This window comes from Miscanthus floridulus, chromosome 14 (assembly GCF_019320115.1).
Source record: "Miscanthus floridulus cultivar M001 chromosome 14, ASM1932011v1, whole genome shotgun sequence".
NCBI classification, from domain to species: Eukaryota; Viridiplantae; Streptophyta; class Magnoliopsida; order Poales; family Poaceae; genus Miscanthus; species Miscanthus floridulus.
Genome location: NC_089593.1, coordinates 64,042,498 through 64,166,415, shown reverse-complemented (window position 1 = coordinate 64,166,415; position 123,918 = coordinate 64,042,498). Strand labels below are relative to the sequence as shown.

General features: G+C 44.5%; 8 protein-coding genes, 1 non-coding gene and 1 pseudogene across 16 annotated transcripts; 5 read left to right on the top strand and 5 right to left on the bottom strand.

Moving 5' to 3' along the window:
* Positions 1-19,740: 19,740 nt before the first annotated feature.
* LOC136505151 (uncharacterized) lies at positions 19,741-28,831 on the top strand. Of its 3 annotated transcripts, XM_066500258.1 has the most exons (14): positions 19,747-19,834; positions 19,867-19,896; positions 20,024-20,119; positions 20,198-20,281; positions 20,591-20,665; positions 20,787-20,867; positions 21,422-21,549; positions 21,629-21,862; positions 21,998-22,172; positions 22,725-22,808; positions 23,529-23,876; positions 24,699-24,906; positions 26,524-28,003; positions 28,112-28,831. In XM_066500258.1, exons 1-11 carry the CDS (start codon positions 19,778-19,780, stop codon positions 23,823-23,825), a joined length of 1,341 nt encoding a protein of 446 aa, XP_066356355.1. In that variant the 5' UTR covers positions 19,747-19,777; the 3' UTR covers positions 23,826-23,876; positions 24,699-24,906; positions 26,524-28,003; positions 28,112-28,831. The 3 variants fall into 3 exon arrangements, with proteins under 3 accessions (XP_066356356.1, XP_066356355.1, XP_066356357.1); XM_066500259.1 differs by having other exon boundaries at positions 19,741-19,896; XM_066500260.1 differs by lacking the exons at positions 24,699-24,906; positions 26,524-28,003; positions 28,112-28,831 and having other exon boundaries at positions 22,732-22,808; positions 23,529-23,706.
* A 2,231-nt stretch (positions 28,832-31,062) lies between these two features.
* Positions 31,063-36,127, top strand: LOC136504364 (NAC domain-containing protein 21/22-like). Of its 2 annotated transcripts, none has more exons than XM_066499275.1 (3): positions 31,063-31,549; positions 34,129-34,412; positions 35,378-36,127. In XM_066499275.1, the coding sequence occupies exons 1-3, from the start codon at positions 31,357-31,359 to the stop codon at positions 35,879-35,881; spliced, it is 981 nt and encodes a 326-aa protein (XP_066355372.1). In that variant the 5' UTR covers positions 31,063-31,356; the 3' UTR covers positions 35,882-36,127. The 2 variants fall into 2 exon arrangements, with proteins under 2 accessions (XP_066355372.1, XP_066355373.1); XM_066499276.1 differs by lacking the exon at positions 31,063-31,549 and adding an exon at positions 31,606-32,324.
* Positions 36,128-37,145: 1,018 nt separating this feature from the next.
* On the bottom strand, positions 37,146-39,734 carry LOC136504365 (CASP-like protein 1B1). Its single transcript, XM_066499278.1, has 3 exons — positions 39,038-39,734; positions 38,786-38,900; positions 37,146-38,166 (listed from the first exon to the last, which is right to left on the bottom strand). The coding sequence occupies exons 1-3, from the start codon at positions 39,352-39,354 to the stop codon at positions 37,939-37,941; spliced, it is 660 nt and encodes a 219-aa protein (XP_066355375.1). The 5' UTR covers positions 39,355-39,734; the 3' UTR covers positions 37,146-37,938.
* Positions 39,735-39,835: 101 nt separating this feature from the next.
* TRNAM-CAU (transfer RNA methionine (anticodon CAU)) lies at positions 39,836-39,922 on the top strand. The gene is given in 2 exon segments: positions 39,836-39,873; positions 39,887-39,922. It is a non-coding gene; the product is annotated as a tRNA-Met (tRNA).
* Positions 39,923-54,568: 14,646 nt separating this feature from the next.
* Positions 54,569-58,632, bottom strand: LOC136506152 (protein LOL2-like). Of its 4 annotated transcripts, none has more exons than XM_066501270.1 (7): positions 58,519-58,621; positions 58,013-58,126; positions 56,094-56,207; positions 55,404-55,516; positions 55,228-55,305; positions 55,072-55,143; positions 54,569-54,980 (listed from the first exon to the last, which is right to left on the bottom strand). In XM_066501270.1, the coding sequence occupies exons 2-7, from the start codon at positions 58,122-58,124 to the stop codon at positions 54,936-54,938; spliced, it is 534 nt and encodes a 177-aa protein (XP_066357367.1). In that variant the 5' UTR covers positions 58,125-58,126; positions 58,519-58,621; the 3' UTR covers positions 54,569-54,935. The 4 variants fall into 4 exon arrangements, with proteins under 4 accessions (XP_066357367.1, XP_066357366.1, XP_066357364.1 ...); XM_066501269.1 differs by having other exon boundaries at positions 58,410-58,571; XM_066501267.1 differs by having other exon boundaries at positions 55,072-55,305; positions 58,519-58,632.
* Positions 58,633-58,892: 260 nt separating this feature from the next.
* Positions 58,893-61,758, top strand: LOC136506151 (septin and tuftelin-interacting protein 1 homolog 1-like). Its single transcript, XM_066501265.1, has one exon. The coding sequence runs from the start codon at positions 59,007-59,009 to the stop codon at positions 61,533-61,535; it is 2,529 nt and encodes an 842-aa protein (XP_066357362.1). The 5' UTR covers positions 58,893-59,006; the 3' UTR covers positions 61,536-61,758.
* A 9,149-nt stretch (positions 61,759-70,907) lies between these two features.
* On the bottom strand, positions 70,908-75,106 carry LOC136504764 (cold-responsive protein kinase 1-like). 2 transcript variants are annotated; one of them, XM_066499754.1, is made up of 7 exons: positions 74,161-75,104; positions 73,610-73,752; positions 73,413-73,528; positions 73,035-73,245; positions 72,709-72,946; positions 72,456-72,606; positions 70,908-71,819 (listed from the first exon to the last, which is right to left on the bottom strand). In XM_066499754.1, the coding sequence occupies exons 2-7, from the start codon at positions 73,674-73,676 to the stop codon at positions 71,469-71,471; spliced, it is 1,134 nt and encodes a 377-aa protein (XP_066355851.1). In that variant the 5' UTR covers positions 73,677-73,752; positions 74,161-75,104; the 3' UTR covers positions 70,908-71,468. The 2 variants fall into 2 exon arrangements, with proteins under 2 accessions (XP_066355851.1, XP_066355850.1); XM_066499753.1 differs by having other exon boundaries at positions 73,413-73,752; positions 74,161-75,106.
* Positions 75,107-92,453: 17,347 nt separating this feature from the next.
* LOC136502884 (DEAD-box ATP-dependent RNA helicase 9-like) lies at positions 92,454-96,643 on the bottom strand. The gene is made up of 7 exons (XM_066498137.1): positions 96,164-96,643; positions 95,563-95,690; positions 95,051-95,459; positions 93,936-94,034; positions 93,603-93,827; positions 93,352-93,513; positions 92,454-93,247 (listed from the first exon to the last, which is right to left on the bottom strand). Exons 1-7 carry the CDS (start codon positions 96,539-96,541, stop codon positions 92,810-92,812), a joined length of 1,839 nt encoding a protein of 612 aa, XP_066354234.1. The 5' UTR covers positions 96,542-96,643; the 3' UTR covers positions 92,454-92,809.
* An 8,136-nt stretch (positions 96,644-104,779) lies between these two features.
* On the bottom strand, positions 104,780-107,726 carry LOC136503583 (uncharacterized). Its single transcript, XM_066498609.1, has 3 exons — positions 107,707-107,726; positions 106,408-107,222; positions 104,780-106,185 (listed from the first exon to the last, which is right to left on the bottom strand). Exons 1-3 carry the CDS (start codon positions 107,724-107,726, stop codon positions 104,780-104,782), a joined length of 2,241 nt encoding a protein of 746 aa, XP_066354706.1.
* Positions 107,727-107,751: 25 nt separating this feature from the next.
* On the top strand, positions 107,752-108,295 carry LOC136503582 (uncharacterized; annotated as a pseudogene).
* The last annotated feature ends 15,623 nt before the right edge of the window (positions 108,296-123,918 follow it).

Below are 123,918 nucleotides of genomic sequence, written 5' to 3'. Positions count from 1 at the left end.
GTGGCAAGAGGTATGCAAACCTCACTAAACACTAGGCATAAACCTAGAGCAAGCGCATAAGCGGTGGTCTAATCAACCTAAGCACTTTGCAAAGCACTTATGCTAATCACCTAATAAAACACTAAGCACTATGCATGTGGAGATCACTAAAATGGTGTATCAACACCCTTGGTATGTTTCCTCAGCTCCACACCGCTTAAATGGCCGGTTGGGGGTTGTATTTATAAGCCCTACTGAGAAAGTAGCCGTTGGGGTCGAATTACCACGAAACTGCTACTGACCGGACGTGTCCGGTCGTCCCAACCGTTGAGCCAGTAATATACTGATCGGACGCTGGCCAGCGTCCGGTCGCCTGCCACCGGATACGTCCGGTCACAGATTTGCTGCTCTAGAACCTTACTGTACTCGATCGGACGCTGTTGTCCTATGTCCGGTCGATTGCCACCAGCGTCCGGTCCAGTGTCCGGTCGCCTGTCTACCGAGCCATCGGTCCAGCGTCCGATCGCGCTTCCAGCGTCTGGTCCAGCGTCCGGTCGCCTCTGCGAGCTCGTTTCTTCGCGATCTTGCGTACGGCTTGGTTCCTATCTTCATGCTTGGACTTTGCTTGATATCTTAGGTCTTTTCTTATGCTCCTAAGGTCTTGTTTAAGGTGTTGATCATCGGATCATCACGTCGTCTTCGTCCAAGTCACGTCTTACACCCTATTGGACTACAAAACAAACACTTGCAAATTTATTAGTCCAATATGGTTGTGTTGGTCATCAAACACCAAAATCCAAAGTAAATGGGCCTAGGGTCCATTTTCCTTACAAGTATGTTTGCCATGTATTTTTTTGTTGCTATAATTGTTGTTTATAATATTTTAGTTCCATTGCAAATGATTATATTTTTCATTAATTTGTATTGTTTTGATTGATGTTTAATTTGAACCGTTTCATTTGATGGAAGACATGTTTCGGGAGCAATTATGGTGAACACGGGGTCGTCCTAGAGAAATGTACCCGGACGAGTCTAGCAAAGATGCCCCCGTCCCTCCTGAACTCCCTGTCCCTAATTGTGACTGTGGTCGTCCAGCCGACGTGTTTCAATTGAGACATCCGGACACAGCGGCTCGTTGCTTCTACACGTGCAGTCATTTTAATGTAAGTAATTATTTCCGTATATTTTTCTTTTCATTTGTATTACTAGGTTACTAATATTTTGTTGAATTTTTGTTGTGTAGGACCATGAGATGTGCTTTTTCTTTTAGTGGATCGACGGTGCAGACAAGTTGGACCCCAGGTACCTCCTTTTCGACGATTGGTGGAGAGGGCGACATCCATGAGAGCACTTCGAGCGGTGGGTTCCACCTCCCCCTAACCCCCCTCCAATAACGGCTAAGGAGAAGCACTTAGCCGTAGTTAGACGACTCGAGGAACCTCCTCTGTGTCATTGCGGAGACTGAGCCATGATAAACCCTGACAATACGTTGGAGTTTGTGTGTCCAAACAAGCATAAAGTAAGTGCAAAGTGTATTTGTTCAAAAGTTGAGCTATATGTGTCACGTACTAATGTCATGTTATTTAGGTGTATTCAATGGCGAAGTGTCATTTCAAGGAGTTGCTGATGATTTTCCTTCCCCCTATTGTCTAGGCAAGTGTGGGGTTCAACAACTTTAGTTATCCTCTACTTGCCATCACTCTGTCTCCTTCGTGCATTTAACCTCCATAGACAACCGTTTTTGCATATCAAGTGGTACCTCAACTCCTGGTCCGAATGAGTGACGGTGTACGATCTATGGTGGTACACAGCATAGTCCTGAAGGAAGAGTTTCATCTCTGACATTGTGTTGAATATCATCCCCTTCCTAAGGGGTTCTTTCTCATGGTTATACAATGAATTCCTACACAGCTGGAGACCGGTATCACAAACTGCCATATCCGTCATGCTGACATCCCTATAGTTCAGAACGCCCCTGAAAGGTATGTTCTTGGACCTTAGTTGCTCAAGCTCAGTCGTTGTGTAAGGTGGTGGTGGAACATACTGCTGCGCTTCGCTAATTCTGGCCCATGAATCATAGGGGTTATCATCTGCATCCAAATCTGTGACTAGTCTACCCTGAACATGGACACCATGTAAAACCTCGGTTCGTACTGGTAATGGCATAGTATGAACCGGTACTAGCATGGCATCAGCCGGTATTGCCACAGTATCTGTACCTCCTTGGTTATCATCAGAATCGTCTGAATCACTGCTAATTACATCACCGATCCTGTCCTCTTCCTCCTGCTCCTCCTCTTCCTGTTCGAACTCATTCACATCGAAGTCATTGCTTATACAGCCTACTGTAGTTGAATGAAACTGCTCCTGCGTCAACTGACCGTCCAAATCCATGTTATCCTGAGTTGCTTCCCCTTCGACACCTGATTCTTGTTCATTGCCTCCAAAACCATCAATGGACGGGCCGTCCTACACACCATGCATCCTGTACCCATTCTCCACCACCACCTCAGCCATGTGTACATTGGGACCTTGGAGAACCCTAGTGTAGCGGGACCAGTGAGCAGGGTCGCACAAGGGCATGAGGACATAGTGTGCCCTAGTTTTCCTAGTATCAAACCTCCCCTTGAGTGTGAAATCACCCCCAAACTTTGTATTCAAATGGACACAAAGGTCGTTGAAGTTAGGAGGTTCATCAAACCATTCCAATTCTTCTTCCATATCCTCAAACATACCATCTTCTCTCCTAACACTTCCTCTGAACAAAACTCTAACACAACAATCCATCTGCAAAAGCATTTCAAGAAACTTCATTAAGTCGTCGAAATCATCATACGTAATGTCCATACTAACATTATTACATTTTCTAACTATAACTATACTAACTAATCAAATATTAACATCTATACAAAGCTAACTACAATAACTTATTAGACTAAATCCAATGTACAACTAGAGTAAATAACTATACTAACTAAACTACCTTACTTTACTACCTATACTAACTTATTATATTACGTATACTAACTAAACTAACTAACTTTACTAACTATATTAGCTATACTTTGATAATTTTACTAACTTTATTAACTGTGCTAACTATATTAGTGGAGTACCTCGCTGCAGCACCTAGGCGGGCAGTCGCCCTGCGTGACCGGAGGTTCTGGCCGGAGGGGGAGGCGCGCCTGCGTGCGTGCGCGGTGGCTGCACCGAGCGGCCGGCGGCCTGGCAAGCGCGGCTCGCTTACTGCCTCGGCTGGCTTGCTGGCGTGGGCGGGCTAGCTGGCATGGACGGACGTGGCCGCGGCGGACGGCGTCCTCGGCCGCGGGCAGGCGCGGGCGAAGGCGGGCGCGGCGGCACTGCCTTGCTGCGTTTCTCGCGGAACGCCGACTGCTCGGGCAAGAGGCAGCGGCGGTGGTTATACCGGGCTCTGCCGCGCCACGGATCAGGACACGGCACTGCCGCGCCAAGATCGGTGGCGCGGCAGAGCTTTGCCACGTCAGCGGTCAGCGGTGATGGTCGCCACCACGTAAGCCCTCTGCCGCGCCGCCATGCATGGCGCGGCATAGGCATTTGGTCTCGCCATGGCAATAGGCGCGGCCAAAAGTGTTAGTTTTAAAAAAACTGACAGTGTTAGATTTAAAATTATATTCAAAAAAGGGTTAAAATTAAAAAAAATTTAGGCTTGTTCGGCTGGTCTTATCAGTCAGCTTATTCGCTGGCTTATAAGCTATGGTATAGTATTTTTCTCTCTCAAAAAATCAACCATACAAATCAATACCAGCGGCTTTACAGCCAGCCGAACAAGTATTCTTATTCTGCCAAATAGTTTTTCACTAGTAATATTCGGTTTTAGCACTTCCAACATTCTTTAGCGTACTGTCTTTGGGTGATTGTGTGTATCTGCACACTTTCACATTCAAACCAGACAAGATTGAATGGCAATATCATTGATTCATAGTATGATTTGCGTACCTATAGAGGGTTTAATTGTGTATGAGGTCACATTCCTTTGCTGTATATCTGTATCTGTTCTTTTCTTTAATCTGGTGGGTGCACAAGCTTACAGCTTCAGATCAACCTGACATTTGTTGCATACTTCTGAAATTGGAGATATGCTATGGGAGCTTTTATTATTTTATGAAGTATCCTTTGTAACTACAACTCCTTTTTTTTAAGACAACTACAACTCCTTTTTTGTGACACTTTTTTGGTGTACCCTGTAGGATGTAGGTTGGCTGTGATCGTTTGTGCTACTTGTGCAGCGCTGTGGCTGTTGCTGCACAAGCCAACGCTCAGTGCTACAGTTGCCCAAGGTAGTCTGGTGTGCAGCCACAGCGCTGCAAATAGCTCTTCCGACCAGGCTGTTGAGTCGTATAGTCTAGAGCAGATAAATATGTCTTTTCTTTGTTGGAATGAATGGAATTAAGTTTTCCGTAACTGAAAACCCTACCTAATTTCTGTTCAAAAGTTCCATACATTTTTGTCCTGAATAGAATGAATACCTTTTGTTTTGTGGGCTTGACAGCATATGGCCACTTGAAACTACATGTGAATCCACTTGGAAACAATTAATGTAGTTTACTTTAGCATGATGATTCTGACAATGGCTCTGCTCGCTTCTCTTATAATCCGTCTTTTTCGGCTTGTTTTTTCAGCCGGAATAGTGTGTTTTCTCTCACAACAAATTAGCCGGAACATTATTTCGGCTTGTTTTTTCAGCGAAGCGAACAGGGCCAATGTTATCTTTGGCATGTCTCCTCTCTTCTCTCGACACAGTGACCAGGACGTTCAATGGGACGGCTGCCTACATCTTTATCTTGTTTGGCTTCAGTATACCACACTACGTAAAAAACGATTTTTAGCAACGGTTCGATTTTTTTGTAGGGGCGGCTGGTGATGGAGCCGCCCCTACAGTGGCGTGCTCGGGTGCCTAGACACCAGCCGCCCCTACAAATGGGGTCTAATTTGTAGGGGCGGCTCAATCACCAGCCGCCCCTGAAAATACTATTTGTAGGGGCGGCTGGTGATTGAGCCGCCCCTACAAATGGCTCCGTATTTATAGCACCGATTTGTAGGGGCGGCTCAATCATCAGCCGCCCCTACAAATGCCCCCCATATAAAATAGATGCAGCACCTTCTTCCTCCTCGGGTCACTTACTCCAACCCGTGAAAAAAAAGATGGGGAGGCCTTGGGCACCTCCCAAAAATTGCTCAACTAAGGGAGGAAGGTTTTGGTCTCAAATTCTTTGGTGGAAAGATTGTAGAAGGTAAGAAAATGCTATTCCATATTTTTTTTAAGTTTTAATGGTTGGTTAGTGAGTAATTAGAGTTTTATTTTTCTCTCTCTTCTACGGTGCTTGAGCTATTTATGAAGCAAATTAGAACCAACTTTTGAATGTACTAGGGTAAATTAGGGAGGTGAACAAGATCATACCCTTATTTGGTCCATGTTTCTTGATTTTATTGAACAATTAGTTAGTTTTATGGATGTTTCATGTGCATGTGGATCTAGATCTAGGGTTTGGTTTTTTTATTAATTTTGTTTTTGTAAATTTATGTTTGATGAAATTGGACTAGGGTTTGTATGAACGATATTGGGTAAAGTATAATTCTTGCTAATTGTTGTCTTTGAAATTATTTATTATAATCAATAAATATGTATTTTAATTATTTATGGATAAATGGACCATTAATTAATTTTCTTTTATCATGGTGTGTTTGTATGCTTCATGTAATTATATTAGATTTATATTCATATATATCTGAAGTATATACAATTATTCTCAAGTAATTATTAATTTGTTTTATTTTTATATATATCTGAATAAGTACTCCTTTAATGTTTGTTTTGTTGTTGTTGTAAAAGATGGAGTACAGGAACTCTTGGATGTATGGTTCGTTAAGGTTCAAGGCAGGTTTCCGTGAAGAGGTGGATAAATTTATTGAAGCCGCAAAGAAGCATGCAACGACATTGAAAGAGAATAAGGATACAATTATTTGCCTATGTAAAGATTGTAAGAACCGTATGGCATGGATAGATGTGACTATCATCAGATCACATTTGATTATGTTAGGATTTGTTGAGGACTACACAGTGTGGATTCATCATGGTGAAACGGTTATTATTAACGAACGAGGATGAGGAGGAATACGACGACGAAACCATAGAATTCCTGTCCCAATATTCAGCAGAGCTTGATGCACGAATGGATTTCGAGTTTGGCAATGAACAAGGTGGTGATGCTGGTGGTTGGGATGGTAACGACGAAGGTGGTGCCAATAATGATGGTGGAGCACGTGTCGGGGATGAAGATGATTTGGAGGACATGATTCGAGCCCTTGGACCAGAGATTTTACTAAATAGCCCGAAAGGTCTAGAAAATTTGGAAAGGGTGACAAAAGCATCGAAGGAGACTGTGTATGGTGTTGAAAAGGGTTGTCCGATACATTGGACATTGCTACGTTTTGTGCTTGAGCTGCTCATCCTGAAGGCTAAGTATGGCTGGTCAGACTATAGTTTCAATGATCTATTGCATCTCCTATCATGAGTGCTGCTACAACCAAACTTAGTTCCCACCAACACATACCAAGCGAAGAAGGTCATAAGTCCATTGACAATGGGGGTTGAAAAAATCCATGCATGCCCCAACCACTGTATACTTTTTTGTGGCAAAACATTCAAGTCACTAGATAAATGTCCCTAGTGTGGGGCCAGCCGGTACAAGAACAATGACCTTTACGGTGGAGACAAAGTCTCCATGGGGAAAAAGAGGAATAAGAAGGGTACCAAAAAGGTGGTACAAGAATCTCAGCCCCCAGAGGACACTTCATTAGGCAATGATGCAAAGCAGAGAAGAATTCCTGCCCTGGTAATGTGGTACCTGCCAGTGACCGACCGCTTGAGACGTATCTTTGTAAACCCTAAAGAAGCCGCACTCATGACATGGTGGGATGATGAGCGCAAGGTGGATGATGATAAGATTGCACACCCGGCTGATTGTAGTCAGTGGTAAAGGTTTGATGAGAAGCACAAAGAATTCAGCGATGACCCAAGAAATGTACGGTTTGGCTTGAGTACTGATGGAATGAATCCCTTTAATGAGAGGATGAGCGACCATAGCACATGGCCAGTGATCTTGACCATGTACAACATCCCAACATGGTTGTGTCAAAAGAGAAAGTACCTTCTCCTCACTATTCTTATTTCTGGCCCTAAACAACTAGGCATTGATATAGACGTGTTCCTCGAGCCCTTGATGCAAGAAATGGAGAGGCTATGGAGGCATGGGGAGCAGATGTACGATGCATTCTGAAAGGAGGACTTCATATGTAGAGCAATAATATTTGTTACTATCAATGATTACCCCGCGCTGTTTGCTTTGTCTGGACAGATCAAAGGGAAGATGGGACGCTTGGTTTGCTTGGATGGTACTACATGGGTGTACCTAGATGCATCCAAGAAGATAGTTTACCTAAGGAACCAACACTTCTTAAAGATAAGTCACAAGTACCGCAACAAATTGTTCTTTAGATTTTATTACAACGCCCCAGAGATTGAACCCCCTCCGGAGAGACGTCATAACGGAGAACACGTGTACAGAATGGTGAAAAACATACGCGTCGTCTATGGAAAGAAGAATCCGGATAGGACGAACAGAGATAGAAGCACACATCCTGTCGAAGGCATACCTTTCAAGAAACAATCGATCTTTTTTCAGTATCTGCCTTATTGGCCAGACTTAGAGGTCCCCCATGCCATTGATGCTATGCACGTGTAGAAGAATGTCTTTGAGAGTCTTATTGCGACCTTGATGGACACAGACAAGTCAAAGGATGGTCTAAAAGCACGAAAAGACATAGTGCAGCTAAACGTGATGCCACAGCTTCACCTGGTACCTGAGGCTAATGGAAAATACACTCTGCCCACGGCGTGCTTCAACCTAACACCAGACGAGAAGAGAGCTATATGCACTTTCCTGAGAGGGATCAAAGTCCCGACTGGGTTTTCAGCAAATGTGAAGAAGCTAGTGTCGATGAAGGACTTGTCAATAACACACTGCAAGGCTCACGATTGCCATGTGATGTTGACAATATTTCTACCTATTGCAATCAGGGCTATAAAGCCAGAGTTCTTGAAAATGGCCATCACCCGCATGTGCTACTTCTTTTCGAAGATCTCACAGAAGACGATTGGCAAGGAAGAGCTGAGTGACCTACATGAATTTGTGGTGGAGACACAAAACCAACTGGAGATGTGTTTAACTCCTGCTTTTTTTAATATAATGCCACATCTCATGATTCATATGGTTCATCAAATACAGGCGCTTGTCCCTTGCTACTTGCATGAAATGTGGTCCTATGAGCGGTTCATGTCAGTTCTAAGTCGATACGTGCATAATCGAGTATACCCAGAGGGCTCCATGATAGAGGGTTACAGTACTGAAGAAGTCGTTGAGTGCTATCAAGAGTACCTAAAAGTACAGAAAGGGATTGGTAAACCCGATTCTCATCACAAGGATAGGCTGGCTGGGAAGGGCACCAGTAGTAGAAAAGTGTTCATCAACCATGATTACAAAGAGGTGAGTCGGCCGCATTACAGTGTCTTGCAGAGTACACAACTGATGCAACCGTATATTGATGAACACTTGGCTATCATTATGGCGGAGAGAAATGGCCGTTCGGATGATTGGGTCATGAAACAACACAAGCAACGACTAATTACATGGTTGAAGGACCAAAACATACCGCCTGGAGAAACCATAGACTCTATTACCATCAGTAGGTTGGCGGAGGGGCCATCGAGACAAGTGACATCTTGGAATGCTTATGACATCAATGGGTATACGTACTATACCCACGCAAAGGATAGTAAATATGTGAACCAAAACAGCGGCGTTCGAATAGAGGCTCTTGATGGATTAGGGCGAAAGATCCAATACTTTGGCATCATTGAAGAGATATGGGAACTTGACTATGGAAGGGATATAACGGTGGCCCTGTTTCGATGCCGCTGGATCAAACAACACCAACTGAACGAGATCGGATTGAGAGTCCTGGACCTCGAGAATCTAGGCTACCAAGATGACCCTTGGGTGCTCGCTTCACGTGTCGCACAAGTTTTCTATATGTCTGACCCACAAAGTAACCTCCCCCCGAAGAAGACAAAGCACGTGGTTGCCTCTGGGAAACAGCACATTATTGGAGTTGATGGCGTAGACGATGTTGAAGCTTACAATAACTACGATGAGATGCCGCTATTCACAGACTTTCCTAAGAAGATCAGTGTTGTGGAAAAGAACCTCTCCAAAGACATATTGCCATGGGAACGAAAATGTGTCAAGGGGAAAGTCGTTACACCGGGCTAGCTAGTTGTTGAACGTTGAGTGTTTGTGTAAGTGTGTGTTTGTAAGACTTCATTTATGCATGCGTGTGAGACTATATATTTATGTACGTGTGTAAGACTACATATTTTTGTATGTGTGTGAGACTACATTTATGCATATGTGTGAGACTACCCTTTACAACATCCAGATGACTCTATTTGAACATCCACTCTATTACTACTAAAACTTTATGAAATCACTTAACACTTTATGAAATAAAGAAATGACCAAAATAAAAGTAGCAGATCTTGATGAGTTATACAACTCTTATATTCATCACCTTTACAGCTAAAATCATTGTGTTTGGAAATCAGGTTTGAAGCTGTCATTTTCTGAAATTTAAAATTTGAATTGTTCAAAATTAGTGACAAAGATAGATGACTAGATTAAAATGATAGAGCATGATTTTAGAAAATTTTAGGAAAAAAACCATCACATTTGGAGTTAGTATGAAGGAGAAAAACTAGTTACAAGTTTCAGCCATAGATTAAAAAGAGAAATCACACTTGTTCATCATTGATCATCATGAACAGCTGTGATTTTTCTTTTTAATCTCTGGGTAAAATTTGTAACTAATTTTTCTCCCTCATACTAACTCCAAATGTGATGATTTTTTTTCCTAAAATTTTCTAAAATCTTGCCCTATCAAGTTAGTGTGTCGATTTGGTTATTCTTTTCATTTGACAAAGTTTGAGCACTTCAAATTTTCAAATTTAAAAAAATGACAAGTTCGAACGAGATTTTCAACCATTAAATGATTTCAGCTGAAAAAGTGATGAATACCAAAGTTGTATAACTCATCAGGATCTACAACTTTTATTTTGATCATTTCTTCATCTGACAAAGTGATAGTAAATATTATTCACAAATCAACATGTTTCTCATATAGTTCATGAAACTATGAGTCATATGTGAATTTATGAACAATGTTTACTAATACTTTGTCACATGAAGAAGTGACCAAAATAAAAGTTGTAGATAGTGAGGAGTTCAACAACTTTTATGTTTACGACTTTTATTGTTGAAATCATTTAAGGTTTCAAAATCTTGTTTGAAGCTGTCATTTAGTGAAATTCAAAATTTCAACTATTAAAATTTGGTCAAATGAAAATATGATCAAAATAAAAGTTGTATATATTGATGAGTTCTACAACTTTGATATTCATAAGTTTTTCATCTGAAATCATTTACTCTTTCAAAATATTATTTCAAGATCAAATTGTTTGAATTTCAAAATTTGAATCATTCAAACAAAGTCACATGACAAGATGACCAAAATAAAAGTTGTACATGTTGATGAGTTATACAACTTTTATGTTTACAATATTTTCATTTTATTTCATTTAATGTCATAAAATTGTAGTCGAAGTTTTAAAATTTAAATTTTTAATTTTTGTTTTTTTTGTTTTCTATATTGTTTTGACTACAATTGTTTATATATATATATATATCTTCATATATATAATAATACAAAATATTATATTTGTGCATATACACAATTATTTTTATATTACTTTGTGTTTTTATGATATAAAAAATACAGAATTAATAATTTTAAAAAAATAGAAATGCATTTGTAGGGGCGGCTGGATCAGGAACCGCCCCTAGAAATGCATTTGTAGGGGCGGCTGGATCAGGAACCGCCCCTAGAAATGTATTTATAGGGGCGGCTAGATCAGGAACCGCCCTTAGAAATCGTCTCGAGTATAAATTGAAGGGCGCACGGATGTTAGCCTGTTGGGCGCTCTCTTCTTCCTCCGACGCCGTCAGGCTGCCCCATCTCCGCACCCACGCGCCCTCCCCGCACCCGCGCGCCTGCTCCCCGCCCTAGGGTTTCCGACCGGCCGGCGGTGTCCCGACGCCGCCCGCGCCCCCTCCCCACACCTGCGCGCCCCCTCTCTGCACCCGCGCGCCCCTTCCTGCACCCGCGCGCCTGCTCCCCGCCCTAGGGTTTCCGCCCGGCCAGCGGCGCGAAGACGAGGGCCACGTCCCCACGCTCGGCCACAGCCGCGGCGCGACTCCGCCGCCTGGGTACAGCCGCGGTACTAGAGGAGAGCGGCCGTGGTACTGGAGGAGAGCGGCTCGGCCAATAGCTAAATAATATTGCCGAGGTACGTCTCCTGCTACCCACCTCTGTAGTTTCGCCATGGTCTACTGAATCCATGCCGCTGTCTGGTCCAATTTGGTTGTATATATTTTGTGTTGTAGCTTTGCCTCTATCAAAACTGATGGTTTGATATGTGTATATACTTGATTTACTGGTTGACAAACTAAACTAACAGTTTCTACTTGTAGTCAATCATGTGTATATTTTTATTATGTGTATATACTTGCTTTATTGGTTAACAAAGATAGATAATGCACACTAGCTTAATTATCTATGAATTACTGTGGGAGACCTACACTTGCCAAAGAACTGAAGAAACTGTCACTTGACATGAGCCACAAAACAGGAACCCGCTTTGATTTCCACAAGGAGTACTTCTGATGGAAAAAAGAATTAGTCCTGATTTCTTTAGTACTAGAATATACAGAAAAAAATCACAAATTTTGCATAGAAGCAAACTGATCCTCCTCACAATATGTCCTGTGCTTTCAGACAGCCATTGGTTACTACAGATATACACGTATAGATCATAGCTATTCATTGTATGCTAAGCATACAAGAGACTGAGGCCAACAATCTGAATGCATATCATTCAATTAACTGGTCGTGTTTACTTGATTACTAATAGTGGCGTTGTGCAGAAATCATATATGATCATTCTTCATTTATGCCTCAACTGTTGAAGCAACTAGCATGCTGGGACTGATATGAATTAGGTTAGACAGTTTGGAGGCAGATATGAAACACTATGTCATATGAAAATATACCAAGAATCAGTACTTGTTATTATTAACTAATAATCACATATAGTTTACCATGAGTTAATGTACAATACATCTACTATATATATTATATTTAAAGCTAGAACAAACAAAACTTAGTCACAGAGAACAGCGAATCTATGGACTTGATTAATCAAGAGAAAAATGACTTGTTCAAGAAAAAGCAAATGGTGGAAACTGTCTGGTTTCCTGGAATCGAGTCAAAATGCCACTACAATATAGAGGGCTTGGTATTCATGATCTGGAGTATTTAGGAGATGTCCATATATAAGCTAGTGTGCATTATCTATCCGGTGAGTGTGCTGATGCTTTCTTCCAGCTCTTTGCACTGTTTTTTTCCTTCAATGGCTCAATCAGCAGCAGTGACCTCTCATCATCATGGCCAGTGAGCTCTTTGCACTCTTTGTATATGAGTGCTGCGGCAAGTTGCATTGGCTAGTGTTTTGGATCAGTTGCATTTGTGAAATCAAATTGTTGTAGTGTGCTTAAAACCCAATTCTACCAATGTTTAATTGAAAACCCATTGCACAGCATCTGATTTCATGATTTGTAGTAGCTAGCTGAGTTTAGTGTGGTTTTCATTTTCTGTGCAATGTCATTTTCATGATACAACAATCTACCTTTACAATTTGTTCCATGCTTAGCTGTTGTGTTTTTTTGTAGCTGTTTGTTTCTTATATTAGTCTCTTTTTAGCTTGAACTGCATGGATGCTTGGCCCGTTGGTGGATGGTTAGCTGTAGGTTAGTTTCATATCAATGTTTGAGTGGTTAGTAATTGAGCCTTTCAGTTTTAAATATTTGAGAAGTGAATAAAATAAGTTTCTAAATAGGCCATTTGACACTGCTAACAACATTGCAAGTGAATCATACATATTCAAATCAGATTGTTATATGGCAATAAAATAAGCTCATATTTATCAAGTGCAAGCAGTCGATTCTTACTACATATTCAAATCAGTAGTAGCTAGCCATTTCAGGTTCCAGATCTTGACTGTAGCATTTCACTTATATGATTGGTTGTAGCATTTCACTACATACCTGCTACTGCTATACTACTATCCTACTGTACTACTCTCTACTGTACTGAACTACTACTACTCTACTTGCTACTGCTAGCTACTCCTACTCCTACTAGCTGGCTGCTACTCTACTCTCTTCCCTTGCTGCTGGCTGCTACTCTACTACTATACTGTCCTCCTGCTCTTCTCCTACTACTCTACCACTCCTCTTCTACTACTACTCTCCTCTACTCCACTCTACTCCTCTCCTCTCCTAAGCAGTTATTGTTTTTTTTGCTACTTCTACTACTTCCTTACTACTACTGTTTACTATTTCTATTTCTGTCTTCTATCAACTACTTGTACTTCTATCAACTACTTATACTACTTTCCTACTACTACTGTCTACTACTTCTGATTGTCCGATCTGTCTATCAGGTTCGGAAGATATTAAGCATATGATGTTAAGTCAGTATGACAGCTGTTGCTTTTTTTGGGAAGCAGCACCTGCTTTTTTGTCAAATTTCCCCTCTCCTCTATTTTTGCCACCTTTCCTATCCTCTATGTTTAGGAAGCAGCAGCTGCTTTTTTTACACCTTTTGCTCTCTATGTTTGTTAAGCAGCTGTTGCTTTTTTGCCAAATCTCTCCTCTCCTTTGTTTTGCCGATGATGAAATTGTCCAAGTCCATACATTATATGGAATATGAGCTGATGATCAAGAACTTGTGAGGAATTTGGCATTATTAGTAGCCGCCCCTACATTACCTTCTCCTCTCTTCTCTGTTATGATACCTTGATGCTCCAAGTTCAAGATCAGATGATGTTTGACATGTTTCTGAGGCCTCTACCACTGCTACTTCTCGTTTTTTATATATTGTTGTTTTATTGGACTACTTTGGTTTATAGACCTTTTTTATTTCTTATACCTTCTCACGTACCTAAAGTATACTTTCTTGCATCTATTAGAACAAAGCGCAAAATAATGTTGTGGACACCAAACAGTGCAGCCCGATGCCCCGAGCATGATGAGCAGCCAAACCTTGAGGAGCAAGCACTAGAGGACCAGCTTACTCAGGAACAGTTCAATAAGGAGGTACAAAATGATCTAGAAGTGATGCTTACTCAGGAGCAGTGTGACGAGGAGGAAGGCCCCGAAGGAGAGGCTACTGAAGGCGAAGAAGAAGAGGATGATGCTGATGATGACTCAGAAGAGGGATATGTAAGTCCCAAGAATCCTTTCCCATGTGAAGCCAGAAGGAGGCCAACAGAGGAAGATTTGGACAAGGACTTTGACCCGAACGAGGAGGTAGGTAGAAAGCCTTATCTTGTAAATTTTGCTAAAGCTTTGGCTGTGTTACCTCTGCTAACACTTTGACCTGTCGTATATACAGGTCCCTCCTAAAACTCGGAAAAGACAACGTCGACGTCCGTGACATCTTGCTGGACAAGATGGAGTAGAGGAAAGGAGAGCAGAGGCAACAACCACAGAGACGGATCACGATGCCTCTGCTCCACAACCTGAAGACACAACCATGACTACCAAGCCTAAGAGAAAATGAGGGGATAGAAAAGGAAATCTATATCCAGATAAGGCATGCTATGTGATAATGGAGGTCAGGCCAGCAGGGGAGGTCCTTGAGCCAAAGGAATTAAGAGAACGATTCCGTAATGCGATCGGAGCCCTAGTAAGAGATAAATTGAACCCAGCAATCCCTAACTGGAAAAAGGTACCAGAGAACAAAAAGAATGAACTATAGGATAGGCACCTGAGGGTCAATTTTAGATTTCCAGAGGGTAAGCACGAACTGGTAAAAAAATGCTTTCAGGATGATGGGAGAGGTATTCCGATGTTGGAGGTCGGAGCTCAACACGAAGTATATCCAAAAGGGATTAACTCCCTTCAAAGAGTTCGGCAAAATAACTACTAGTCAATGGGAGGAGCTCGTGGCTCAGAAGACTTCACCGGAGGCATTAGAGCTCAGTGCCCGTAACACCGAGCTGGCGAAGAGGAACAAACACCACCATCATCTAGGCCCCAGTGGCTACTATACCAAGGAAGAGCAGTTTAGGAAGATGGACAAAGAGGCCGCAGCTGCTGGGAATATCGATGTGACGAATCTGAAGGTACGCTCAAAGAACTGGATATATGCGAGGAGTACAGAAACATCCGGCAGTAATCTTAAGTTTGATAAGCCGGAGACCTAAGAGGCGGTATCAAAGATACTGAAATATGCTGAAGACAAGGAGAAGGGCTCCTTCAATCCTTCTAGAGAGAGGGACGAGCTTAGCCTTGGCTTGGGAAACAAGGAGCACACAGGCCGCACCAGGGGGCTAGGGAAAAGGACGACCTAGAAGCAAGGATTCAAAGAGGACAGGCACATGTACAAGAAATATGGCCGAGACCGGGAGACTAGTCTTGAGCTCCAAGTGAAGGCTCTAGTTGCGAAGGCACTGGAGGAGCAAGGACTGTCTATGGAGCCATGGATGTTAGTGACGCCACCGGGAGAACTGGCATTAGTTGGTAGCCCTTCGAAAGTTCCTAGCAGCCAAGGTTCCAATGTAGTCTCAACCCCCATCAATCGCATACGGGAACCAACTAGTTGCACCTTGGTGTTTCTAAGCGGCCGATAGAACACTGTGATGGAGGTGGCAACGGGTGTGGCACATCCTCCCGGTGGCTTACACTACAATAATAAGATATCGCCGGACTACACTAGGGTCAAGGTGCATACCATGAAGCCCGAGTTCATGCAGTGGAGGATAGACTACGCAACTCCTGAGGGGCTGGTGTTACTCGGAGATGTTATTGGGCAGTTCATCCTCTGGCACAAATGGGACATTATATTGACTGCTTCTTTGCCGCCTCCCCCTCTCCCAAATTTGGAGCGAGTTGTTGAGGTTGGGGAGATATTTTCACCGTCTCGTGACCACCATGTACCTGAGATGCCACATTCTTCCCTGCCTCCTAGCGAGCATGTGCCTGATGAGATGCCACAACCTTCTCTAGCTCGTACCAAGTAAGTGCATGATGAGATGCCACAGTCTTCTCAACAAGCACATTCGATACATGAACAACGAGTGCCTCTTGAAGAAGGTGATGCACAAGAAGACGAGAACGTGCCTGAATGGGAACTTTGAAAGAAGATTCCAATCAACATAAGGCCAGTTTATGTTCCGGTGAAAGACGTCTCGTCGGTGTCCAAGTGGTATTCACATGACCAGTTCAAGCCTGAGAACCAAGTTAAACAAGTCCCAAAATGGGGTTCTTAGGAGGCCGTAACTAGCAAACTCCATCAAATTGCAAAGCAGTATCCAAATGTTGATGACATCAAATGGTCAAAGGATTACTCGAAAACATATGAAAGAGGCAAGCCCTTTATACCAAACCGGGACATCCGGCGCCTACCACTTGGAATGAGAAGGTTCCATGATTGGTACTTGCGTGTTCTCCCAACGAGCATAGATCTCGTACAAGCATGCTTCCCCACCAGCACATTTGGAAGCCCAGCCGGAAAAATTGTCTTTGACTTCAATGACATGCACACATGCTTTCACCTGGGAGAAATAGAGATGAATCTAATTCGCACGTGGTGCTTGTAAGTCCTTGTCCTCCCGATATGATATGAATGTAATCTTTTAATTTTGTTGTAACTAACCTACGCCGTGATTTGTAGAATGCAAGTGCACATTGTCAAACAAATGCCAAGTCTGAAAGCCAGGTATGTAGACCCTCAAGCTATAGCCCAACCAAATTTTAATTACCCTAAACAGTGGACACTGGATGCCAAAGAGCTAACTGTTGCAAAGACTCTTCGGGAGAAAGAGCGCATCCGTACGGCGAAACTAAAGGAAGAGTCCCTTAAGGTTGCGGCATACATTGCTCTGGCTTTAAAAAATCTACAACAACACTCTACTATATGGCTACCATACAACTTCGAGTAAGTTCAACTATATACTTAAAGCTTTGTTTGATATATTTTATTCGATGCAAAAGAGCTTATCTAGTTCTATGATTAAATCCATGCATCAATCACTGGATTTGTATAGCCGTCGATGTCGGGAGGAGCATGGCATGGGTCTTTGATTCAATAGATAAGGACCCGACGACATACAAAGACTTCATATTGATTTTCAAGACGTATACATATCGACAATCCTCATTAGCTTATATGTTTGTATACATACTTGTAACGTTCACTTATGGATACTAACAAGTTGTATTTGCTAAAATAATTCGAACATGGCATTTAGGTTCTATGTCACTCATCATCACGGAAGGCATGATCCAGCGAGGAAGGAAAAGCTGGCTATAAAAATACTATGTGCAGTAAGTGTAACTTACTTCTTCAGTACTCCGTTACATGTCTGTCAAAAGCATTACCTAACATTTTCATATGCAAAACACACAGTGCCCCAAGCAGAGGCCTGTGAGTGTACATTGTGGATACTATATATGTTCTATGATGAGTAACACCAGTGCCTACAGGAGACACCCCTTAAGGGTAAGTTTGAACCTCTTCATCAGTAGTATAAAAACTTCGTACATGGTATGAAATATTAAACCGAAACTTGTTTTCTTGTAGTGGAGAGAAGAGAAAGGAATGAAAAAAGACCCATACAAGGATGACCAACTCTTAGAGCTCGTCAGCGACCTTTGCAACTTCATATTGGACCAGATTGTACATGTCAAAGGCGCCTACCATGACCGAGAGTCTGACTTAGGTAGAAATCCTCAGTACCAACACCTTCGTGAGACTGAAAGGCTAGCTCTAGGACGTTGATAACAATGTTTATGGAATTTGTATATTAAATGATGGATTGTATATATCCTTACGAATTGGACTTGTAATTGTAGTTTATATAATACTATTGTGCTGGTAGTCGCGTTCGGAACGTTGGTCACGGGGCGTTTGGCAACGCGAACGCTGTTCGGAATGTTGGTCACGGAGCGTTCGGCAACGCGAACGCTGGATGGAATACGCGGAAACAAACAGTTCTGGTCGAATTTGAATTGTAAATTTGAATTTTTTTTGCGGGAAAACGTACTGTAGGGGCGGTTCTAGATTGAACCGTCCCTATAAACAGGTATTATAGAGGCGGCTGGCACTACAGCCGCCCCTACAAATAGATTTGTAGGGACGGTTGGTGATTGAGCCGCCCCTACAAATAGATTTGTAGGGGCGGTTCGTCATGCCAGCCGCCCCCTACAAATCGATTTGTAGGGGCGGCTCAATCACCAACCGCCCCTACAAATAGATTTGTAGAGGCGGCTTGAGAACCGCCCCTACAAATACATGATTTGTAGAGACGGTTTGGTATGGGCGGCTGGCCAAACCGCCCCTACAAAGGGTTACCAGCCGCCCCTAAAAATGCTTTGTGTAGTAGCGCCACGGACCACGCAAGATATTATTGCTACTGGCAATGACGCCACCTATCTGTGGCTCAATTAGCTGTTCCCTACCCGTTTGTTTCAGCCATTTTGCTGTATGCTGGAGCTATTTGGTCCGTATTCTGGATTTGGGGCGCTTAGGCCCTCGTGAATGTATGCTCTTTAAGTTTGTAGTTTGTACTCATTAAGGTTTGCCCAATGGAATCCTGGTACACTAGTAGGCTCCGTTCGCGTGCTCTTAAACCTGGTTTGATCCGTTTCTTTTTTCATCCGAAACCGTGTTTTTCTCTCACAAATTCCTCCAGATTTATCCAGATTCCTCCAGGATGTGGGGTTTGCCTCCCGTACGTGTGTTCAAGTCTTGTTCTTTGTCCTCTTTTAACCTGCTGTCATCCCACACTAAACTTGCCGTTTTCTCTACTTTTGTGGATGATTTGAAGTCACTTGGTGAGCATTGGACAAAAATGCCTAGCAGCCAGTCCCGTGTTGGACACATATATAGTTGTACAATGCCCAGTTTGCAAAGTGCCCCAGAACTTATAAACTCAACTCTGTTGGTAGTACGTGGTTGTGTTTTAAGCGAAGAATGGTGTGATTTGGTTTGCACCGGGCAAAGTGTTCATTGTTTCAATTTGCGATCACGACTGACACGTACTTTCACTATGTGTCTATGTACCTAGCTGTAAGTTGCAAAAAAGAAAAAAAAATCAAGATATGTCGTGAAAACCATGCCAAACTTTTTTTGTGAGATATGTGTAATCCGCCGTCGAACAGATCCATTTATAGTCGGTTCATTTATACCAAGCACCCTCGTTTTACTTCTAATCAGCTATTCGAAATCAGCTCGTTCTGAATTCCAAATACGACGAGTGTAATCGATGAACAGTCTAAAAAATGAATTCCACAGCAAGCCTGTGAATTCGGCACAACCTCTTTCGTTAATGGGTTTAAAAAAAGAAAAAAAACAAACAAACAACGAGCCCAGTAAACGAACAGGGCTTTCTTCCCAGGTCATCCTTTGGCCAACACGGCCCAACAGGAGAGCACTGGAAAGTAGCCCGACTCGCTGGCCGGATCGGACCTCACTTGGGAAGTTTGGCTCTGCTTCCTCTCACCGCTTGTCTCCCCCGCGCGCGATGGCGGCGCGTACTCGTGCGAGACGGCGGAGCGGACCCGCGAGTGGATGGAGGCCCTGGCCGACTTCCTCCGCCACCACCGCCCGCTCCTCGAGGCCCACGTCGTCAATTTCTTCAAGGTCCTCATTGCCGCCCCCCCCCCCCCCCCCCCCCCCCCCCCCCCCGTTGAATTCTTCGGAGTTTTATCGGCCGATTGGAGGGTTTGTTTGCTGAGAGTTTGTGTCCTGTGTGGTTCGGCTCGAGCAGGGCAGGTTGTGGGAGCTAGTGGACGCCGAGTGGATGGAGTGCCTCCGGCGGGAGCCTGTCGAGAGCTTGCTCAAGCTGCCATCCGGATGCGTCCAGGTAGTTCAAGTCCATCGTTGCTATTTTATGCCCTTGCCAGTTTGACTTTGATGTATCTTACTTTCTATTGGTGTGAAGGAACACTGGCCTGCTACACTGCGAAAGTTTGTGCTTACTGCTAGGTCGCTTGTTATTCCACGGGAGCAGAAGGCTCCACAATCGGTAGGTTTCCTGAATAAATTATATTATCATTTATCAACTAAACTCGGTACAGGTAGAACACTGAGAATATTGTGTTTCAGCAGCATTTGAGTTTGTGCACTTTATATCCAAGTTTTTTGTAGGCGCTCCGTTTGCAGTCATGTTGCTTGGTTTCAGTGCACAGAATAATTCAGTACATCAGATTAGTTTTTCTTAATATCTGTTTGCATTCCATACTTGGATCACCTTGCTGTCATTTTGGTTAAGAGATTGTCAATTTTGTCGATCAGCTTTAGTCTTGATATGCTTTTTTTCCTTGAAAATTTGCAGCTTGTATCTGATATTCATGTAGCCCCAATTGGCACTGTTCTCGCTCAAGGCATGAACTCAAAGAAGAAGCATGAAGTAGGTAATCCGGCTTCATACTGATTGTTGAACTTGCTATGTTCTCTTATTTATTTGCAAATATGTTGTTATTTTCATTTGTTATTTGCACTCTCATGTTTGAAGAAATTGCTTTATTCAGATTGAAAATCTAGCTGCAGTGGTTCATGCAATTGCAAAGAAGTGTGGAGCGAAGACAGTGGTTGATGTAGGTTCTGGCCAGGTATGTCATATGCATGCAAGCATCTGTGCAATTGTAACCAGATTTCAAGTGAACACAATTGTCTTTCTAATACTTGGACAGTTTGCATTCCTCTTCATTCCTTTTGGTTGTGAACTTGCGATTGTGCCATCTTAAATATTAGGCTTATGTATTCATCACCAATCCTGAGCTGGAATGTCCCAATCGATACAGGAAAAGGCATATGCTGTGCTTTATATATGTCCATATTTCATAAGCTATGCCTTTATTGCATGATACTTTGGAAGTCATGAGCTAGGAAGCCAAATTAGGGACTGTTTCACTCGTTTTCAAATAGTCATAACCTACGAAGAACATGGCCTACATGGACTTGTCTGTTATTTTGTTGACTTATTTGCAAATTGGAATCAAATGCACAAGTCAAGCCATTTGGTTTTTGTTGTAGACATGTATGGCAATGCCTTGTGTTTTCTGTTGCTGTTAAATGAAAGAAATGATCGGCTTTAACCTAGTTTCGGCAGTAATGTGTTATGTCATGTATTTATCTTTTTTCTCATCTTATTTAATATTATCAGGGTTATCTCGCACAGTCTTTGTCTTTTGAGTACCAACTCCCTGTTGTAGCGATAGATGCTTCATCACACCATGCATCAGTTACAACTGCTCGTGCAGAGAGAATAAAGAAGCACTATGCTGCTAAATGGTGCAACCTTCATCAAGTTTTATTTCAGTTCTACTACCTTTGGATTCATATCTAATTTGTGCCTATTATTTTTTTGTAGTGTGGAGAAGCAACTGCTCACGGTACCTAGGACTGTCACCTGTCATGGTCTTTCTAGTGACACATTGGCAGCAGTCACGTTAGATGCATGTAAGGATGACCATGGTGAACACGTGAGAGAAACTAAGGCTTCTACTAAGAAAATCACTCAAATCCAGGAACCAACTCAAGGCAGCCCTCCATTAATCCTAGCTGGTCTTCATGCATGTGGTGATCTTTCAGTTAACATGCTAAGGTTGGTGTTTGTGAAGTATGAGAACATGGCCATGGAGTGTGGTCCTTTCTCCAAGCTTTCTAAACGTTGCATCTTGAATAAAAGCAGTTTGTACCTTGATGAAAGTCTTTAGAATGTTACTATCTTTTTTAACAGAGTTTTTCTGTCCTGCGAACAAGTAAAAGCATTGGTAAGTGTTGGCTGCTGTTACAACTTGCTTTCTGAGGATTCTAATGAGGACACAGACACCTGCCCTGGTTTTCCTATGAGCAAGGCTGCCAAACTGTCTGAACTGGTGCTAGGGAAAAGCATCCATGACCTTGCTTGTCAGGTATGATAGCAGTTCATGATCTAGTGTTGCCTTCTGTTTTTTGAAACATCTCATATTGTTAAAATTCATGTTTGAAGGCACTCAGCATAAACAAGATACCAAAAGAGGTATCTGTTTGGTGGACTTAGAAATAAAAAAAATTCTCATAAGCTTATCGAAGCTTTGTGTTTCCTCTGTGGATACTTGTATGTCTGCAATTTTGTGGCTTAAAACATTATTGACCTAAATTACAGGATACTTATCTTTGCCTCTGCAAGTTTTTTTATTAATCTGTTTTATGTTAAGTATATGTATTTAATGTTGTATTATAGAGCTAATAGTTACTTGTCCTAATAAAAGTAAAAGTTAATTGCAGTATTTTGTGACATCACTTGTGTGTTAGGTAATTAGTGTACTTTGATTGTATCTCTAGTTTGAATTGATTAATTGCAAGCATTTTTCTTTTACATTTTTGGTCTACAATACTACTAAGGATTCATCCTTTGAAATTATCGAAATGTAGTGATATTTTTTCTATAAAGCTCTTTATTTAATATTTTTTAATCATGTTAGAGCGCAGAGAGATGGAGAAATCTCACCATGGACATTGCACTGCAAAATTTTGATGTACATGCCTTCCGAGCTGCATTTCAAATGGTAAATGTTGTTATTTCTAAACAAATGTTTTGACCTTTTCACTTATATAATACTTTGGCTATTTAACTCGATGCTTTATGTTTGTCCATTCATTTATCCTCATGTTCAATTTTGTTCTGAAGAAAGGTTCTGGACATAGTGGACTTGTTGATGAGTATGTGTTCTTGTTTACCTAGTTGCATTGTATCAGCAGTTCATTCATATAAATTTAGACTTCATGCTATGCATTCTTATCTGTGGTTAAGCAACAGTTTGAATGTAATATTCAGCTAGCTTGACGAACATGACACTGTAAGCTGGCTTATAGACTGGTCACCAGCAGCAACTTTTGTGACATTCCCAATTTACCTCATGATCTTATCTAGAAAACTGACATATTAGCTCTCTCGGAAAGACCACATAGTTTATACATTCACCACACATGCCGATAAGCTAGCCACACTGCATACCAATCGTCGGTCCTTCGTCAGTGCCAAATGTTTAGGTGTATTATTTTTGGTTTCCTGTTTAGAGTACACATAGTTGTGCCTTGGGCCTTGTGCATATGGAAGTGGGTTGATGGTTCATAAATGTGTTGAGTATAATTTCAGGTGAGAAGTTTTTTGGTGTCGATAGTACATGAAGGAAGATACCTTTTGGGTTTTGGATTTGTAAACTAGCAATTTGTTTTTTGTATCATTCAAATTTATGGCTTCGCTTGATTATATGTTTTTGCTCTAGGTACTTGAGAAATATTTTCCAGAACTGTCAAGGTTGAGTCCATCAGTTGGAAGGCAAGGAAAAGCTCTTCGACGTCAGAGGCTTCGGAAAGTTGTGGAATCACAAATGACTACAAAGAAAATTGATGATTTCTCCTGTTCAACTTTAAAGGAACAAAACAAGAACACAAATGATGTTGATTCAGTCATATATGGAGTTGACACAGGGCCAGATGACATCCATCATACTGCATGTCAAAAGTTCACCCTGTTCAAAGATTTCACATTATTTGGATTAGGTCGCCTTGGCTGTGGCTAAGTGGAAGACGCGAGTCTTCTTGAAATATGGAAGGACGTGCAACCATTCTCTGTAGGTTTTATCAGGACACCCTTTTTATTATCTATCTTGTGATAGTATTATTCCAAGTACTGATTATTTTCACTTATTTGTTTGTTGTCAATAGAAGCAAAATTATTTGTTATTTATTCTGTCTTTGTCTTACACGATGCGTTAGGTAAGCAAATCCTTGGTATACATTGATAAGTATGCTTGCTGAGGTCATTTCAGTTTTAACACACTAGTGTGGAAATCCTTGTAAAGGCCCCATTTTGGCTATCAATTTCTTCAATAGTACTTTAAATTGGAATTACATCACTGTGTTTCTGGTAGGTGTGTTGATGGAATGTATCAAGAGTTATGCAAATCATAGTAAATTGTTATGTTTTAATACTGGAAGAAGACATAAGGCAGATTAACAACATGTGTTTGCTTATGTGACAGTAGTCTAGAATGAGATAAGTACGATATGTTATGCCTTGCAGTAGTTGGAGATATTGTTAAGGTATAATAGTCAAGGGTATTAGTGTAATCTTCTAGTCCAGGGTTTCCCTCTTATGTCTCTCCATGTACTCTATATGTAGTCCCCATTGGGTCTCAATATAATCATCCAATTCAATCTCCATTATTCGTAACAGATATCATATATTATATTATGCTCATATGAACCATATAAATGTGCACAAGAGCTAACAAGAAAACATGTCCGTCCAAATGCCTTTCCAACTGCTTTATATTCATAAAATAAAAGAATAGTGGTTGAAATATGACTGCTTTCCCCCCTGATATTATAACACAAAAAGATACACGTATCATATCAAATTTCTAATCTGACTGTTTTTCTTATTCTTGCAGGAATATATAGGTCCCTTTTGGTGCCTTCGAGCTGCTTTAGGTCCACTGGTGGAAACATATATTTTACTTGATCGGTTATTGTATCTTCAAGAGCGAAGCAACCTAGTTGAAGCATTGCTGTTTCCGCTGTTTGATCCTACCATTTCTCCAAGGAACATGGCCATAATTGCTTGGAAGTTATCTGCAAATTCTTCAGAAGCATGACATGGTAAATCTTCTGATGCCGGGATATGCAGCTGATGGGATGGTGTGTTGGCACCAAACTATCATCCAGACTATTGTCTTATGGCAGAACTTGTTCGTTCATTAGATTTAGATACAGTTATTGTACTTGCTGTCCTCCCGTATTAAGAAAAAACACTGAAGATAGTCTTATCTTTGAAATTGTGAGGGCAATGCATTTCCCTTTCAAATCACCTGCTATGTCTTCTCCCCCCCCCCCCCCCCCCCCCCCCACCCCCACCCCCCCCCCACCCCCCCCCCCCCCCCACCCCCACCCCCCCGAGCCTGTCTATATATACTTGATCCGCTTCTTTGTTGCAACCTAGCTTCTCCCAGAATGTATTTTGCTGCTTGTGTGATGTTCAGATCTTGCAAGAATGTGGCAGGCTATCTAGCCTACTTGAGACTTTCAGTATTTCTGCACAGGTAAGAAAGAAAAACTCAAGTAGACAAGATCTTGCAAATCTAGTTGCAGGAATGTGCAAGATATTGCCCTCGAAGAGTGTGCCTTTATCCACTAAATGCTAGGTCAACAATCTATATCGATTCCATGGCCTTTAGTGCTTGCTTGTTTTTCTGAAGTGATCATGAAACAAGTTGCCATGGAACATTACCTCCTGCAATGTGTGTATACATGCAAGAACTTATGTACATATTATCACTCATTATTGTTACTGCTTGCTAGTTACTCCCTCCAGTTCCATAATTCTTGTCATTTTGGACAGCGACATTGTCTCCAAAACTTAGCTTTGACTATAATTTTCTATTACTAGATACAAAAGATCAACAAATATATATAATTTCATTGAGGTACTTTTTAAGACTAATCTATGCATGTGTCTTAGTGCCTTCAAACTAAGTATTTGAGAAGTCATTGATAGTCAAAGTTTTAAAAGTTTAACCTGAACCTTCTCCAAACAACAATAATTTTGGAATTGGAGAGAGTAATAGGTATATTATAGAGTGGAATGATCTTTACTTCAAAGAAAAACGACATTCAGACAATGGAAACAAGAGAGGATTTTTATTCAGGTACTCCTAGGATTTTGCCTGCCTTGCGTATCCTGGTGCAATTGGTAAAGTTATGTCTGATCACAAGAACAATGATTTGGAGTCAGTTGAGCAGGGTTGGCAGAGAGGGACAAGTGATTGTTGAACAATGTAAGTTGCCTAACAAATTGACTATTTACCTACAAATCTACTGTGACGTGTCATAAAAATCAAATCTAACCACATTGACTATTTACCTGCAAATCTACAAAAAATCAAATCCTGTAGGATCTCTGATGTGATGCCACCAATATGGGTAGGCTGAAAGACAGACTGGCAGAAGAGGTTGACTTGCATTTTATTGAACATATGCTGCCCACGTGGTTCCATCAGTATGTTTGTGGTTTCAGGTTTGTCATTGCTTTGCTTATCCATGCATGTCATGTGTGCGCGTGTCTGGCGTGTATACATTTTTTAGTGCTTTGGTGATTTGACTTACTGTTCTTGTCATATGAGCATTTATTTATTTGTTAATGGGTTTTTTTAATTAACTGCTCGAATTGTTTGTAGTCCACCCAGCAATTTGTGAGATTTTTCTACTCTTCTGCTGCAGGCTTGACAACTTAAAAAAAAGAGTTTGGTGAATTGCTACCCCCGCAAAACCTTGCAGATACAATTCTCCATGTTGACCAGTCATGTAATCGGGCTTATTCAACACTCGTGGTTTGATAGTTCAGAGGAAGGTGATGCAATCAGCAGAGGTACTAGGTGTAAAGAGGTGTATTCAAAATAATTCCTGGGCCACTGGTAGATGGATAAGATCTGTGCTGAGCGTGCTCTCATCATGGTAGCCCATGAGCAACAAGCTGTCATTTGTTGGATGAGATTTTACAATGGAGTTTTACTGACGGAAGCTATATCCTTGCATTGGCTTTCTATGAATCCTGTTACGTTCATCCTTTTTGGCTGTATCACCATGCAATAATTGGCTGCTTTTACTTCCATGTGTCAAATAAACTTTCCTTACCTGGATTGTACGTGATCATGAAGGCGAGAGAGCTATGGAATCTACCCTCTTCTTTTGTCCTTGTTTTGCAGAATTTGTCCAGCCGTTGTCATGAGAACGTTGGCGCCTGTACTTCCGATGACGGATCAGCATCAACGTGGACACTCAGAGCCGTCGCAGCCCTTCCGTCCTCAAACCCTTATCCAGATTTGCACACCCGGAAGTGCACGGTGAAGCCACCGGTCAATTCCAGCTGCTTTTCACCGATGCAGCCAGCAGCGGCGGAGAGAGGTAATGAATGGCAAACAGCTCTTGACCTGGAAGCTCCCACCCTCGTGCTGGGCCACGGTGGCGCGATGGACTGATGGTAGCCAGCCAATATATGATGGTGAGATCTTGAGCATCGTTTTAACCGGGAATATGCTAGGAAAGACTGTTCTCCCGGCGCGCGCTTGGCGCGAGCTGATTGGCTGGTTTAGGTTAAAAGTTACTGGAAATGGGGTGTTAGGCCGTGCAGAGAGGGGAAGGGGGGCGGTATGTGGATGAGGTTTCTGCTGTTGCTATCAGGCCCATTTCCAGGTCACTCTCAGATTGGTTAGAGAGGTAGAGGTAGAGCAGGCGGGCATAAATTCCCCCATTATTGTCTGTTTTTATCGCGAGGGTCTTGCAAGAACAGTTGGTGTCTACTTCTTGGATTGGATAGATCTGCGGAATGGCATCTCTCCATTTGTGTGCCGCCATCCATCTTATCGCCGCCAGCCATCCTTTTTTTTTTTGACAGGAAATATGTGCCGAAAAGGATTTTCACTGCCTTTTGTTTTGTGGGGCTTGCTTGACTTGTCCAAGAAGACCGACCGTGGAGGAGCTTTCGGAGGAGCCACGGCCGCACTCACTTGCGAAGTGTTGCGGGTAGTGAGTGGCTTTGACCGTGATCGTGTATTGGTGACTTGACTGGCAGAGGAATCTCCGAATCTGGCACTGGACTGGACACCGGAGAGAGTAGAGATGTACTACTCCCATTCCATGGGTTCGTCAATTTCAGTCTTTAGACGACCGGCCGGTCCTGTGTGGCTGCAAAAATTCCAAGGTGCTATATATTACCTATGTTTTTATTTTTACTTTATAACAGTGTTTTCTATATAATTGTTATCAAAAAAATTCCTTTTCTAAATATGTAGTTTTTTTTTGTCGACAGGGTTGATTGTGACTGCTTTGTCGCGACGTGGGCCTGGGCGTTGCGTTGGAGAGAGGAGAGAGGGGGAGGAAGGATGGGATGGCAAGCCGCTTGCTGGATCGGTCACGTGATGCGTCTGCGCAGCGCAACGGCCGGGCCGGTGCCGCCGCGGCGACGGGATCGCGCGCCGCGGCCGCGCGTGGTTGGTGTGACGGCGGGCCGCACCGAGCGCATGCCTCCCCCTTGAGGCCCTGGGATATGCATCACATGCCACTACGTGCACCGGCCGGCCAGCTACGTGCGCTTGCTTCTCACCGAGATGAGAAGGCGAGAAGAAAATGGCGGCCAGCTCCGGGTGCGTCACGGCTTCGACGCGCGCGGGCGCGGCCACTTGCGTGTCGCCCTATCGCGAGGGCTGGGGGCGCGTGTCGCCTTCTCTGCCATGCCACGTGTCTGCGTGAGAGTGCGAGGTCGTCGTAGTCCTAGCACCCAGTCATTTCGCTTGAATTTTATCGGGATCTCAAGGGGTTCTACGGAAATTCTCCTGTGTGTCTGGGTGATTGTTTTAAAATTCAACAAGTTTGGGTGATGTTTTAAAATCGGATTGAATCATGATTTTTATATTTTTATTTTTGTTACCATCGTGTCGGACGTGAAGTGTCGGGATTTGTGCCAAATGGCTCCACTCATTTACTCGGGAATGTTAAGAGGCCCAAGCCTAGTTAGCTAGATATGTCTATTATGTCTAGACACATTGTAAAAGTGGTGTATCTAGAAAAATCAAAACAATTTGCATTTCGGAACAGACGAAATATTGTTTCTAGATGGCCAAGATCATGTCGCCAATCTCGAGGAGCTTCATGGCTATGGAGTGCTATGCTGTGCCCGTGCGTGCACTGCACCTTCAAGTATCAACGTCCTAAGCCGCAGTCGATCCTGATCCAAGGTCATAGCAGACTACTCGTGTGTAAATATATAAGCCCTTGTTTAGTTCGCGAAATTGGGAATTTGGGGCTACTGTAGCACCTTCGTTTTTATTTGCAAATAGTGTCCAAACATTGACTAATTAGGCTTAAAACGTTCCTCTCGCAATTTCTCACCAAACTGTGCAATTAGTTTTTCTTTTCGTCTACATTTAATGCTCCATACACGAGCCGCAAACATTCGATGTGACAGGTACTGTAGCAACTTTTTGAACTTTGGGGTCTAACTAAACAAGGCGTAAGTATATAGGTGTGAACCGAGCACGGTCCTCATCCGATCGCCAGCTTTAAGCACGAGGTAGGTGAGAGGAGAACGGTCTTGGCAGACTCTCTCACCCCAGGTCATGCTGCCAAGAATGAGCTGACGACAGTGCCAGCTAGCATGCCGAGAGCATGAAAACGAGTTTAGGAGTCCATTATCCAACCATCCATTGGTATTATGCTGAGTTGGAGTTTTGTCATGGCTAACGAAATCGCCTTGATGTTTTCTTATTCTTTTTAGTGTGAAACGCACCCTGTCCTGGCCGTTTGAGCCCGTTCGCATCACGGTGCTTGTGTGGGCGAATGGTTTGCCTTCCGCTTTTTTTTAATGCACAACAGATACACACACTAGTAACATATTTAAGTTGATTCAATCTCCTATCAATTTGACCTAATGTTTGGCTCGAGTCAGGCTTGGGCCAAACAAAAAAATTATCAGTTTTTATTTTTTGACTAACCTGAACCCGACTTGGCATTTGATTATGTATAACTTGAACCAAGGTGGTTAAGATACATCCCTCCTACCCCCAACCACTTGTTTATGATGCTCCTCGTCCCCTTGCTTATTTGTAAAATATTTCTTAATGTTTATAAGATGTGATGTTTATATTGTAATAATGAACATTTGAAGGTTTGCGAACTAACTGTTGTAAGGTAAGTCCCAATATAATGAGAGTTTCAATCTAATTTAATGAAGCATCACATCTGTAAAATTGGTGATATGACATGGAAATTATGAAGTGAGGGATGATACGATTTTCATCTAGATTAAACTTTGTGTATACGGTTTTCAACACATTGGAAACCAAGTGGAACTCCATTGAGAGCATTCCATTTGATCCACGTGTTCGAAACTAAATGAAACTCCACTGAAAAGGTTTCATCTTACTATAACACTATGCAACACTTATATGCTATGTTGAGCTTATAAAGTCATGAATAAAACTATGCATTGTAGGCCTTATTTTATTTCATCACCCCACATATATTTAGCTAGCTAAGGTGTCATTTTCAGAAACTAGCTAGGTTTCTTGTGGTGAAACTTATCAACCGAATTCGGATCTTCGACTCGGCAAGGGTGCTCACATTTACAACTAATTATTCTTTTAGTGGCTAGTAGTCAATACATGCCCATTGTCCCTGAGGTGCATGTGTTCAGTTGTCAATCTCAATTTGTCAACCTAGTCTCTCGAATGTGCTCGTGAGGGTTGATTATATTGTCTATGCAGGTGTTCATAAGGGTGAGCGCTTGTGTACATGATAGTCTCTGTTTATACTTTGTTTCAAGAAAAAAAAACCTCCTTGTACTTGCACCTACTGACAAAAATTAAGACACCGGGCACCAGGCTATATTGTTGGTAAAATATTTCATAATATTTATGACTCTCTAATAGCTACAACATGATAGACTCTAACCTTTCAGTTTCCTTCAAAAGTATTAAACATTTGACTTGAAGAAGTAGGCCAGCCACACCCTAGCTGACAAATGGTGCACTTGCTTGTACATCCGTGGTGGATAGCAATCCAGCTCTTTTCAGTTTGGTTCCAAGGCGGTCTTCGTATTTTACACATATTCCTTTCGTTTTGGGTCACTCCTTTTCTTTTACACACACATATATTTCAGGGAAATTTCCTTAGTGCCATATATATGTGGAGATGGAGAGCTGTGAACATATTGTAGCATCTACTAGTCCCTTGTACTGACCTGGAAAGTGCTGCCCGTATTTGTGGAATGAAAAGGAAAAATGGGAAGAGGGGAAAAAGGGATAAAAAGGATAGATGAGAAGCTTGAGGGAGACCCACCACCTAAACCACCTTATAAACCCCTCTTCCAAACTAGTCACATGACACAAGCACACAACCCAGTTCTTTCTGCTGGCTACTAGGCTAGCTACTAGTTCCTCCCTCCTCCAATCCCCCTTTTCATCTCTCTCTCTCATCTCCTATTAATGTTTTCTCTGGTCGATCTCACAACTTGAGAGAGACTTGTGAAAACATACCAGAAAGGGAGCAAGAGAGATCATGTCGATGACGATGAGCTTCTTGAGCATGGTGGAGGCGGAGCTGCCACCGGGGTTCCGGTTCCACCCGCGGGACGACGAGCTCATCTGCGACTACCTCGCGCCCAAGCTCGGCGGCAAGGTCGGCTTCTCCGGCCGCCGGCCACCCATGGTGGATGTCGACCTCAACAAGGTCGAGCCATGGGATCTCCCCGGTGAGTATCCACAAGTCCATCGATCGGTACGCGCATGCATCTTCTCTAAATAAAAGTGTAAAAGTTTGCTAGCTCCTTTCTGTCTTTTCTCTTCTTCGATGACTTTGCTTGCACCAGTTGATGTCTAGAGAGAGAAAGAGAGATGGAGAAATTATTATTCTCCATGGACAACAGGGATCGTTGATTATTTATTTATTTATTCTTGTCCATGATCAAAATCCACAGCCTCTTATTTTTCTGACTTTTTAATTTATTGATTTCCAAAATGAATTAGCTATTGGGATCCTCTGTTGCTTCAGCGTCAAGAAACATCACGAGTCCCCAATGTGCTGCTGTTCATACACTAAATTGCACCCTTTTGTTTTTTTTTTGTTTTCGTCGTCAAGGATAATATATATCGCCGTTACCGTTACCACCTAAACCCTTACAAATAATTTATTATCTTGTTTTCATACACATAATCATTACCGTTTCTTCCTCTTCCTATTGGTATATATTTTCTATACTCCCTTTTTTTGTTTTTATATATGAACTTGTCGATGCCTCTTCTTCGATAATTATCACTAGTTGTCCTTTAAGTTGAAGGTCAAAATTAATCAGTAGGTATACACACAGTTGAAATACATATGGATTTATTTTTGTTCTTCTGCTATAATTGTTTATATAATTGTTTGTTTGTTTGTTTGTTTTTGAACCTTCATGCGGTGGTATAATATCAACGTCACAATCAGAGTGGTACACGTAATAGATATACAGAAGACTACAATAACAATCAGTAGGTACACGTATCTTGTTTTCATACACTACTGGCATTAGGCAAATATTTTTTTATAATCAATTTGGGCAATTTCCATGAAAAAATATTTGTATACTCCTAATTAATTAGTATGGGAAGCATGGAGGACGATGCATATGTGACGAATACCGTGACGACATCACATGACGGAGAGTAGAAATATTCTCGTTTCCATTTGGTGAGGGGTACAAAAAATAATGCTCTCAGACTTTTTTGAGGGAAAAAAATCCTCTCAGACTTAGTTGTACTTTGGAATTTTTCCCCCTTATCTGCAACGAGAAACAATATATATTCCATTTACTACAAACTTTACTACGGCCAACTTTCTAACGTCTGGTCAACGAATCTTCTCTGCAACCTCTTTCAGTTTGTGTCCAAAATGCTTTCTTTTAAGGCCTTGTGCGTTCGTTCTAGATACTCTCATCAGCTAGCATTAGTTTGATCTTATGAAACATTTAGCCTGTTCGCTTGTTGGTTTCAGCCAGGGCTTATCAGTCAGCCAACAGTATTTTCCTCTCACAACAAACCAGCACCAGTCGGGCTTATCAGCCCAGAAACCAACCAGCGAACAGGCCGATTGACAGATATGCCATATCCTTTTCTTGATTTTTCAAATGATGATAGATGTTAGTGCTTTGTCTGCCTTATATTTCTTTATTCATGTACATACTACATACTAGCTATATATATCTACAGTAGTAGTACGTAACTAGGGTTCATATCATCAGCTTATATAGTTGAAAAGGTTCAAAAATAAACGTGCTGTGTGGTGGTCAAAATCCACCAAGTTTCAGCACACACGTTTTCAAAATATATATGGTGGTTTCTAGCTAAATTCACCAAATCTATTTTATTTTATCATGCACAGAAAGGGCAAAAAAGCAGAAACGAAAAAACCTTGTGCAATACCTTGGGTTAAGTTAGTTATTAGTAATGATTCTTCTGTTACTATACACATCGGCGACATATATGCTGAGCTCCGGCCTGGCCTCTCAAATTATTAGTGCACATCAGAAAGCAACAAACTGCAAATCACGTCTTTCGCATGAGATCTCAGATTCCCATCACACATACACACACATGACACACTCTCTGTGTGGACCGCACAAGTGTCCCAGCTCCCTCCCTCCCTCTTGTCAAATTGATGCCCGGATATATGCAGCACATATAGTACACTGCTAGCAGAAGGTCCCAAGCTATGGGCAGCAGGCAACACTTTCTACTCACAGCTAGTGTGTGTGATTGTGACCACAACCACACACACAAGGTGATCTGATCCATCAACAATACAACATGCATGTTGATGTTGTACAATCACTGCCCATGAATAGCTTTTCCTACCGGCCAGTGCCAAGAATGACTTTTGTGAAATGAAAAAAAAGGAGAGGTGGAAGAAATGGAGGAGGCTGATCGAAATGTGTCCGTGTCACCGTCGAAAGATGAGCCTATTTTTCGACGAAGGAAGCTTTTATTAAATTCTCAAGAGTATTACATCAAGTGAGATACATCAAGGCGTGGCCTCTGCCTATCAACAAACACAAACGAAAGAAATGAATAGAAAGATCGACAGACCAATTGCTGCGATACTGTTGAAACCATACTATATGTGAAGCTGGCTTCTGCAGGATAGCCTAAGTACGTGGCCAGAAAGATGAGTGTCTACAAGAAAAAACATAAAAACATCTCTACATACAATACAATATAAACATTCTCCCATATAGATCAACTGATCACTGAATTTGTGTTGTTTGCTTATTTCCTCTCTGATTTGGTGGCCATCCAGTTGCGGCATCGGTGGGGCCTAGGGAGTGGTATTTCTTCAGCCTCAAGGACCGGAAGTACGCGACAGGGCAGCGGACGAACCGGGCGACGGTGTCAGGCTACTGGAAGGCGACAGGGAAGGACCGGGTGGTGGCGCGGCGAGCGGCGCTGGTGGGGATGAGGAAGACGCTGGTGTTCTACCAGGGGAGGGCGCCCAAGGGCAGGAAGACCGAGTGGGTGATGCATGAGTACAGGATGGAGCCTGCTCTTGACCAATCCTCCTCCTCCAACTTCTCCAACTCCAAGGTAAATATAATTCAGTTGTTGTACAATGTAATGTTCATTACTGCTAGCTATTACACTTAGTTAAGTGTACAATCTTATATATATATATAGCATTCTGTTTGACAATGTATTGGCACTCTTCATCATTACTTATCATATAGTCCACTTGTCCACTTGTACTTTTAAGGAGTATCCAAGTTGTTTTGCTTGATCATCCTTAATTTGTGCTACAACTTCTATAACTTTTTAGGACGGTTTGTCAAAATATATGTGTCACCTCTTTCTTTGTTTATAAATAAATAAATAAAAATAAATGTGCCACTTAAAGAGGTAGTGAACCAATTGGCTTTAGGTATGTCTCCCCAATCAATCAGAATAAAATTGATTGCATATCAATCAGAATAAAATTGATTGCATAGGTATGCATAGGTACAGACTGTATGTGAGCTAGCTAGATTGCACATTTAATAATTCTACAAAGAGACGATTTGTAGTGTGGGCATATTTCCTACTGAACAGTCCTTGTCAAGACTTTTGTCACACTGTTCATATGAGATGGACATCTCTACTTGTCTCTTTCTCTACATTTTTTTAATTATATGGAGTTCTTTATGTATATGGGCTTCATACTTATCCATTATATTTTATTTTTTGATGGATGCTTGCCCATTATATTTCTTGAACATAAATGGCCTTTTGCACCGGTCCATCCATTTGCATCAAGCAATGGAAGTCCTAAATTCTTGTAAATTTTCTTTAGCAATCATCAATATACAAATTTATGTAAATTTCATCATTGATCGCCTTCGACTAAATTAACAAAGTAAGAGAAATATAAGTAGCTTAAAGCCTGAAACAATAGCTTGTTCAAAATGAAGGCTTCAAATCAACGTTAATGTTAGTCACTAGTCAGTCCAAGTGATTAACGAGACTCCATTCAATGAACTAACCAATGCTTTCATTCATCCTCCTCCTGTCACCAACAGGATGAAGATTGGGTGCTGTGCAGAGTCATCTGCAAGAAGAAACTAGCAGGAGGAGTCAGCTCCAAGGCATCAAGGAGCCTGGCCAGCAATGGCGGCCGTGAGACCGCGCCAACCACCTCGCCGCCACTGCCACCCCTCATGGACACCACCCTAGCACAGCTCCAGGCCGCCATGAACACCACCGCCACCGCCGGCGCCGGCGCACTCGAGCAGGTGCCCTGCTTCTCCAGCTTCAACAACAACATTGCCAGCAACAGCAACGGCAATGCAGCAGCAGCTCAGCCATGCTACCTGCCCATGGCCACAGGCGGCAGCCATGGCATGAGCTACCTGGACCATGGCCTGCTGCCTGAAGTGGGCGGCTACTTTGATCCGCTCAACAGCGACAAGAAGCTGCTCAAGGCAGTGCTGAGCCAGTTCGGCGGTGACGTGGTGCCAAGCCTGCAGCATGAGATGGCCGCTGCCACTGCCACTGCCACTGCCACTTGGATGAATCGCTTCTAGGAAAAATCAATTCAGCAAACCTAAGTGTGATTGGTGATATATTACATATATGAAATATATATACACATATTGTGTGTGAGTAGTAGAGGATGCAACATTTTTTCTGCCTATCGATTCGGATGAGGCAAGGAAAATATTAGGAGTAAAACTCTGTAATGGCTGTTGAAGTGTGTATATTCAGATGCAGAAGTATGACACGAGTGATGAGGAGAATTTCAGACTGATCATTTTACAATAATTCACATATGACCTCTCTCTCTCTCTCTCTCTCTCTCTCTGAGTCTCTGTACATTCATAGTAACAGAACAGTGCCTGTGTAGATACAATAATTCAGAATGCAGAGGCTGCCATCCGGATGCAGTACCGGTCCAAATCCAATCATTTTTTTTTTGAACGCAAAAATCCAATCATGCTATTTATTCAGGAAAGTAGGCATGATAGTCACATCCAAGCATCTCTTCTTTACTATCATCTTTCTTTTTCTGATATATTGTTGCGATGACAAGCATACTAATCAAGCAGTAAGTTGAGAGTTCCTGGATTTCCACTGCACTATTCCTGATGTGCTGCTGGCCAACTGCATAATCAAGTGACCGCTGATGACCTGTCACCTGTGTGCTTCATTGCACCTTTCAGAAAGAGGCCTCCATCCTAACTGATGCTCTTGCTGTACCTTATGTCATCAATAAGTGGGATTTGCAAGAGCAAAATGGCAGAAAAGAAAGAGCAGTCATCTCTGTACTTGCATCAAGGTGGCAGCTTCTAGATGCTGAAACGTCCCAGTCTTCTCTATTCTTTTTCATGCCAGTTCATCGCATGAACATATATCTAGACTGTGATTTCTCACTTTGTTACACTACTGAGGTACAGCTCATTCGAAGCAAAAAAGGAACTGGTGGTGATAGAGCAAATTTACTATTGTTAGGTCTAATCGGTTGATCATGTTTTCCTATTATAGCTATATTTTTTTTTCACGAACGTGTCCTTGTGACACGTGTTTCATTAAGTAGAAGTAGAGTTTTAACGGTTACAACCATTCCGGGTAATCCTGGGATTACCAAGCAGGGAAGTGACCCGAACTAAAGATCAGACTAAGGTAACAGGTCACCCTTTTCTATCCTAACCATTGAGAATTAATCAACTAAATGGATAACCCACATTTAGAAGCACATTGTAATCTTAGTGCCGCAAGCAAAATTTACTATTCATTGTTTTTCTAAGTGCCACAAGCATATTTACAATTCAAATTCATTTGCAGGGCTTTTGCATGATATCGTAAGAGTAAATTTTATAGGGCATTCTAGCAGAAACTTAATCTCCATGTTGAAGTTGGACTTGTAGTGCTTGTGCTAAAGGTAATGATATTGAGTAGTACTCAAATTGGTTAATGAAAGTGCTTAAAGTTGGAACATAGAATGGTATTGGAGCATGAAATCGGAGAACAGAACGCAACTGCGCATGAAATCCATGCCATTCAAGGATGGCTTGGCTTCTTTAATGGCTAAGTCCTTGATTATGGAAGTGATCGAGTTTTATCACAACTTCGATGAAGAATTCTAGAGCAACAAGCTGGTGCAAATAGGAAACCTGCATACAAAAAATGATCCACATTGTACATATACCAATTATGTTGAGTACAATTTTGCATTGGATTATTGGGATATGAGATCAAAATAGCTGGGAGGACCAAGCCCGGCTAGCTCCGACTGGGGTCGAGCTGAACCAAAGTACCTGTTACAACTTAGAACGAAAATTGTACTCCCAAACCAAAGTACTATTTATGTAAGAACTGGCCTAACCAAAGATCCCACAACCAACTGCAGTTATGTGCTTATTGTGTACTCTTGGCACACCCATTTCAAGCCAAGCAAAATGGAACAATTTGACATCAAATTTGGCAGAACTCCATGCTGTGATTCAACTCCCCCACATGTGCATCAGAGAGAGGTTAATTCACAGTTGTGTGCCTTGATCACCAGAGTGAGTGAGATCCAACTGCCGAAACAGCGCATTGTTGTGGATGAGCTGCCTGAGACACGGACTGAGACACGGACTACTCATTGGCCCGGGGAGCATTGAGCATTGGATGCAGCTGAAAGCAGGTTCAGTGCCAGCATGAGGGCGACGCCGGTGAACGACGACGCCAGCGCAACGCCTCCACGGCTGCAGAAGGAGCCAAACCTGTCGCATATCGGGTTCCACCGCGCGTGCACGTTGCCGTTCTTGCCTAGCTCCGCCATCGCCGCCGCTGTGGCCGCACCGGTCGCCAACAGAGCCATGATCACCTGGACCAATGACAAGAGATGACAATAATGCCGTGCATGTATCCATATGGATTGACTGACAATGCAATGGTTTGGGATTTGTCAGACGTGCTACAGTGCAGGCCTATGCAAGTACAGCAGCAGAGGTTTCAGTCAAGCAACTAGCTTTGGACAGTGGCAATCCAATAGATTCCTGATTAGGCGGAGCTTTTGTTAGTCTATAGAACACAATTATTACAAGGCTCCAAAGTTCTGTTCTCTCTGAACACATCAGGTTTGGCTGGGTTATGAGATATACAGCGTAAGCAATCACCTCTAGGAAGCAAGTATAATGCACATGCATGAACTGCCTTGTCTCTCTTGAACTCAAATGATTGGTTGTCAATGTGCTAGGACTGTTTCAAAGTTGATTTGTGATGAAGCTACTATATATTGTAATAATATGTATTGTCTTGTCTTTAAGTGGAGTATGGGCATATATGGGCAGTATTGTCAGTATCAATCAATTAAAATAAAGGAAATTTTTCCTGCCACTGCAATTCTGCACAATCAATGCCATTCATTTAGTCCTAGTGAAAAAAATATCAAATATGCCATGATGAGTGTCAACTGCACACAGGGATTCAGAGAAAAACCTCACCATGTCAAGCATGTGCACAACCAAACCCGCCATCCTCCGCCTCAGAATTAGGCGGCGGATGAGCAGCACCTCGAGGTTATACGCGGCAGCAATGGCATTGGCTATGACGAAGTACCTGCACAGATGATGAAACAAACCATGCATCAGCACGGCACACGACGAAATTCGACAGGAACATGCATGGGCGCATGGCATGACCATGGCATGCCAAGCCTGAATACTGAATTCCAAGAGGCAGAGCGCGAGGCCTACACGAACGCAGGCGTGTCCCTGAACTTGGCGGTGAAGGTCTGCGTGAGCGGCCTGGTGCCGACGATGGCGACCACCGCGGTGTAGGACTGGGCATTGAGCGCCATCACTGCGGCCGCGGCCGCCGTAGCCAGGGTCGCCGCCGCGCGCAGCACCACCGGCTGCAGCGCGACGAGCCTGTCCCTGAGCTGCGGGCGCTTATTACCGCAGCAGGTCGACGTCGTCGTCGTCGCCGCAGCAGCAGCAGCAGCCGGTGCAGAGGGCGGCGTGTTCTTGCTGCCACGCTCGACGTCCATGGCCAAGAAATGTAGAACGAGCATTCAGTTTGACGTGTGGAATTCAAACATTTGAGGCGAGATTATATGGTGGCTGGAAATTATACGTTGAAAAAAGTGGCGGGCATGCAATCAGTTTCCGCAAGCTTGGGTGACTTGTGTGATCGATTGTCGATTGGAGTGTTGGTTTTGGGTTTACTTTAGTCTGTTTCAACTTTCAAATTGTTTATATCCAGCCGATTAGTCAAAAAGGGTTAGTGCATACTTTGGATAAGTTAGGACATGTGGAGCAGGGACATGAAGTGTCTAAGAAGAAACGTATGTTCTCTGGTGCTGTTTCTTCAGGTTTTTGCAAAATGGATTTGGCAGAGGAGTGAGAGAGAAGCAATGATCAGGAGAGTGGAGAGAAACGGACATGAAATTCATACGCAGATGCAACTACCAAGGAAAATGGGTGTTTGCTGGACTCATGTTATCGAATTCTCTAACAAAATGTTAACCATGTAAGAGAGGGTAGGACATCGAAGGGGTGGTGGCGCAGTTGGCTAGCGCGTAGGTCTCATAGCTAAAGCGAGTGATCCTGAGGTCGAGAGTTCGAGCCTCTCTCACCCCATAGTTTTTGTTTTTGTTCTCTTTTTCGTGTTTGGCATAATTTTTTGTTTGTTTTTATTTTTGGATGCAGATTCATGCTGAGTTCTTTACAGACCGCCACTATCCGTTCTTCAACTTTGTCTTACTATCCAAGTTTTGGTTAAGTTTTCTTTGGGCATTTTTCTTCAAACTAACGTAACTAACGTATGACAGCAACATATTCGTGCAAGCAGCAAAAAAAATAGAGAAAATATACATCGGACATGAACAACGTATGGGCTTCAAATATTTTCTGTCTGGAAAGGAGGCGGGACGCCCACGTCTGCACTCCATCTCCCCCGGGCCCATGCACATAGGCATCCTGCACCCGCCTACGCAGGGCCCGCACCACCCGACTGCACGTGGGGAGTCCCTGCTCGCACCCCTTCGTTTCTCACGCGCATGCATGAGGCCAGCAGCTGCAGCAGGTGACTACAATAGGTGGCTACACCAGCATCAAGAAAAAAGAGGGGGAGTGGGCGGCGGATGCCCAGCCGCCACCGAGAGGAAGAGACACCGAGGCGAAGGTGAGAAAGCAGAAAAAGCGAAGACAGAGATGCAACACCTAATCTACTTTTTGAAACATCCAGATGCAACATACATTTAAAGTCAGATGAAACACATGAAACTAAGCCTGGGCGTTCGGGTTACTCGATTTTTTTAGGTCGGGTAATTCGGGTAATTCAAAATTCGGGTAATAAAAATTGCTACCCGATATTACCTCCGAAAAAACACTACCCGCAAATTCGGGTACCCGATAATTCGGGTTCGGGTTCGGGTATTACTCGATATACCCAAATTTACAGAAAACAACAAACTACACTAAATTTCAATAGCGATCTATACATAATTTCAGCAGCAATTTGTATAGAATTTCAATAGCAATTTGTAGAGAATAATATATTATAGTCACTCATTCAAATAGAGAGAATTATATTCTAATAAAGTGATAAGTTAAATGGTTCAGCTAACAACACATGATAAATACAAAGACAAAAACAAATCTTTGGGTAGTTCGGGTAGTTTGAATACCGGGGAATATTACCCGAATTACCCAAACTAATTTCGGGTAATCAAAATCGCTATCCAAATTTGGGATCGGGTACCTCGGGTTCGGGTAATTCGGGTCCGGATTCGGGTAATTCGGGTACGGGTATTGGGTATCGGGTATTTTGCCCAGGCTTACATGAAACATGCATCTCAAACATTAGTTGCAATACCAGATCTACTTTTGAAAGATCCAGATGAAAACACTTGCAACATACGTACGAAAACAGCTGAAACACTCAAAACTTACGTATGAAACACTTGGAAAAAAACACCTAAAAACACTTCATATGTGTGAAAACATATGCAACATCCAGATGAAACACTTGCAAACATATGTCTGGAAAATAAGATGAAACATTTGTAACTGAAAGTGCATTTGCCCCCTATGTGGGTTTTGGTGTATTAATGACATCCAAATTAGGGACTAATGTGATCTTAATGAGATATGTTGCAGCTATTAGTTCCATGAAAGATTCAAAGAGTTGATAAAGATGAAATGGTATCCCTCAATTCTTGAAGTTGTAAAGGCGGACGAATTCAAAACGATCTCCAAAGGTTTTAATTTTGTTTTTGAGTTTAGGATCCGCCGCACTATAAAGAGGGATGCAAGTTTAGTTGGTCTGAGGAAGATAGAGTGCTCAAGCATTTAAATAAAATCAAAAGAGAGTCACTCTACCACTTCACGAGCACATAGAATTATTTTCTGTGACTTTCGGTGTCGGAAGTCTCGACGTAAGTCAGAACTCCCGACAGTCGGAAGTCCCGACCTAAGCCAGGAGTCCCGGCACCTATGCTTCTGACTGCTCACTGTCTGTGCACGTCGGAAGTCCCGACGTTCGCCGGGAGTTCCGACACTGACCTGACCCAAGCCGGGAGTCCCGGCCTTAACAGTGCTGGCTGTTTGATTAACTGTGCACGTCGGAAGTCCCGACGTTCGTCGGGAGTTCCGACCGTCGGAAGTCCCGACGTTTGCCGGGAGTTCCGACACTGACTTTCACCCGTGGACTTCTGACCCATTGGGAACAGTATTTTATGCCAACGTCGGAAGTCCCGGGATCTGCGTCGGGACTCCCGATGTAGATCTGAACGGTTGGATTTTCACTTGGAGTATAAATACTCCTCTCTTCACTTCTAACCGTTACGGACTCATTTCACAGTTGACTCACTTCGTGCTGAACAGCTCCCAAGCAACCAAAGCACCCCTCTCCTTTCCCCTTTTCTCCAATCTTCGATTCCCTTAGTTTTTGAGTAAAAGGAGAGTGGATTAAGTGAGAGCATCACTTTGGAAAGCTTGAGCACTTGATTTCTTCGTCAAGCCGGTTGTGTTTGCGTCTATTACTCTTAGGGCTTTGCCCCTAGCCGGCTAGGCGTTGCCCAAGAGCTTCCATCTTGTGGAAGAGCCTTGGGAAGTTTGTATCACCCTTCGATTTCTTAGTGGAAAGCTCAAGTGACCTTTGTGGTCGCTTTGAGAGAGGCAAAGAGGTGGAAAAGACTCCGACCTTAGTGGTCACCTCAACAATGAGGACGTAGGAGCTCCTTTGTGGGGTTACTGAACCTCGGGATAAATCCTTGTGTCCCGCGTGCTTGTTGTTGTTGTGATTGCTTGAGATTACTTGTATGTGTTTGTCTCTTTGTCTCTAAAATCTCCATTTTAGGGTTTGGACTCGATCTACGGTTTGGAGGCTTTACGGCGTCAAGGGAGTGACCCAACATCTTCACCAAACCACTAGGAAGTGAGGTTGTAAGTTTATTTATCCGCAAAGTTAAATTTGGCACTGCTTTTGTAGTTCACGTAGGCGTCGGAACTGCTAACGTTTGCGCCGGAACTTCTGACAACGTCGGGAGTTCCGACCCAAACGTCGGGACTTTCGACAGTGGCTGACAGATTTGAACTTAGCATTTGCAATAAATTTTTAGGTACGCCTATTCACCCCCCCTCTAGGCATTGTTAGATCCTTTCAATTGGTATCAGAGCGAGGTCTTCTCTTTGCGTTTCACCACGTGAGAAGAAACAATGTCGGAGACCGATAAGATGCAAGACGTTGCCGTTGAAATGGCCAAGAAAATAGCTGAAGAGTTGATGAGTGCTCAAGTCAAGCTCTTTCAAGATGAAATGAAAAAGATGCAAGAAGAGATGAGCAAGTTGAAGGACGAATTGAGCAAGAAGGTTGATGATGCAATAAGTGGCAAGAATGATGTTAGTGACAAGAATGAAGCAAACAAAGATGCCGCTAGTGATGTTGGAGCCGGTGAGCATGCTCATGGAAAAGGAATATATTCACACATGAGTTTTGACTATGGACAAATCATGAAAGGTTCAACACTACATACTCCGTCTGTCAATATTGGCAAGCCACCTCACTTTGATGGAACAAGATACACCGATTGGTCTTACAAGATGAAGATGCATCTAATAGCCGCAAGACTTTGGGAAGTTGTGGATGTTGGTGTGATGATTCCTACCGATGAAGATAGAGAGATAACTCCGGAAGAAGTGCACAACCTCCGTCAAAATGCACAAGCCGTAGCATTGCTTGTGTCAAGCCTAGCTCCGGATGAGTTTAGAAAAGTGAATGGAATGGAAAGTGCAAAGCAAATTTGGGATACTTTGAAAGTATCATTTGAAGGAGATAAAAGTGTGAGAAAAGGCAACATAGAGTTACTTCATGGTGAATTGGAAAGATTTGTATTCTTGCAAAATAAAACAACACAATCCATGTTTGATAGGCTCATGGCATTGGTCAACCGCATAAGAGCTCTTGGTAGCAACGAATGGGATGACAACAAAGTTGCTAGAAAGATGTTGAGAACCTATAGAGCCAAGAACAACATGCTAGCATCCGTGATCATGGAAAGGCCCGGTTATGATGAGATGACACCTCAAGAAGTTCTTTCAAAGCTCAAGCATCATGAGTGTCTAGATGAAGATGCAATCAATGCTCACAATCAAAATCCTAATGCAATGGGATTCAACAAAAGTGCCGCCCTTAAAGTAACTCAACAACATGAAGGTTCAAGTCAAGAAAAGAAGAAGAAAGTGAAGGATGAATCCTCAAGTGGAGAAGAAGATTCCGATGCGGAGGTTGCATTTGTGATTAGAAATCTTAGAAAGTTTATGAAGAAGACAAGCAACCGCAAGACCTATGGTGATGGTAAGAGAAGGTTCAAAAAGAGATTTTGTTATGGATGTGGTCAAGTTGGTCACTTCATAGCCGATTGTCCTAATGAGAAAAAGAAGCACAAGCATGATAAGGATGAAGATAAGAAGAACAAAGGCAAGAAGAGAGGTGAAGCTCATCTTGGGGAAGAATGGGAGTCAAGTGATAGCAACTCAAGTGATGATGAGAAGAAGAAGAAGGGAGCCGCAAGCATCGCCATCTACCACTCTTCTTCACCGACCATGATCTTCCCCGACTCAACTTCACCACCAAAACTCTTCTCCAACCTATCTTCACCACCGAGGCTTTTCTCCAACCTCATCGACAACGACTACTATACCCCAACTTGTCTCATGGCAAAAGGGGAGAAGGTACATACTACACCCGTTTCCTCTAGTGATGAGTATGATAGTTGTGATGATAACATAGAAGAAATTGAAGCAACCATGATAAAGAAATTTGGTAAAAAGGCCTTCACTAAAATAAAAATGCTAATGAAGAAACTAGAGAAGAGGGATAGATGCTTAGAGTTACAAGGAGATATAATTACTCAAGAGAGAGAGAGAAACCTTGCACTTGAAGCATCTATCGCCGAGGAAAAGATGAAGGTTGAGAAGTTAACCGTTGAATTGTCTTTAGCCAATGACTCAATTGGGAAATTGACTAAGGAACATTCCTCGGTTAATGATCAAATAGCTAGCCTTAAGAATGAAAAGAGTATAGCTCAAGAAAGCCTCACAAGCTTGAAAGAAAAATATCAAAATCTTGAGCTAAACTATAGTACTCTTTGGGCTAGCACTTCAACTTCTCCTAAGGCAACCGAAGTCTCTAATGTCTCCACTAGTGATGGTTGTAAAAGATGCTATAAAATTAATGTAAATGCATATGCAACTAACCTTGTTGAGTTAGAGAAGAAAAACAAGGAGATTCATAGGTTGGAGATGATATTGAAAAATGGGTGTAAGTGTCAAGAGCAATCAAACAAGACTATATACAAGTCATCAAGGCACCCATCAATCAAGGAAGGCATTGGCTACAATAGGTATGATGGAAAGGCCAATGGAAGGAATATGATAAATGGTGTGCCTTGTGTGAAGTTCAACAAGGGTGTTGCTCTTGATGAGCTTATATGCAAGGCCAACAACAAGGTATACATTCCAAAGATCCAACCTACAAATACCAAGACAAGCAAGACAAAGCAATCCGTTGTCCTCAAGCCACAAGCACCACTTCCACGATGCTATGCTAGTGACTATATGTGTTGTTGGGGCAAGGATGGCAAGATTGTGGTTAAGTATGTTGGTGCCCAAAAGAGAAAGGAAATTATGAGGAGTGTTTGGGTGCCCAAGTTTTATGTGACTAACCCTCTAGGACCCAAATCTTTTTGGGTACCTAAAACAAAAGCTTAATTTGTTTTTGTAGAAATATTCCTCCGGTGGAACAAGTTGGGTGTTGGATAGTGGATGCACCAATCATATGACCGGAGAGAAGGACATGTTCACATCATTCCAACCAAGTCATGATCAAAGTGGAAATATTGTGTTTGGTGACAATAGAAAAGGTGAAGTACTCGGTTTGGGTAAAATTGCAATATCAAATGATAATTCCATTTCCAATGTCTTACTTGTAAATTCGTTGAGATACAATTTGTTGTCCGTTTCACAACTTTGTGAGATGGGTTACAATTGTCTCTTTACGGATAAGGGTGTGGAAGTCTATAGAAGAGAGGATTCCTCTATTGCATTTACGGGTCATTTAAAGGGGAAACTCTATCTAGTTGATTTCACATCAAATAGAGTAAATCCCGAGACTTGTTTAATGGCAAAATCTAGCATGGGTTGGTTATGGCAGTCGCCGACTTGCCCATGTTGGGATGAGGAACTTGGCCAAACTTCAAAAAGGCGAACACATCCTTGGACTAACAAATGTTTCTTTTGAGAAAGATAGGATTTGTAGCGCATGCCAAGCAGGAAAACAAGTTGGAGCTAAACATCCCACCAAGAATATTGTGACAACCGAAAGGCCATTGGAGTTGCTTCACATGGACATATTTGGACCCGTCGCTTATATAAGCATTGGTGGTAACAAATATGGTTTTGTAATTGTTGATGATTATTCGCGTTTCACTTGGGTATTCTTTTTGCGTGAAAAGAGTGAAGTCCAAGGAATCTTCAAGAAGTTTGCAAAAAGAGGCCAAAATGAGTTTGATGTCAAAATCAAAAGAGTTAGAAGTGACAATGGGACGGAGTTCAAGAACACCAACATTGAAGAGTTTCTTGATGAAGAAGGAATCAAGCATGAGTTTTCGGTTCCATACACTCCACAACAAAATGGTGTTGTGGAGAGGAAGAACCGAACGCTCATAGAAGCCGCAAGAGCAATGTTGGATGAGTACAAGACTCCAACCAACTATTGGGCGGAAGCGGTCAACATGGCATGTCATGCCATCAACCGCTTATATCTTCACAAGATAAGAGAAAAGACCGCCTACGAACTTCTAACCGGTAAAAAGCCTAAGGTGCACTACTTTAGAGTTTTTGGATCCAAGTGTTTCATACTTAATAAGAAATCCAAAAGTTCTAAGTTTGCACCAAAGGTTGATGAAGGTTTCATGCTTGGTTATGGTACTAACGAACATGGATATCGTGTTTTCAATAAAACCACCGGTTTGATTGAAATTGCGGTAGACGTGACTTTTGATGAAACCGACGGCTCTCAAAAAGAGCAAGTCAATGTTGAGAATGTAGGTAATGAGGAAGCCCCACATGAAGCAATCAAGAAGCTTGCTATTGGTGAAGTAAAGCCCGTTGAAGACGAAGATGAAGACCATGTTGTGCATGATGATCTTGATCCAACCATTCATCATGTTTCATCAAATGAACATGGTGAAGCTTCCGCAACAAGAGATAGTCAAGATGGGAGATCAAAAGAAGCACAAGGTCATTCTCATGAAGATGGTGTCAACAATGAAGAAAGTAGTGAGGTCAACCCTCCACAAGCTCATGATTGTGATCTTCCAATCGATCATGACCATGATGATGATGATGATGATGGCCCTATCCAAAGATCAACTCAAGTGCCGCATCCTAGAGTGCATCAATCCATTCAATGGGATCATCCCGTTGATAACATATTGGGGAGCATTCGACAAGGGGTAACTACACGTTCCCGTTTAGCAAGTTTTTGTGAATATTACTCGTTTGTTTCTCCTTTGGAACCTCGTAGGGTGGAAGAGGCACTTGATGATCCGGATTGGATGATAGCCATGCAAGAGGAGTTGAATAACTTCACTCGGAATGAAGTCTGGTCCTTGGTGGAAAGACCCAAGCAAAATGTGATTGGAACCAAGTGGGATTTCCGCAACAAGCAAGATGAGCATGGCGTGGTAACAAGGAACAAGGCAAGGTTGGTGGCTCAAGGATTCACTCAAATTGAAGGCTTGGATTTTGGGGAGACCTATGCACCGGTGGCTAGGCTAGAATCAATTCGTATTCTACTTGCCTATGCCGCCCATCATGATTTCAAGTTATATCAAATGGACGTGAAGAGTGCATTTCTCAATGGCCCCCTATCTGAGTTGGTGTATGTAGAGCAACCACCGGGCTTTGAAGACCCCAAGTATCCAAACCACGTCTACAAGCTCGACAAGGCGCTCTATGGGCTCAAACAAGCCCCTAGAGCTTGGTATGATTGTTTAAAGGATTTCCTACTCAAACAAGGTTTTGAGATAGGAAAAGCCGATGCTACTTTGTTTACTCGCAAAGTCAATAATGATATCTTTGTTTGCCAAATATATGTCGATGACATAATATTTGGTAGTACTAATATGGCTTTTTGTGAGGAATTTAGTAGGATTATGACAAATAGGTTCGAGATGTCCATGATGAGAGAGTTGAAGTTCTTTCTTGGATTTCAAATCAAGCAACTCAAGGATAGAACGTTCATAAGTCAAACCAAGTACACCAATGACATGTTGAACAAGTTTAACTTGGACAAGGCCAAGCCCATCAAGACACCCATGCCAACCAATGGACATCTTGATCTTGATCAAGGAGGAAAGGACGTTGATCAAAAGGTATATCGCTCCATGATTGGATCACTCCTTTACCTTTGTGCATCTAGGCCCGATATTATGCTTAGCGTGTGCATGTGTGCAAGATTTCAAGCTAATCCGAAAGAATGTCATTTGATGGCCGTTAAGAGAATTTTTCGGTATTTAGTGCACACTCCTAATCTTGGCTTGTGGTATCCTAAGGGCTCCACTTTTGAGTTACTTGGCTATTCCGATTCGGATTATGCCGGTTGCAAAGTAACCCAAAAGAGTACTACCGGAACTTGCCAATTTATTGGTCGTTCCTTGGTGTCTTAGAGCTCTAAGAAGCAAAATTCCGTTGCTTTGTCCACCGCCGAAGCCGAGTATGTGGCGGCCGGCGCTTGCTGTGCCCAACTACTTTGGATGAAGCAAACACTAAAGGACTTTGGATGTGAGTTAACCAAGATTCCACTTTTGTGTGACAACAAGAGTGCCATTAAGTTGGCAAACAACCCCGTAAACCACTCTCGAACAAAGCACATAGACATCCGGCATCATTTTTTAAGAGACCACGAAGCCAAAGGAGATATCACCATTCATCATGTGAGCACCGAAAAACAATTAGCCGATATCTTCACAAAGCCCCTAGATGAGTCAAGATTTTGTGCTTTGAGGAGTGAACTAAATATCATTGATTCTCGTAACGTGGCTTGATCCCTTGCACACACATTTTGTTTGATCTAGTTAGGAGAAAAGAATTGTGAAAACATTGTGTGTCACTTTCAAAATCTATTTTGTAATTTTCATGAGTGACTATTGTTTTGTATTGGATGAATGAAATCTAGTCACCTGTGAAAATCTTAGTGTCCATCATTTTTTTGCCCCACATGATAGAGCGAGTGCAGGTTAAGGTGTTTTTCTGTTTCCCTGCGTCAGAAGTCCCAACATTCGTCGGAAGTCCCGACGGCCGGGAGTCCCGGCTCGCGCCGGAAGTCCCAACCGCCGGAAGTCCCGGCATGCGCCGGGAGTTCCGACGCAGATCTGACTGCGCCGATTTGTTACCCACCTCCTTTATTACCGGGCCCGTTTTTTTTCTGCGGTTTCTCTACCGACGCCGACGCCGCCTCTGCCCCATCGCGCCCTCCCCTCCCTCCGCCACCCTACCTCGTCCTCTGGCCTCCTTCCTTCTTCCACCGCTGCCAGAGGTCTTGCCGGTAGTGCCGACCGCCCTCCCTCCCTCCCTCTCTCCTTCCACCGCCTGTGCCCTCGTTTTTCTTCGGATTGGGGTGTTCTTGTAGTTGTTGTGGAGGTGATTCCATTGGTGGAGGAGATTGTGCCCGTGGATTTGTTCGTCGTCGACTGCGATTTGGTTCTCTACCTCTCTTCCGTTCTCAGTTCAAGGTACTACCATGGTGTTCTAACCCTAAATCCAATGTACCTTTTGTTTTGCCTCTATTCTTTCTTCCTCTCTACTCCTCTATCTCCCTTGTTTTGATGTGTGTCATGATTTGAAGCCCCATGAATGGGATGGTCACCGTGTGCGCCGGAAGTCCCGGTGACCGTCGAGAGTTCCGACCGTCGGAAGTCCCGACGTACGCCGGAACTCCCAGCTGTCGGAAGTCCCGACTTTGGCCGGGACTACCGACCCTATGGTGACCACTCCATTCCTGTTTCTTCACTTCTCGATGTTCGTTCACCTCCCCTTGTATTGTTTCTTAGTTCCGTTTTGTATTCTTCATAGTCATGGAAGGCGGTAGCAGTCCCTCGCGCCATCGGGAAAAGCGTTCAAAGAAGACTCAAGATCGTGCCGCTGTTCCCAAGCCGCCTGGCCGCACCAAGGCGTCTTACTCGCATGGTGGTGCTGGTGTTTCCCGTGGCCGTGGCTGTGGTGACCAGGGGACATCGGCTGCCGCTCCTCCTCCTGCTGCTGCCCCTCCTCCTGCTCCTCCTCCTGTTGGGGCTGAGCCGATGGTTGATGAAGAAGAGGAAGCGCTGGATTGTGCCGGACGCACCATTGCTGTTCCACCGCTTCGCACCCCGACTCGTGGTCCGCCGGGGACATTTCAGCTTGTTCCATTCACCGATGTGTCACCGGTCATGCGGGAGCCCTCCATGGCTCCGAATCCGGCTGGTGGATGGACGCCTCCCCTTCCTGTGGATTATCGACACCGAGTCAAGGACATCCGGTACAACAGAGCAAGGAACCTGTATGCAGAGGATGAGAAAGATCTCCGCCTTGAGTATCGTTTCTAGCACCCCTTCCATTATGATTTCTATGATTCTATTCTTTATCGGAAGTTTTTGAAGAAGAAGGAGCCACCGGTCCTTCAGATGAAGTGCATTGATGCATATTATCTTGGCAAGTACAAGGAACCTGAGCTGGAGCAGATGGTTCGAGATATTCAATCAATGGGGTTGTCTTACCTGCTAGCATTTCGGAAGAATTGGAACAATGAGCTGATTTGTCAGTTTTATGCTTCTTATCATCATGAGAGAGACCAGACCGGTGCTGTGGACATTATTCACTGGACCACGGAAGGCAAGCACTATAAGGTGGACTTTGTCAATTTCTCTCGCCTTCTAGGTTTGGGTCACAGCGACCGGACTGCAAATCAGCTAACTGAGTATGAGGATCTTGCTTTGGAGGAATATCAACACATGTATCTTGAGGGTCACAGGGCTGATGGACAGACCACATTTCTGAAGCCATATTATTATGTTCTGAACAACATCCTGAGACAGATATTGTATCCGAAGGTAGGTGACTCCACCTTTCTTCGTGATGATTCACAGAAGGTGCTTCAGCGTTTTGGAGATGAGTTTGAGAAGTTCTCCATCAGCCGCTATATCTGGTATAAGATTCATGATGCTTCTGAGGATCTGGTGAAGCACCTGCCCTATGCACCGTACATCATGCATATCATAGAGCATGTGTCTGGCATCCGTTTTCCCTATGACTCTAAGCATAAGGTCCTCAAGATATCCAACAAATCCTCTATCGTTGCCGCTAGAGAACTCAAAGAAAAAGCTGAGGCAGCCCGTGCCCTAGGGAAAGGTCCTTCGGGTTCTCGCTCTCGCCATGGTGCTGCCACCACTGCTGCTGCTGCTGCTGCTCGATCATCTAGTGACAAGCCCCTCTCTTCGTCCTCCTCCGGAAAGAAGCCCAGCAAGTTCAAGTTTCTAATGACCTACATGTTTGGACAGTGTTGTGCTAGTGCTCAGCGTGAGCACGACATGCAAGAGAGGCTATATCGATTGGAACAGCAAGCAGGAATTGTATCTTCTCCTCCGCCGCCATTTGTGCCTCCTCGTGATCCGTTGGCTTTATATGATGAGGCTTGTGCGGCGTACGACGATGATGCTTCTTCTCGCCCACATGGCAAAGGGAAAGCAACTGAAGACGATGAGGAATATCAAGAGGAAGAAGATGATGAAGAAGACGATGATGGTGAGGAAAGTGACCAAGGCGATGATGATGTCTCCGATGATGAGTAGTTGGTTTCTCATGCGGCCTACCCCTTTTGGCACTTGTTGACAAAGGGGGAGTGTTAGGCTTTGATTTATTGTAATAAGTTAGTTGGTCTTTATGTTTTGGAACTTTAAAACCTTTAGCGTGTATGAACTATGTCGTGTGGTGGCAACCGTGTGATGGACAACTATCTATTTATATGTGTGTGATGGATGATTGTAGGATAAGTAATGTTTTAATCTATCTTATTTGCTTGTGCTTATCTCTACTTGTCATGATGAATGTTTTTTGAATGGCCATGTATTGCTTCAAGTTTCTACTTTGAAATCTTGGCCATCATATTTACTTGTTGTGTGAAATAACATGTCATATTGCATCTCTTTTCACATCTATATACTTGTTCACACACACTTGTTGCACCCCATGGATTACAAAATTTAGGGGGAGCTTTTGTCTTGGTGTATGCAAAGCATGTATACATGATTCCAATTGAAATTGAAATTCATGCATACATCAAGGGGGAGCTCTCCATAAATTTTGGGGTTCAAAAAGCTTTAGATTCTTTCATTCCTGTAAAAGCCTAAGTTGGTTGTCATCAATTACCAAAAAGGGGGAGATTGAAAGTGCATTTGCCCCCTATGTGGGTTTTGGTGTATTAATGACATCCAAATTAGGGACTAATGTGATCTTAATGAGATATGTTGCAGCTATTAGTTCCATGAAAGATTCAAAGAGTTGATAAAGATGAAATGGTATCCCTCAATTCTTGAAGTTGTAAAGGCGGACGAATTCAAAATGATCTCCAAAGGTTTTAATTTTGTTTTTGAGTTTAGGATCCGCCGCACTATAAAGAGGGATGCAAGTTTAGTTGGTCTGAGGAAGATAGAGTGCTCAAGCATTTAAATAAAATCAAAAGAGAGTCACTCTAGCACTTTACGAGCACATAGAATTATTTTCTGTGACTTTCGGTGTCGGAAGTCCCGACGTAAGTCGGAACTCCCGACAGTCGGAAGTCCCGACCTAAGCCAGGAGTCCCGGCACCTGTGCTTCTGACTGCTCGCTGTCTGTGCACGTCGGAAGTCCCGACGTTCGCCGGGAGTTCCGACCGTCGGAAGTCCCGACGTTCGCCGGGAGTTCCGACACTGACCTGACCCAAGCCAGGAGTCCCGGCCTCAGCAGTGCTGGCTGTTTGATTAACTATGCACGTCGGAAGTCCCGACGTTTGCCGGGAGTTCCGACACTGACTTTCACCCGTGGACTTCTGACCCATTGGGAACAGTATTTTATGCCAACGTCGGAAGTCCCGGGATCTGCGTCGGGACTACCGACGTAGATCTGAACGGTTGGATTTTCACTTGGAGTATAAATACTCCTCTCTTCACTTCTAACCGTTACGGACTCATTTCACAGTTGACTCACTTCGTGCTGAACAGCTCCCAAGCAACCAAAGCACCCCTCTCCTTTCCCCTTTTCTCCAATCTTCGATTCCCTTAGTTTTTGAGTAAAAGGAGAGTGGATTAAGTGAGAGCATCACTTTGGAAAGCTTGAGCACTTGATTTCTTCGTCAAGCCGGTTGTGTTTGCGTCTATTACTCTTAGGGCTTTGCCCCTAGCCGGCTAGGCGTTGCCCAAGAGCTTCCATCTTGTGGAAGAGCCTTGGGAAGTTTGTATCACCCTTCGATTTCTTAGTGGAAAGCTCAAGTGACCTTTGTGGTCGCTTTGAGAGAGGCAAGGAGGTGGAAAAGACTCCGACCTTAGTGGTCACCTCAACAACGAGGACGTAGGAGCTCCTTTGTGGGGTTGCCGAACCTCGGGATAAATCCTTGTGTCCCGCGTGCTTGTTGTTGTTGTGATTGCTTGAGATTACTTGTATGTGTTTGTCTCTTTGTCTCCAAAATCTCCATTTTAGGGTTTGGACTCGATCTACGGTTTGGAGGCTTTACGACGTCAAGGGAGTGACCCAACATCTTCACCAAACCACTAGGAAGTGAGGTTGTAAGTTTATTTATCCGCAAAGTTAAATTTGGCACTGCTTTTGTAGTTCACGTAGGCGTCGGAACTGCTGACGTTTGCGCCGGAACTTCTGACAACGTCGGGAGTTCCGACCCAAACGTCGGGACTTCCGACAGTGGCTGACAGATTTGAACTTAGCATTTGCAGTAAATTTTTAGATACGCCTATTCACCCCCCCCTCTAGGCATTGTTAGATCCTTTCAGTAACATACACTTGAAACATACGTGTATTGCCACTGCAACATGTGCAAACAATCCGATCTACTTTTGCAACATCGAGATAAAACACTTGCAACATCCAGATGAAATATCGAAAACACTTGAAACATACTCTTGCAACATGGGCTTTTGCTTGGAGGAATGGAGGCACGCCGGCACGGAGGTCGACGGTGGCACATGGACCTCGTTGTGCGGCAGTGGCACGAGCAACTCATGAGTGCGGCGTCACACGAATCTCGTCCCCCTCGCCTGCTTGCCGGAGCATCCATCGTGGAGGCTCGCCGGCTCAGTGGAGGTGGTCGTGGCAAGCGGGTTGGCCGCAACAAGGAGGCAACGCGGTGGAGGCAGGCGAGGCAGACTGGGTCTAATGGGGAATGCGACGTGGAGGAGGCCGCAGGGGATGGGGGCGCGCGCCGCAGGGGGCACGGCGCCACGGGGGGCTAGCGGCAGCATGATGAAGTAGGGTGGGTAGATGGGCACGACGACGCATCGAGCATTGAGCGTGCGCGGCGGGACGAACATATAGGGTCACTAGGCGAGGAGCGGTGGAAGACGTCCGTCCATCCGGACTGTCATCATTATCGCTGCAAAAAAGAACGTGGATACAAATCTGCATTCTCGGTCTGAAACAGCAAATGGGGGCAATTGCCATTTAACAGGATACTTCTCATCAGGATACAGACAAACAGATTAAAACACACTGTATTTCAAGAGCCATTTGCAATGTTTGTTTGTCGTTATTCACTAATAACAAGGCAGCAAGAGCCCACGGGCATGGAATTTGATCACACTTGAAAGTCAGGCAGAGCCCATATTACATACAAAAGAATCAAGGGTAACAAGCTACAGTTTCTGAGTATCCACACCCGCACTTCGTTCTCGCTCGTTCTAGCACGATCGCAATGGCAAAAGCCGCGGGGTTTGCCACTATGCTCTTCAGGGAGGGATTCCTTCGTCAAGCAGCCGATCGCCAAACAGCAGTATGATACAAGGTATTCTTAAACCTTTTCAGATATTTTAAAAATAATAAACAAAGTTACACAGGTTGCCATATGTTACTTTTTCCCACCACTTGTAACCCCTACTACAACATTGCTCACCTGCATACACAAACGAAATAAAATTAGCAACCTTCACTTCGCTGGGGCAAGGCAAATGCACAGGTGTGAGCAAACAGCATAACATGCTTACCAATTTTCCCTTGTCATCTACTGTCATTGGGTTTTCAACAACAACAGTTACATTCTGCGATTGATTCGTTGGCTGCCCAAGTTGGACGAAAAGAATTTTGTGATAAATCACATCAAACTTACATGAATTTTGCGATAATTCGTAAAATAAACATACCACAGAAGTTGACGGGATGTTATATGAATTTCCACTTGATGCGGGTAGTGCAGGTGGCAAAGGTCTCACGGGAGTCACCTGATGTTAAAAGTTCAACAAATATGTTAAAATCAGGTGGTTGTCACTACACACTTAAGACTGTAGCACAAGCAGACCCATAAAGGAAATTAACATACCCCGCCAACATTTGTAATGAAGTTGCAAATAGCACATTTGACAGATGGTGCTCCATATGGATACATCAACACTGTTTGGCACTGGCCACAGTTCACATGAGCTATGCTACTCACTGCACAATGAACAAAAATGGAGAAGACAAATTCAATAATATAAATGATATCATTATACAAAATGCGTGCATGCATAAATCGAACTTCAATTATGATGGTGACACACATTGAAACACTGAGTAGAAAATGCTATTAATCTGCTTGTTTACTTTACATTTCCATGATTGGATTGCTTTATATAGTTACTCAGGGAAACAGATTCTTTCGAGATGATGCGCTCACACCCATCCCCCAGCAGGATGAGGAAGTGGTCAACTCAGAAGCTGGGAGAGCATAATGCACTGAATTGCATTAGTGCTAGCTGTTCACTGGTGGCAAGTGTAGTGTAGTCCAATCTATTGACAGACCGCCCATGTGCTGTTCAACATGAAAGAAGCTTATCCTGATTTATGTATACTAGGGGTGGATAAATTACTAGCATAACATAGTATCAATTATGGTGCTCGGGAACTTAATGGCAAAACAACTTTTCTGCCTGTATAGAACATGCATCCTACTCTTGAACTTTAACATGGTCATAGATGAAAAATCAAAAGCTTATGGATCTGCAAGATAAGTTTACACATACATCAGTACCTGGTCTGACAAGATTAACTGTGTCACAACATGAGCATCTTACAGTTGTCGCACCGCAAGTATACATCAATAATGTCTGGCAGCCACCACATATAAGTCGAGCCATCTCCATTGCTGCACAAGAAATTTACCATTATTTCATAAGCACACAACAAGAATTATTTATGAGGTGAGAGATTCAAGAGGAGGGGAACAAAATAGAATGAACACGGTACCATAAAGTTCAATGTTTTGGACTAACCATGCCATTACCCTATACTAACTCCAAAAATTCTGTTTGACTAGCTAATAATTATTTGACATTATACAGGACCTAATATTATACAAGGCCACATGACCAAGTCCCCATGTACATGATAGTCAATGAAATCTTGGTTATGAGGTTTTCCAAACAAAAACTAAGTCATATACTGTAAGTTGGATTTAAATTGACTTAATACTAGATAATACTAATTCTATGTTAAACAACAATACGAAGATCTCTATCTCTCATACCCAACTTCTGTAAAAGCTTGGAAATCTGGGATTGCAACTGACATCAAGAATGCTACATAAATTGTAACTTAACTCAATATGCTAAGTTATTAACGAAAAAATAATTAATAAAATACTACAAACCAAATACAAAGCTCATGATGGTATGCAGCTTTAGAGCTATGTAGTTTGAAGGATAGCTAACAGTCTCATTTAAATTACTGGGCAGTACCATGCAAGCAAGGTCAATCAACAGTGGAAGAAACACTAGTAGACGGTGTAAGAGATAGAAGTGTTTAGGGAAAGATTTAGCAGCCCATATCAATGAAAGTATTGTCAGACTGCAGTAGACATAATTGTGTGAATGTGGATGACATGGTGCTTCTCCTCAGGCTTTCAACTGCAGAACTCACAGCTCCTAATATTTTCTACAGAAGCTTTTGTATCACCTCAATTTAAATCAGTGGGCATTAGAGTCTGCAAGCCTACAACTCAATGCTTTCTCTACTTTTCCCCGAAACACAAGTTTAATTGCATTTACTTCCTCAAAGGGATGTTTAACAGCAACAAATCAGAGGGACAAGGTTCATCGTTAGAGCAAGGGAAGTGGCACCCCCAAACACTCAAAATGTGCACTAGCAGAAAAACTCAGTAGATATGAGCATAGCAGCTGGTATCCAGCCACAAAGTTTATATTTCCGTCAAAAAGCAAAGCGTGACAAATTAGCCTGTAAAACAAATCTTGTTCAGTGGGGAAGGAACATTCATCTTCTTTACCTTTATAAGAAACAAAAGTCAATTTGGTGATAATATATCTGGAACAACAGAAAGATCATTTACACATAACATCTAAAATGCAAAGACTCTATCAGCTCAACAAGTCTACAATATTATATTGTCATATTTAATGATGGGCATGAGCTTGTTATGATGCACCGGCACTCAATGATTGATATGATTGAGCAAGAAATGTTTTGTAAATGGGACCTCGAGTAAGTTGCAAATTGCAAGATATTAGACATTATTAGTTATGAGGCAGAGCTCATCCCTCTTCCACAGCTCATCCTAACCTAAACTATGTGATATCAGTACCTGCACACACTTGACGCCCAACACACAACATATAGCTGAGATCGATTGGATATTTGGATTTAATGATTAATGAAAAACAGTTCAGCCATCGAAACCCTTGAATTACTCATACATCTCTAAATGAAGCATTTCCCTAGGTAGACACCAATAGTGACATCCTTTCCAACACCCCAGACCTGGTCTGCCCCTTTAATTGTCACCTAGATGTATTTGCATCACCTGTCTCCTAAGTCATGCATTAACAAGATTCTAAATCATGACATAAGGATTTGGCCCTTATGTTCCCCCCAGCAATGTGTGTGTCTTTGATGTTCAGTCATGAAATAAGAGAAACCAAAGCCTAGACGCGCTACCTGGAGGCGGCACATTGGTGACTGCGTGGCATACCGCGCAACACACGCTCGGAGCACCTCTTGGGTAGAGCAGAACGGTCCTGCACCCGTGGCACACGATCTGGCTCTGCATGCCTGCAAAGTTCCGGCCAAAGCCACGGCAGATGAGCACATAAGCATATACACAATCAAAGCAATTTGCAAGTACCCTCCCCATGTCTTATTTTCGAATCCCATGTACCCTCCCCATGTCTTATTTTCGAATCCCAAACCCCGCACACGCCATCCGATTCCCCCACACCGATCGCCCGTGTTCACCAGCGCGATTAATAGATCTCGCTACAGAGCGTCGTACCCTCCCCATACCTCCAGCAAGACATCGGAACATCGAAAGGCGCCGGATTTACTGCGAGCGTACCTCAAGAACCGCGGGGGGAGGAGACGGCAACAAACCCCTCCAAGAACCAACGGGATGAACTAATAAAAAAACAAAAGGACGCTGCGAGAGGGGGGTGGGGGAGCGAGACCGCGAGAGGCGCCGGTAGCGGCGGCGAGAGGCAGGCGCCACCGATCTAGGACGTGCCCCTCGAGGACGGGTCTCGCGGGTGCGGCAGGCAGGCGGGTGGTAAGCGCGCGGGTGGTTATTAGGTCAGGTCAACACGGCCGGAAGCGACGAGAGGTTGGGGACGACCCGCAGGAAGCGCGCGCCTGCCCGATTACGTGTCCCCGCGGAGAAAGCGTAAACCCACGCGCGTCCGCTTTCCGCGGAGACGATCGAGCGGCCGAGGACGCCTGCAGTGGGAACAGACGGCTCAGATTTTGACACGTCAGCCCAGGAGCGTTCGTCCCGGCACGGCACCGACGTGGGGTCGGAGAAGATGAGCGCGCTGTAGCTGTTTGCGAGTCGTCTTCTTCCTCCGACGAAAATTTTCCACGCACACACAAAAAAAAAAAAAGGAAATCGGGGGTGAAACCCTAACCCTAGAGGAGGGCAGGGGAGCGGAGAGCCGGCGGGATGGCGGAGGAGGCGGAGGGGATGGACCGGTTCGACATGGAGGGGGACTTCGAGGGCGGGCGGTTCGGCCGCGACGGGGAGTTCTACTACCGGAGACGGCGGGAGCGGGCGCCGCAGACCCGCGACGACGCCCTCTATGGGGTCTTCGCGGAGGGCGACTCCGACTCCGACTCGGAGGACGACGAAGGGTCGCGCCGCCGCCGCCGGAAGCGCCGCAAGGACGGCGGCGGCGGGGAGGCCGATCTCACAAAGCCCGTCCAGTTCGTCTCCACCGGCAAGTTCGTGCCCACTCAGGAGCCCGAGCCTGAGGAGAGGCCGGGGCTTGGGCGCTCCGGCGCCTCAGCCGCTGATGATAAGGCGGAGGAGGCGGAGGAGGAGCAGGACGACGAGGGGGACACCGAGATGCTGCCGGCGATGTTCGGCAAGATCAGGGACGGCGCGCGGGCGAGGCGGGAGGAGAAGGAGCGGGAGCGCGAGGCAGCGGCACGCCGGCGACAGGCGGCGGGTCTCGGGGCTGGGGAGCTTGCCGCGGCTCCCGGGAGCCTGGAGTCGAACTCCAAGGTGGCCAAGATGATGTTGATGATGGGGTACAAGAAAGGCATGGGCCTTGGCAAGAATAAGCAGGGGATCACTGCACCGGTGGAGTCCATTCTGCGACCCAAGAATGCAGGCTTGGGGAGCGTCGAGGGGTTCAAGGAGCCCAAGACCCTGCTGCCTAAGGAAAACGTGCCAGCCCCGCCGCCTCTGCCGGCATCTGCGAAGGAGAAGCGTTGGTCCAAGAAGGCTGCTGCAAAGAAGGCTCCAATCTTGACGAAGAATGAGCTCCTGGCCATGCGTGCTGAGCAGGAACAGGAGGAACAGCCCGCTGTTGTCCAGAAGGTGATCGACATGCGAGGGCCGCAGGCGCGAGTGCTGACAGACTTGAAGGGGCTCAATGAAGAACAAGAGATGGAGGCGAATGATGTGCCCATGCCAGAGCTGCAGTACAATGTGCGCCTGCTTGTTGATGAGGCCAGGGCTGATATTGTGAGGTTGGACGCGCAGCTGCGGCGGGAGCAGGAGAAGGTGGCTAGCTTGGTGCGGGAGAAGGAAAAGGTGGCTAAGCAAGAGGCATTGCAGAAACGCCAGCTGCTGGTGATGGAGAGAATTGCGGAGACACTGGAGAAGGTCCGGGAGGATGATACATCCGGCATGCTCACTCTGGATGGGTTGATTCAGACATTCCACGGGTTGAAGGTGCAATTTGAGGAGGAGTTCAAGATGTGTAGCATTGCATGGATTGCTTGCCGATATGCTCATCCGCTGCTAATCCGCGTCTTCCAGGGATGGCAGCCCCTGCAGGATCCAAAGTTTGGGTTAGAAGTCATGAGAAAATGGAAGGACCTGCTGCAGGGGGACCAACCATATGACTTCTCAGATAGTGCTGCATCAATGACGCCATATGTGCAGCTTGTTAGTGAAGTCATCCTACCAGCTGTGAGGATATCAGGAACCAATTCGTGGGAGGCAAGGGAACCGGAACCAATGCTCCACTTTCTTGAGTTATGGGATAATAAGAAGTTGCTGCCTCCTGTTTTGCTTCAATCAATACTGGAGCATGTGATCATGCCAAAGCTCTCAGCTGCCGTGGATTCATGGGATCCTCGCAGGGAAAGTGTACCAATCCATGTCTGGGTGCACCCATGGCTGCCAATGCTAAGGGAAAGGATAGAGACCTTGTGCCATTCTATTCGATACAAGTTGAGCACTGTCCTCCATGTATGGCAAGCGCATGATGCTTCAGCATATGCAGTGTTGTCTCCGTGGAAAGACGTGTTTGATTCGGCAAGCTGGGAAGACCTGATTGTGCGGTATATCATTCCTAAACTGAGATTGGCACTGCAAGACTTTCAGATCAACCCAGCAAACCAGAAGCTCGATCAGTTCAACTGGGTGATGTTGTGGGCATCTGCAATCCCAGTACACCTCATGGTCCATATGTTGGAAGTTGATTTCTTCAGCAAGTGGCAGCAGGTCCTGTACCATTGGTTGTGCTCACCAAATCCTGATTTCAATGAGATAATGAACTGGTATAAGGGATGGAAGGGCCTTTTCCCACCAGAGTTACTTGCCAATGAGCGCATACGGATGCTACTAACTGCTGGTCTTGACATGATGAACCAAGCTGCTGAAGGACTTGAGGTAGTGCAGCCTGGGGCTAGGGAGAATCTGGGTTACTTGAGGGCAACTGAGAAGCGGCAGTTTGATGCAGCACAGCAAGCTTACCATGCTGTCCCAGGAGCAGCCATGGCGGATTTGAGCTTCAAGGAGTCTATACAGGCATATGCAATGGAGCAAGGTTTGCTATTTATGCCTAGAGTTGGCAAGTTCTACAATGGCATGCCAGTGTATGAGTTTGGCACCGTTAGTATTTGCATAGACTCTGTGAAGCGACTACTGTATGCACAACTTCAAGAGGGTGTTGAGAGATGGAGTGCTGTAACTCTTACACAATTGATGGGCATGAACCGAATGGGAAGAGCACACTAGTAGATCGCCTAGGCTTGGAGTTGCATGGCATTTTTAGTTTCTTCCCTGTTGTGTAAAACTCTTCAGAGGTGTGAACCATTAGCTTTTTTGAACAATAACTTTGTTGAAGAAGAAAGGGGTTGGATCTATATCTAAATGTGCTGGATAATGCTGTATGCCTCATTGTGCTGCCGTTATTTACGGTTACGGTGCTGCTGTCAATATGATGTGGCTCTTTAGTAAATTCTATCCGGAAGCTCTGTTGTAACTGCTGAAGGACTTATGTCTTATGCTTATGCAGTTGCTGGCAAATCCTAATATTACTCTCAGCACTTCTGGTTGTGCACTAAAATGTGTTTGTCTTCTAGTACGCTTTTGTTGCTATAAATTCTTTATTAATTCTGTATTTGTTCACACGATTGAATCTCCTCCCTCTAAGATTGCTTGAGTGTTGGTTTTTCGTCCAAGTCATAAGTCTGATAGAATGCCATGTGAGTGGACAGTGATGGTTAAAATTTTTATTCTTGATGAACTTATTATTTCATATACTTTGTTCAACTGTTGCTTCAACATAGTTGACCTACCATACTCCAGGAGAGTTGCTGTGGATGGCTTTTGCTAAATTTTTATACTGGAAGGTGTAAATAATGGTAGTGACATTTATTCTAAAGATCTATTGTTTGCTTGTGGAACAAAATTTATGGAGTGTTAGATTGTTAAAGTGTCATGTTAGTGTGGTCTGTGGTCCTGAATGGTCGTGATTCTGTCATTACCATGAGGATCTTCATTTTGTTGGCTCTTGTTATTTTAAATTAAAGCAGATATAAACACCACTAGTTTCATGCCAATGTAATTGAGCTATCTTGCTTAACTGTTTTTTATTTTCTTTCTTAGGCCTGCAGGCTGAAGGAGTTACTCCATTACTTGAACTAGTACTGCCTATCAACCTGCTGTTTATTATGCTGTTCGACAAAGTTTTGACTAATAATATCATCAAAACACACATTGTTGGTGACTTGGTGCTACCCCCCCCCCCCCCCCACACACACACACACACACACAAAAAAAAAAAAAAAAGTGTAAGATAAGCTATCTTCATCCTTTAAAACCGAATTATGTGTATCTAAATCTGGGAAATGACTGAGCATTGGTACTACTGCTCCCTTAAATTCTTGAGTGACCTGTAATTTCTGGATTTGTTTCTTCATCAAGTTTGATTTGATGTTGGCATGTTTACAGTTTGATCAGCTATTCACGATTCATTTTTATACTCTCTTAATCTCATTATAATGCATATCTATAGGTTAGACAACTACAGATTTAGTTCATGTGACTTATGATGCCGATGTCAACTTTGTGTACCTCATTGGTCTGAACCATTTGAAATTTGAATCAATGTTATTTTTAACTGACAGTTGTATAGCCAAAACCACTATTCTCAATAATCAAACTAGTAGGATGATAAATATACAAACTGACATTCTTACAATGTACTGAAACACAAATAAAAACAATTCATGCTGCTTCCATTGTACAGCCCATTTTTTTCGCAGGCATCTGATCCTTTAACTAGTTCTATCAGGGGCTCTCTACAACAGTGCTACAAGCTAATGCAAGTGTGGACACCAATGAGCTGCTCAGTGCAGGAGACATCGATGGGGATAAACTGAACTGAACCGGCTCTACTGTCCTGACTTTTGAGGTCCATAACGTCTGTGATTAAGCCAGGCCTTATGATCTTGTCACTTACAGCACACGCACCCTTCAGCATCTTGGCGACCATTGACATGGAGGGCCTGATCTTGGGGCTATCCTGGGTGCACAAAAGACCTATTTTCAGCAACCGGCGTGCTTCCTCAGTGAGTGCTAGCTGAAGAAGGCTTAGTGATTGATTTGGTTTCTAACCTCTCTCTATGCCTGCTTCTCGCTCTGCTCAGGCGGCGGCGTGCATGGAGGTTGAGGTGGGCTCGTTTAGCGACCCGGAGGGACTCGAGGGCCTCGCGCACTTCCTTGGTGAGTTCACTAGCTACTTCACTCCTCTCCTCGCTCGGTCCTCCCCCATCCCCTCGCTCATCTCGCTTTAATTTGCTCGTTTCCAACGATTTGATTTGATTTCTCCTTCGATTCGCTGCGTGCTCGTGCTGATCGAATCAGCTTTCGGATTATTCGTGTTGATTCGTGGAGTGAGGATGTGCTCTGGGGCTGTCGCCAATGATTGGGTGGGGATTGCGGCAGTTTCGCCCTGCGATTCGCGCGATTGCTGGCGTGCGGGATCCTCTTTTGTGATCGGGCTGCGGTCTTATTGAATTGCCTCTTGACGAATCGCGGAGACGTCAGAGTTGCCTTTGTTCCTCGTGGGGCTTTCCTCGGTCAAATGATGACGCTGGGTCTTTGCAGTCAATGGATGTTCCTTTTGTATAAAATCAGAGCAAACGATTGACGGTTTGGATGTACACTATAATTAGTGATATAATCAGAGCAAAGAGCTGTGTTTTTTTAGAGCGTCCATGACCATCGCCCTGTTCATTTAGGTTTATTTGGCTAATAAGCCATGGCTGAAAGTACTGTTGGCTGATTTGGTGTGAGAGAAAAATATTGTTCGTTGGCTGAAAAAGTATGGCTTATAAGTCAAACAAACCCAAACGAGGACGCATGATGATTAATCATGTACATGCATCTCCCTTGTGTCCCAAACTTTTTTGGCCAGGGCCCATGGGTAATGCATCACTTTTCTCAGAAAGTCTTTAAAATTGTTGGGTTAATGTAAGTCTCCAGGTCGGTGACACTATTGAATCACATCTATGGAGCGATTAATTTAAAAATTGTTTACTCAGCACAGAACCGTGTTCTCCAAATAAATCCAAATCGCCCCTGGACCTTCCTGCGTGCGTGGTAGGATCCTTGGCAGCTTCCTCCCTCTTATATGACTTTGGTGCACACGTGGCACTACCAACTACGCAAGCACGTACTGAGCACTTGCAGGATTGTGCCCAACTACCTATTATTTCATTATTTGCCATGCTTGCAAGGCAACCTGACAGTCTACGCTATAGTGGCGTGGGACGCTGTTTTTGAACAATCTGTTACTGTAATCTTGAAGAGGCAACATCGTCTAAAAAAATATTTGATGGTTACCAGTGTCAGTGTCGTTGTACAAAAAATCATTTTCTTCTAATCATAGTCATGATTTCTTACCATTTGTTGTAATCTTAAAAATACACTATCTGTTTCTTTGTTTTTTTCCTTGTCTTGATATAGAGTGCTTACCAAAAGCTCTAGCACTTTACACGACCGGACCACTTGTCGCCCTTCACGTCTCGCTCAACTAGAGTTGCTCTTCGCGATCCCCGCGGAGCGAACACAATACCCCTCATAAGTACTTCTCCGGAGCACCGCACAATCTCCATGCGTGCTTCGACGGAGCCACAAGCCACCAAGCCGTCTAGGAGGTGGAAACCTCTAAGAGTAACAAGCACCACCGGCTTGCAACACGAACACCTAGTGCCACTCGATGCAACCTCACGATGCAACACACTAGAAATCACTCACTCACACAATCAGATGATCATTATCAACCATATGTGAGCTAGGGGGCTCCGAAGCACACCACACAAGCCACCAAGACTCAAGTGTGCTCAACTGCAAGCCCAAGGCCGACCAAGGTCACTACTTATAGCCCCAAGGGCTAAAAGAGCCGTTACACAGGTTCCGGACCATCTACAGTGAAGGTCTGGATCCTCGGATCGTGCCATGTGTCCCATGTTTAACCACGCCCGTTAGATCCCAACGGTCACTATTTACCGTGCCTGTTTGCGTGGAACCGGGCCCTAGATCCGGACCCAGATCAAAACCAACTCAAACAGAGAGGTTCTAGAAAGAAGAAATTGAATCGCACCAGGTCCGGACCAACTCGCAGGGTCCGGACTCTACCGCGCCTCCTCGGGCTATTCCTCGCGCGAGCGGACCCTGGTTCCCTCCGGGTCCGACGTTTGGCGCTCCTGGGTCCGGAGACTGAGTGCTCGCGCCTCCCGCCAACGCGCTGAAGCCGGACCGCGACGCGAGGGTCCCAAGCCGCTCGCGCGCCGGGTCCGACGCTGTTGCCGTCTGGGTCCGAAGATGCACTTGCCTCGATCGAGGAGGCCAGGAGCGGATCACGATAACCCTCGGTCCGAGACCCGACACCGTGTGTGCCACTGCCAGCTCCTCCCTTGAGTCGTCGAACCCATGAAGCCACGACGCTGCCTGGGCCCGCTTTGCCCGCCGTCTAACCCGCTCGACAGCCCACAACCGGAGACCACCGCGATCGCTTCAAGCTGCGTACTGCTGCGTTGCATTGCTGCTCTTTCCCATGGTTCGGAGACCGACGCCGCCCAATCCTGCGACGCCACGATCGAAGCCAAGCCACGCGCCCGCTTCTTCAAGACCGGACCCGCAACCCTGGGTGCGACGCCTAGGTTTCGAACCTCTTCTCCTTCCCTTTCTTTTTTTTTTAAACTTCAACTACGTCACCCTTAGATTCCCAATTTGCTAACAATAGAGTGTGTCTCACCATAGTGCACGTGTATTTGCATTTTTCCAAACATATTTTTCAAGGGTTAATCATCACTCAATTTGCCACGCCACTCGATCCTAGAAATGATGCGAAGTTAGATCATTCGATTGGCACTAGATGACCGATATGCAAACAAGTTTGCCCCTCTTGATAGTACGGACATCTATCCTAAACCCGGTCATAAACTTCTCTACACACTTATGACCGGCGAAATGAAATACCCTAGGTTATACCTTTGTCTTGCGTATTCCATTTCATCTCCACCGATGTTAATGCAACGTATGCACCAACCATATCACCAAATGATATGATCCACTTCATATCATCACGTGGCCGCATTGGTTCATCGATTTTGACTTCATTTGCTCGTCACCGTTGCTTCGGTCCATCGACGCCAAGTTATCACTCAACTTGCCCTTCACACTTGCAACCGGTCCATCAAGCCAAGTCTTGTATCGATCTTCTCCACCTTAGTCACATGACTCCATATCATGTCTCATATGCAATGCGCTCCTTCATTACATATTCACCTGTGGACTAACCTCCTGTGTATCTCTCATAAACACATATTAGTCCACCTAGGTTGTCACTCAATTACCAAAACCAAACAAAGACCTTTCAGCCCATAAGGCTAATATGTGTTCAACCGGCAGATGGGACCTAGGATGGCCAAAGACTAGGGCTTTTTGTTCTTGGTTTACTGTGCTACAGCTAAAACATGAGAAGTAAAATCTGGCACAAGACTGGGCCCAGGCGGCAGGTTAACAGGTTGCCACAGGGTTGAAACAGAATTCAACACAGATCTTGATGCGTCTTCCTTCTGAGTTCCATTCTATCCCGCACGCTTGGAATTTGAAAGAACAAAAACAACTTTTGTTAGGCAAGGAACCCAAGGTATTGTACAAGAAGAGAGCATATAAGATGCATTAAGTGAACCTTTCGAGACTATTGTGAGGAGTAGGGATGAAAACGGTACGGATATTTTCCGACCGTATTTGAAACCGAATCCGTTTAGAGGGGTTGAGATCTGTCCGTATCCGAGTCTGGATATCCAACATCCGATACCGTATCCGTATCCGAATACTCAAATCGCATATTTATGATGTCGATATCCAATCGTATCCTATCCGACATAGTTGACAATATCCGTATTCGAATCCGAATCCGGACAAAAATATAAAAACAAATGTAATATCGGTGATATTCGTCCGTATCCGATCCGTTTTCATCCATAGTGAGGAGCAGAGGGGCAGCAATTCTTGGTTCGGGCGGCGACGCGATCGGCTGCATGCGTTGGAGCAGCAATTCTTGGTTTGGGCGGCGACGCGATAGGTCACGCGCCTCTAGGAGACAAGGCGATCCACAGCAGCCGGGCGAGATTCGCCATCCGTCTTTGGGAACGAGGCGATATGCGGCGGCCGATAGAGATCCATGGCGCGCCTCTGGGAAACGAAGCGATCGGGGGCAGCAAAAGGCGGGAGGAGCGGTCGGTGGCCGTGCGGGGAAGCCGAGCTTGTGGATCAGTTCGGCTCCGCAATGGCTCCTTGAATGAAATATGTCCGTTGGATGGGATGGACTTGCCATATAGACGTGCGTGGATCCGCCTCGCATTCGGGTTCCGCTCTTACATTTTATTAATCTGCTTAACTTTGTTTTGGTGTAAATAAGTAGGCCAGTATCTTACAATTGGTACATTTAATTAACTACTCCCTCAGTAAAAAAAATGATGTTTCAGAATCTTTAGGGCATGTGAGTACTTAAGGAAATAATACGCTAATAAAAAAGAATACACGGAGACATGCAAACCACAATCTCAAGCTAATATGGGCCCATAAGCTAAAACATAATTTTTTGTGGAAAATTTTTGAATCCTGAAACATTTTTCTAGGATGGAGGTCTTTGCTCGTACGTGTAAGTGCATCTAGCCCTTTAGTCGGTTTTGGATGATTGGATGACAACCGATTAAAGGTCAGACTTTAGTACATGTAAGTGTTGAACAAGTAATTGATTATATTACACACACTTGGGATATGATATGTTATACCATTTGTTGTGCATCAAAAGGTCAGACTTGATGATATCACTTATTGAGTTGAAGTGGATATTCAAAATGATGGATTATTATGAAGTCAATCCGATTCAAGCAAAAGACAATGATGCAAATGCAAATGCTATTGATATAAATGGATTTGATTATAAGTTCTATATGTACTCAATGTTGATTCAAATCACATATGACTTGGAATGGCTTGTAAGGTTGAAGATAGCAAGGAAAAGGCTTCAAAGGACCAAGCGTAGGTGAAGGGCAAGCGATAGCTTGGGCGCTGAAGGACCATGGCTGCGGTGAAGGAGGAAGTACTTGCATTTAGTCAAGTCACCAATCAAGCTAAAAGAAGTTATGTTGTGAGGAGGATCAAATCAATATTGGATTATTAAATGGATGTGACTTGATGCATTTGGAATCAACATACATATATGTTGAGTGGAATCAAGTCACATGCTCAATATGGCTATGCTCAAGCAAACAATCTAAATGGACATGTTGGCATTCTCTATTGATAAATATTGAAAGATATGGCATGGTTCTGAAAGAGGTCAACTCAAGCGGTTTAAATTTCTTTTCATTTTAACTTGAGTTAATATCGTTCTACTAAGAGGGATGATGCAACATGACGATAGATGATTATCCATAAATGCTCAAGTTAACCCATGAGAGATTTAAGTGAGAGAGTCATGAGGGAACTAACTTAGTGTGCTGTGACCGGCCACTAGTCCGATATGTGCGGGGTCACAAGAGTTTAGTTTTTTTGGTTCATGGGTTTGAGCTCATCGAAAGTTGGGTTGTTTGTCAGTTCCGACGCTTATCGGAAGTCCCAACAATGGCCCCTAACTCTGACCTAACTATAGCTGAACACGTCATACCGGACCAGTCTGGTATGTTGGTATGAGCATGCAGAACCCAAACGACTAGTAACCGCTAGTTTCATGTGTGTGTGGGGGGGGGGGGGCTATAAATACCCCCAATCCCTCTCCTTTGAGGGTTGCCGATTCTATTGATAGATATACACATTTTAGATCCTTGAGAACACTCTCCAACCCTTTCTTAGTGAGATTTGATCCCTAGTGCAAAATCCATTTGGTGGGTTGAGTGAGATTCAAATTAGAGTATGAAAGAGAGCAAGCCAACTCTTGAGCACTTGTGCATATTGTCAATCTCATGATTCACATTTGTTACTCCTAGACTCTTCGGTCCTAGATGGCTAGACATCGCCGGAAAGTAAACAGCAATTGTGGTGTGCCTCGAAATGTTTGTAACGGTTCGATCTCACCACCGCAAGGGAAGAGATCAAGCTTAGTGGATTGGAGGAGAGTGGTTGGAAAAGACCCGGCTAGAGTTGACCTTTGTTGGATCACTCACAGCTTCCTCAACGGAGACGTATGGCTCATTGTGAGCCCAAACTTCGGTAAAAACAAATATTGTGTCTCTTTGCATTTCATTTCATATATTTGTGTTTGTCTCGATCTAGCATGGGTTGTGCTTGCTTGTGTGCAGCAATATAGTATAACACAACTCCTAGAAGACCTCATCAGCAAAGGATCAAAGTTGTTGGAGAAGGAGAGCATATTTCAGTTTCGCAGTTCACTGCCACTACTACACAAAATCTTTTGCGCAGCGTTTCTAAAATGGCCTCGGAAGTGGGCGGACCGGTTGCCCGCCTCGGTTATTCGAGGCAGGGCAGCCAGGCCAGCAACCGCCTCGGTAAATCATTAACCGAGGCGGGCATTTCGCCTCGGTAAATCATTAACCGAGGCGGGCATTGTAACATAACCGCCTCCGTAAATAATGGCCCTGCAGGCAGCCCATCTCGGCCCGATTGCGCTGATTGTATATATACGAGAGCTGGGGTTTCATTGCCACTCGCAGCTCGCCCCTCCCACTCCCCAGCCGTGCCCCTCCCTTCAGGCCCTCCCCATCTCGCCGCTCCTCTTGCTCCCAGGCACGCCCCTCTCCCTATCCTGCCGCTCCACTAGCAACCGTGCCCCCTCTCTTTTAGCCCGACGCCCCTCCCCTCCCCTACCCTAACGGCAGCGCCCCATCCCTCCCCTTCCCTCCCCTCCTAGCTCCCCTCCTACTCCCAGCGGAGCTCGCGCGGCCCTGCAGCGGCGCTACCATGAGGAGGCGGGATCCGGCGCTCCCCTGCAACGTTGGCGTTCCCGTGGTTGTGACTAGCGGCCATCGATGAGATCCCGTGCGAGGAGGTGGCGCCCGGCGATATCCCGTGCGAGGAGGCGACGACCGGCGAGATCCCGCGCGGCATGGCCCCATACTCGGCGCTTCCTCCTCGACGTGTCTAGATCCATCGGCGAGGGTCCTTCTCGAGCGACGACGCCTGGCGGCGACGCGCAAGGAGGCGGTCGGTCTAGATCCTTCCACGACAGGTCCAGATTCGACGGCGGACGGATCCGGCATGGAGAAGAGGAGGCCGACCGTGGACGCGAGCAACGGGCGGATCTAGGCGGGCCGCGCCCCCAGGCGGCTAATCTAGGGCGGGATCTACTGGCGACGACGACGGCGCGCTAGCGGCGGCGGTGGTGCGTGGATGGGCTCGGCGGGCCCATGAATGGCCTCGCTGGGCTTGTCCATGGGTTTCTTTTTTTGTTTTTTTATTCGATTTACCGAGGCGGGCATCCAACCGCCTCGAAAAAGGTCTCAATATCCGTGACCTTTCGTCCGAGGTGGTTGCGATGCCCGCCTCGGTAAAGATTTGTGTAGTAGTGTGCCCATGCATACCGGACCGGTCTGGTGTGACACCCAAATTGGAATTTACTATTTCTTTTTAATCCTTCTGTTGCAGGTGTTTGGCTCCTAGGTTTATTTGTTAACCTTTTCATACTAGGTTTGCCACTCTAGAGGGATTATTTACTCTGATTTGGGATTTTCAAGTAATTGGGAATCCCCGTTCTAACAGCTTTCGTATTTTGAGTTATTAATTTTTAGAAAAGCCTATTCACCCCTCTAGGCGACATCCTTGATCCTTTCAGTACGTTGCAACAGGAGCTGAAAATTTCTTAACAAAAGAAGCATAAGAATCCATGGTGTTTATGAGATCATGAAAAACTCACTAATCTTATCACATGCTTGTTTTAAGCCTCGCAAAGATAATGTGAAGATCAATTTTACATATCAGTGGCTAAGAGCAACTCCAAGAGAGATTCTTTATAGGGTTTAGGGTTTAGGGTTTAGGGGGCCAAAATCTCTATTCTCGATAATCAAACTAGGATGATATATATATACAAACTGACATTCTTACAATGTGCTAAAACACAAACAAAAACAATTCATGCTGCTTCCAATTTACAGCCCACTTTTTCGTAGGAATGTGGTCCTTTAACTTGTTCCATCAGCGGCTCTCTACAACAGTGCTACCAGCTAATGCAAGTGTGGACACCAGTGAGCTGCTCAGTGCAGGAGACATCGATGGGGATAAACTGAACTGAACCGGCTCTACTGTCCTGACTTTCAGGTCCATAACATCTGTGATCAGGCCGGGCCTCGTGATCTTGTCACTTACAGCACACTCACCCTTCAGCATCTTGGCGACCATTGACATGGAGGGCCTGATCTTGGGGCTATCCTGGGTGCACAGAAGACCTATTTTCAGCAACCGACGTGCTTCCTCGGTGTCAAAATCGTGCTTCAGGGTCCTGTCAATGATGCTGTCAAGATCATCGGACTCATAGAGTGTCCAGACCTGACAGAATAGCAGAAATTTCAGATTATGTAAATCAAAGTCTAAGATCTGATAGCACTAGCACTTCAGGTACTTCGAAGCTGGCGATTTTGTAAAGGTCTGACCGTTTGCACTACTTTTACAAATAAGTTAATATCTCAAAACTCATCAATTGTTTATTGAATCAACTGTATTCATAAGAATTGGATCAATACCTAAAAACTAGGAACACAACAGACGAATCAATGCAAGTAGCTCTTACTTCAGGTATTTCGAAAATCACTGGCATGATTATGCCAGGCGTATATTAAAAGAGGACTACTGTTTTGAATATAAGCAACACAAAAAGGGTACCTTCCTTTAACTTCCCTTTGGAATTCTACCAACCCTAACAAGTAGATTGTCCTTGTCCTTGTATAATATGTGATTATATAAATTGATCAATCATGCAAACAGCACCTCATATGACCTGATTCCTGATGGTCTAAATTAGGTAATGTGAACAGTGGCATGTATTATGTACTATAGTGCTTTTCTGCTTTGACAAAGAAAAATGGTTTGACTATATCTTGCTGTCTAAACTTGCTATTCATAACCATATCCAAATAACTTACAATACTGTATTAAGCCTAAACTAATACTGGGATTGTTCTTCACCTTTTCTAGGAGGAACTGCTCGTCAAAAGGTAATCTGGGATCAGTGTGACATCTGCTACTAACAATCTCCAGCAGCAGTACACCAAAGCTGTAGACATCGGCCTTTTTGGTCAGCTGCCCTCGGATGGCGTACTCTGGCGCAAGATATCCTCTGAAAGAAGAATACATGTCAACTCTGTTTTCCTAATCATATGATCTATCTGCAAGATCAAAGGAGGACATGAACATCAACAGGTAGTGTGCCACTACTTACAGCGTCCCTGCAACCCTGGTGCTGATATGTGTCATGTTGCCTGGGAAGAACTTTGCCAGCCCAAAGTCTGCTATCTTGGGTCTCAGGTTTCTGTCAAGGAGAATGTTGCTCGCTTTGATGTCGCGGTGGACGATCGGTGGACGGACTTCTTCGTGAAGGTAGGTGAGCCCATCAGCAACACCAATGCAGATCTTCACCCTCGTTCTCCAATCTAATCTGATGCCACTGCGGGAATTACCTGAAGAACACCATGACGCATCAGAGATCCAGATTCCGGCCGACCACATGCATCACATCACCACTGAAAATCTAGGTTCAGGCATTACCGAAAAGGGTCTGTGCAAGGCTGTTGTTCTCCACGTAGCTGTAGACCAGCATCTTTTGGCCTCCATCGACGCAGCAGCCATGCAGTTTGACTAGATTGTGATGAGTTATGCTGGATATGACACTCAGCTCATTCAAGAACTCCTTTGTCCCTTGCCTCGACTCTGAGGAGAGCACCTTGATGGCAACTTTCTCGCCGTTGTTCAGCTTTCCCTGCACAGTTCAGATCAGAACATGAGCTCATGAAAAGGGTGCGTGTTCTAACAATTCAGTGTTCCTAAAATTGCAGCGAAATCCTCTGAGATTCCTGTGTTCCAGTCAGGAACATAATTGGGCTGATACCTGAATTAGGCTACATCAGAGATATTGGAGCAACCTACCAGGTAGACACGGCCGAAAGAACCCTGTCCAAGCTTGTTTCCCGGGGAGAAGTTTCTTGTAGCTTTTCTCATCTCCTTGGACGAGTAGATTTTCACATTGCCCGTGATTGGGATGTCTGCAAACAGAATCGAATGAACTACAGTAAGGTTCTGAGATGCTTCAGATGGACAGCACTCGATTGAAAGGAAAAGTTTACCTTGGTCATGTTGCACAATCTGACTTCTGGAATTCTTGTTCCTCCAGAACACAGGGAAGCAACCCATTACTGTTGTTTCGAGCTCTCTTCTTTGGAATTCAGATCTTCAGATATGCAAAAGAGGTGCTGGAATTCAGATGTACCTGAGCAAGAAATTAGTCAGTGGGTTTGAACTTTGAAGAGACAAATCAGGAACTGCATGGTGACACTCAGAAGTCAAAACTGTTAGTTTTAGAAACTTTCTTTCTGTGAGAGATATGAAAATAAAAAGTTGTAGATCGCATCCAAGTTTGCATATTCATACAAAGCTCACACCTCGGAATGAGCTAAAAGTGTATGGTAAAAACAAAACTGATTCATGAATTTCATGTTTGACCAACAAAATTCAATGGAAGAAAAATGTGAATTGTCACCCTGAACACTGAAATACAGAGTAAACAAATTTGCAGGATACTCTCTAGACTACAAGAAATCAAGAAACCCACATATCTAGTCAGAGAACTGAGCCGACTCAGAAAACTAGAGAAGGAAACTGAGAAGAAAAAAATCACCTGCAGATTAATTGATCAGTGGAAGACTATACTGTGACGGGATGAAGTCTGCATGGAGGAGCCAAGAACATCGAGCGCCCAGCAAGGGAATTCTTGGAAGGTAGTAAGAGAAGATATAGAAGAGAGATGCTTCTGCAATACTTGCAATGGCAGAAGGAGAAGACCAGCGTGGCTATGCCATAAATACATGACAATCCAGACTAGGACCCACTGGGACTGACCAGGCTTGTTCTCTTCTGACCTTGGAGAGTTCAGTTTTTCTTGCAACTTGACAGGGTACAGCATGGAAGACTCGCGCCCAGGTCACAAGCCAGGAACCATAAAATAAGCGAGGATCAGAAGATGCCAAGATGATAGACAAGTTTGAGCTATTTTGTAATCTGATAGGTGTGGATGCTCTGGAGCTGTTGACTGTGGTTTGTGAAGCTGCAGTGTTTCTGTTCACATCTTAAGTAGGAGTACTTAATATTAGATCATGTTTAGTTATGCTAATGATAAACTTATCACTGAGCAAACACATGTTACCGAGTACAATTGTGCAGCTCAGGTCTTTAGATACCATGTGTGCTCAAAGACCATATAAATTGGTCATTATAAAATTACCCTTATAAAATGATCTTTGTAAATAAGAAATGGGTCAATGACTTACTTAGCCTTGGAAAAGCATGTAGTTTTTGTATTATCATCAATTCCACTGTACAATCATTGACTTTGCCCACACGCTTGCATTGTACTTAAATATTTATAAAATTCAGTCTTGGTCTCTTGGAGGTTGGAAGGCTACTGTCCATGGATGAAATTTCATAGTTCAGATTTATGGCATCCACTGATTAGTCTCCTTGAAGGCTGCGTTCGAGCCCTATTCATTTGTCATCATTTGCTCTTGCTCCTTCCAGGATGGTTCAGTTCATATTCAACTCTGCAGTTTGACCTCTGCCCCTTTGTCTAATCACTGGCCATAGTTCCATGATTAAGAATCAGATGAATAATTAGGTGAAAGGTAGTCTTTGGATTGTACTAATGAACAATGTACTTCTTTTACATCAAAGTGAGGACTACTTGTGTACAACGTATAAATCTTGACAATAGTGGCAAGTAGATGAGAATCAGTCGCTAAATCAGTTATGGACCTATAATCTTCAAAGTTGAGTTCTGTACGCGATTATGAATCTTAAGCATGAATTTGTTGCTGAAACCCAAAATGTTTTGACTTTCTGACCTGGAAAATAAGGCTTTTGAGCTGAAACTAAAATGCTGGGATTTAGTCTACATTCTGGAGCAGCCTTGTCCTTTGCTGTCTGTCAAAAGTCAATTTGTCGCTGTCCAAGTGCTCACGGTGCGACCTTAGAAATATTCAAGCAATTTGCATTTCCTAGATTTTGCACACAGGGAAAGAGAGAGCCATTGACAACATCCATCTTCCTATTGATCCAGCCATGAAGGTTGCACTCTTCCTTGTCACCTTGCGCATTTATATCATTTGGACTCCTGGTTAAGTGGTTGGTTAAACTTGTGCCTGAAACTTATCCATGACACTGAACATTGTAATGCGTACCTACCACATGTACATTGAACTTTTTTTTTGAACTGGTTAAATATGACCCAGTTTAACTTCACGTTACAGATGCGAAGCAAGCTGGCAACATATCTTTATTTGACAAAGGAAAAAAAGATAACTCAGGGGATAATGACCGTTAAAAACTTTTGAGGAGGTGTCAGAAACCTTCATAAAATTTTCAAATTTCAGTCAATACTCTCTCCGTCCCAAAAAGAATGAAAATATCATTTCCCGAGAAGTAAAACAATATCAAGTTTGACCAAATATGTATAAAATTATACTTTTTTTTCGAGATCATGCCGTGACATGTTTTTCATTAAGCAGAAGTAGAGTTTGTTACAAACCTAAACTGGCCACGGTAATCCACTGATTACCGAGACCAGCGACCGAACACATGTGGTTGTGATTTACACGGTAGTATTTTGCGTCAAACAAGCTAAGCACAAGGCCTAAATATCCTCGGCGTCAAACCCGACCATATCCAGGTTCATGGCCATCGGATCGAATCCGTCCCCAAACAATGCCTCCAATGCCTCCGGCTTGTTGGCCGACAAAGGGGCCGCAAAGGTCGCCCGAAACTTTTCAATGATCTCGTCATCCACAACGTTGTAGTTGACGGCGATACCAAGCTTCTGCTTTAGAACATTCCACGCCTGTAGCGTGGAGTTTGCCGCGCGCGGTTTCCTAGCGATGCGTTCGCTGCGCCTCATCGTGAACCCCGACTTCGGCGTCTTGGGCCTCCTGAGCTTGGGGCCAGCACAGGATGATGGGCGTATGTAGAGGGATGCAGATCAGCGACTTGATCTCTTCTTCAATAGACCTCGACTGCGTCGGTCAGGGAGGGGTGAAAGCACGTTCCGCACGTTGCTGTCCTCGTTGTCGAATGTCGGCTGGATGTCGCCGGGAGGGTTGCCGACCATGTCCGTGGTCATCACCGCAACATGGCCTGGTTCCGAAGCGGAGCAACGGTGGGGGGGGGGACCTTGGATTGACGCTTCAACCAACATTGGATCCAGCATCGTGTCTAATGTCGTTGGCAGCTGCCTCGGCCGACTCCACAACATCAAGTCCGCCCCGTCCTCAAGTCCAGCTCTCTCGCACGACGAGCTAGAGTGGTCGTCCTACGGATGCTCGCATGCAGAGGGGTTCCTAAGCCAAGCACGGTGCCCGAGCCACTCCACCAGCGTGACGGCTGGCTGATTTCCACCAGCAAGTGCCATGAGAACAAGGGAGAGGTCTGCACTAGACGCGGCGAGCTCCACAATCCTTGGGATGACGAAGACCTCAACCTTGGGACGACTATCAGTGTCACCCAGAGGTGGTGATAGCAGCAGCCTGCTGTTGTGGAGCTATTGCAGCGACGGTGGCGATGTGGTCGACTGCTGCACACAACGAGACGATGACGGTGTCGACGCTAGGTTTGGCGCGGCGCGACATCCCAACGACAAGCTGGGTTGCCTTGGACCAGCGAAGCAACATGCCTTACCTGGGCCGAGCTGAAAGCTCTAGTTTGGTTTTGGTGAATTGATGAAACCCTAAGTACTAACCTATTTTATCAAAGTGATTATAAGATTGGTAGCACTACTCCAAGTGGTGAAACAAATGAAGATCATGACATGATGATGGTGCTGCCACGGTAGTGATCAAGTGCTTGGAGTTGAAAAGAAGAAAGAGAAAAATGAAAGGGCTCAAGGCAAAGGTATAAATAGTAGGAGCTATTTCATTTTGGTGATCAAGACACTTAGAGAGTGTGATCATATTTAGGATCGATAGATGTACTATTAAGAGGGGTGAAACTCGTATCGAAATGCGGTTATCAAAGTGCCACTAGATGCTCTAACTCATTGCATATGCATTTAGGATCTAGTGGAGTGCTAACACCCTTGAAAATGTTTGTGAAAATATGCTAACACACTTGTGCACAAGTTGATACACTTGGTGGTTAGCACTTAGGTGCAAGGGTAAGAAACTTCACCGGCGGAGTGTCCGCCCGTAGAGTGCGGACAGTCCGACGGTGCCATCGACGCCCTATACAGAAAAGACAGGGTTTCATAGAGTGCACCGGACGCTGGTCACGCAGTGACCGAACGCTGGGTCCTGCGTCCGGTCAGTGGAAGCAGTGAAGACGCTAGCATCGGTCTTCGACCGGACGTTGACGGGGTGCGTCCGGTCCTACTGACATGGCGGCACATAGAGGAGACGTTGAGTGACCAGGCGCTGGATGAGTCCGATCGGGCATGACCGGACGCGTCCGGTAGTGAATTTTAGCGAATGGAACCTTACTGGAAATGACCGGACGCTGATGTTGGTGCGTCTGGTCACTTCGAGCAGCGCATCCGGTCATAACTTAAATGTTCTGATGACTATTGAGATCGGGCGATCAACATTTGAAGTAGGGGACACATGGCATGCATCGCGCAACCGGACGCTCAGCGTCCGGTCGATCTAACCGGCGCGTTCGGTCGCCCCGTTTTTCAGTGAACTGAGGAGCCAACTGCTCTATTTCGTGGGGGGCTTCTATTTAAGCCCCATGGCCGGCTCAAGCTCGCTCTCTTGGCCATTTGCATTGACATAGCAACTTTGTGAGCTTAGCCAAAGCCCTCCCACTCATCTTCATCATTGATTCATCATCTTTGTGAGATTGGGAGAGAATCCAAGTACATTGTTTGAGTGATTGCATCTAGAGGCACTTGGTGTTCTTGTTTCACTGTGGGATTCACTTGTTACTCTTGGTGGTTGCCGCCACCTAGATGGCTTGGAGTAGCGAGGATCATTGAGCGGAGGTTGGTGATTGTCTCCGGCTCAGATCATGGTGATTGTGAGGGGCCTTGTGCCTTCCCCGGCGGAGCGCCGAAAGGTAACTTTAGTGGATTGCTTGTGTCATTGAGTTACCTCACTTGTGAGTAGGTTCTTGCGGTGTCCAATTGCATGGATGAGGTTCGTGCAACACCTCTTAGCCACCGAACAACTAAGTGTTGGTTGACACAACGGGAACTAGCGTGCCGGCAAGCACGTGATCCTTGGGAGAAAAATTGGTTGTCTCTTGCCTTTTGGTATTCTCCCAGTGATTGATTTAGTATTCATCTTGTGATTGGTTCACTCCTCTACACGGCGGTATAATCATCCTACTCACTCATTTATATTATTGCAAACTAGTTGTAGCAAGCTCTTTAGTGTAATTAGAATTGAGAGCTTGCTTTGTTGTTTTAAATTCATCTAGTGAAGCTCTTTATTGTAGCAAGTGTGAGAGCTCTTAGTGAGTAGTGACATAGCAAATTGTGTGTCTAGAGATCATAGCAACTAGAATTGTGGATAGGTGGCTTGCAACCCTTGTAGAGCTAGAGCAAGTGTACATTTCGCTATTTGTTATACTAATCAAATTGCTCTAGTTGATTTGTAGATTTTTAAATAGGCTATTCACCCCTCTCTAGCCATATTAGGACCTTTCATGAGCCCGGCCTCTGAGGACGAAGGCTTGCAAGCCGGCGAAGGGCCTCGCTTGCACGCTGGGGAATGACCATGCTTGCACACCCTGGCCTGATGGCTAGTACCTCGGCAACTAAGGTAGCGGGACGGGGAGCAACACTAAGCGGCGATGTGGTAGTGCGCGAGGTAGTTGAAGCAGAGACCTACAAGCTCTGGTAGGATAGGACGGTGGCATTTGGGTGCCGTTCTCCCCAGACATCGCCGGTGACGATGGCTCTTGACAATCTAGAATCCATCGGCGTTGATGTTGGGCCCTCGATGGGGCTACCGGGACGTGTCAGGCACCGCCGCCCCTACGTTGTGGTCCGAGGCATTGGTAAACCAGGACTTTTGCCACCGTTAGCGGACCCAGGCGACGCTACACGGGCACCCGCGTGGCGTGCAACGACGGAGTCCGTCGGACACACTGGTCCTGCGTCGATGATGCTGCTTCCGTCTTGCAGGCGCCGGACGGGTTGCCTCCACGGTGGCTACGCTCTACGCTGCGTTCGAAGCCCCAGCCGGCGGTGGAGGCGTGGCCCGAAGAGCCTTGCGAGCGGCGTTTAGGTATGGCATGTGCGTAGCAGAAGAAGCGAGTTTGTCATCTAAGCTCCCCACGCCAGGGTCTTCCTCCCAACGCCAGAACTTATTCCTCCCAGCTGACCTACGGTTGGGGAAGAAAGGGGCGGCATGCGCGGAAAGGGAGGACGACGAGGACCTACCCGAGCGTGCGGCATCCTCCTCCTCGTCCTCGTCTTCCATGACGTCCTCGATGATGACCAGCAACTCACCGTCCATCCTTGTGTCCGTGGCCGGCATCGGTAAAGTGGTGGGCGCGACGGCGGTGGCCGCCGTCGATGGTGTTGAGGGAGTGAAAGCTCTAGTTTGGTTTTGGTTAATTGATGAAACCCTAAGTGCTAACCTAGTTTATCAAAGTGATTATGAGATAGGTAGCACTACTCCAAGTGATGAAGCAATGGCGAAGATCATGACAATGGCGATGGCATGGTGATGATCAAATGCTTAAACTTGGAAAAAAGAAAGAGAAAAACAAAAGGCTCAAGGCAAAGGTAAAAATTGTAGGAGCCATTTTGTTTCGGTGATCAAGACACTTAGCGAGTGTGATCACATTTAGGATCGATAGCTGTATTATTAAGAGGGGTGGAACTCGTATCGAAATGCGGTTATCAAAGTGCCACTAGATGCTCTAATTCATTGCATATGCATTTAGGATCTAGTGGAGTACTAACACCCTTGAAAACGTTTGTGAAAATATGCTAACACATGTGCACATGGTGATACACTTGGTGGTTAGCACATTTGAGCAAGGGTGAAGAAGATAGAGTTGAAAAGGAGTTAGTCGCGCTGGTTACAGAGCTACTGGACGCGTCCGGTATGGTGACCGGACACGTCCGGTATTTGGCGACGTACTCAGCGACCGGACACGTCCGGTCGCCACACCGGACGCATCCGGTGTGAATCAGAAAACACAGAGCTCGGTAGTTCAGTTGATCGGACGCTGGCAGCATCCGGTCTAGTATCGCCGGACGCATCCGGTCGTCGGTGGGTGCTTACTGTACTTGACCAGACGCTGAGGCTCAGCGTCCGGTCAGTTTCTAACAGACACGTCCGGTCGGCCCTGGGGGCTCACTGGACTCGACCGGACTCGGCGGCTCAGTGTCCGGTCAATTGTGTGTGCGCGTCCGGTCGTCGGCGAATGGGCAGCAACGGCTAGGCTGGTTTGAACTGGACACGTGGCAGTCTGGGGGCTACCGGACACGTCCGGTATGCCGACTGGACGCGTTCGGTATTCATGACCGGAGCGTCTGGTGCTGGGTCCGATGCACTCTGACCGGAGCGTCCGGTCGATGCGCAGTCAGCCAAATATTTGAGCCAACGTCTCTATTTTGTGGGGGGCTTCTATTTAAACCCCATGGCTGGCTCAAGCTCACGCTCTTGCATTTTTTCATTGACATAGCAACCTTGTGAGCTTAACCAAACACCTCGCACTCATCTCCATTATTGATCCATCATCTTTGTAAGATTGGGAGAGAATCCAAGTGCATTGCTTGAGTGATTGCATCTAGAGGCACTTGATATTCGTGTTGCGCTACGGATTTCGCTTGTTACTCTTGGTGGTTGCCACCACCTAGACGGCTTGGTGCAGCGGTGGAGGATCGGCACGAGTTGGTGATTGTTCATGGCCATCTCCGGTGATTGTGAGGGAAGTTGTACCTTCCCCGACGGAGTGCCGAAAGGTAACTCTAGTAAAATTACTTGTGTCATTGAGTTACCTCACTTGTGGGTAGGTTCTTGCAGTGTCCTATCGTGTGGACGAGGTTTGTGAAACACCTCTTAGCCGCCGAACCACCAAGTGTTGGTCGACACAACGGGGACGTAGCGTGTTGGCAAGCACGTGAACCTCGGAAGAAAAATCGGTTGTCTCTTATCATTTGCATTCTCCCGGTGATTGGATTAATCTTCATCTTATGATTGGTTCATTTCTCTACACGGTGGTATAACCATCCTACTCACTCGTTTATATTCTTGCAAACTAGTTGTAGCAAGCTCTTTAGTGTAATTAGATTTGAGAGCTTGCTTTGCTATTTAAGTTTGATTAGTGGAGCTCTTTAGAGTAGAAAGATTGAGAGCTCTTAGTGAGTAGTATCATAGCAAGTTGTGTGTCTAGTTATCATTACAACTAGAATTGTTGGATAGGTGGCTTGTAACCCTCGTAGAGCTAGAGCAAATTTGCATTTCACTATTTGTCTTACTAATCAAATTGCTCTAGTTGATGTGTAGAATTTTAAATAGGCTATTCAACCCCCCTCCTCTAGCCATAGTAGGACCTTTCAGGGAGGCCGCAGCGGCGCCCCAGTGCCAGATTTGGCGTTGGTGAACTCGGAGGTGGCCACTTCGACCAGCACACTCGGCGTAGGCGGCGGCACGAGTGCTGATTGAGCTCGTGGAGGCGCCGCAACTCCGGATCCGGCGAGGGTGGTGTCGGAGGCGGCCGCGATGGCGCCCCAACACCGGATCTGGCGGGGGTGGGCTCAGCCACGGCACAAGGCCGGGTGAGCTGCGGCGGCGGCTCCCTGGTGGAGGCGGATCCCGCGACGCCGAATGCTACGGGAGGAGCTGGATGTGAGGGATGGGAGGCTGTAGGGAGGGGAGGGGAGGGGAGGGGAGGGGAGCGGGGAGGAGGAGGGGGTGAAGGGCGGGGCCGCCGGTGCTGGGATGGCGGCCGGTGGCGATGAGTTAGGGGCGGTCGCCAGGTGTGCTGCTAGGGCATTCCTCCGCAATTAGTATCTTCTCTATAAAATTATACTAATATTTATGACGTGCAACAAGTATTATTAGACTAAATATAGAATATAGTTTTGTAATAAATATATTTTAAAATATAAATATTCACTATAAATGCAGTCAAACTTGTATTCTTTTTGGGATGGAGATAGTACCTTGCAATTTTAGTGTCCATTATTTATCATAGAACTTATGAACAGGCTGGGTATTCAATTGCCAATAGAGTCTAGATGCTTGCATCAGCTGTCTACCTCTGTTCCAGCTGTGTATCACCCAGAAAAAGAGAAAACCTGCACAAGTCAAAGAGCACATGTCGCCCCATGTAGGTCATGTCACAGGGCCCAAGTTTCACTATCATGCATGGATGTTGCAGATGAATTTCGTTGATTCCGTCAGAGGGCGAAAGCGAAACAGGAGGAAAAATCATTCCGGCCTGACCGACACGTGTTGCAGAGGATTAAAGAAGCAGTCTCAACTTGCTATTTTACTACAGCGTTACTGGTTAAATATTTCAGATCTTTCAAGAAAAAATGGTCCAAGTTTTCGGAAACTCAAATGTTGGGAGAACAAAAAATCATATAATTTTCCATGAGATCCTGCATAATTCTTTCTCGAAGGATAGTTTTATCTGTTCCCTTTTTGGCGTTCAGTTCATGAGATTGTGCTTGACTTGTTCTGTCCATACTAATGGCGGAGCAGGAACAACTCCATCATAGCTGATTTGATCATTGCTCGGTCTTGACCCCAAAGCCAATAGTTTTCCAATACTAAAAAAGAAAAGAAAAGATTTGACAAAATGAAAAGGTCCAAGTCTATCTTACTCGTTGATTTTTTGTATTAGATGCCAACTCAACAGTGGTCTCCAAAGGGCAAGACCGTCCACCCATGTCTTGTGATCCTGTCCTTAAGAGAGCGGAGCAGAGCAGGTTAATAAGTGTCTGGAACTGTTAACTGTATATGTAATAAAAGCTTAGGGGGTGTTTGGTTCTGTAGTCGCTCCTAAAATTCATATCAGATCAAATGTTTAGATATTAATAAAGAGCATTAAATACAGATTAATTATAAAACCAATTACATAGATGGAGGCTAATTTGCGAGATAATTTTTTAAGTCTAATTAATCTGTCATTAGCACATGTTTACTGTTGCACCACGTTGTTAAATCATGGACTAATTAGGCTTAAAAGATTTGTCTCATAAATTAGTCGCAAGTTGTGTAATTAGTTTTGTAATTAGTCTATATTTAATACTCTATACATGTGTCCAAATATTCGATGTGACAGGAATTTTAGAAACGCCCGTAGAAATCAAACATGGCCTTAACCCGTGAGCAGGACGTCACAGTTAGGTAATAATCTTTCTAGGCCGTAAGATTTTGTACATGGTCGATGTATAGCTGAGCTGGAGTCCACCTAATGGTATGAAACAGTGTACAGAAAAATAAGATGCACTACAGGGATAAGAAAATGACATGAACCACAGGGGATAAGAAAATGACATGTAAAAAGAAGTATGTGGCTCAAAGTAGGGAAAAAAGTGAAAGAGTAGCCTAGTGGTTGCAAGTCCTATGTTTAACTTCCCGTGAGATTGGCTTTAAAAAAATCCCGTTTACAGAAAAAGCTGAGGTTATGAAATTTTCACGACTTAAAATATTGAATTATTCTACTTAATAGCAATGCTCTAACCTCTGGGGGAGGTTAAAAAACATGTAGCAGTGGATAAGAAAACGATATGTAAAAAAACACTGGAGCTAAAAAAAAGCGAATAAGCCTATAACCTAGCAGTTGCAAGTGCTTTAGTAGCGTTATATTCAAATCTCTGTGAGAGCGAATTTAGGTTAATTCAAAACCTCTTGCCAGCAAAGTCACAAAGTTAGAGTTCGGGAATGGTTAGCTCTCTGGTTGTGGGAAAAAACCAAGAATGGTCAGATTGATTTTGCACGTGTGAGGGCAGCCAAAGAAATTACTAACTCCGTTTCAAATTAGAGTTCGTTTGACTTTTTTGACCTTAAATTTAACCACTCGTCTTATTTAAAAATTTATGCAAAATATCACTTCTTTTGTTGTGGCTCGCTTTATTAATAAAAGATCTTCAAGAATGACTTAAATTTGACTATGTTAGCATAATTTTTTTAATAAGACGAGTGGTTAAATTTAGAGTAAAAAAATCAAATAAATTATAATTTGGAACCGAGGCAGCGACTACCATTTTGTGCCATGGAAACAGCGTCGACAAGGCCTCTTAGCTTCAATCGTTGTACCAGCCATAATGAGAAAGTTAATTGAAGGTCCATATCAATGAAAATGCTACAAATGAGTTAACACAGAACCGCAACCGGCCCCCGCATGCCGCATCGCTCCAGGCCGGGGCGACTCGGGCGGCGACCGAGCGCCGCCACTAACTCCCGCCGCCCTCCACATCTCCCGTCTCGCCGTCGCCTGAGTGAGCCGCCAGTGGCCCGCGAGGCTGGATTTCTGTTGGGAAGCGCTCGTGTCGTCTTCTGTGCCTGCGGTCTCCGGCGTGCGGGAAGGCGGCAATGGCACGGCGGGCCACATCCTCGCCGGGGGTGGACAGATCCAGTGATCCGACGCCCGGATCCACCCATCTCGGCCACATCGGCGGTGGTTGCACCTGCACTGGTGGTGTTCACGGGGGTGCGGCCCTGCAGAGGCGGGGGCGTCCGCGGCCACGGAGCTGCTGCTGCTGGATGTGGGCGCGGTGGCGTGCCTCCAAGCCCAGCCGTTGCTGCCGTCTCCCGCTTCCCGCGGCTGGCTGGTTCGTCAGCCGCGATGCTCGGCCGAGGCGTGCCGGATTCTGCGCGGGCTTGGCCGGAGACGGCCAGATCTGGTCCATCGACGACCCTCGGCGGCGAGGGGAGGTGGGGGCAGAGCTCGACGGCCGCGGTGCGATGTGGCTGCCGTCAGAAACACCGGGCCGTCGGCGTGTGGGTGTGCTGACTCGGCTGTGACGGTGCGGAGGGCGTGGTCGCGGCAGTGCGGGGCGAGCGGAGGTGGCCGCCCAATTGGGCAAGGTGGCGCGGCCAGCTGCGTGCGCCGTCAGACATCGTGGTGATGTGGGCGGCTGTGCTGGTCGTGCGACGTCGGCGTTGTGGTGGCGTGGACGGTGACGTCCTGCTTGTTTTAAGCGTCTGCGGCGCCAAGGCGGCGAGGCGGGTGTCGATCGAGCTGGGCACACCAGCCTCTCACGGTTTGGCGACAGCGATAGTGAAAACGTCCTTTGTTGCTACCTGCGGCCTGGGGCTGGCGGCCCTGCGGCGAGCTCCCCGGGTAAGGCTGCCATAGCGAGTACGGGCTGGCCTTTGTCGTGCATGGGGACGAGGGGCCATGGCGAAAGCTTTGCCCATTCTTTTGGTCTGTGATGGCGACGTCTTCGGACGCAGTTTACTTCCTTGGAAGTGTCAACCGAAAGGCCCTCTCCCCTTGCGTGGCGTGTTCTTTCTAGGTGTATAACCTTACCTTCTGGTCAGGCGACGACGGCGTCGGTTGGCGTCGTGCCCTCCTTGGAGGCGTCACTTTGGAAGGTTGTGCCTTGTCAGTCTGTGGCGGTGGCCAGTGCCGTGGCATGAAAGGTGGAGACCTAGTTGAGGATTCGAGGTACTGGTGTCCATGGTGGTGGAAGGTAGCCAGGAGTGCGTTGACGCTGCGAATGGAGGGCTTCGCATCTGTTTGCCAGAGGAGGGTGATGGTCTGGCGGGATCGTGTGCCAATTGCGACCACGAAGATGGCAAGGAGGCCGACGTGGGTGGCGCCCAAGGAGTTGGCGTGGAGGTTGACGTGGGAGGTGGTGGCCAGCAGATTTGCGTTGCCGAGGTGACCTGCGTGGAGTGGCGACGAACGGTCCTGCTCAGCGGCGATTGTTTCGGTACAAGGAGGCGCTCTGATGGCTGTTGGAGTTGGCATGTGGCACTTGTACCTTCGGTGAGGCAGCTAGGTTACTAGAAGCGACACGGTGCGTGCATGGATCTCGATGGTCGGGATCGACTTGGTGAGCGCCAGAGGCAGCCGCTCACGCTTTGAGTTGGCAGCTTACAACGGACTATGGCGGCTAGCCCTTCTTGGTAGTGGCTAGCCCGGCGTGGGACAACGTCTTGAGGGGCGGCGCAAGTAGATTCTGGCAGGAGGGCTACACGGCTTGCAACGGCCTACGGTGACTAGCTCTGCTTCATAGCGGGTGAAAGCTTTAGTTTGGTTTTGGTAAATTGATGAAACCCTAAGTGCTAACCTATCGCTTTAAGTGATCATGAGATAGGGTAGCACATTCCAAGTGGTGGAGCAAATGGTGAAGATCATGATGATGGTAGAGGCCATGGTGATGATCAAGTGCTCGGGCTTGAAAAAGAAGAAAGAAAGAAAGAAAAAAATCTCAAGGCAAATGTATAATTGATAGGAGCTTTTGTTTTTGGCACTCAAGATACCAAGTGGGTGTGAGTGTGTTTAGGATAGATAGCCATACTATTAAGAGGGGTGAAACTCGTATCAAAATGCGGTTATCAAAGTGCCACTAGATGTTCTAACTCATTGTATATGCATTTAGATTCTAGTGAGTGTTAACACCTTTGAAAATGTTTGTGAAAATATGATAACACACGTCCACAAGGTGATACACTTGGTGGTTAGCACATTTGATCAAGGGTGGCGATGTTTGAGACTTGGAGGTGCTGCCTCGAGCTGACCGGACGCTGCATAGGCAGTGACCAAACTCAGGCAGGCATGTTCGGTCAGTGGCGCGCAGTTAGCGTGGCCTCGGTACTTCGACCGGACACTGGAGAAGAGGAAGGACCGGACACGTAGGGGGTGCATCCGGTCCCTGTTGACGTATGCTGACGTCGGTCGCATATCTTAACGCGTAGAGAAGAAGAAGGACCGAACTCTGGGTTGAGTTCGGTCACACCTGAGCGTACATGTTCGGTCGTAGAAATACGGCTCTAGATGCTTACTGGAATTGACCAGACTCGGCTTGAGCGCGAGTCAGGTCGACTTAGCGGCACGTCCGGTCGTGGCGTTGGGTGCGCAGGCAAGCAGGCGAGCGGACGCTGGGCAGCTGCGTCCGGTCGTTCATTAACCGCGTGGGCGCTGGCAGCTTGCCGTTGGTGATCACTGGCTCAGGTTTGAATGCGAGGACACGTGGTGGCGGATGCGCGACCGGACGCTGGTGCGAGCGCGTCCGGTCTCCCCGAGCGGTGCGTCCGGTTGCTACGCTGTGAGCTTCCTGTTGAGCCCAGTGACTTTATTTTATGGGGGCTTCTATTTAAGCCCCATGGCCGGTTCTTGCTCACTCTCTTAGCCATTTGTATTGAGTATACATCCTTGTGAGCATAGCCAACACTCTCTAACTCACCTTGCTTGATTGGATCCTCATCTAGTGAGATTTGAGAGTATCCAAGTGCATTGCCTTGAATGATTGCATCTAGAGGTACTTGGTGATTTGTTTTGCTGCGAGATTCGCTTGTTACTCTTGGTGATTGTCGCCACCTAGACGGTTTGGTGCAGCGAGGATCGTCGAGCGAAGGGTGGTGCTTGTCTCCGGCTCCGATCGTGGTGATTGTGAGGGGTTCATGACCTTTACCGGGCGGAAAGCCAAAAGGTACGCTAGTGGATTGCAGTTTGTGGATGCACATCTTGTGTTGGTTGTGCGGCACCCGATTACGGGTTAGGCGTGTGATGCCTATTAGCGCGTGAACCTCCAAGTAAGTGAATCGACACAACGGGGACTAGCTTGCCGGCAAGCAAGTAAACCTCGGTGAAAAATCATTGTGTCATCTTGTCTCCGAGGATTTCATTGATATTCATTGTGATTGATTGATCATCTCTTGCCACGGCGGTATAACTTAACTACCTCTCTTGCATTTACATTCCTATTGTAGCTAAGCTCTTTAGTGTAATTAGTTTTGAAAGCTAGCTTATTTCTTGTCTAGTGGTTAGTGGGGTTCTTTAGTTAGTCTTTGAGAGCTCACTAACTTAGAGAGTAATGACTTAGCCTCTTGTGTGAATTATAGATTATAACAACTAGAATTGTGGATAGGAGGTTTGCATTTTTAGTAGGCTAGCGCAACACTCGCTTCGTCGTTTATTTGTCTAACCTCTTGGCTTAAGTGTTGTTTTAGAAAAAAATTATAGGCTATTCATCCCCCCTCTAGCCATTAGGATCTTTCAGTGGGCTACCTCGGTGTGGGACATTGTCGGCAACGACGGCGTGAGCAGTGACGACGGCGTTTCATCTTGACGTCTTCGTCGTCCGTGTGATGGCGGTGCAGTGTAGTGACCGGCTGATGGTGGTTTGGAGGCGGTGCGTTGTGTGGCTTCTTTGAGTCAGCTTTGTTTGGTTAGCGTTGATGCCCCAATCCGACCATCCAGAGTTGTTTTCTCTTTTAGTTTGAGTTTGGCACATGTTGATGTCCTAATCCAACCGGCCTGAGTTTTTCTCTTTGTTGTTAATAGTCTCTTTTTTGTTGTTGTGGTTGCTACTGCTGATGCTGCATGACTCTTTTAGGGGGTCTCTGTTGCTCCGTTGTACTTACCTAGTCTAGGTTTTCTTCTTTTTAATATAATCGGCAGCTGCCTAATCTTTTCAAAAAAAAATGAAGGTCCATGCCAGTTTTGTGCTAGGTTCACAAGAAATCATCCAACGACATCTGTATCCAGTTGGCGTCGTGTTTGCCCCGGCTGGTCGAGATAAAAGTGGGGAAAACATCTACTAGAGGATAAAAAAACGACACATAGAAAAACACTACAGCTCAAAGTAAAAAGAAAGCCTATAATCTAGTGGTTGCAAGTTCTTTAGTAGCAGTATGTTCAAATTCCCGTGAGAGCGAATTTGAGCTGGTTCAAAAAACTCTCACCGGCAAAGTCACAAAGAGTTCGGGAATGGTTAACTCTCTAGCTTAAGGTTGGGGAAAAAAGCAAGAATGGTCAACCAGATATTGCACGTGTGAGGACAACCAAATAAATTGGCCTGCGGCGACTACCACTTTGTGCCATGGCAATGGCATTGGCGAGGCCTCTTGGCTTCAATCATTGTACTAGGCACAATGAGAAAGTTAACTTGTTCACACAAAAAAAAAAAAATTGAGAAAGTTAACTGAAGGTCCATGTCAATTTTGTGCTAGGTTCACAAGAAATCATCCAACGGCTACATATGTATCCAGTTGGCGGTGTGTTTGCCCGGTCGACTTAAAAGTGGGAAAAACATGTACTAGAGGATAAGAAAATGACACAGAAAAACACTCAAGCTTAAAGTAAAAAAAGCCTATAACATAGTGGTTGCAAGTGCTTTAGTAACATTATGTTCAAATTTCCATGAGAGCGAATGTAGGCTGGTTGACAAAAACTCTAGCCAACAAAGTCACGAAGTAAGAGTTTGGGAATGGTTAACTCTCTAGCTTAAGGTTGAGGAAAAACAAGAATGGTCAGCCTAATTTTGCACATGTGAGGATAACCGAAGAAATTGGCCTGCGGCGACTACCACTCTGTGCCATGGCAACGGCGTTGGCGAGGCCTCTTGGCTTCAATCAGTGTAGCAGCCACGACCAGAAAGTTAACTGAAGGTTCATGTCAGTTTGATGCTAGGTTCACAAGAAATCATCCAACTGTTGCATCTGTATCTAATTGGCGGCATGTTCGCCCTGGCTGGTCAAGTTAAAAGCGGAGAAAACATGTACTAGAGGATAAGAAAATGACATGTAGAAAAACACTCAAGCTCAAAGTACAAAAAATAGCCTATAACCTAAGTGATTTAGTAGCATTATATTCAAATTTCCGTGAGAGCAAATCTAGGTTGGTTAAAAAAACTCTCGCCGACAAAGTCACAAGTTAGGGTTCGGAAATGGTTAACTCTCTGGCTTAAATTTGGCAAAAAAACAAAAACAAGAATGTTCAACCTGATTGTGCACGTGTGAGAACAAGCGAAGAAATTGGCCTGCGGCGACTACCACTTTGTGCCTCTTGGTTTCGATCATTGTACCAGCCACAACGAGAAAGTTAACTGAAGGTCCATGTCAGTTTCGTGCTAGGTTCACAAGGAATCATCCAACGGCTGCATCTGTACGTGTTTGACCTGGCTGGTCGAGTTAAAAGTCGGGAAAACATGTACTAGATAACAAGAAAATGACATGTAGAAAAACACTCAAGCTCAAGTTAAAAAAAAAAGCCTATAACCTAGTGGTTGCAAGTGCTTTAGTAGCAGTATGTTCAAATTTCCGTGAGAACGAATCTAGGCTGGATTAAAAAAGACTCTCTTCGGCAAAGTCACAAAGTTAACTAGAGTTCGGGAATAATGGTTGGCTCTTTGGCTTTAGGATGTGGAAAAAAACCAAGAATGCTCGGCCAGATTTCGCACGTGTGAGCGCAGCCGAAGAAATCGGCCTGCGGCGACTACCTTTCTGTGCCATGGCAACTACGTCGGCGAGGCCTCTTAGCTTCAATCATTGTACCAGCCACGACAAGAAAAGTTAACTGAAGGTCCATGTCAGTTTCATGCTAGGTTCACAAGGAAGGAATCCAACGGCTGCATCCAGTTGGCGACGTGTTTGCCCGCTTTCTGTCTTTGTTTCCATTTCTGCTTTGCCCTTTCACAAAGCTCCGAGGTCTTACTCAACATTATTAGGGAATCAAACAAACTTTTTTCCCTCTCTTCCTCGAGATTCAGATCTTGAGACATGCTGCAGAAAAGGACATGTTCCTAGCAGCCTGAGAAAGGTGTTGGCCTGTTGGTTTCAGACGAACGAACTGAAACTGATCGCACTCGGCTTTATTTTCTTCAGAAAATCTACACAAGCTCTGCTTGGTAAACCATGTAACTTCACCCAAGGAAAAAACTTTAGCCTTAGCCAGTACCTTTCATTGATTCAGATTCTTATTCTAAGATTAGAGATAATGTAACAGAAAAAGAGATGTACAGTACAGTACATCAAATCAAAGATAGTGTAATGAGATCATAGGCTGATCCGAGCATAACTGCATATTCCCGGACTCCTGGTTTTACGTCTGGTGCAGCTCCTATCTATAGTCCCAGCAGATTACATAAGCTCAGTCTCAGTCTCAGTCAATAACTGTGCCTTCCCCCATGATCTGGATTAGAACTGCAAATGTATGCGGAAGTTGAAGTTTTTTGCCTGGCTTTTACTCAATGATCGATTGAACACTAGAGACATCTTGAGTGTATATATATATATATATATATATATATATATATATATATATATATATATATATATATATATATATATATATATATATATATATATATAAAGAACTCTTCCTGGAGTCTGGTTATCAATGCGTGCTTTGCAGTGACGTTTTCATCTCTTTTTTCAATATATATAGTGCAAGCATTTCTCGTTGGTTCTAGACTGCGATGCGGTGGGACACTGATCTTCAGCCAATAGCCATGATGCAGCAAGCAATGTCTCGCCTCCACAGATCATCGAAGCTTACATCATTGCGTCCATAGACCTAAGTCTGAACTTCATAGTTCTATTATTATGGATTGGTTCAATGCTTTGTAAGGCCCCCTTTAGTTCGCTACACTGTAGCGTTTTGTTTTTATTTGGTAATAATTATTCAATCGTTGACTAATTAGACTCAAAACGTTCGTCTCGTAAAGTACAACCAAACTGCGCAATTAGTTTTTGATTTCATCAACATTTAATACTCCATGTACCGCAAATTTAATATAACGGAAAATCTTCTTTTTATATAGTGCCAAAGTTGAGAATTTGGTAGAACTAAACAAGGGCTAATTTTGTTTTGTTGGGGTGAATTGTGGTGTCGGCCAATTGCTAACCTCAGTAATTTTCTTTTGTTTACTCGGAATAAAGTTCCAGGGATTCTTCCCCAGTTTCCTTTCCAAAAGAGGAAGCAACAAAAGGGACAGGAACAAGGCGGCAACTGATGACTATGGTTGATATATGTATATTGAGACCGTCATTCAGGTTAAAACGGCCTACAAGACAAGACAGCACCACAATCATCATACAGTACAGAGCTACTACCAAAACCGATATAAGAACATCGTCCGCATAAGACCCTCTGCATATTTTACAGGTACGATCTAGAGCTAGAACATGCAGGATCAAAACGCAAACAGAAAAGAACAATAATAAATAAGGCTCGTGATTATTTCTTTCTGCCTTCCCAAGGATCCATCTCCAGATGTCCTTGCTACTGCAAACCCAGCATTTTGCCCTGAGGGGGGCTCATGGATTGGGTCCACGACAATCTCAATCTCTACTGTGATACTCATTACCCAGCTGAACCTGGCTCAGGATATCCATAATTTTATACCTGTTATTACTTCTAAGAGTCTATCGTGAGTTCTTGTCGCCAAAGCCACCAAAACTACCTGAGCCAGAATTACCAAAACTGCCACCAAATCGACCTGAACCAGAATCACCAAATCCACCAGAACGACCAAAACCAGATCCACCACCACTTGAGCGACCAAACCCTGAGTCACTTAATCCTCCACCACCACCTGACCGGCCAAATCCTGAGTCACCGAATCCTCCACCTCCACCTGACCTGCCAAACCCTGAGTCACCGAATCCTCCACCACCAGAACGGCCAAATCCTGAGTCACCAAATCCACCGCCACCGCCGCCGCCCAATCGGCCAAAACCACCACCCCCACGTCCACCAAAGCCCCGTGAGCGCCCATAGTTTGAACCGCTATACCCTCCACCTCCGAAGGAGTCAAATCCACCATCCAGCAAGACAGATCCCTCGACATTAATTTTTGGAAGCTGCGAGACAAAGGAAAACCAAGTGAGCATAATTCAGTGGTGATAACATCCAAAAAAAAATGCACAGTGCTCAGCATTGTACAATGCAAACCACAAGCCCCCACCTCTGTAAACTTGCATCCAACGTCACGTTCAATGACCCGTACAGCTCTACTTTGTTCATAGCTGTACATCACAATTGCAGTGCCCTTCTTCCCAGCACGTCCAGTTCGGCCAGATCTGTGAACGAATATCTCTGACGAGTTTGGCAATTCATAATGTATTATCTGAACAATGAGAACCACATGAGGGGTAGAGCATGCACATGGTGCTTACAAAAATGAAGGAGATAACTTAGAAAAGGGGAAGCACAAACCAGATCTACATTTGGGATATCCAATCCACGAGCAGCGACATCAGTGGCAATCAATATATTAAACCGCCCATCTCGAAATCCTGCCAGTGTTCTCTCTCTTTGGGATTGAGAGATATCCCCATGAAGAGCCTCACATTGGAAACTTCGACTCATATTGTGTGACAATCTATCTGCATCCCTTTTTGTTTGTGTAAAAACAATGCACTTACCACCTTTCGCATGTTCCTGCATGAACAAATAAATTGCTAACGTGTTCCAACAAATTAGAAGAAATCACTGGGAAAGAATTAAGTTTTAATGGGACAAATATAATAAAACCTAATCTATATTGACCTTAATCAATTCCCCAAGGACAGCTGGTTTTTGACGGTTCTCCGAAGAGACAGAGAGCAGACTAATTCCTTCAGCCAGCTTCTGGTCATCCTCACCAACCTAGAAAGAAACAGTAAATCAATTCCATGTACTAGCAAATAATTTCTTAACAGAGAGCATAGAGGAACAATCTGCCTATAATGAAATTGTTCAACAGAGAACTATGTGCAGCAACCAAATGACATTTAGCAAAGGCAAAGTTCAACAAAGCGAAGGGCGGGCCTAGTGCAAGTGGTAGAGTCTTACCGCCTGTGACCGGAAGGTCCCAGGTTCGAGTCGCGGTCTCCTCGCATTGCACAGGCAAGGGTAAGGCTTGCCACTGACACCCTTCCCCAAACCCCGCACAGAGCGGGAGCTCTTTGCACTGGGTACGCCCAAAGTTCAACAAAGCGCAAGAAACAGACAAACTAATGCACACACAATAGGCAACTTTAAATTGGTCGTTTTCAGGTCAACAAATATCATTTACACTTCATGGAATCAGTAATAATGTTTGCAGATTTTTGCTATAGTAGGCTACAAACACTATTAGACCAATTTTCCAAATCTGTTTGACCCTAGTTGAGGGCTACCACTGCATATCTTTGATGCCATCATGATTTTCTTAGCACATGCTAAAATTAGTATTCAAACTAAAAGCTCTCCTTGTAATCTTTGGGATGAACCTATCCATATAACTTCTCCACAACTAAATCCTCTAACTAGTGTACTTAATGATTGGGAAAATTTTACAGGATGAGCTGCTTGCAGTCATACAATATTTTAGACCATATTGAAACGAAAGAATTTACAAGATCAACTGCATGCATTCTCGGGCATAATGTAGGGCCAGATGTAGCAAATAAAAAGATTCAATATGAGCATAACTTGATAGCACTTCCAAAGAAGGGACTCAATCAATCAAACATAGTCAAATTGGACAATTTAGTTCCCAATCTAAAGAAGCAACAAGATCCTACAAAGTATGCAATATACAAGTCCAGAAATGGCTCCACATCTTGTTCATCAAAATTCAAGTTACGAAGTCAAGCAATAAATGTGTGCAAACAAAAGTAACACAAGAAGTTGGCACTCACAAGGTCTACTGTAACAGGACTGTTGAGGTACTTCTGTGTGAGCTTCCGTATCCATGTTGGCATTGTTGCAGAGAACATCAATGTTTGACGTTGCGGAGGCACTCTCTCCAAAATTGTCTCAACATCTTGATCAAACCCAACAGACAACATCTGGTCTGCTTCGTCAAGAACAACAAATCGGATCTCTGCCAAACTCAGAGCACCTCTTTTTAGCAGATCAATCATGCGTCCAGGTGTCCCAATGACCACATCAACACCGTAATTAAGTTTCCTTATTTGCTGCATAATTGGAGTCCCTCCATATACACACACTGTTTCCAAGGGGGAGGAATCAAGGAACTCCCTCTCAACCTGTTTTGCAAGTTCTCTTGTTGGCGCCAAAACAATAGCCAAGGGAAACTTACCAGCCCTGTAAAATCAACAACAATTAAATGAAAGATGAGAATGAACCAAAAAAAGAACAAATAAAAAATACTTTACATGTGTACATTGTTAAGAGGAACCAAGCTTACGTGTACTTCTCATTGTGGCGGATAATTGCATCCAATATGGGGATTCCAAATGCCAAAGTTTTACCAGTCCCAGTTTTGGCACGACCAACCATGTCCCTTCCTTGCATTGCTGGCTCAAGGACAGCTCTCTATATAGGTAGAAAAACAAAACGCAAAGTTTACTATCAAATCAGTACCAATATGAAAGAATCACCTTCACGTCATACATATGAGATCCATCGAATTGCAAGGCACTCCTTTATCATTTGTAATATGGCACCTAAACATAACTAACACTAGCAATTCTTGACATGGCCAGAAATGTGTAATTTTGGAACTATTTGCGGCAGTACATAAGCAGTCAAATTACGACCAATGTGAACTTGGTAAACAACACTACACTTTTCTCAGTTATATGAGCAGAACAAAGCAAAAGGAGAGCAATCTTCTCATATTATAACTATATATATGAGCACCTTGATCTCTGCAATCACTAATCAAGCATCGAATTCACCTATATAGTCCTAATGTCCACAAAGCAGAACAGGACAAGCAGTTTGACATATGGTTCCTCTTGGACCAAACGAAAGGTGAAGGTACAGATTCCAGCGCTCCTCGTTACCTGGATGGGGAACAGCTTGGTGATGCCCTTACGGGCGAGCCTTTCGACGATCTTGGACGAGATCCCGAGCTTGGCAATCTCGAGCCCCTCCTCCGCCGCGCCCCCGGTAGCCGGCGCCCTCTTATCCTCCTCGTAGAACGACCCTTCCTCCGCCGCGAACTCCGCGCGCGCCGCCGCCCCTGCGGGTCCCGTCTCCCGGAACCCGAGCCACGCCGGCGAGGAGTGGAACCACGCGGCCGCGACCGCTCCCGCCGGGAGCGGCGCCCGTGGGGCCACGGCCGCGCCCAGCGCAGCCGGCTGCTGCTGGAGCAGCGCGGCCGCGTGCGCGAACACGGCGCGCCGCCGGAGGGGCGCCGCGCGGCGGAGGACGGCGTACATGGCTGGCTGTACCGCTTCCGCTTCTGCAGCGGCGGCGGCTAGGGTTTAGGGTTTTGGGAAGGGGGCTGTGGGAACGGGAGGGGACGGACGAAGCGAGACGAACGAGAAGGGGAATGGGTTAAATGGCGCAGGCGTCGCGTCGGCGTCGGAGATATTTCTGTGCTCACGTGAACGGCATGTGCGGAGTATCTACACTCGTCGCTGGTGACGCTTACACGTGGGGTCGAGAATGCGCCTGGATGATGTGGTCCGCATGTCAGTGTTTGATGAATGGTAGCTGGTACGGTATATCACCGTCTGTGTGAATTGTAGCGAGCGGAGTGCTTAGTGGTGTTGAGAAGGGCCGGGTGGCCCATGAGGTGAGTAGAGTATGACATGTGGGGATGGTGGAGTGGGTTCAGTGTGGCAGTTGGGTGCGGGTAGTGATTGCTGTGGAAAGGAGTATTGCTTGGAGGAAAAGTTATGGCGGTTGGGTTACGGCGATGGGCTGCGTTGATTGTTTCGGCAAGTGAGCAGGGAGTCTGTGATAATGGGCCGCCGCAGAAGTTTCAGCCCGTCTGGGTTGGTCCTTTATGTGTGCGTGTGTGTGAACGGCCCGATCCCGAGTGATCTATTGGGCCCCTTTTATGTGACCATAGGAATGGTGGTGGGTTTGGCCCTTTACGTGTGTGCGAGAATGGCCCGAGTGACCTATTGGACCCCCACAGGAATTGGGTTGGCCCCTTTCTGTGTGTGTGAATGGCCCGAGTGACCTATTGGGCCCTTTCCATATCAACGTTTCTCCAGCACAGCCCACATGCTGCTGCACAACGAGAGTAACCACTTCACTCACTGTGCATCTGTCTCGTCACTCTGAATCTCCCGCCAATGGCCTGAAATGCGATTTAAAACATGCGTATATGCACTCCTCCGTCCCAAGGAGGATCGAATTCTAGGTCTAGTCCAAATAAAAGCATCTTAATTTCGACTAGATTTATAGAAAATGATGTCAACATTTATGACTTCGAATAGTTATGCTACGAAAATACATTCCGCGATGAATCTAACTATACGTATCAACTATGTTAAGTACTATTAGTATCTGTTTATACAAATTTGGTCAAACTTAAAAGAAGGTTCGACGGAACACTATTTTAGAATTGCATGTCCGTTTTGACCGAACATTGGTTTGAAAAATTCCAGAGTTTGTTGGATTTACTAACAAGTTGGCCGGCCCCATGCAATTGTGGTGCTTTTTTGTGTTTTGTTGGTACAATACTACTACGATGGCATTCACACTCGGGTCTCTACTAGTAGAGAAGGAAGAGCCGAGCAATCTAAGGCGACTTGCTCGGACAACACTAGTGTAGAATTTGACAGGAATATAGTACAAAATTCGCGAGAAAACAAATTTAAAACTCTCTCCTTCATTCACACAGCAAAAAAAGGTACGTGCTACGGAAGGAGCCAAGCTCTGCTCCGGACTTTTACCGGCATTTTGCCCTTCTGAATGGTCCGATCTCCAGCCAATCATTTGCGGCAGCACGCAATAGGTTAGGTGCCTGATTGCCTGATTTGCACGAGCTTTAATTCGAACAAAGAAGGAACGAACGAAAAGGCCAGCGCCAGCGAAGAGGATGATGCTTTTTCTGCTTCCAAAATGTGGATGCATGCTTCCAAAGGCCGAAGGCGGCCCCGGAGGAGGCCAGGACGACGGATCTTGTTGGACACCTGAGCTGGCGCGGCTTTCCTTGCCTGCCGCCTTGCCTTGTCGTCGTCGTCCGATCCTTCACGGCTTCTGGCAAGGAGCGATCTGCAGCAGTGCTTCAGATTCAGACATGGAGACTGTCAGTGAGGCCAATGAAGCAGTGCTGTATCTCCATGAATGCCACTATTCGAATTCTGACGCCTGGCCTGAATCGACCGGCCGACCACTGTTGGCCTGAAAAGCAGGACCTACTGGAGCTACCACTTCAGCTACTGCTAGCTACCACTACCATCGTCAGTTCACAGCGTTGAGCGTTCGTTAGCAGCAGCTCGCGCGCGCAGGAGCGGTTCTCGGTTCCTTGCGGTGCAGGAACCTGATGAAAAGAATGAAGAAAGCAGAGCCAAAGCTTGAGGTCCACTAGCCTGAAAGTACTCCGATCCAGCGTTGCTTTTTTTTTTTCTGCCAGCTCGCGAAATGCTCCGGGCTCGGTTTTCAATTTGAAAGTTTCAGAGCGGTTTGAGCTTCGAACCCGGGCGCGCGGCGACCTTTTGCGTGCCGGCAGGACGACGCGCGTGAAAGGCGCCCAATCATTCATTCGCCCCGATCCTTCTTCAGACAATCATCATATCAGGGCTTCATTCATTACACTCCTGCTGCTGCTGCTGCTGCTGCTTCTAGTGCCAATAGCAATATAGCACTACTGGAGCTGAAGATTTCTTTGCCGTACCCCGCTCAAGGGTGCAATGACGTATACTGACCGCGGCTTCGTAGTATCTGTTTGGTCTGAAACTTTTTGCATGAGCTACCGAATGAATTCGAGTCAGGCAGGACGACTCAAATGCTAGCAGAATAGACGATTCATCCCTCTGACGACTCTCTCTCATTCCTTGCTACTAGCTTGCTGGCCTGCCGGCCTGATCTGAACGATGGATGGATAGCTCTGAATTCCTGGAAAAAAAAAGTGCGTCCGTGTGCCGCCAAAACCTCATCCCTCCCGGACAGACGAGACGGGACCACCACTGAATTCGAAAACCAGAGCCATTCATGTCAAGACGAGAAGAAGAGGAACAGGAAGAAGAAGAAGAAGAAGCACGTGGAAAAGACTGAAGAGGAGAGCCGAAACTAAAGGAGGGTAGTAGTAGTAGTAGGTTGAAAGATGCAGCATGAGTGCCCGTTCCGGTAAGGTTGGCGTTATTTGTATATATGTTGTCAATGCAGCTCTTTCGCTTTTCATGCATTAACATCATTGATCGGCCTCGAGCTCATCATGAAAGGCGATCGAGGCCGTGGCAATAAGGAAACACAAGCCAGTACTAGTACTAGTACTAAAACTCAATAAAAGTCACTGATGATGAACCTGAATTGGAGGACAGGAGCAGGAGGTAGCAGGGACTTGACACCTTATATATATATTACTATAACACATGAAGATATTTACCGTAATATTATAGTAAATCACTTAGTAAGAAGTTACTATAATCATATAAATTAGCATAGTAATTATGGTAACTCAAAGTAGCTACAGAATAAGTTATTTTATAGCCAGCTGCAGAGTAGTAGTTATACATACATACATACATATACATATATATATATATATAGGGAGAGGCTATTCAGTAGCCGGCTACAAAATAAGTTATTCTGTAGCCACCTCCATTTACTATAATTTTATATACTAATTTATCATAATATAAATACATATTTACGATAGTTGGGTTACTATAACACATGGGGATATTTACCATAACGTTATATTAAACCACTTAGTAAGGAGTTACTATAATCTCGTAAAATAACATAGTAATTATCGTAACTCAAAGTGGCTACAGAATAAGTTATTCTGTAGCCAGCTACAGGATAGTAGTTATATATATATATATATATATATATATATATATATATATATATATATATATATATATATATAATATAGGGAGAGGCTATTCAGTAGCCAGCTACAGAATAAGTTATTCTGTAGCCACCTCCATTTACCATAATTTTATATACTAATTTACAATAATGTCAATATATATTTACTATAGTTGGGTTACTATAACACACGGGAATATTTACCATAACGTTATAGTAAACCACTTAGTAAGAAGTTACTATAATCTCATAAATTAACATAGTAATTATCGTAACTCAAGATGGCTACAGAATAAGTTATTTTGTAGCCAGCTACAGAGTAGTAGTTCTATATATATATATATATATATATATATATATATATATATATATACATATACATATATATATACATATACATATACATATACATATATATATATACACACATACACACACACCCTCGAGTCAGCTCGCTCTCGCTCATAGCAGCTAGCTTTATTTGCTTTACACTTGTCTCCCTTTCATGGGGACAAGTGTAACTACTGCTGCATGCCATTGCTTTCTTCCTCCTTGGTCATCAGTTTGTCGTCCAGCTCCCACCACGGCACACATGGACCAAACCAATAGTGTTTCTTCAGCATTTCAAATTCTGCCTGCCCCCAAGTGTTCCATGTTCTGATACGCTTTTGCATTCAACATGTTTGGCCAGCCAGGCAACAATTCCAGACCGTCCATTTTGATCGCCGTCCCAATGACGACTGAGACGCCACCCAATGCATGCATGCCCCCTTATAGGGTCTAAGCAAAGGAACAACTAACATAAATAGTGAACAGCGGCACAATCGATCGAGTTCGTTGCGTTGTTGGTGTCCAAATTTAAAAGGACAGGTGCCTAGAAAGACAAGAGCTGTCAATCACAGATCGAGTACCACTACTACTATCACTCATCACCATCATCATCATCATCATCTTCTTCTTCTTCAATTCAGTGACCGGTGTGATCTGTCCAGTATCAATGCACGCATGATATAATGCAGCTGGAGCTGAAGATTTGCTTGCCGTACCACTCCGACAAAGGTGCAATAATGTATAGCTGTCCGCGGGTTGATATCGATCTGTTTGGTCTGAAACTTTTTGAGCTACCGAATGAATTGAAGTCAACAGGAAGGAGGACTCAAAGTAGAACAGAATATACGATTCAATCTCTCTGACTCTCTCCTTCATTCCTTGCCGGACTGCTGGCCTGATGATCTAGTGGATAACTCTGAATTCCGGGAGCCTTGTGCCGCCAAAAGCTCATCCTGGACCACTGAATTCGAAAAACCAAAACCGTTGATGCCAACAGAACACTCGCTCCCAATAGAAGAACAAGCACGTGGTGGAAAAGACTGAAGAGAGGAGAACCAAGCAAGATTAATAAATAAAGGGGGTAGTATGGTAGGTTAAAAGGAAAAAGGAAAAGATGCAGCGCAGTAGCATGAAGGTTGGTTCAATTTCTCTCTATGTCTGCTCATCATAGCCTTTTGCTTTGCTTGCATTATTGATCCATGCATCTCTCTAGGTAATCATGATCGCGAGACCGTGTCATGCAAGGACACAACAATCCTAGTTCTCGCGGACCGGCTTCTAGCAATGCAGCGACACGAGATGTGGTAGTGCCACTGTCAGTGATCGCCATTTCCTAACCACCCTCTAGCTCTCGAGGTGTGCCTAGATAGCTGTACGACGACGAAGAAAGAGACGGTACAGCTACCGTACACGAATACTGGTATGCATGAGACAGACTGTATACGTACGTACGTGCTAGCTACCTCCATGAATCGATACGACGACCGGTATATATATGGTGGTATATGTATGTATACGTGCCAAACACGAATATGGCCACTGGATGTATGTATGTATGCATGCACGCACGCACGCACGCGCTTTATCCTCTTCCTCCCGTGCATGTGTTTTGCTTCATTGGGTTGGGCCACGTATAATAATATAGAGAAAATTCCTTATTTAACACCTAAAAGAACTTTGTTCTTCCTGACTTAATTAGCATCCAAACTTCAAAATCTTCCTTTTCCATCTAGCACCCTTGGAAACATTTGTTCCTGAACTGACACGTTGCTGTGAGCTGATGAGGCACCTTTTTTTCAACCGGCACAGTGATCTACAGTGCGCAATAACAGCTAGCGTACAGGAGACCGAGCAAGCAAGGTTTCAGACCTTTTTGGAAGCTTTGGAACATGAGTCAGCACGTTTTGTCTTTGAAGTAGTTGTTGTGTCCAAGTTTTGACTACACAAGTGTGAAGGAATTAAAGTAGTACCATGCATGAGCTTATTCAGCACTACTTTTCAGCCGTAGAAAAATGTTTTTCCTCTCATAATATTTAAGCATCAGTATAAGCCAAATTTCAGTATAGGCGAATAGGGTTTGATGCGTAGTATAAATTCAGGAAAAAAAAATGAGAGATGAGACGAGAGATGGATGAGAGAGCAGCACTGTACGCCGGCATCACCACCACCCGGCCCTGCAGATGGATGAGAGAGCAGCAGGGTAGCAGTAGTATACTCGATCTCTGTACATACGTACATACATGCATGCATGCATGCATGCATGCATGCATACATACATACATACGACATAGGTTGTCTGTACATTGATGTGTACGTACGTACACGCACGGTACACGGACGTACCACACAATTATCTCCTGCTGGAGATCGCGTTACAACGTACACCGGGCCAGCGCTGGTCGGTAGTGCGGTCGTGAGAGTTGGGCCTGCTCGTTCGAACTTATTCGAACTTATCAGCTTGAACTTATCAGCTTGTACTGTTTCATTGAAATAATAATGTTTTTTTTTTCTCACAACAAATCAGCGTCAGCGTAAACCGTTTTTCAAGTCAACTGAACATGATCTATATATCACTCTTGGCATACATACAGTACTAAGCACTATCAGCACTCATATACTAAATGCAAGTACTGTAGCAGTGTAGTATATTGGGCAATGAATCAACACCGGCCGTACCTCTGTCGCCCGTACGTACGTACCTAGTACCTACCTAGAGCTACACGAAGGAGACACTACAGGCCAAAAGGACAACCGGGCAGTCCGTGCGTGCACGCGAATGATGGCCGGCGGTCGGATCATTTTCATACGGCCGGACACGACGGTCCGTGCGTACATTACGAGACGTCGGCGTTGGTGGCGACGAGGTGCTGGTATCGTCGATTGCAACAGCTAGCTGAAGGAGACACCAATTTTAGTGACTCAGAAACAAAACGCGTCACTAACATGAAATCTGAGACGTGTTCAGTGAAGACGAGTCACTCGCATCTCTTGGAGGCATGTACGTTAGACGTGGCTATAGAAAACGCGTCACCAATATATGACCGTGAAATCTAGGTAAGATATTAGTGACTTGTGGACAAACTTTCGTCACTGAGTAAGGGCTCGGACCCAAAAAAAATTATTCATTGCAGCGGATACGCAACTCAAGTTCGGATCCCATCGCCCTCCTCCTGTTCCGTATCTCCCAAAGTCCGAACACCTCATTTCTCGTCTCATCTGCTCCACTGCTACCGTCCTCCTCCTCCGCCGCCGCCGCCACTAATACAACCCTCCTCCACGGCTGCCGCCAGATCTCCAGGCCGAAGATCTGTGGAGGCCACGACACCTCGCCCCACCTTTGTTTTCTCTATGCCTCCTCTCCCTCTCCGCTCCGACGGGCGCCGCCAAGTTGGGCTCCTCCATGCTTGCCACAATGAGGTGCTCCAACGGCTCGTGCTCAGGTGTGGGCGGCCAGATCTACAGCAGCTCAGGCGAGGGCAGCCGGATCCATGGTGCCGTCTCCTGCGCCCCCCACCACGCCTTCGCGCTCATCTCCATGGCAGTAGAAGGCACACACCGGCGCCCCCGCCACTAAGCCCACCGGCGGCATCTCCGAGAAGGTAGCAGCGAACCACCACTAGAAGACCACGTCTGCCATCCTAGTACAGGCAGCCCAGCTACTAATCCCAATCCCAGTCCCCCGTCCGATCTCCATTCCCAGATGGATTTGATTTGCCATCCTAGTACAGCTGAATGAGGGGATCATGTCATCCCTCTCAAAGCGGTCGGTTGCTGTGCACCTTCCTGACATGACCTTGAGATAGTTAAGTCCATCTTTTTTTGCATTGCAGTATGATTCTGGCGGTTCATACAAGCTGATGCCTCGGATTTTTCAAATACCCTGTGATAGATAAATAAAGCCGGGGTTTGTCATCAATGGTAGCAATTCATCGCATTATGGCAGCAATTCATCACATTACTGAGCACCAAAACTTCTAATCACAATCAATATTTGGGCTGTCCTAGTGATAATACTGCTGAAGATCATATCATATGATAGTCTGTGCGTAACTGTGTGAGACATAATTTTCTAGATACGGTCACATTCAGTGGCGAATCTAGGATTTTTTCTCAGGGTATGCCATCAAAAAAATTTCATATACAATTCGGTAAATCCATTTCAGCAATTCGATAATAATTGTAAAATTGACAACATGATTCGGTATATATGCACTAAATAACACAATAAGGCTTAAATTCATGGATTAAGTTCAAACCATCCACTAAGTATAGTATAAATAGTTCAAAAGCCATATCAATAATTGAAATATGGCATAAAAGAGAACCAGAGACTTACAATGCTATTTTTGTGACTATTTTATTCGACGCTTTCGAAGGGACATAAATGTATTGATTATATCATCTTCATCGACTTTAAAGAAAATATCCCGCTCAATGAAAGTGACTAGACGGTCATCTAGAAGACTATCTCCCATCTTATTTCTTAACTTTGTTTTCACAAAAACCATTGCAGAAAATACTCTTTCAACACTTGCTGTTGCCACAGGTAGAAGTAATACCAATTTGAGGAGCTCATAAACCATATCATACACTTTGTGCCTCTTTGTTTCAACAAGCTTAACTAAGAGATCAACAATATTGTCTAGACCTTTGAAGCTATCATCATGTCTCATGTCATCAATATAATTATCTAGCTGCAACTCAAGTTTGAGCAAATTATTATTTGAGAACTTCTTTGGGTAGAACTCAGCTAGTCTACGTAGCTTCTGTGCATCAAAATAAGCAAATGACTTGGAAGGACTGAAGGCTGACATACAAGACAACAACTCCATATTAATCTCATCAAACCGATTATCAAGTTCTTGACTTATTTGATCAATGACACCAATATATACTTCTCTTCTAAAGTGGTCATCATTGGTTTGCTTTTGGGCACGAGCTTTCCTTGCTGATTTTCCATAAGGAACATAATCACCATCCATAGCAGGAACTTCAACACCATGTTTATAGCAAAATGAAGTGACCTTCTCAAGAAAATTATCCCAACCATCAGACCTCAATTTTTGCATTCTTTTCTTTGCCATATTAACAAGTGATATTGCATTAAGAATATCTTGGTCCCTTCTTTGCAAACACTCAGATAACTCATTTGTATATCCAAGAATAACATACATTAAGTGTGCAAAGAAAACAAACTCAAAGTTCTCAAACGCTCCGGTCACAAGATGTATTTTGGTCCAATCATCCTTATATGCAGGATCATCCCCAAGATCAACCAGTACATCATGGATTGCTTCATACATAGTAATGATGATGCATACAGTTTTGTAATGAGATCCCCATCGAGTATCTCTAGGCCTAGGCAAACCCGTCTCTTGATGTAATCCAGTCCTAGATTCAATTTCACCACAGTCAAGTGCTTTCTTGACATTCTCAAGCCTAGCATTTCTAAGCATGTCATGACGATTACATGAAACTCCAACAATATTCAACAAGATAGATATTTGATCAAAAAAAGTCTTGCAATCAGTATTTCCCTTGGCAACAACAACAAGAATCAATTGGAGTTGATGAGCAAAACAATGAATATAATAAGCAGAAGGTGATTCTTGCATGATCAATGTTTTCAACCCTTTAATATCTCCTTTCATGTTGCTAGCCCCATCATATCCTTGACCATGGATTTGAGTCATAGTCAAGCCATGACTAACAAGTAAAGCTTCAATTGCATCCTTAAGTGATAAAGAGGTAGTATCATCTACATGAACAACTCCAATAAAATGCTCACATGGCCTTCCCAATTTATCAACATAACGCAAGCAAAGAGCTAGTTGTTCTTTATATGATATATCACTAGACTCATCAGCTAAAATTGCATAGGGCTCATCACCAAGTTCTTCAATTATTTTCTTTCTAGTTTCTAGGGCATGACAGTGAATAATTTGCTTTTGTATGTCTGGGCTAGTTAAGGTACAGTTACCTGGAGCATTGTCCAAAACATACTTCTTCACTTCTTCACTATTTCTGGCAAAAAATTTCAAAAGTTCAATGAAGTTCCCTCTGTTGCTAGATTCTTCACTTTCATCATGTCCACAAAACGCCAACCCTTGATGCAAAAAAAACTTGATACACCTAAGTGAATAAGTCAACCTTTTCTTATAAAGATGAAGATCCTCATCACTCCACTTGTCAATATTATAATCAATTGCTACCTTGGGATTTGTAAAACCAATGTAGCTCTCTTGAGCTGCAATATGTGCCTTAGAACCCATATGTTTGCGAAGTGCTTTCTCTCCTATATTCCAATTCTTCCAGCCATCAACAGTAAATGTGTCTGACCCAGTACCCTTCTTGAACAAATAGCATATGAAGCAAAACACAGCATCCTTCTTAATACTATACTCAAGCCAATCATTATTATACATCCAACAATAGTTGAATCCCCGATCCCTATCTGAAATCTTTCTTTTTGGAAAATCATGTGCAAAAGGTTTGAATGGACCTTTAATAATATATGCTCTTCGAATTGCATCTTGATCATTAACAGGATATTTTAGAATAGGATGTCTTTCACCTGGATCATGTGGAAGGCGATTGGTGTCATAAACTCGTGGTAGTGAAGACGGTTGTGGCGGTGGCATAGGATTTACAATTTCCTCAACTACTCTCTCATGAATCTGCTCTTCCACCACAGGTTCAATCGGATCAGGATTAGAAGTAGCAGCAGCTGGCGCAGCCTTCTTCTTTGTTGCATGCTTCTGAAAAAGAGATGCAATGTCCCGTTTCTCTTCATAACTGCATAAATATTACAAAGAACACAATGCCAAATAATTAAATAAATTACGCTTGCACGATTGAACTCTCAGATGCGATTATGGATCACTCACATGATATGAGTTCTGAACAAAAGATCAATCAAGATCGACTATGATGTTGAGAAAAATCCTCCACCTCGCCGCGTGATAGATGATTATATAATTTTAGCGCTAAACAATTAGCAATTAAAGTACACATGAATTTTTTTAAAAAGCCGAAGAACAAAGATTGAATCTCACCAGAACAATTGTGATCACAAATTTGCAGACTATTAGATCGAGTAGGAGAGTGAAGGAGAAGTAGCAGCAGGATCGTCCGTCCTACGTACGACGACCGAGGATGCAGATGAGCCGCGCTGCTGTGGATGACATCATCTGCCGCCTCCTGCTCCAGGACACGCCCATAAAATCATATTAGATCCACCAAAAGCATCAAATAGACATCCTTGGAGCATGGACAGAACATAACATCATTATCATCCATCATGGGCTAACTATAGGCCCCTGCCATGCTTCCATATGACAGCTGCCGCCGGTCTTGCCTCTTGGGCGTTCCAAGCGGCGGCCACGCACGCCGCAATGGCATTGGCAAGCAAGAAGTCTATAGAAATAGCAACACAAGAGGGCCAAGCTGCTGACTGACACTGGGTGGTGCATGGTCGTCACTCAGTACCCACCGCCGAACATAAACGAGCACCCGTCTCCGGCAGATCCCACGGCAGCATCCACGGCAACATCGCCGAACACGCCGCCGCTGCTGTAGAACACGGCGAAGTCGATAGCCTCAGGGTTGAGCGCCACCATGTTGTCATCGTCGAGCAGTATCCTAGCTCGCTTCTCGCCGCCCTCCGTGGTGGAGGGCGGCTTGGCAGCATCGCCACCGGAGGTGAACCCGTTGTTCGGTGCGGCGGTGTTGCCGATGAAGCAGTGCAGCCTATCGAGGTCGCCAATGACCTTGAGGTGGAAGGTGAGCATCTGCTTGGGCCTACGCTCTGTCTCCTACATGTGGCGCCACATGGAGGCAATGCAGTCGTCGAAGGCACGCGAAGATGAAGCCGTGCAGGAAACCTCTTTTCGCGTGACGCTGAGTTTGTGTAAAGTTACACGCGATGGGAGAGAATTTCCCAAGTGCATAAATTTTAGGAGGATATATTAGGAGTTGTTGGAGAGGGATTTTTTCTCATCTTACTAAAACCAAGGATTAGGAGGAGATTTAGGATACTCTTGGAGATGCTCTAAGATTACCGATTGGATCTAAAGACAGCAGGTTTGGCAAATGGTCACCTAATTGGGAAGGTCCTTATCGGATTAAACATTGTGCACCTAGTAATGCTTATATTTTAGAGACACTAGAAGGGAAAGAGGAGTTTGATAGAGCAATCATTGGAAATTTCCTAAAGATGTATTATCCTAGCGTTTGGATTAATACTTGATAGCCGATTTGTTTAGTCATCGGCTCTAATAGCCGGTACCAGGTGGGTATCGCCTTTAGTTCAAAAAGGAAAGTTAAACCGAAGGGGTAAAAGCCAATATGATATGTATCACCTATAGAGCAAAAACACACACAAAGACAATTAGATTTATATTTCAATAGATTTGGAAACGCATTCATAAAGAGAAGCAGAAATTTTATTCATTGATAGTTTGTTCCTAGTACAAACTAATCAAAAACTTTATTGATCACATCCTGGGTGGATGTAATGTCCATGATGGTCGTTGCCGCATCGTCGAAGTCCTCGATCAACTCCTCGTGCATGTCGGGGTCGTCGGCCATCGGGAAGCTAGGCTCCATGGTGCGGAGCTTGTGCCTGGTCTAGACTTGTGCCGTAGCCAGGGCCATTGCTGCGTCATGGTGGATGCCATGGAGGGCGATCTTCTGGGTGTGCGCCGGGGCATCATGTAGACGGTTGATGAGTAAGGGGCCACAGGCGTCGACGGCCACCGTAGCCGCGTTCACCGCCAGTTGGAGGTTCTCCAACTGCACCGTCAGGGCTGGCAATCATAGAAACAAAGAAATTATCAAGACAAAGGAAGAGAAAATAAGAACAGAGGTTTTCTTGGAATCCATCTTACCCACCACCATGGTGTCGGACTCAGCCAACCATGCCCGTGCAACGTTGGTTTCTTCCTCGACGGCGAGGAGGGTGGCTTGAGAGGCCTCGAGGTGGATCTCAATGTAACACCCTAGTGTTAAGCATACATTTGACAATGGCATTACATGAGCACAAGCATCATTGATCATTCATGAGCATGAGCATCTCAAATTGTATCTCTATGATTGCTTATATTACATGGGTTGTCATTAAATGCTTTACATATGCTAGGGTTTAGATGTGACCAATGTATAAAATGCTTGTGGGACCTTTGGGGTACCCTAAACATGTTTATAATGTCATATGGAACAACTTTGGTATTCATGACTTGGACCAATTTGGCCTCTAAGTCATGTTATAATGTAACTTACCATTTTCAGGTTGTATGTTTGACCTAAGTTGAACTATAGCATATAGTGCTTACATGGTAGTGCACCCTTAAGCAAAGTTGTAGTACTTGACTAGAGTAACAACTTTTATTTTTGGGCCAAGACCTAATTCGATGCATAGCATGCTCAAAAATAGCTCTCAAGTAGCAATAAAATACTGTTCTAGCACTTGAAAATTTTTCTAAGTCTAGAAATTGTTTACAGTTTCAATGTACCTGTGTTTGACGTGTTGTAGCTCATTAACTAGGCCGATCTAGACCAAACTCATTAGAGCAAAGTTGGAGTACTCATGTAGCTCTACAACTTTGATTCGTACAGTTTTCGCTGAATTGCCACGAATTTGGAGTTATTTGATTACAAACTCAAGCTGTCAGTCGGGCCAAGGGGGGAACTGAATCGGCTGACTTGATTCAAACCAGTGTCGGTCGTGGCCGACCGCGAGCAGTGCATGCCCGTTGTGTGGTGCCCATATGCTGCCATTAGCCTCACGATGCTGTGCTGATGTTGTGGAACCTAGCGACGTGCTGCTGCTGCTCCCATTTTGTATCTCGCTCATTGCTCTCTTCTCCACGCCGCACCGAAGCAACCACGCTCGCCATTGCCGCCACCGTGCTCCACCCGCTCGTGCACCATCATTGCTGCACCACCGTCTAATTCAGCTCGCCAGCAGCTCTGTTGTCGTCACCTCTTCCACCCTGACCCACTTGTCCCACTTGCTGAGCCTTGGTAAGGGCGTATTTTGCATCGCCATTGCCACGATCTCGTTGGAGCGCCGCCGCGCGCTCGGCTTACCATGGTCACACCATTCCACCGCACCTCCTGTCCTCCTTTTCTCTAGTCTAGAGTCTCCTTGTGCTTAGGCAAGAACTAGGTTAGATGCTACTGCTTGGTCGTGCGGGAATGCGCCGCCGCTTCCGTTGCGGCCGCCATGGCCGCCGTGGCACTCGAGCTCGCCATTAACGAGCTGACTCATCACCTCCCTTCTCTTTCGCACGCATTAGGTTGAGTAAGCCTAGACCTAGCGGATGGCATGATGGAGACCCACCTCTTGCCATCGTCTAGCTAGAATGCCAAGAGCACCCCTGTGCTTTATGCGCCACCACCACGGCATGCACGCGGTCGAAGCTTACCGCTGCCTCACCGAAACCCTAACCACCCGAGATAGCTTTGCTAGGATTCCACAAAGCCATAGCGCACCTCACCAGAGCCTGTGATGGTCGAAGAATGCCGGCATACCATGGCGCTGCCTCTGTCATCCACCATTGCCACCGGCGAGGGTGCTCTACTGCACCGCCGGTCCAACGAGGGGCACCACTGGGTGCGGGGGAGCACGGGGAGTGCAACCGTGGTGACGCTACCGCCGGAGACCTCGCCATCAGTGAGCTGTTGCTGGTCAAACGCAGCCTCTATTTTGGTTCGCTGACGCGTGGTTCCTGCTGACTAGCGGGCCCCATCTGTCAGTCACTGTGTTTGTTTTGATTTTCTTATTTTTCATAGATTTGAATGTTTGTTTCAAAAATTCATATCTAGAGCTAGGAGTGTCTAAACGGAGTAAACTAAATTTTGTTGGATTCATCATGAAGTTTAGTATTTAATAAAAATATGAAACTTACTGTTTGGGATGTTTTCTAGGAGAATTAAATGGAGCTAGATAAGTGCTTTTAAATTGTTTGCAATATTGTAAAATGCATAACTTGAACTAGGTAAGTGATAAAATTGTGATTCCAATTTTGATGATCTTATGTTGACTTTCTATAGTTAGAAAAAATGTTGAACTTGTAGTAAACTTGATTGGAGTAGGGTCTTGCTATTTATCTTTTAATAAATGGTGTTTTCTGAGGAAATTCATAAGGATAAAAATAAGTAACATATTGCCATGCAAATTTTTGTACAGAGTTAATGGGTTTTAGGGAAGCTAAGAAAAATATGAAATCTGTTGTTTGATACTTTTCAATAGGAATAACTATTTTCACTAAAATCAGCCCTTATAACTTGTCATTTATATGGAGGGTGCTGTACTTATCGAAATGGCATGAAATTTGTACAGTGGACTATGGGGATCATATATGATTCACTGTAATTTTCTTAAAATTTATTGTGCACTTTTGATATATTTTTATTATTTCACCTTAGTGTCCAAATAAATTAATAAAGGTATTTAAATAATTTTTACTATGGGGATCATATATGATGCCTATGAACTATTGGTACCTTTGGTTGTGCCCAATTTTGATTTCTTGTATGCAGTAAAATATTATGTCTTTAAAATTCAATTATAGAAGTTGTTTTGGACAGATTCTGTTGCTAGGTGTTTTGCATAGGTAAAATGGAGTTTGCTGTAAAAATGGTTAATAACAAAGTTGTCGGGAATTTCTTTATCTAGCTTGTGTCAAAAGTTTAGGAAAATAGGCGAAGTAGTTTGAGAGTTATAGCTATTAGAAGTTGGTCTTCCGAAATGCTTACTCTCTGGAATTTCTGGACAGACCTGGGAAGTTTACCTGTTTTGGCTAGGATAGTTGTTGAATTAGCTTTTGGTGATTAAATGAAAGTTGTAGACAATTTTAGAAGCTTTCCAGAAAGTCTAGTATGAAAGAATTTGGTTGAGTAGAACTCTAGTTATGATCTAAACTTGTAGCTGTTGTGTTGTGGTCCAGAAATGGACTTAGTGTGGATTCTTAAAATTTCTAGAGAAGAGATATGCACATACTCAGTAATTAAGAAGTTAACCTTGTTATCATCCTAATGACCTAATATGATAGTTATTATTTAACCATGCACATTATCATGACATGTCATCCAAGACCCTTCTTATGCATTCATGATTCTCACTTTTTGCATATGCATGCAATAGGTGCGACGGAAGAAATCACCGTGTTGGAGTACGAAGCCGATCCCTAGGAAGAGCGTCAGGAAGTGCAGCAATAGGAGGTCTCAGGAGAAGGCGAACCCAATGGTGAACAGTTGCCCGAGTGCCTAGATCACCAGCCCTCAACCTTTGTGAAAGGCAAGCCCCGGAGCATTCTAAGCCTCCTATATTTTCGTACTATCAACTTGAGTCCTTTTATGTTGATGCATTAAGTAATAGGAGTTGATTGAAACCACTTGCTGCATATAACTTCCTTATATATATATATATATATATATATATATATATAGTATCCTATATAGGTTTAGGATCGAATATGTGATTAGCCATGCTTAGTCGGTAGAAGTCGGGTGATTACCTGTCACCTGCATGATATAGGTGGATAACTAATCACGGTTGGCTATATGTGCTAGCGTGGAATATAACCAAGTGTTAATGAATAATGGAGACCGGGTGGGATCATGATAAAGAAGCAACAGGGCATGGAGGTCTTGGGTGCCTATTTATCCCCATCTGTGTCGGTTAAGACTTGATTCCCTATACGTCCTTATATCATGTTGAACGCATGCCTAGACTTAGTTGGCCAGATCCAATGATACGACCGTGAAGCCGAGTAGCTCAATTCAGGCCGGGCCCCGATAAGTGAAAGTGCGCATACTAGAGGCAGTAAGGATGTGCGGAGAGCCAATGGTGTGAGTTCAAGGGCGGGACCTGGTCCTAATCTTCCTAGCAGATTGGTAGAATCTCTGAGGGTACGGCGTTGATTGGACCCACGAGTTTGTCCTGAATTGTACCAAAGGTGACATGAGGCTACCTTCACGGGGTGTGCCTCAGTTTGTGTTAGGAATAAATTCCCCAGCTAGGTAGGAATCAATTCGAATCGCCGTCTCTCCCGGATAGTGAGAACTTGACTGAGCAGCGGCAACGTAGAAGCACTAATTGAAACTTGATGGTTATAATGATGCTCAAATTACTCTGATACCGGATATGGTTACTAATGCTTGTTAGCTTAATCAAGTGAGTGCTCTAGTACAGGTGCTAATCTAGAGATGCTTAATTGAATAGGTATTCAAATTGATGCTAGAGGTACTAAATCTCCAAGTTATATTACTTAAGCTTTTATGCAAAATGTTGTCAATCTAACTCCACCTCTTAAAGCTACGCATACTCCTTGGTGTCTTATTATTTTGGTTTATGATGGGTAATTCTAGCTGAGTACATTCTCGTACTCAGGGTTTATTTCTATTTGTTGCAGATGACGTGATGTACCAGGGTTATTGCAAGACTGCATAACTCCTGCTATTGATGGAGAGTAAGACCAAGGGCATGGTCATTCTATATCACCTCCTCTATGTGCTTTTGTTGGAGATGATCCTAAACTGGATATGTATTCAAACTATCATGATGTTGTTTCAAAACTATGTTGCCTCCGCTACTTCTAAATTTGAGTTGTAATAACACTATTGAAACTCCGATGTATGAGAACTATTTGTGAACCTGTTGTAACATGTGACTAGTTGTGTTGAATCATGTACGATATTGATTTGTACATTGGTTTGTTTAAGATCCTATGATTTCATTGGACTACCGGGTTTATATGGCTTCAAGTATGATGGTTTGATCACTTCGATGATTGCTATTGTACTTGTGCTCTTATAAATTTGACGGTTCTGTTACACTCAAGCTGACCATTCTCCCGAGTTGCCTCAGAGTAATGGTCATTGGCCGTCCTCCATTCTTGGAGGAAGCACCGGGCGTCGTCACTGGTGTAGGAATCAGAGGAGTTCGATGATGAATCTAGTGTAGGGGCGGTAGCAGACTCAGCATTGGAGGACTCGCCAACCCTGGGAGGAGGAGGAGGAAGCCTATTGTTCAAGACAAATCTGCAGACAAATTAGAAGGTGATCTATTGATAGGAGCATGAGTCATTTGGTCCTACCTCATGCGGTGAAGTCGCTGGCTCACCAGTATCTCCTCCTCTAGGAGATCTTCTACTGCACGCTTGTCGCGGTTATCTTCAACGGCCATGGGTGTTGGTTTAGATCTTGAGTGGAGAAGAGTAAACTGCTATAGGGTCTATGAAGGTGGAAGGACGCATGAGAATAAGAGTAGTTGCAAATGTAGATGTGTTCGAGGCCGAAGCCCTTGGCTGGTATTTATAGCCACGAAGGCGAGACGGTAGATATCTTGGGACATGTGAAAGTAACCCCAATTGATGGAAGGGCAAGCGCCACTTCACTAATACCGAGGGGAATGCAGCATTGATAACTAAGAAGGAATTCAAAGGGTTTTGTGATAAAAGCTGTTTTTAGATTTAGTTAAGTCAGAATAAGATCATAAATCAGAAATCAGCAAATTCAAATCGGCTCTACTAGCCAAACCAAAAAGTAACAGTTATCATCAAGTTTCTGTGCTACAGATACTGGAATGTAAATTATAAGTTAAGAGCATCATGAATCGCTCGTAGTGCTTTCAGCCGAATAGTATCAACTTCTGCAATTTGTTGTTTATCTTTTTTGGCTGATCTGGGAATGCTCTCAAGACTGCTGCGAATAGCTTTGCCTTCTTTGACCTTGGTCAGCATTTCTTGCTTGTTCTGTTTGATAGCATTGGGATCTGAGTCAAGTTGGATTCATGGCATTCGATGGTGGCTTTCACACTTTCTAGCTCTTTTTGAAGCTCAGCACGCCTAGCTCTCAGCTAATTTAGTTCTAGTTCCATTTTGGAAGAAGTATTTTTCAAATTATCAATCAGCTATGCTAATTCTTTGGCTTCCTATTTGTTAGAATTCTTTTTGGCCATCAAAGCTTCATGATCAATCAGATTTATTTAAGCCTTTTTTACCTTGGGAGATTGGTCTTCAATATTGGATATATGTATTAAGGCCTCAACAAGATTTAGGGTCAGATTATCCTTGATGGCCAAGAAGATTCTTATCATTAGGTCTGCATCCTGGACCAAATCGGCTATATTTCTCTCGAGCATTGGCAGGATGTCTTTTAGCCAATTTTGGTCTCATCTGATAAAGTCTCTTGGGAAGAAATGGCTGATGAGCTAATCTCACTTTCGTCTATGTATTCTTCAAAGTTGAAGGAGTAGCTCAGAGCTAGAGAATTATGTGCCGACATGTGAACAAAAGGAATCTTATTAGAAATGGCAAATGGGTTGACAATGAGATGAATGGTGAGGGGAACACAATATCTTTTCTGGAAGAGACTCTGGCTGAGGAGAAGGAATAGCCAATGATGTGCCAACATCTTATTCAACATTTGGTTGAATTAGCTCTGGACTTTCGATGCTGGTGTCTGCAAGCATCAAGAAGTTTTTGGTTTATGTTTGTTATATAAGGACAAGAATGAGCATATGAATTTCTTACCATCGATTGTTTGCTGAGTTGGAGAATTAACAGTTTGGGTGTCAGCATCAACAGGATCATCTTCAACTGTTGGATTGGTAGACCTTTGCTCTTGTGTAGATGTTTTCTCAGGTGGTATCTAATAAAGGAGACTGATTAGAGAAGAGTGAGGATTACATAAGATTAAAAGGCTTGAGGAGATGCCTTGGTAGCATCAGGAGGTGAAGTAGAGAGGTTCTCATCTTCTGCTGTTTTGGGTCTGTTAGAAGCATCGGTTATTTCAATTGTAATCGGCTACTTAGGGGGATTAGCCGATGAGAGGTTGGTGGATGCTGATTCAAGTGCCTAGGACAACAATTCAGCACCCAAGGCCTATTGAGATGCAATAGTCGATGGTTGCAAGGAAGGGATTGAATTAGAAGCTGGATATCGTCTTAAGGGGGAAGATAAGTCAAGTTACCTAAGCGATTGATGAATTTATTCTGTGATGTCTCTTCCCAGTGGTGGTTTTCTGAGTTACACCTTGGGTTGCCTTGCGTTTTGAAGACTGATATGTGACTATTGTTGGGGCAGCTCAGGTTTTCATCAACTTTTTTAGAGTGAGTGCAGTTGATCCCATTCTTGAGGCTAGACATGGTGGATAATATTCTATGGGATGTCCTTTCCTATCCACGCTTGGCAGATCAAATTCGATATCCTGCAAAAAAATTTGTTAAATGAATTGATAGGAGAACTTGTTAGACAATCCTTTTGAAAGAAAAGTAGTAAATTACCTCACTATCAGAAGTAAATTCCCCATCCAGGGCAAAACAATTGGGATGAATTGGACTACAGAAGAGGTGAGAGTGCCATTCTTGCCACTAGGAGTCGAACAAATTTGAGAAGGCAGCTCTTGTCCCTTTATATAGGCAAAGAGAAGGAAGGTCTGATCCTAGTTGAAAAATTCTAGAGGCTTCCATCATCTCACTGATACCTTCTCTTGGCTTCAGAGTGTTCCTAAAAATAGCCAAGGAGGTAGTTGACCAAGGCCAAATTAACGGGCCACAAAAGAAGGATTATAGAATTCATAAGTTGGGAGGTTATCTGGGAGAAAAGAATCAATAGCCATTTTGCCATGGTCATGGCAAAATTCGGCTTGCAATACATAGGGTTTGATAATACAACTAAAATTGCAGCAGCTGTTTTATCTGAGCATCCTGATTCAAACCAAAATTTAACTGGCAGAACTAGTTCATTGTCTTCATCCTCATCATAAGGCAGTCAAGTCAAGATGTTTGCATCAAACCCTTTGAAAAATTTCTTGAAAAGGTGGCCTATATCAACAGCAATTGTTATGGCCGATGTAGCTTCACCATAATTCATACACTGTCGAGTTCTTCCTTCTTTTCCTTTATAATCTTCAGCAAAGTTGGAAGAAGGGAAGTTCAGATTCCTAAGATTGCCTCTTATAATCTTATGCATGTACATATTCAACCATAATTGTATTAACCACCAAGGGCCACTGATGATATGCACTGGTTCATTTTTTAGTAATTGAACAGATACTTGGTGCATCAGGTGATAAGCAGACCCCAACAGATATTTTCTGAGGGGGATTTCATTGCCGGCTGCTAGACGTTCTGCCATGTATTTATGGTTATAAGTTGGCCCACAAGATGACCCACAAAAGATGAATTTTTCCAGCCACATGTTCAGAAAAGCTACATGCTCTCTTTCATCAACAGTCAATCCATCCCCAATATGTTTTAGAATATAGCTTGCCCATCCTGTGCAGTCTGATATTTTGGCTAATTTCTTGGACCTAGCACTTAGGAAATCATAGGGTTGCATTGATTCTGTTATTCTAAGGCCGGTCAACATGTAAATATCGGCCAAAGTGATGGTCATTGGACCGTGACAAAAAACAAAAGCATTCAAAGTGTTGGACCAAAAGTAAGATGTAGAAATCAGAAGTGAGTCATTCATCTCCATTCCAAATAGTGAGAGCGTCAGGCATTGATTCAAGTCATAAATTTCTCAATCTCCAGCCTTTTTCTCTGATACCCTACGAAACCAATCCCTCCATCCCTTAGGCATTTTGGGCTAGTTTCTAAAGGGAGATTTGGTGTTCCAAGAAGACAAATCTACTACAGATTATTTGAAGGGGATTCGGTTGGTTTTTTGATTGATGAAATTGGATGGATTAGGGTCACCCATGGGTCCAAGATAATAGGCATTAGGCACAATAGCTGATGGAATCAGAATTTCGTTCCTTATTTCCAAGAAACTAGTTGGGATGAATTTAAGAAAAAGAAAAATATAGAGTAGCGGCTAACACTTGAAAGGCAGAAGTTTGAAGGCATACCTTAGGAACTTGGTCACTGGTTGCCATTGTAGCCAAAATAGATCTGAATTTGAGAAAGGTTACTTAAACGACAGTTTGGTAGAACAGAGGATTTGCTAGGGTTAAGGTTTTAGTGGTGATAGCTTGGACTGTTGAAGTTTACTCGAGAAAGAAGGGGAAAGTAAGCAGGCCGAGCAAGCTAAAAATAATACTGTTGGGGTATTATATAGAATTTGGCCCGAGAGATAAGGAGACATGCGTTTATTTTGGAATGAGCGGTTGCAACACGGTGAACAGATGAATAGGAATTTTAGAATAAAATCATTTTTATGCCAAAATTAGGGGCATGTGTTTACACCAAAATTTGGGAAGAAGAACTCGGGAACCCAAAGCTTCCAGGATTGTGTCATCAAGGAATCAATTAGATGTGAATCGATATCAGCTAATTTAGATATGATGTCAGAATTGGCTATTTTATTGATGATGTCAGCAGACGGTGTCAATGGGCTATGTTTGAATGGCGCCAGGAAGATGTGTCGGACTCTACAAAAAAGGAAAATTATGGTCCAAGTTATTATTAAATTAGGAAGTTTTCTTTTATTCCAAGAATTGTAATGAATCGTATTTGAGTAGGATTCATGTTTAGGTGCCGGATATAAATACTAGACCCTGGTTATTGTAAAAAGAACACGAACATTCAATCAATACAATCTTTTTGGTTTTTGCCATCGCATTAGGAGTAGGAGTATTGTAGATCTCGGTGAGTTCTTCAGCAAACAGGGTTGCGTCGACTGATCGATCTTCAGCTTGCTTGTAAGTACCGTTACGACTTGTATTGTGCTTCTAAAGATGCATCAGCTGATTGATCTTTTATGAGCCATGATATAAGTTAGTTATCGATCTGTATCGAATTTGTAAGGCTGCATTAGCTGATTGATCTCTTACGAATCATAATATAGATCAAAGTTATTGATTTATGTTAAATAATTTGTTGTTTAATACAATATCACCAGTTATCAAATCTGCTAAGATTGGTAAGATTTTCCTTGCTGCTTTTGGTTGATTCACCAGTTATCGATCTTGTTATAATTAATATTTTATTAATTATAACAAATCACTTGGTTGAGATAGAGATAGATCGGCATCATATCATATTAATTGGTCGTCTTCTAGTCTGATCACGCTTTAAATCTTATGATTGATGGCTTGATTCCGCTAGATTGGCTGTTTTATTTCTATTCCAATCAAACATAGTATGCATTCAAAGACACGTCGTTGGGTTTTCAGAATCGGCTGGTTCTGTGTTGAAGCCAAGCAGATCTCTAGTCTCGTTCCACTCAGATCTTCCGGCTTGCTGTGTGTTAATCATATCGCCACATTTTTATGTCAACAACTACGAGAAAATCGTTATGATAAAGAATCTCATGCCTTAGGCGCTCGTCTTTCCCGACAAAAGGATCGCCCAATCCAAGCGCCAGTTGGAACATTCACGAAAAAAAATTCAGGATTGAAATCACACATTAGAATGCACATATAGAATGTTTTCCTCAGTGGCCCTCTTTCGAACAAAGTATTGGCTTACGAAATTTTTATGGCATAGATTGTTCATAGGAAATTTAGAGCAAATTGTAGAATGAGGTCCAACCTATTAAATAAAATCTTTTCTATGTATCTATCTCTCGTCCAATTTCCGTTTATTTCATGTTACATCTAGACGCTCCATTAGAGACTTCCATGCGTCCTCAATTCTTATTGGATTGCAAATCACAAACAACACCAGTCCCATGTTTTTCCTCTCATTTCCTATGTTTTAAAAATCCTGCGTTTCATAGAGGCCATCAACAAACCTTGCAACACAACTTGTTCGTAATATGTTTTCTAAAATTTTTTCAACATGGACCCATCCATCCACATAAAGATGAGAAGGGTGTGCACGGGCATTAAGAGCATCGCCACCATATCCCTTATATTGCATACTATCCTATAAATTGTTTTGGAGGAGTACTTTAAAATTGATTTAGAATATAAGAGAACACTATTGTAGCAGATTATCTAAACTTGTCTTTTACTGTTCTTCGGGAATAGGAGATAGAGAGGATTGTTTCCTTTATTTAGGAGAAAAAAGATGTCTCTTTTAGGAGATCTCTTAAAAATTATAGATATATCCCATCTCCTCAATGGCTTTTCTATTTACAAAAAGGTTTGTTATGCATTTATATATACATCCTGTCTAGATATATAAGTAAAAGCAATGTATTTAGAAAAAACAAAATATGTTATAATTTGAAACCATTGAAGCATACTTTTTAGGTAGAGGTGAAACTGAAAATGCTCTTACTTGCCGTGAGGCTAGTTATGGCGAGGAAGACATACTTTACTCCAGCTTCATTAAGCTTCCTCTTTCATCCATGTGGCCAAGTCCAGCTGTTGTTAATGTTCAAAAAAAAGTCCTGCTGCTGTTGACTTGGTTAGGGTCCAGCATGCTTTTTTGTGCTCGCTGTTCTACGCATAGCCTAACTTCGTACATAGAAAAAGGAAATCTTCGGGCAAGGCTTTAGGGGAAAAAACCGTCCAACTAAATTTTGTGCAGAACTCGTTCAGAATATGTTTGTTCAAAACGGACGGTGTATGAAACAGAGATTTTTTACGGTAATAATGCAACCTTAAAATTCTGCCTTCAGCTTTTTTTAGGTTAACTACGGGAGGGATCAAACCGATCCTCACCTAATTTCATTCACAGATCCCGACAAGCCGGTGGGTGAAAAGGTGCAATGCACCTATTACAAAGACGACCCTTGCAGATCATAAAAGTACATGATATTGGGGAAGAGAAAAGGAATACAACACCAGCAAAAACAAAACAAACAACAATAACATGGCATAGCTATAGGCTCAGCCTACATCCAAAGCTAGTGCGAACACCATGTTCCAGAGAAACGGGGACAAGGGCAAGGCGGGCACGGACGGGGAGCAGGTGTGCTTGTATTGATGCCTTCAAGAAGGAGAATGACGTACATGGAAGCCACCATCGACGATCAGAGCACTAGGCTCGAAAGGGCTTTCGCCCCGAGACCTGCTCGGCTGGCGCAGCAAGCTTGGAATGGCTTTCACGATGGCAGGAGCTAAAAACTACACGACACCTCCAGCGAGGGATATGACATCTAATGCGCCATCATCATGGAAGGGCTTATGCCCTTAGACTAGTCGAGCGGATGCAGCAAGTCAGATGGGCTTTCGCGATAGCCAGAGTTAGAGTCAACATCGACGCCTCCAGAGAGGGAAATGATGACATTTTGTGCCATCGTCTATGGCCTGGAGTACCACTAGGCAGGGCTTTCGCCCAGACTCCATATGGCTGGAGGACGTGAGCCTTGGGCGCACCGCGGTAGGCTAAATTTGCAGACGACGATGATGAAGAGCCTGGTGCATGGCCAGTCCCAGGGCGCTGAGACAGGGTCGATCTATGGCGTACCCCCCCCCCCCCCCGCCAGCACACTGAAGCCACCGGCAAGGAGGCCCTCGATGTCGCTGCGCGCCGCGCGCTGAAGCACCACCACGCCTACATGGCCACCATGCGGCAGTACTGGCAGTAGGGTCCTGTGGAGCTAGGGGGAGCCAGCCATGAGGGGAGCCTTGGCCCATGCCCTAGAGCACATCCGTGCTCGCCTGACGGCTACTAAGGGGCTGAGCGAGCAGCGCACGGTGCCCCGTCCTTCCTCTGTGGGTCAACATCCTAGACGGCTTCATCATGCACGCTGCGTCAGAAGCAGAGCAAGTAGAGGACCCGACCGGATCACACATGCCTAAGCTCTTGTCCGCCGCAGGTCGTGCGGAGCGGGGACGCCGCTGCCGAACCACGCATGGTTCCTCCAGCCTTTCTTGTTGCCCTGCCCACAAACGCGCCCAGATGTAGTACGCTCCTGGTGCCACCTATTGTGGCATGGGCTGTGCGCCCCTCACGATTGACTGTCGTGCCATGGTGGAAGGCCACCGCTGGCAACTACAGACCGCTCAGATCCGCCACGGCACTCGCCAGATCTAGAGCAGGGACGTGAGTTCCGGTCGTGGCGTGCCTAGATCCGCCCCGCCAGCCATCTAGAAACCTACCGCTGCCAACTACAAGGTCGCCCGAATCCTCCAACGTGCACACACATGAGCTAGCCTAGTTGGGGGCATGCCGAGCTCCGCGTGCACCAGACCGCACCCCCAACGCGCGGGAGGCCTATAACACCCTCGGTGTTACACCATAAATCATTTACTAAAACATGTCATGAGCATCATGTTTATATGTTAATACATGTAATAGAGTGTGTATATCAATTTTTGTAACTCAAAACGATCAACGAAAATGCGAAATGAAAGTTAATTCCATAGTCATGTTATATCACTTAGGGTTTAAAACCAATTTTTATTAAGCAAAAATGCTATAGAACATGTATGTCATACTTGAATAAAGTTTAAAGTACAAACATTGTAGATGACAATGAAATACGTGTGGTCAAAAAATGATATTACTAGCTAAGATTTCCAATAGCTTAGAAATGCAATTTGAAATAGAGTTCAATTCAGAACTTAGAAATTTTCTTGAACTTTGGACAGGATAGACATTGCTTTGTTCATCAATTTTTGTAAACAAATTTAGTTAAGAAGCAGAGTAGTGTCATGGCCTGTTTTAGTAGCCTAATGTACCCTCTAAGGTATGGTGAAGATGGTTTGGGTGTTTGGCCAACCGATTAGTTGTTTTGGATGCTTTACAAAGCGTGCATGGCACGTCCTCAGTCGGTTTTCTCGCGTAGGCGCGGTCACCGTGCTCCTGAGCCATGATGTCGACGCGCTAGCTGCTCGCGCGTGTGCCTAGCCATGCTTGGCTGGCCACTGTGGCCGATAGCCCTGGCGCGCGGCTGCCCCACCTCACTGCCGCACTACTACCCCGCCGCTAGCTCCTAGCCATGCGTCGTCACGCTGTCATCATCACTGCTGCCTCACATCACAACACTACTACTACCATCGTGTCGCTCTAGTACGCATGCTGCATCATGCTGCCCCTCCCTGGCCCGATTGGGTGCCGTCCGCACATGGCCATGCGCACCACCGTTGCTTTGCCATTTATGGCACTGTGGCCACACGGGCCCTGTCGGTCGGGCGCATGCCTGTTAGCTAGTGTCGACGCATGGGCCTCCTGGTCCCACCGCTCGCATCTCGCCAAGGCATGGATGAGCCACATTCATCGCTCCCTCCCTCTACTTTCTATCATCGTCGTGTCGTGTCATGGTGAAGCCAGAGAGCGAGCACCTCTCATCAATTCCTTGTGCTCATGTCTTCGCCTTCACGCCCCCTCTCCATCTGACCCTACCCTGCCTTGACTCGTGTTGGGCCAAGCTCCAATTTTGGAATCTTGCCACCATCGTGTCGTTAAGGCTCGTCGCCGCCCGCGTCATGGCTAGTCTCCACCACCTTACCCCATGCTAATTCCTTTGCACCGTTAGCTCATCTTGGCTTCCTCTTCATTGTGCACACTCTAGTCATAGCTTTTGTGCCGCCTACTCACCGCTGACGCGGCCGTGCCTTAGCGGTCCGCCATTTGCCTCACCGCACACACGGGACCAGCCTCGCTCGGGTCGTCTTCGACCAAGCTGGCTTCTTGGTAAGG

Bases quoted from the DNA above. Each gene is read 5' to 3' on its own strand.
- LOC136505151 (XM_066500258.1), top strand. From the start codon at position 19,778: ATGGCGGCGCGTACTCGTGCGAGACGGCGGAGCGGACCCGCGAGTGGA. The intron at 19,897-20,023 runs GTCCTCATTGCC...CGGCTCGAGCAG, and splicing joins ACGTCGTCAATTTCTTCAAG to GGCAGGTTGTGGGAGCTAGT. The intron at 20,120-20,197 runs GTAGTTCAAGTC...ATTGGTGTGAAG, and splicing joins TGCCATCCGGATGCGTCCAG to GAACACTGGCCTGCTACACT.
- LOC136504364 (XM_066499275.1), top strand. From the start codon at position 31,357: ATGTCGATGACGATGAGCTTCTTGAGCATGGTGGAGGCGGAGCTGCCA. The intron at 31,550-34,128 runs GTGAGTATCCAC...GTGGCCATCCAG, and splicing joins CGAGCCATGGGATCTCCCCG to TTGCGGCATCGGTGGGGCCT. The intron at 34,413-35,377 runs GTAAATATAATT...TGTCACCAACAG, and splicing joins CCAACTTCTCCAACTCCAAG to GATGAAGATTGGGTGCTGTG.
- LOC136504365 (XM_066499278.1), bottom strand. From the start codon at position 39,354: ATGCTCGTTCTACATTTCTTGGCCATGGACGTCGAGCGTGGCAGCAAG. The intron at 38,901-39,037 runs GTAGGCCTCGCG...TCATCTGTGCAG, and splicing joins AGGGACACGCCTGCGTTCGT to GTACTTCGTCATAGCCAATG. The intron at 38,167-38,785 runs GTGAGGTTTTTC...TCATTGGTCCAG, and splicing joins TTGTGCACATGCTTGACATG to GTGATCATGGCTCTGTTGGC.
- LOC136506152 (XM_066501267.1), bottom strand. From the start codon at position 58,124: ATGCAGAGCCAGATCGTGTGCCACGGGTGCAGGACCGTTCTGCTCTAC. The intron at 55,517-56,093 runs GTACTGATGTAT...TTCATTGTGCAG, and splicing joins AGTTAATCTTGTCAGACCAG to TGAGTAGCATAGCTCATGTG. The intron at 55,306-55,403 runs GTATGTTAATTT...TTTTAACATCAG, and splicing joins TCATTACAAATGTTGGCGGG to GTGACTCCCGTGAGACCTTT.
- LOC136506151 (XM_066501265.1), top strand. From the start codon at position 59,007: ATGGCGGAGGAGGCGGAGGGGATGGACCGGTTCGACATGGAGGGGGAC.
- LOC136504764 (XM_066499753.1), bottom strand. From the start codon at position 73,676: ATGGGTTGCTTCCCTGTGTTCTGGAGGAACAAGAATTCCAGAAGTCAG. The intron at 73,246-73,412 runs GTAGGTTGCTCC...TGAACTGTGCAG, and splicing joins CTTTCGGCCGTGTCTACCTG to GGAAAGCTGAACAACGGCGA. The intron at 72,947-73,034 runs GTAATGCCTGAA...GGTGTTCTTCAG, and splicing joins CCTTGCACAGACCCTTTTCG to GTAATTCCCGCAGTGGCATC.
- LOC136502884 (XM_066498137.1), bottom strand. From the start codon at position 96,541: ATGTACGCCGTCCTCCGCCGCGCGGCGCCCCTCCGGCGGCGCGCCGTG. The intron at 95,460-95,562 runs GTAAGCTTGGTT...TTGATTTTACAG, and splicing joins CGCCACAATGAGAAGTACAC to GGCTGGTAAGTTTCCCTTGG. The intron at 93,248-93,351 runs GTGGGGGCTTGT...TTTGTCTCGCAG, and splicing joins TTGGATGCAAGTTTACAGAG to CTTCCAAAAATTAATGTCGA.
- LOC136503583 (XM_066498609.1), bottom strand. From the start codon at position 107,726: ATGGATGATAATGATGTTAT. The intron at 107,223-107,706 runs GTTCTGTCCATG...ATATTTATGCAG, and splicing joins ATGGATGATAATGATGTTAT to TTATGAAGAGAAACGGGACA. The intron at 106,186-106,407 runs GTAACTGTACCT...TTGTTCATGTAG, and splicing joins TGTTTTGGACAATGCTCCAG to ATGATACTACCTCTTTATCA.